The following is a 111,016-nucleotide window of genomic DNA, read 5'->3' as shown; positions in this document are numbered from 1 at the left end:
TGAGAGCAACAGCCGGACTAATGCCCACGAAAGGCCCCGAGCACTGCAGAGTGCCGGAGCATGTAGTGGTTGCGCTTACACTTACCAAGACACAATGATCCAATAACATCACACATTGATGGCTTGTGCCAACTTGGAGAAAGAGAGGCTGTTGGAGGGGTTTGATGTGAATTTCAAAGTGTTGGAATTTCTGGGACATAAAATTAATTAAAATAGGCTTTTCCAGAATATGTTTGGAGTAGAGTCCCTGGGTGATGGAAACGGTTAAGCGCTCTACTACTACCCGAAAGGCTGGTGATTTGAACCCACACAGATACGTTTTGGAAGACAGGCCTGGTGATCTGCTTCGGAAAATTTACAGCCTTGAAAACCCTATGGAGCACTTCTAATCTGACATATGGGGTTGCCATGAGTCAGAATCAGCCTGACAGCAACTAACGACGACAACATCAATCCAGAGTATGTCTGGAGTAGAAGACACTCCCACTTCAATTTTCTTGGAAGTTTGAATTAAAGACTTATTCGAAATTGATCATTATATTTACTCTCCTGTTCCCTCAGGAGAAGATGGCTCCTCATCACCAGCCACACTAAGCACCACACTACAATTCATGCCCCAGGTTCCACTCCTAGTAGTCCTAGCTCTCTTAGGACTGTTTCTGGTTCCCCTCCCGGCTCCCAAGCCCCACCTGGTAGCTGTGTCCTGAGGGAGAAAAGCCCAGTGGTTCCTAGAGGGTGGCTGCTCTGAAGCACCTGCTGGGCACCAGAAGGGAACAGCCCACAGCTAGCCCGGAAAGGGGTCCCCAGAGGCACCACCAAATCATGCAGATTGGTTGTGCAGCACCCTCCCCCACCTGGGCTTTCAACACTTGTGGCCCAGGTGCCAATGAGCTGCTGAGCTGCAGCCGCGGGGTCGCAGGGTCTCTGGCTCTCAAAGGTGCAGAAACTTGTCTCCTTGGGGACTGCCCAAAGCAGATCCATTACAGAGGAAATGAGCATAGCTAACTTATGTCCAAAGGAAGTTATCTTTGCCATTTTGGCCTTTTCCTATTACATAGTGATCACCTGCATTATCTCTAGGTGCAGGGATTAGAGGAATATATATATGTGTATATATATGTATGTGTGTATATATATCAACCAACCAAGATATATGTGTGTGTGTGTGTGTGTGTGTGTATATATATATATATGTATATAAACAACCAACCCATTGCCATGGAGTTAATTCCAACTCATAGTGACTGTATAGGACGGAGTAGAACTGGCCCATAGGGTTTCCAGTGAGCTGCTAGTAGATTTGGACTGCTGATCTTTTGGTTAGCAGCAGCAGCTCTTAACAACTGTCCCACCAGGGGTCCCTCTCTCTATATATGTATATTTATATATATATATATATACACACAAACACATATATGTACTTTTCTCTATTTTCCAAATTTCCTACCATAAGTATGTGTTAGTTTCTTAATATAAAATGTATATTAAAACTCACCTGCTGTGTGTTTTACACAAATTCTTCCCAAAATACATGCAGATTGAGACTCCATCTCTCCATGAATGGTGGGTAAGTAATCAAAAGCCAACTATGTTCATTGGAATCATCTTAGGGCTGAGACAAGAATGATACTAGGAAATGGATGGCAGCCTCTGAACCCCTCATGGGTGGGGGGTTGGTGGTCAGGGACAAAAAAGTCTACAAGGGCTTTTGAAGTAAAGCAGAAGTTCCCCGTGTGAGCCTCTTGAAGGTAAGGATGCTGTCTTATATACTTTTTACCTCCAGCCCAAGCACAGTACGTGCACTTAGTAGGCACTCACTTTGTGGTCTTCAGGCATGTAGAGCAACTTGGAAAGGGAAAAAGAAGGCTGGGAGAACATCTGTGGAAGGAGACCAAGGCTTTCCGCTGAGTTTAGGAAGCAAGACTGTATAGAACATTTATTCCCATAATCCCATTGTTTGTTATATTCTTTATTCATTCACCTTTTATTGGGGGCTAACAAGGTGCCAGGCATTAGAGACCAAGAACTAAGTTTACACGGTCCAGAGGAGAACACAGTGGAGAAGAAGCAGAAGGAAGAAATATCCTAGACATCCTTCATCCACCCTTGCTATGAGGCATTAAGTTCTCTTCGTTTCAGAGCCATGAAGGGAAACGCCAGGTTCTCCTAGGCAACCCTTCAGGCTTTATACAACTCCCCACATTGGAAGTTCTTCCCAGAGCCTGATTCTAGGTGAGCATCAGAGGTATGCTTCAGTTTAGTTTGGTTTGGTTCGGTTCGGTTCGGTTTAGTTTAGAGATCCTGGTGTTAATACCACATGTAGGAGACTAGATTCTTTAACACCAAGAAAAACTGCAGAGTACATTATGCTTTTTCATTTCTCTCTTCACTCATCCAGACATCTGGCAATCACTGAGCTCCTACTGCATGGTACCCTCACTTCTCCCCGCCCCCCCCCAAAAAAAAATCTGCCCTTGAGACAATTCTGAGTCACGGCAACTCCAAGTGCGCAGAATGGAACTGTTCCACAGAGTTTTTAAGGCTGTGACCTTTCAGAAGCATATCACCAGGCCTTTCTTCCAGGGCACTTCTGGATAGGTTCTAACCGCTAACCTTTGGATGGTAGTTAAGCGCTTAACCATTTGCACCACCCGGGCACTCCTCAAGTGTCCCATGTCCTCCTAATTTACCTGTGGATGTCAGTGACTGAAATATTGCCTTACTTCCACTATCACCACCATTTGGAAGTTTTGTTTGCCTGTTGAAATGAAAAAGAGTTGTAAAACTCAATTGCTTCTATCTATCATCACATATGCATGAAGGTTCACTGCTTTGCTTTTGGCTATATGTGAGAAAATAGAGCTAGGTAGCACAGGGAAAGAGATCCCAGGGTTCTCTTTGTTGTTAATTCTTAGAAGGTCTTCCTACGAACAACTTCCCTCCGTTCTATAGTTTTAAGGTTTACAAAGTATGTTCACACTTTGGAACTCGTTGGAGCCTCACAGCACCCCTAGGAGAGCCTAGAGAAGAGATATTATTATCACCTTTATGTAAATGAAAAACTGCTGCTCAGAGAAGCTGATTGATTTGCCTAAGGCCACATAGGTGATAAAGTGGTAAAGTTGGGATTCGACCTCAGGTCTTCTGCTTCCAAATTATTATGTGAACGTGGATATGGGTAAAGTGTTACCCAGTGGCACCAAGTAGGACGACGATGTTGTATGAGCAACGTGGCTAGTACTTGCATCTGTTCTATAGATCCCAGCGCTATGACTGTCATAGCAAACCACTATCAGAATTGAGGTCTGTGGGGGACAGATGACGAGATGGGGAATGTGCCCCATCCCAAAACTGAGCTCACTTGGATCCAAGATTCTAGGAGATTCCTCCTCTAGTGTGCAAATTCACTCACTCCTTCCAAGCAAATATCATGGTCACAAAGTGCGAGGCTACCATCCATCTTACTTTTTAAGCAAGCACATTACATAAAAGAAAGATGTTGTTTTCGCATTAATGAGAGTAGGGGAGAAGAGGTGGAATTCAGGCATGCTGAAATTGCATCACATAAAGGTCCGGTGAGGGACCTCTGGACCTCTCTCTGGAAATTCCTCAGGAAGAATGTGCAAATGAGATTCACTCGACTCTAGAGGACCTATTCCTGCAAGATGCCTCAAATTTGCATCCCTTGTAATTAGCCTGCAATAGTAATTTTATTAATTTGTCACTGGAAACAAAAGAAGAAATTGTTCCAGGTAATTGACAGTAATTAAAGTAACATTTCACCTCTTGTTAGAAAGACATGAAAAAAGAAAGAGCGCTGAACACTTTGATCCCCTAAGCGGCTGGACTGGCAGACTTGGTGGGGGTGGCAGTGGGAGAAGTCCCTGTATATAAAGTGAGTCTGGGTGGCTGGGGAGTACAGAGAAACCTATACAAAAATATTGCCGATGTAGAGTGTTTGGAGACTAATATCCATCCCTGTTGGGCTTGTCTCCCTGCTGATACGCACGGTGTCCTGACCCTGTCTCCACCTCCCCAGGCTCGTTGCAGCCTCTCATCCATCTTTTAAGTCCTAGATGCATTGACATCAAGGTTATTTGGCCTTGCTTTTTTGTCCATCTTCCTATTGCAGCTGGTCTTACTCACCAGCTCATCTTCTATCCTTTTCACAAGCACCACCTTCTCCAGAAAGCCTTCTTAGTCTCCACTCAGCCCCTCTCTGCCACCCAGCACCTCCCCAAGCCTGGGAATCCCAGCTCTTCCACCATTACTAATAAGCCAAAGAAAGCCCCTTGATTAGAGGAAATGATATTGCTGCTGCTTCCAAATAATTTCATTAGCGCTGCTTAAGGAAGAGAGGACATATTTCTAGTTTTTATATCTACCCTGCTCAATAAATGGATCAATCACAGAAGCTTAACACCCCAAGGCTGGGTGAGATCTTAAAGGTCACCTCGACTATCACACTTGCTGATGTAGAAATCTCGCCCTGAATTCTAGCCTCAGAACAACCCAGCAATGAAGACCTAACTACCTTCTGTCAGTAAACACTATCAGTATCTATTAGCTTTTTGTTCAAGTATGTAGAATATTTACTAGATGAATATATAAATGAATAAATAGTATTAATAAAGATATAGAGGTAGATTCCACACAGTAAAGCCACTGCTCCTGAGACTAAGCTGCCCTACCCAGCAGGAGGGCATGACTGTCATTGGGCTCTGAACAACCCCAGCAGGAACAACCCAAAAACTAAAATTTTTCTAGTAGCATGTGACTTCCAGCTTTCTGATATACCACCCCCCAGGTAGCCAGAAGCTGCTAGTATCCCTTTGGCCCCACATCCACAATGTCCCCACACCTACAATGTCCCCAACACAAGCCTCAGAGGCACCTTTCTTACCTGTGGCCACAGAAGAAGATGTGCCATTCAAAGGCTGCAGAGGACCAGCCTGGCTTGGAGATGCTGGGCAGCTGACAAAAGTTCCCCCAGAAACGGAGAGGCAGGTACAGAGTGGAGCTCATTCACTTCATTTCATGGTCAAAAAGATGCTGGCCTGGAGACACCCTGGAGAGACAAGGGAGACCTTACTATCGAGGCAGTTTGGCTTCCCGGAAGGTGGATGGACAAGTTCTGCAGAGAGGTCAGCTTTGCTGGGGCTGCCCAGCTCTGGCAGCTGGAGAGGGCTTCACGCAGGTACTACTGCTGAAGGCATCAGGGAAAGCTCCTGGGCACAGAGGCCTCTGCAGGTAAAACCAATGCCGGTCCACAGGAGGGACTGCTGGCTAAGGAGCGCACAGGCTTATTCCTTTCTCTCTCTCTCTCTCTCACACACACACACACACACACACACACATACACACACACCCTCTCAGGAGGGAAGGAGGAGGAGGAGCCTGTGACTATTCAGCCTGTGTCCAGTGGGGACAGACAGCAGCTTTGCTTTCCCTCTGCCCATTCACTATAATGTTTAACCCTTTTCTCTGAAGGACCCAGTACTCCAGAATTACTGCCTATGCTCTCTGATCTCACCATGTGTGGGGCCTGGGTCTGTCTGTTGAAAGGGCAGTATAGTTTTGAATAAAATAAAGATAGAGCCACTGGCCCACTAGCCTACAATTCCCTCCTTCCCTTTGTCCCCTGGAGGAACGCCTTCACCCCCAACCAGCTGCCTACAGGACCACTGCGTTTACTCACACTGCCACCTGGATCAGCTGTAGCTTGCCTGTCACCTTCTCAATCTCCTTGCAGGTGACCTTGCCTTCTATTTTCTGGAGAAGTAAGGTCACATTGCCTCAAAATCAATAAACTGACCCCTTACCCCCTTTTCTCTAGTCTCAAACAAGGGGCCCTGTTCCTCTTTCTGTGCCTGGTGAATCTTGGCCCCTGTGATCTTGATAGCATCCCCACCTACTAAATATCCCCAATCTTTCTTACATCTTCGCCTCTTCTCTCTACTTGCTCCTTATCCTCAACTGGTAAATAAGTGGACCTCCTTCTTTGGGTTCTACCTGTCCCCTCAAGTTACTTGCCATTTCATCTTCCTCATTTCTTTAAAAATAAAGGCCCTGAACATGGACCACCAGGGTTTGATTTCTAGCTCTGCTCTTTAAAATTTTCTTATCTTCATCTATCACAGCCTCCACCAGACTGAGTTCAGTACAACGAGATAGTGCCTGGCTACCACCACTGACAGGGATCACAATAAAGGGTCTTGGACAGAGCTGGAGAAAAATGGAGAACAAAATTATAACTCAAAAAGAAAGACCAGACTTGCTGGCCTGACAGAGACTAGAGACACCCTGAGAGTATGGATCCTGGACACCCTTTCAGCTCAGTAATGAGGCCACTCCTGAGGTTCACCATTCAGCCAAAGATTGAACAGACCCGTGGAACAAAACAAGACTAAAGGGGTGTACCAGCCCTGGGGCGGGGACTGGAAAGTAGTGGGGAACAGGAAAGCTGGTAATAGGAAACCCAGGGCTGAGAAGGGAAAGTTGTTGACATGTCGTGGGGTTGTTAACTAATGTCATACAACAATGTGTGTACTGTTTAATGAGAAACTAGTTTGTTCCGTAAATCTCTATCTAAAGTTCAATTAAAAAAAGAAAAAAAAATGTGATCTTGAACAAGTCTCCTAAGCTTTCTGTGCCTCAGTTTCCTTATGTGTAAAATGAAGACATTAATAATGATTCATACTTCATAGGGTTGTTATGAGGAGTAGATTCGTTAATACAAATAAAGTGCTTAGAACAGTGCAAGCCATATATACACACACACGTATGTTTACACATGCATGTACGTTGCTAGTATAATCTTTTGAGAAAATTTAAGAAATAAAACACAAAAACTGTAAATTATCCATATTTCTACCACCCGTAATTTAGAAATGTTAATACTTGGTCATATCTACTTTCATATTGATATTTACATACACATCTATATAAGTATATATATGTACGATTTAAAAGTTATATAGGTATTTGATGCATATGTTCTCCAGAGACAGAGAGAAAAGGAAGGAATAGGGAAGAAAGAAAGAGAGAAAGAAAATCATTACAGGTTGTATCCATCAGAATTTTGGGTTGCAAGCAATAAAAAAACAAAAGCTATTGATTGATTGAAGCAGAAAATGACTTTATTAAAAGGACATAGGTAGTTCACAGAAGCATTTAGAAAGCTGGAGAACCAGTTTAGGAAACAGGTGAGAACAAGGGACACATCAGCCAGGACTGCAGACAAAATTATACCCATCACCAGCTTGGTGGGGCTCTGCTGCGGAACTGGGATATGAAGCCATCCACCATCACTGGTACCGCTGTCACTGCTGCCCCTAGAAACCAGCTGTTGCTGCTTCTGCTGCCACTACTACCAGGATTAATTCTCCTCTGTCGTGCTTCTTTGTGTCACTAGCTCCCAATACAGAAGCCAGAAGAGATGCATCTGACTAATCACGTATATGCCCAAGAACTAGATAAAAGGAAGCATGAAAAAGCAGAAGTCTGCTATTTTGGGCTTCTATGGGTAAGGTAGGCCTGCACCAACAAGATGGGGACATTCTCAAAATATTTAAAAGGAGTTTAAGTGGTGGGAAGCTCCCCAAAATAGAAGAAGTCCATTACAGTTTTGCTCTTTGGCTTCTAACACGCATGCACACCCAACTTTCCATACTTAACTCTTTCAAGAAAAAAAAGATAATGCCTAAAAAAAAAAAAATTTTTTTTTAACACAATAACTATTCCTCACACAAAATAGAATGTGCTCGTCCCAACCCCAGTGGAAGAGAGCCCTAAGTCTCCTCAGTTACTCTGCCCAGTTCAAAGGCCAGCTTCTCTGGGCAATGTCTATTCTTGCTCTAGTCCTGACACAATGTGACCTTGAAATTCTGTTCCTCTGGAGTAAATCATAAATTTTATCAAAAACACACTGCATATAAAATAATGGGAGGGCCTGGAAAAAAAACTAATTAACAAAATAAGGAAGAAAATATAGGCAAGTACAGTCCTCATTGTTGTAGAAGGTCTTTAGGCTGGAGTTGGTGTTTACAAGTCCTTCTCTATACAGTCCATGTTTCCTCTGACCTCAGGAGCATGCCAGCTGACAGAGCTCGTACCCAATGGGATGAACTAAACCATCAATGCTTAGGGTTCTGCACTGATGGTAGTCCTACTTGGATAAGAATGCTGTGGTCTCCCTTTACCTTTACCACCAGGTATAGCTGGACCAGGAGGCACTACAAAGAATCCTCTGGGTTCTTTCCATAGAGGTCCTTCCCCTCAGTGTTTGGCAGCAGCCCCGTTTTCTCTTAGTAATAACAATCAATTAAGAATATTTCAAGACCTATCCTGAAGTACAACGCTGTCAGTGATAGGATAATATCCAAATGCCTACAAGGAAGACCAGTTAATACAACTATCATTCAAATTTTTGCAATAACCACTAAGGCTTTTTTTTTTTAAAGGAGAAAATAGACAAAAAGAGTAATCCCAACAAATCAATCCACAGACTGGATCATCCATTGAGTCATCTACAAAGCTGTAATAGACAAAGTAGAAATCTGCAACTGGTCATCACAGAATAAAACCAAAAGGCCCTCTGGTCCCCAGGGAGCTGCCTCCCACCCATGAGGTCAGCTGCAGTCCAGCCCCACCCCATCACTCACTCTGCCTCTGCCTCCTCCTTTGATCCCCCGATGCCAGCAGCAAGATGCATCCAGCTCAGAAACAGGGCTACCACACCAGCTCTGGGCCCCTGGGAGGAGGGATGGTCTCTGGTGGGTTGACAGCACAGGACTCTCATTAATGCCTCCTGGGTTCAGTCAGCAGCTGGAGGCCCAGGCCTGGGTCAGATCCCAAATCCACCATAATCTCAGCTGGAGACAGATAGGGTGTGAAGAGAGCCCAGTTCTCCATTGTCCCATAGGGAGGTCTGCAGAGCTTTCTTCAAGAGCACCACAGGGTGTCACATGGGAGAATGCCTTGTGACTTCAGCAACTACCACTCCAAAAACAAACCTAGTCCTCGCCAGCAAAGATCTTCTGACCCACTACCACTTGAATCTCCATGGGACCACAAGCTCAGCAGCTGTGTGGCCATGCCTGAGTTACTTAATCTTTTTGAGCTTCATGTGAAAGTACTAAGTAAATGGTCTGGGCTCCATTAATGTTTGTGGAATGAGTCTTGAAGGGTGCAGACACTTGCAGTGACCCAGATGATATTGAAGTCAAGCCTGAGGGAGGGAGAGAGGGAGACTTTTTTGGGGGGGTGGGGAGGATATCGAATTACTTGAATTGAAGGAATGGTACAAATGAAAGAACTTAAGTGGATGTTTCGGTACAATTTACAGAAAAGGTAAAAGTAAACCCAACATGCATGGACTGCCTTGGTGACCACAGAAGTCACTCCTGTGGCTATGGGGCAGCTAGGCTAAAGCTTAGCTCTCTCTATCACTGAAGATTTGAAGACTTTTACCAACTTCTGTTGTCTGACATTGATCAAACATGTAATCAAGATGCATTGATAATTACTGGTGATTGGAATGTGAAAGTGGGAAACAAAGAAGAAGGGTTGATAGTTGGAAAATACTGCCTTGGTGATAGAAACAACGCCAAAGATTACATGATGAATTTTTCAAGACCAATGACTTCTTCATTGCAAATACCTTTTCAACAACATGAACAGCTACTATACACCTGGACCTCGCCAGACGGAATACACAAGAATCAAATTGACTGTATCTGTGGAAAAGCTCAATATCATCAGTCAGAACAAGGCCAGGGGCTGACTGTGGGACAGACCAAAGGTAAGTTGAAGTTGAAGAAAATTAGAACAAGAGCCAAAGTACAACCTTGAGTATATCCCACCTGAGTTTAGAGACAATCACAGGAATAGATTTGACTCATTGAACACTAATGACTAAAGACCAGAGGAGTCATCGGATGATATCAAGGACATCATACATGAAGAAAGTGAGAGGTCATTAAAGAGACAGGAAAGAAAGAAAAGACCAAAATGGATGTCAGAAGATACTCTGAAAGTTGCTCTTGAATGTAGAGTAGCTAAAGTGAAAGGAAGAATTGATGAAGTAAAAGAGCTGAACAGAAGATTTCAAAGGGAGGCTTGAGAAGGCAAAGTAAATAATTATAATGAAATGTGCAAAGACCTGGAAATCGAAAACCAAAAGGGAAGAACATGCTTGGCATTTCTTAAGCTGAAAGAACTGAAGAAAAAATTCAAGCCTCGAGTTGCAATATTGAAGAATTCTACGGGGAAAATATTAAACAATGCAGGAAGCAACAAAAGAAGATGGAAGAAATACACAGTCACTGTACCAAAAACAACTGGTCAACATTCAACCATTTCAGGAGGTAACATATGATCAAGAGCCAATGGTACTGAAGGAAGAAGTCCAAGCTGCACTGAAAGCATTGATGAAAAACAAGGCTCTGGAAATTGGTGGGATACCAAGTGAGATATTTCAACAAAAGGATGCAACACTGGAAGTGCTTGCTCATCTATGCCAAGAAATTTAGAAGACAGTTACCTGGCCAACTGACTGGAAGAGATCCATATTTGTACTCATTCCAAAGAAAGGTCATCCAACAGAATGTGAAAATTATCAAACAATATCATCAATATTATATGCAAGTAAAATTTTGCTGAAGATTATTCAAAAGCAGTTACAGCAGTACATCGAAAGGGAAATGCCAGAAATTCAAGCCAGACTCAGAAGAGGATGTGGAACAAGCGATATCATTGCTGATGTCAGATGTATCCTGGCTGAAAGCAGAGACTACTAGAAAGATGTTTGCCTGTGTTTTATTGACTATGCAAAATCATGTGACTGTGTGGATCATAACAAATTATACATAACGTTGTAAAGAATGGAAATTCCAGAACACTTAATTTTACTCATGAGGAACCTGTACATAGAGCAAGAGGCAGTCATTCGAACACAGCAAGGGGGTACTGCGTGGTTTAAAGTTAAAGTTAAGAAAAGTCTGTGTCAGGGTTGTATCCTTTCACTATATTTACTCAATCTGTATGCTGAGCAAGTAATCTGAGAAGCTGGATTATATGAAGAAGAATGTGGCATCACGGTTTGTGGACTCCATTAACAACATGTGTTATGCAGATGACATAACCTTTCTTGCTGAAATTGAAGAGGACTTGAAGCACTTACTGAGGAAGATCAAAGACCACAGCTTTCAGTATGGATTACACCTAAACATAAAGAAAACAAAAATCCTCGCAGGTGGACTGATAAGCAACATTGTTGTAAACAGAGAAAAGATTGATGTTGTCAAGGATTTCATTTTACTTGGATCTACAATCAACGCCCATGGAAGCAGCAGTCAAGAAATCAAAGGATGGATTGCATTGGGCAAATCTGTTACAAGAACTCTTTAAAGTGTTAAAAAGCAAAGATGTCACCTTGAGGACTAAGGTAAGCCTGACTCAAGCCATGGTGTTTTCAATCGCTTCATAGGCATGTGAAAGCTGGACAGTGGATAAGGAAGCCCAAAGGAGAATTGATGCCTTTGAATTATGGTGTTGGTGAAGAATATTAAATATACTGTGGACTGCCGGAAGAACAAACAAATTTATCTTGGAAGAAGTACAGCCAGAATGCTCATTAGAAGCAAGGATGGCGAGGCTTCATCAGGAGGAACTGAAACTGGGCCGATGGGTCCATGTCCAGCCAAACTCTCAGATGCTGGTTTTGAGAGCAAGAAAGAGTTTATTTCGCAGCTAACCGGCAGGAACTCTGAGGTATCAACCTCAGATTGAGTTCCCTGATCAGCGCAAGCAATGTACAATTTATGCTTATATATACTCATTTAGGGGTAGAGTGAAACAGTAGGCAGGAGCAGAGGTTTTACCTATTCATAGTTTCTACTGATTATTTATTACAAAGCAGGGCTAAGACTTGGCACGGAAGTGGCTGTGGGATCAAACGCTTTTGAAATGGGCTAGACTATTGATGATGATCCATTTCTGGTTATTTCGGTTCCTTGGCATGAGTCTTTTGGTTCCTTGACATAAGTTCTCTTGCATTATTGAGCATGTGTGGCAGCCCAGGGTCGTTTGTTCATTATTGTGGTCTGCTCTGAGCATGTCAGGCTACTCTGAGCCAGTTAGATCTGGGCTCTTCCAGGGCTCTCCAGAGGGTCTGAAAAACAACTTAGAGGAAGTGAGTTTCGTGGTGGGGAGGTGACCAGGAGTGGACTGATACCTGGCGGACTACTAATTAATTAGGTGTCTTCAGTGTCTTCAGCGTCTTCAGCCTCCAGAGTCCCCTAACAGGATCAGTCCCTGGAGAAGGACATCATGCTTGGTAGAGTGTCATCAAAAAAAAAGGAAGACCCTCAATGAGATGGATTGACACAGTGACTGCAGCAATGGGCTCAAGCATAACGAAGAATGTGAGGATAGCACAGGACTGGGCAATTTTTATTCTTTTGTACATAAGGTGGTTATGAGTTGGAACCGAGTCGAGAGTAACCTAACAACAAAGAACCCAACACCCCCTTTCTCATCTTTTTTTCTTTTTTTGATCCAATGGATGAGGATCCTCAAACGTCCAAGCGTCAGTCACCACTTCCAGTTAAATGACAGTAGCTAACCTTTTTTTTTTTTTTAACATTCATTGACCATTTGCCATATGCCAGACCTGAGTCCAAAGTTGATTACCATATATGTGTGTACATGTAAATGCTTATTTAACCTACCCAACAGCCATGTGAGTTCTGTAGTATTATAATCACTATTTGTGTTGAGGAAACTGAAGCATAGCTAGGTGAAATAATTATTAAAAGTCATACAGCTAGTGAAGAGTAGAGCTGGGATTAAAACCCAGGCAGCTTGGCAGCTTGACTACAGACCCTGTCCTCTCAACCGCTATTTAATTCTGCCACTAAATGACAATTTTGTCCCTGGGGAAACCATTTCTCTCTTTCATACAAAAACCTTTATATCAGCAAAAGTGATTTATATCAGAGGTGTAGAAACAGAAAATAGAATTTGCAAGTGGCTCATTAGGTTATCAGAGTGAGAGAGGTACTAACCCTACTCCCACCCTTTGTTTTTCAGACTCATATATTCTGGCCATGGGAGAAACAGCACCAGATAGTGGTTGCTGGTTCAGAGCATAAACATATTAAGGACAGCAATCTAACTTTACAAGGCATTTGCCCAACTAACCACTTTCTCAGGCTTTTTTAGGTCATTCTAAGGCCAGTTCCATCTGATGATGGGTCACGCGTTATCATGGATTGAATCATGTTCCCCAAAAATGTGTGTCAACTTGGCTAGGCCATGATTCCCAGTATTGTGTGATTGTCTATCATTTTGTCATCTGATGTGATTTTCCTATGTGTTGTAAATCCTACCTCTCTGATGTTAATGAGGCAGGATTAGAGGCAGTTATGCTAATCAGGCAGGCCTCAATCTACAAGATTAGGTTGTATCTTGAGTAAGCCTCTTTTGAAGTATAAAAGAAAGAAGCAAGCAGAGAGACAGGGGAACTCATGCCACCAACATGAAAAACCAGGAGGGGAGTGCAACTTTGGACCTGGGGTCCCTGCACTGAGAAGCTTCTAGACCAGGGAAAGATTGATGACAAGGACCTTCCCCCAGAACCAATAGAGAGAGAAAGCCTTCCCCTGGAGCTGGTACCCTGAATTTGGACATCTAGCCTCCTGAACTGTGAGAGAGTAAATTTCTATTTGTTAAAGCCATCCATTTGTGATATTTCTGTTACAGCAGCACTAGATAACTAAGACATGTGATAAGTACTCTATTGAGTACTTGCTCTGTGATGGTCCCTGTTTTGGACATTGTCATGGGTAAAAATAAAGCAAGAAAGGAGGATAGGAGTACTGTGATGGGGGTGGGTGTTGCAATTCTAAATACAGTGATCAAAGGTGCCTCGCTGAGATAATATTTGAGTGAAAATCTCAAAGAGGTAAGGGATAGAGCCAGGCAGAGATGTGGAGGAAGAGCTTTCTGGCAGATGCCTGTGGCATATTTGAGAATAGCATACAGTAGAGCGTGGCTGAAGAAAGGTGAGAGATGAGGATAGAAGATAAAATCAGATAGGGAACAAACAGCCTGATCATGTAGGGCCTTGTGGACACTGTAAGAAATTTTAATTTTTACTCCGAAGAGATGAGAAGCCGTTGGGAGACTTTGAGCTGAGGGGTGACCTGAGCTGACTTAAGCTGATGCTATCAGGACCAAAAGTATATACAGTTACCACTTACTTTTTCTACCTTTGGGGTTCACTGGGAAGCTACTGTCTCACTGACAGTGTGTGCTGCCAGCAGGCAGGGCCCTATATAACAGTTTGAAACAGAAAAAAAAAAAAAAGGTACGTGCCACAAATTACTGTTTTTACAGGAAATTGTATGAAGAGGTGCTGAATTTTGGGTAGGAAAAACATGAATTTTGAAAATTTTTACTTGGTACATATATGTACCTCAGGACTCCAAGGGTATGATTTGTGAAATGAGACAAAATAAAAACCACATCGACTACCAAAAATTCAGACACACACAATGATTCAACATGCCCTTCATTACTAAAAACACATAGTATCAACAAAAAATTAAAAGGAAAAAAGGTTGGGTCAAAAAAGTGTTAAAAATATTGCTCTAGCTACTTTGTGAACAATAGACAATGAAGGTCAAGGGTGAAAGTAGAGAGATCAAATAGGAGTCAAGTTCAATAACTCGGGTGAGAAGTGGCTGGACAGTCCCAGCAGAATTTGCAAATGCAGGGCAGAAATCTAAGAACTTTAGTCTACACAACTGGAAGGATGGAGTTGCTTTTTACAGAGATAAAGAAGACTTCAGGAGAAATAGTTTAGGGAAAAAGAGAGTGATTGTAGATAAATAAGAGGTCCATGGACCATCTCGTTACTTAGAGATTACGAAAATAAAGAGGAATCAGCAAAGGAGACCAAGAAGGAGCACCAATGGAAAATGATGCAAAATAAGAGAGGGGGTATTTCAGAAACCGAGTAAAGAGTGCTCAAGGAAGAGGAAAGAGCAACTAGGCCAAATGCTGCTGATAGGTCAGGTACAATCAGGACTTAGAATCACCTATGGATCTAGCAACAAAGCAGTTTTTTGTGATGCTGGCAAGAGAATTTTCAGTGAGGGGATAGGACAAGAGCAGAAGTCACATGAATTCAAGGGAGCATGGACCGAGAAAGAGAGTTTAGAGGCAATGAGTTTAAATAATTCTTTTAAGGCTTTTGTTTTAAAGGGAAGGAAAGAAATGGGATGGTAGCTGGAGGGAAATGTAAGCTCAATAGATTTATTATTTTTCCTTTAAATGAGTGAAGTTACAGACTGTTGGTATATGAATGGAAAGATCTATTAGAGAAAATAACTGATGATGGGGGAGCGTCTTAGTTTCCTGTGGCTGCCATAACAAAATACCACAAAGTGTGTAGTTTTAAAGAACAGAAAGTCAGACTTCAGGGTATCAGCTGTGTCAATTCCTTCTAAGGGCTTTGAGAGAGGAACTGTTCCATGCTTTTCTCCTGCAGGCAATCCTTGGTGTTTCTTTGCTGCTTATAAGTACATCTGCCTTTATCGTCACATGGTGCCTGTCTACCCCTTGTATGTGACTCTGTTTTCACATCTGTCCTCTTTTATAAAAGGCTACTCAGAAGGCCTTAGGGTTAGGTCCCACCCTACTCCTGTATGACTTCGTTAATGTAACTGATTACATCTGCGAAGAAAAAACCTATTTCCCCAAACAAGGTCACATTCACAGGTGTAGGGGTTAATACTTCAACATATCTTTTTTGGGGACACAATTCAACCCATAACATGAGAAGAGAGGAGAATTGCTACAGTGTCCTCAAGGATACCAAATCTAGTGCTGCGAATTATTATTAAATGGCCCTTTTGGCTATGGCCTTGTGACTCCCACAAAATGATTGGATGGATCTATGAAAACAAGGTGCTTGTGGCCCACCAAGGGAATTATACGGTTTTCCTAATACAAATAAGGTACATAGAACTTTTATGGGGTGGGACTATGCAAATAAGATATATGGAACCCTAACTAGAAGACTGGTAAGTTTTACCTTCCCGCTAGGCTTAAAATGAGCCAATCCCAGACCCTGGGAAGGGGAATCACTACCATCAAGAAAGAAGAATCAGAAGCAGAGCATATCCTTTGGACCAGGTCTCTGTGCTGAGAATCTCCTAGACCTAGGAAACAGAGAGCTGTAACACTGAAGAAGCAGCAGTAAGCATAGCAGAGAAACGGCAGCAGCAGACCCAGGAGACTAGCGCAAGATGGCGGTGGTCTTCCTCAGCCCATGTAACAAGCTGCGTACAGTGGCTGTGCCGATCCACTGAGTGAGAGTGCTGAGCACTTTTTGGTAGAAATTTACACACTGATTCTAAAGATGCATGTGAAAATGCAAAGAACTGAGAAAAGTCAAAGTAATTTTGAAGAAGAGCTAAGTTGGAGGGCTTACACTATCTGATTTCAAGACTTACTCTAAAGTAATCAAGACAGTGTGACATTAGTGTAAGGATAGAAATACAGATCAATGGCACTAAATTAAGAAACCAGAGATAGACTCACATATATACTATCAATTGATTTTCCTCAAAGGTGCCAAAAACCATGTGTGTTATTCCCCTTCCCACCACGATACAGTAAAAATGAATCTTGACCTTACCTCACATCATACATGAAAATTTATTTGATATGGACCCCAGACCTAAATGTAAAAATTATAAACTTATAGAAGGAAACATAAGAGATAATTTTCAAGCTCTCGTGGTAGGTAGGCAAAGATTTTTTAGTATATGAAGATCAAGAACCATAAAGAAAAAAAAATCTTGATAAATTGGACTTTATAAAAATTAAGACCTTCTGTTCTTCAAAATATATTTTAACAAAATAAAAATGAAATCCACACACTAGGAGAAAACATTTGCAAAACATATATCAAAGGACTTGTGTTCAGAATATATAAAAAACTCTTACAACTCAATAAGAAAAAGACACATAACTCAATTTGAAAATGGGTAAAAGATTTGATCAGCTGCTTTTCAAAAAAGATATATGAATAGTATGTAAGCATATAAAAAAAATGTTTAACTTCATTAATCACCAGGGAAACTCAAATTAAATTACAATGAGATACCACTATAATAGCTAAAATATTTAAAAACTGACAATATCAAATGTTGATGAGCTGTGGAGTAACTGGAACTCTCATACATTTATGTGAGATTATAAAATGGTATAAGCACTTGGAAAAAATTAGGGAATGTTTTATAAATTTGAACATACACTCTATGACCCAGCAATTCCACTTCTAAGTATTTACCCAAGAGAAATAAAAACATATATTTACACAAAGACTTGTATGTAATGTTCATAACAGCACAAAATGGAAACAACTCAAATGTTTACCACAAATTTATTGTGATATATCCATACTCAGCAGTAAAAAAAGAAACTACTTATACTCACAACTTGGGTAAATCTCAAAAAATTACTCTGTACAAGGGAAGTCAGACTGAAAAGAGTACAAACTGTATGATTCCATGTATGTGAAGTTCTAGATGAGGTAAAACTAATCTATACTTACAGAAACCAGATAAATGGTTGCTTGGGGTGGAAGGTCAGATGGGACTGACTGCAAAGGAGACTAGGGAAGTTTCTGGGGTAATGTAAATACTCTGACTGGCATAACAGTTACATGGATGTATTCTTGCTGTTTGTTATCATCACGTTGACCCAACTCACAGAGACGCTATGACAACAAATGGAAACCTTGCCTGGCCCTGTGTCATCTACACAATCACCAGCATATTAGAGTCCATTATTGCAGCTATTGTGTCAATCCATCTCACCAGGGGTCTCCCTCACCTTTGCTGGATCTCTACTTCACCAAGCATGATGTTCTCCTCTAGTAATTGATCTCTCCTGATGACTTGTCCAAAGCAAGAGAGTTGGACAATGTTCTGGTATGATTCATAGACATTCACCGGCTAATTCTTGGAAGTAGATCACCAGTCCTTTCTTCCTAGTCTGGAAGATCTGCTGAAACCTGGGTGACCTGCTGGTATTTGAAATACCAGTGGCATAGCTTCCAGCATCATAGCAACATGCAAGCCACCACAGTATGACAAACTGACAGACAGGTATATTTGTTAAAGTTCATGGAACTGTACATTAAAGTGTATACATCGTTCCACTCTTAGCCCCACATTGTCCACAGGTTCAACCATGTAACATTTCCAACTCTCTTACAGAGAGCCAGTTTCTGCCTCTACCAAGCTCTCATGCCTTTGTACACTCTCTGTTAAATCACTCATCACCTGGTATTACAGTGTTGTTTGTACATTTGTCATTGTTTCCAGATCATGAGCGCTTGAGGGCTGGGGCTAAGGTGACCAACCATCCAGGTTTGCCCAGGACTGAAGAGTTTTCTGGAACCTCATACATTCCGTGCTAAAACTGGAAGACTCACAGGCAAACAGGGATGATTGGTCCCCTTATCTGGGACCTTGTTCTACTTATCTTTGAAACCACTCCCAGGATTAGCATCACAGTAGGCACATGATGTATGCTCAGTAAACGTGTGCTGAAAAACTAGAATATATGGGTTAGTAGGGATCCCAAGGCTCTTCTACTTTGGTGCCTTAATGCAAACTGAGGCTTGGAGAGGTAAGGACAGAGGCAGCACTCCCATCAGTGGCAGATCCAGCCCAGAAGCCAGGTTTACTTGTGCCTTGCCCAGTGCTATGGCCTCTCCATCAAGCTGTTGGGTGTTCTAGGAGGCAGATAAACAGCTTACTTCAAGCCCTATTTAAGTTTTATGGAGTAGAGTACATCTTCCAGAGCCCCATCTCCAGGAAGCTCCCCTTCCAGCCTCCTGGCCTGCCATTTCCCTCTCCAGTGACGTCATCTGACCCTGAGTGGCCCGCAGTTGCCTTCCTCCTCACATCTCCTAAATTCGCTCCCCAATCCCAGTGCTGCCTGGAATTAGTGCTGACCTTTCAGGGAGCAGTTTGCTCTGAAAGTGCCTTTCGTAAACAATAACAGCCTTTAGGTTTTCCAGCAGCCCAGACCTGAGTTTTCCTCCTCAGGTCCCGGATAGAAACATAACAGTGGGAGGAAGGTGGGAGCTACAGTGGGAGGGACCCAGCCACTGTATACCTTGGGCCTCCTTCATCTCAGCCCTGTCCCTCAGGAATGCCATTGTCAGAATTTGGTCCTCAGTGGGGAGAGGATGGGGGTGCTAAGGGAAGGCAATGCATTTAAACAATGCAGCTGTGTCTGGCAGCAGGGAGCTGGGTGTTTGGCCTGATTCAGGTTCAGTGAGCTGAGGAGGAGGGAGCAAAGGAAAGCTTGAGAAACACTGTTTTCCATTCCAGTTCAACCAGCTTTTCTTCCTGTGTCTCTGTCAAGGCCTTCTTCTTGGGTGGAAAAGGCTGTACCTTATCATTGCCCACTCTCTCTTCTAAGCCTGGACAAACGCTTGGACCTGCCTGTCCTCCCGCCCTCTTGTTTCTCATTCCCACCAACCAGCTCCCAAACAGAGAGTGTTTTTCACACTGGCAGCTCTTCCTCCTCAGGCTCTACCAGGAAGTAAAGCTGGGGCCTGGAGTCCAGCTGGCACCTACTTGAAGGCCCTTTCTGTTGAGAACCCACATAGATCTGAAAGCTGCCCACAGCCACAGTGCTGGCCCAAGATCCCTGGGCACAGGGCCGTGGAAACTTGGCCATGATGCTCTAGGGGAAAAAACTGCCCTGAGCCACAAAGGCCTAGCATAGCAGGCTAGAAACCTCCCATACCCACAGCAATGCCAGGTGCATCACAGGAGCAAGGAGGCATGCCTAGGAAGCACCTTAGAACAATATTCTGCAGCACCCGTGCCTGGCTGAGGATATTTGGAGCTTGGGAAATAGTGCTTGGGGCAGCACTTTGTGTTTGTTAGTGCAGGTGGAGGGAACACGGGAGCTCTGCAATTTCCAACATGTTGGCAGAAAGAGCGAAAGCTGAGAAGTCAAGGGTGAGGCCATTTGTCTCTGGTTCAAGAGGATGTGTAGGGGTGAGCAGATAGATGGAGAATCAAGGTCTGAGTCTTGGAATGGTATCTAAACCCAACAAACTTGGGTTTCCATGAGAAAAAATCTGGTCTCTCAACCTCCAGGGCATGGTTATCAGCTGGCACAGACATGTCTGGTCCTAGGTTGCACGCAGGTACAGCCTGGGAAACTGAGATCCAGATAGGAGGTCACATAGCTCACTCATGGTAGAGCTTCAGCTGCAACCCAGGTCTCCTGACTTCCAAAGAATCTCCTAGCAGATTCTGAAGGATTCATTCTTTGAGAGAAATCTAGAAGAATGTACAACAAGATGTCAACAATGTGATTATTATAGGTATTTTGCATATATAATTTATTTTAATAAAACTTGTACTTCCTAACTTTTCTACAATGAACAAGGATTACTTGGTAAAAAACATAATTTAAAGGAAATAGTTTTAATTAAATGAGACAGCACATATAGTGTGTTTAGGAAAAAGAAGGGCTGGCATCTAAAAATGGATAAATAAGTGTTAGCTATTATCACCTTAGGTCGTTGGTGGTTCAGTGGTAGAATTCTCACCTTCCATAAGGAAGACCGAGTTTGATTCTTAGCCAATACACCTCATGTCAGTGGAGTCTTGCATGTTGCTATGATGCTGAAAAAGTTTCAGCAGAACTTCTAAATCAAGATGGACTAGGAAGAAAGGCCTGGCAGCCTACTTCTGAAAATCAGTCAGCAAAAACCCTGTGGATCACAATAGTCTGATACTGAAGTTGATCATGGGGATGGCAGGACTAGCCAGTGTTTTATTCTGTTTTGCATGGGGTCACCATGAGTTGGGAGCTGACTCGAAGGCAGCTAACAACAACAACATTACTAGATTAAGGTGAGAAGGAGAAGGAAAGAGGAAGCAGAAGGTAAGGCAAAAGGTGAAAGAGGAAAATCAGGAAGGAACTGAAGCAAAAGGAAACGGAGTGAAAGAGGAAAGCGAGAGAGAAGTATGGACATGAAAAGGTAATGTTCTCTTCACAGATCCTGGGCTCAGTGCTGATCCCTCAGAGAGTGAGACATTATGGACAGCAAAATAAATATTGGTCCATGTCGCCCCTCACTCCCTTCTTACCTTCCTTAGGGTCAATACTAAAGACCTGGGCTGGGCTGGGCTGCAGGGAAGCTTCCTGAACAAGTTGTGGTTCCAGCCTCAGTGATTGTTGTTAAAAGCATTTACAGAGCACCTGCATGGTGTTTATCTCATGGTTCCATCTGTTTCTCTGTGTCTCTCTCTTACACACACACACACACACACACACACACACACACAGCCAGAAGATACTGGGCCGACTCCTTTCAGAAGCATCATTCTTGTCTTGAAATGAGTGTTCTTGTCTCTCTTCTGAAGGAGGAAGAGCGGCAACAGGGGAAGGGCAGCCCTTGCAGCCAACACTCCACAGGGTAATCCAATCATCCTTGGTTACATCATGTTTTCGAGTAGATGTTTGCTTCAAAAGCTGCAAAGTAAATTTTCAGCCATGACTTCTCCCCAGAGGGCAGCACCCTGTGAACCTGGCCAAAATGAAAGTCACGCCTCATCTCATTAAGGCAGCAATTAGCAAAAGCACCAATAAGCTACCTCCCTCACACTTCCACCCCTGCGGAAACACCCTGCACCCTCCACAGGAATCCCTACCTTCTGTGTTTCTTGGGTGCTACAAAACAGAGAAAAATGAGTGCTCTGCCGCGGATTAGGAAGGGGGAGGGGAAGGGAAGGAGGGGCAGATCTAAAGAGCTTGCTACGAAAGAGGATGGCTCTTACCTCCCTCCGTCTAAGGCTTGAGTCTTTTATTACGGACACTTGGCTGTCAGGAACCTACTGCAGGACCTTGGCAGGCTGTGACAGGACCATAGGGAGATAAATGGTGACAGTAAAACTTCCTCAAGAGCACTGGGAATTTAACCTCTACTGGGCTGGGGGGGCCAAAGTCAACACCTCTGAGCCAAAGGGCAGAGACTAGGAAAGCAAATGCAGCTTGAAAGATGAGGCACCCTCATCATCAAACAAGGGCTTCTAGGCTTTGGAGCCAGAAAGACCTTGATTCAAATCCTGGCTCAGCCACTTCTTAGCTGTGTGACCTTAAATAATTTACTTGACCTCTCCAAGCCTCACTTTCTTCATCTGAGCATGGGAATCTAATCATTTATTTCATAGATTCATTTGTTCGACAAATGTTTATTGAGTGTATTGGCAAAGAACATTGAATATAAATTCCCAGAACAAACAAACCAGGCTTAAAAAAAAAAAAAAAAAAAACGACCGGAATGCTCCTTAGAAATGAGGGTGGCAAGATTTCAGTTTGCTTACTTTGGATACATCATCAGAAAAGTCCGATCACTAGAAAGGACATCATGTTTGAAAGTAGAAAGTCAGCAAAAACAAGGGGAAACCCTCAGAGAGATGGATTGACACAATGGCCACAACGATGGGCTCAAACATGCCAACAATCACGAAGATGGCACAGAACCAGGCAATGTTCCGTTCTGATATACAAAAGGTCACTATGAGTCGGGGCCGATTTGATGGCAACTAACAACACTGTGTGCCAGGCACTGTGCTAGGGCCTGGTGATTCAGTAGTGATCCAGCCACTGGTCATGCTCTGAAGGAGCTTGTAATTTAACAGAGACAAGTAAACAGGTAATTCCAAGTACGAGAAGCACTAATTTAGGAATAGGCAGTGGGTAGTATGGGAGCATAAACTAGTCTCGGGGGCTGGGGAGGTCTGTTCAGATAAAGTAACATGCAAACTGAGGTTTGTAGGAATGGCAAAAAACAACAGAATATGCAAAGGCCTGGGAGTAAGACAGAGCATGGCCTAAGAGAGGAACAGAAATAGTTCAGCATGACAGGAAATGGATGATTCAAATGGGAGAAAAGCAGAATGGGGAGTAGAAGGAAGGAAAAGGCTGAAAAGGTAAGTGGAAGCCCGACTATGAAGGCCTGTATGCCAGGCTTGAGAGTTTAAATTTTTTCTGAAGTCCACACTTTAATGGAAGTTTTTGGCAGTGGAATGAGATCATCAGATTTGTGTGCCTGCAGGGTGCAGAAGTGATTGAAGGAGAGAAATACACAAGAAGATAAAGAGGCTGTCAGAAGGAGGCTGCTGGAGTCAACCAGTCAAGAGAAAACAGGGATTTCAATTGTGGAAGTGAAAGAGAAAAGCGGGTGAATGTGAGAGGTGATTAGGAGGAAAAATTATGGAACACAGTGGTTGAATACATGTTGCAGGGGAAGAAGCAGCAGCTTTGATGATGGGAAGAGTAGTTAACTCTTTTAGCACTGAGGAAGAGAAATGTTCTAGAGAATGATGCCTATATTCATCCCACAGAACACTGGAGAGGCTCAGAAGTTGAAGGCACCAGGTAGGATAGAGGGTGGGGTAAGGCATGGAGGAAAATGACACAGGTTGAAAACCTGCCTACCTTCAGAATTCTAGCAGCCAGGTACACCTGAGACAGGAAACAGGGTTTATTCTTAGAAGAAAGTGAACAGGAGAGGTTATGGACTTGGGGCTCCAGGCACAGATAATGAGGGTAAGATTTAGCACCAAAAAGGAAGTATCAATTGAAAGTGTGACTACAAAGCAATTGGGCCCCCAGTGCTTTTATCTTGCCCTACCTGCTGATGGGCATTTTACCCTCAGGTAGAAAAACAGAGGATTCTTTAGAGAAACTGAATAGCCCCATGGAAAAAAAATCTCTACATACTAAAATTTTGGGAGGTCTCTCAAAGAAACAGCAAGCTCTAGTCCCAGTCACCCAAAAGTGAAGAAACACAGAGCTTCCAATCAACTTTTATAGTTTCTCATTATAACATATGAACAGACAACCACTCTCATGTGCTCACAAATACAAGAGGTCATAAAACAAGAACAGGTTGCTATGAAAAAGGAACAGTTGGATAATAAAAGAGAGTTTTTGGAAAGTAATAACCTAAAATAAAACATTCAATAAGTTTAGAAGACAATATTAAGGAAATCTCCCAGAAAGTAGAAAAAGAAATGAGAAATAAGAGAGAAAAGAAAAGAAAATGAGATGATCAACCCAAGAGTTTCAACAAGTGACTAACAGAAATTCTAGAAAGAGGAAGAGAAAAAATATAATGGAAAAGAAAATTACGCACAAGGAATAAAATTGTACTGGACTTCTCAAGAACAACTAACAACGGTATCTTAAAATTATGACAGAAATTATTTTCAATTTACAATTCAATACCAAGTCAATCTATCAGCCAATGTGACAGTAGAAGAGAGATATTTTCCAGACATGTAAAGATCCAAATAGTTAACTTCTCAGATTCATTGTCTTAGAGACTACACACCAGGAAAAAAAAAATAGTAATAATAAAGTAAACCCAGATAGAAAAAGTCATGGATTCCAGGAAATGGGGTTGCAATTCAGAGGAGTGGTGAAGAGAGGAAAGAATCAGGTGATACTCTTCAGCAGACCCAGAGAGTAAACAGTCCAGACTGGAGAAAAATACAGAACTCTGAAAGTGTGAGCTCCTAGGAAGAACATACGCTCAAGAACATAAATGGTTTTACAGACGATACAATGGAGCTTCTGGAAAGAAGTGTATAAAATTATGGGAGTAAAAAAATGGGCAATTAATAATTCGAGGAAAAACAAAAAGCTATACAGGAAAGGAAATATAATCATAGTTGTCTTAGGCTGGGTTCTCTAGAGAAGCAAAACCAGTAAAGCGTATATATATATAAAGAGAGGTTTGTATCAAGGAAATGGCTCATGCGGTTGTAGAGTCTGGAACACTCCAAGTCAGTGGGTCAGCATAGAGGTTTCTCCTGAGTCACGTAGCCGCAGGGGCTGGCGAAGCTGAGATCAGCAGGTTCAGGCAGCAGGGCTCTTTATTTAATTATTTTCAGGTTTTTTTTTTTATTATTATTGCAATTTAGATGAAGGTTTACAAAACAAGCTAGTTTCTCATTAAACGGTTAGTAAAAAAAAAAAAAATTTTTTTTATACATATTGTTTTATGACATTGATTAACAACCCCATGACATGTCAACACTCTCTCTTCTCAACCTTGGGTTCCCTATTACCAGCTTTCCTGTCCGCAACCCCCCCCCCGCCCCCCGCCTTCTAGTCCTTGCCCCAGGGCTGGTGTGTCCCTTTAGTCTCATTTAGTTTCATGGGCCTGTTCAACTTTTGGCTGAATGGTGAACCTCAGGAGTGACTTTATTACTGAGCTGAAAGGGTTTTCGGGGGCCATAATCTCAGGGTTTCTCCAGTCTCTGTCAGGCCAGCAAGTCTGGTCTTTCTCTTTGAGTTCGAATTTTGTTCTACATTTTTCTCCAGCTCTGTCCATGACCCTCTATTGTGATCCCTGTCAGAGCAGTCAGTGGTGGTTGCTGGGCACCATCTAGTGGTACTAAACTCAGTCTGATGGAGGCTGTGGTAGATGTGGTCCTTTAGTCCTTTGGACTAATCTTTCCCTTGTATCTTTAGTTTTCTTCATTCTTCATTGCTCCTGAAGGGGTGAGACCAGTGTAGTATCCTAGATGGCCACTCACAGGCTCTTAAGACTCCAGACCAGACAGCAGGGCTCTTGCTCATAGGCTGCAAAGACTGACAAATCCCAAGATTGGCAGGCAAGACAGCAGGTAAGCTGTTAGCTCAAGTCCCAAGAACCAGAGGTCAGACAAACAGAAGCCAGCTGCAGGGTTCGGAGCGAGCACAAGCCCATGAGCCTTGCCAGAAAGTCCACTTATATTTGATGCAGGCCACACACCCAAGGAAAATCCCTTTCAATTGACTGACTACTCATAGCAGATCCCATCATGGAGGTGATCACATTACATCAAATCTCGTTATGAAAGTGATCACATCATCATATAACTGCCAAACTATATCATAACTCTCAAACCACTGAGAATCATGGCCCAGCCAAGTTGACACATAACCTTGATGATCACAGAGCGTGTCCTGGAGAAGGACATCATGTGTGGTAAAGTGGAGGGTCAGTGAAAAAGAGGAAGACCCTCAACAAGATGGATTGACCCAGTGTCTGCGACAACAGACTCAAACACAGAAACAAAGGTGGGAAAGGTGTGGTGGTGGCAGGAAATCCAAAACAAAAACGAATGAGTTCACTACATGTTCATTATGAATTTAGTGACTGACCAGGCAGAGCGGGACAAAAATGTAGAACGAAAATCAAATCCATAGATCTGATAGAAACTAGAGGAACCCCCGAGACTGTGGCCCAAAGTCACCTTCTGACATGGACCCGAAGCCATTCCCAAGGACCACCTTTCAACCAAAGGATAGCCAGGCCTAGAAAATAAACAGTAACACCCGAGAGGAACCAGCTCCTTAGAACGTTAATTATATGAGCCCAAAAGGGCAAAAATCTGCCCAAAAGCAAAGAAGAGAAGGTAGGAAGTGTTAGGAAAACCAGACGAAAGGTAACAGGGAACCCAGAGAGGAAATGGGGAGAAAGCTGACACATTGAGTGGACTGTGACCAATGTCTTGAAACATTCTGTGTACAAACTGTTGAATGGACAACTATTTTGCTCTTCACCTAAAGCACAATAAAATATTTATTCTTTATTTTCTTGTGATTGACGTCAAGTGTAATTTATGAATTTTTACTACCACATTAGCCATGTTTTATGATTCCATGTTATCCCCTAAAGCATATTTCATAAATATGAAAATGAGCAGACAGAAGGGTCAGGATTAGCACTGCAAAGATTTCCAGTCTCCATAAGGCAGCTGAGCGAGTGCTTATCTTCCCGAACCTTGCTTGGGTGGCAGAAAACCTAGGCAAAGTGTAACCATGAGAAAAAGCTGAGCACAGCAAACTGCAATTGAGACATTTAATCTTTGCCTAAGCAGTTCAGTCAAAAAGTTCTATAATTAACAAAGTATCATAAAATGTTCCCCATCAGGGCAATACACTAGTTAACTGCCCCTGAATAAACAAAAGGTCCTGAGATAGCTTTGCTCCCTCTTAATCAAAGATCATTCCCATCTTCGAGTGGAGTCTCGTATTTCTATGTTTCTCATTTTCCTTCTGAGAAAGGGAATTTATAAAACCCAGCTCTGTGGGGCTGTGTGTCCTTCTTCTTCATCTGCTACTTTTACAAATATGTATACGCACTCACAGATGATACAGCATGGGTCAGGATTCACCTGCGGGCAAGAGAAATCACTCTAGCTATTTTAAAGAAAGAGATTTAACACAGGTAATTAGAAGCCCACAAAATCTTTGAAAGAAATGGAAGAGGGAGTTTAATGCTGGACCATTCAGTAAGATTTCCCAGAAAACACCACCACTGAACCAGAAGCTGCCCCAGTTAATAGGCCACCGCTGGAACTGAATTCTAGGACACACAGCTTAGCTGGGAGCAGGGGTTAGGTGGTAGCTTCAAGGTCTTTGGGTTGAGCAACTGCCTGAATGGGGGTGCCGTTTAGTAAGAGGAGGAACACACTGGGAGCAACAGACTGGGGGAGGTGGTTGCAAAACAAGTGTTCTGTTTTGGTCATGATAAATTTAAGATTGAAGCAGGTAGTCATGAAAAGGTTATTAACCATCCATAATGTTTTTCAGAGAAGCCTACTCTTGCCACATTTTTGTTACAACTTTTATGGCGCTTCACCATGATTGGTTGAATCCCCAGGTTTCTTCTCTTGTCCCAGCAGGAGCCTGAGAGGCACAGGCGAGGCGCACAGGTGCACTGACTCTGAATCTACCCACTATATGACCTTCCTGGGGTGGCAGTAGTGAGCTCCCGTCTTTTTTTTTTTTTTTCCGGACTATGCAGCATTATTTTTACAGCCATGTGCAAAAGCGCGTTCACTAAAATTATGCGGACTACGCACGCATGGCAAGACTAAAGATCCTCCCCTCGCTGTTCATGTGAAGTAGCGAAAATGCATTTTCTTTAGTGTTTTAATATTAGAGAAAATATGTTTTCTCATTTGTTTTAGTATAGCTGTATAAAAACCGTGATTAATCTCTAGTTCTTAGAAAATGGTGCAGGCTCTGTTCAAAATATAGCTGAGCAGCCTGTTTCACTCTTAAACATAACAAACACCGTAATACCTTACAACATGTTTTCCCCAATTCAAACTAGGTGCTTGAGAGCTTGACATGACTAACGCCATAATGATGCTCTAAGTAATCTCTAAATATTTTTTTTTCACCAGCTGCACCAGTCTCTTACAAAGGGGTGTGGAGCTGTCTCAGCTCCTGTGGCCTTGGGCTCTTTTCTTGTTTCTTTCTTCTCCTGAGAAATGGCCTTCAGCCTGCAAACCAACAAGAAGGCTTTCTTTCTTGCTCCCTATCTCAGCCACAGTAGACTTGGCAAAACAGCTCCACTAGCCAAGAAATTCTTATGTGAGTTTTTCAAACTGTTACAAATATATAAATTAGAGTCCAGATGCGTGACATGTTTATCTTTAGCTTAATAAAGAGTTTTTGTACTTGCTTTGTGATGTATAAGACCATCTGTAGACTACGTGCTCAAAACATTAGGTAACCCCGATCTTCCCCATATAAAACCCTCCCATCAACCCTTTAGGGTAGACAGATTTTGGGAGAAATTTAACCCCCTCTGTCTCTTGAATACCGGTATCCAATACAGCCTTGCTACTTACCTCCTCCTGTGTCAGTATTGGCTTTGTGGCAGGCGGCTTGAACCCGCAATTTGCAGTAATACATGCATGTGTATGTCACTCCCTGTAAAAGGAGCAAATCTGCCCTGGTTCAGGGAGCTGGTAGCCTTAGGTCATGAGACCCTTCTTGTCTCCCAGTTTGCAAACTCTGAATAAAACTTTCTGTTCTTCCAACCCTATGTCTGGCTGACTTCAATTTGTTAGTCTGCTTGACAAGAACCTGTTTATAGCTTCAAGATGACTATTAGACATTCAGAGTCCTTGGGTGGCACAAACAGTTAAGCACTTGGCTACTAACGGAAAGGTTGGTGGTTCAACCCACCCAGGGGTACCTGCTCATCTTCTTCTGAAAAGACACAACCATGAAAACCCTATGAAGTGCAGTTCTACTTTGCAATACATGGGGTCACCATGAGTCATAATCTCCTTGACACCAGCTGGTTCTTTTTTTTTTTTTTTTTTAAATGTTTAAGAGGAGCTGTTGAAAAGAAGGTGGGTATGGAAGTCTGGAGTCCAAGAGAAAATCTAAGGTGGAGATTTAAATCTGAGAGGTTTCATACTGTATAAATCATGCTGCAATTTGCTTTTTTTTTTTTTAACTCAATTTTATTTTTGAGATCACTAACATCTTGAGAGAATACCTTTATAGTATTCACTTCTTTACCTCTCTTTCAGTCTTCAAGCCCAGAGTAGTCTTAACAGGCCACTGTTACCAATTGCCAATCTGACACAAAGGATCCTTGTCTCTTCTCGAGTTAGAATACACACGAAACACAAACTTTATCTTCAGCAAGGTTTATTTTGCCTTTTTTTTTTCAAGCAAAAGGAGTCAGGCGAGATCTAAGCTTCTCCGAAAGACTGACTCGAAAAGGGAGGCAAGGCTAAGGCTTATATGGGTTCGGTGGAGACAACAGAGTAATGAATATTTAGTGGGCTTCTTTCAAGGGGCGGGTACTTGTCAGAATGGCAGTGTATGTTAATTAGGTTGCACCGCATCTGGAATCTAAGATGGAACCTGCTGACATTCAAGATGGAGTCCTCTCAGCAGCTCTTGGCATCACTTATCATGGCATATAGCACATGTGCACTTGATCTTCGGCACTCCATCGCCATCTTTGGAGGGCTAAGGAAGGTCAAACAGCAGTCACACTCTGTGCATACGAAGCCTGCTAAAAGAGGAGGGGACTAGAAAGACACTAAGAAGGAGATAGTAATTCATGGGCTGCCCCAATTCCATCTCATGTTGACGGGGTGTGGTTCCTGTTTACCCAACTTCTAGATGATAATCATTTAAAAGCGCTTTTGTTCAGCCGCCATTACTGCTAACCCTATCTGTCTCACCACCAGTGTCATCAAAGTCCAAAATCTAATGGCTTTCTTCAGTCTCTTCTGCAACAATTGACATTGTTGAGTACTTCATGTTTTTTAGGGATAAGTTTCAGAGATCACAGATAACTACCTAGGCACAATCCTAGAAGAGGTTATGAAGCAAATAATTTGGAAATATATAGAAGCAAGCATCATCACAGTTCACTAAGAACAAACTAAGGCAAAGTAAACTTACTTCTATTTTTTATTGGATTGATGATTGCTAAACCCGAAGAATGTTGTGGATCAAGTGCCTCTCGATTTCAGAAGTGTTTGATAATCTCTCACAACATTCTTACAGGTAAATGGTGGAGTATATCTTGGATAAATTCACAGATGACACATTCAAGAGGGAGGTCTCCATTCTCTCTATCCTGAGTCAACTTGACCAAAAACAAGTTTTAATTAGGAGTTTCACTACAAAGGAGTGAGGAATCCAACAATTAACTACACAAACACAGCCCAGGATCTCCTAACCAAAGTTTCAGTTTTTCCAGAAGTATAAATAAGCCAACAGTGTAAAATCAATGATTAAAAAACAAAGTTTGTACATTTTTAGGTGGCATTATTACAATTAGAATGTCCAAAGGGTAAATAATAGTTCAGATTTAATCAGAGTATTCTGGGTTGGCACACCACACCCAGAGCATTATATTCTAGAAACACATTTTGCTTTGACAAAGAAGGGCGTGACTAGAGGAGAGTGGTCAGGATTATGAGGGACCTGTGACTATATGTACTGAATCTAAAACAGTGGGGCGTCTTAGTCATCTAGTGCTGCTATAACAGAGATACCATGAGTGGATGGTTCAACAAACAGAAGTTTATTCTCTCACAGTCTAGTAGACTAGAAGTTTGAATTCAGTGTGCCATCTTCAGGGGAAGGCTTTCTCTTTCTCTTGGCTCTGGGGGAAAGTCCTTGTCATCAATCTTCCCCTGGCGGAGGAACTTCTCAGTACAGGGACTGGAGTCCAAAGAACACACTTTTCTCCTGGCTCTTGTTTCTTGGTGGTATGATGTCCCCATGTTCTCTGCTAGCGTCTCTTTTACATCTCAAAAGAGATTGCCTAAAAACACAATCTAATCTTATAGAGTCCTGCCTCTTTAACCTAACTGCCACTAACCCCATCTCATTAACATTATAGAGATAAGATTTACAACACCCAAGAATATCACAAAATGGTGGACAATCATACAATACTGGGAATCACGGCCTAGCCAAATTGATACATATTTTTGGGGGACACAATTCAATCCATGACTAACCAAACCAAAACCAAACCCATTGCCCAAGTTGATTTCGGCTCATAGCGACCCTACAGGACAGAGTAGAACTGCCCCACCAAGTTTCTAAGGAACTGCAAGTAGATTTGAACTGGCAACCTTTTGGTTAGCACCATAGAACTTAACCACTACTCCACCAGGGTTTCCAATCCATGACTAGGGGTAGCAAAACTATTAATTTATTGCATATGCCAATCAAAACGAACATAGAAAGATCCAAATACTGAATGAAAAATCATTTGGCAACGCAAAGACACACACCATCCATGCGCACACTTAAAGGGTTTGTTGCCCCAGACTCAGGCCTCCTTTTTCTCCAGGCCTGTGGGTGCACAGAGAGAGTTTGGGCATTCAGGCCTCCGAAGGCGTTTCATTCTAGCCTACGGTTCAGGTATCAGGAAATGGCAGAGGCCTAGGCTAGAAACTACCAGCGCCGGCACAAGCACGAAGCGGGGGCGGGGCGGCGGGCGGCGGGGAGCGGGGGCGGGGCGGCGGGCGGGGGGGGGGCGGGGGCGGGGCGGCGGGGGGCGGGGCGGCGGGGGGCGGGGGCGGGGGCGGACTCGTGTTTCGAGGCCCGGGCGGCGTCGCGTCCAGCCTCGCGATCCCAAGGTTCCTGCACACCCCTAGGTCCGAGGCAGCCACGCAGACCAGCTATGGCGCTGCGTGCGGCAGTGTTCAGCTTGGACGGAGTGCTGGTGTTGCCCTCGATCGCCGCCGCCTTGGTTAGCATCGAGGAGACCCTGGCGCTGCCTAGGTAAGGACCTGGCGCCGCTGCCCTGTTCGGTGCCGGCTTTTGCCCTGCGCAAGCGGGTGCTTTCTACAGGGGGTGGACTCTGGCTGAAAAGTTACCTTTTGGGAGTTCCAGTACTTGTTTCAGATTGCTTTAGGGAGCCAAGTGAAAGGTTAAAATAATTAAAAAAAAAATACCATGCCTTTAAAATACCAGTCAATATAAGTCAATCTATTGTCTTTTTTTTTTTTTTTAATTTTTATTGTGCTTTCAGTGACAGTTTATCAGTCAAGTCAGTCTGTCACACCTTGCTAAACCAAAAACCAAACCTGTTGCCATCGAGTGGATTCTGACTCATAGACCCTATAGGACAGAGTAGAACTGCCCCATGGAGTTTCCAAGGAGCGCCTGGTGGATTCAAACTGCCAACTTTTTGGCTAGCAACCATAGCATTCAACCACTGCCCCACCAGGCTACATACTCCCACTTGCTCTTCCCCTAATGAGACAGCCCACCCCCTCCCTCCACTCTCTGTTTTCATGTCCATTTCACCAGCTTCTAACCCCCTCCACCCTCTCATCTCCCCTCCAGGCAGGAGATGCCAACATAGTCTCAAGCGTCCACCGGATCCAGGAAGGTCACTCACCAGCATCCCTCTCCAACCCATTGTCCAGTCCAATCCATGCCTGAAGAGTTGGCTTCGGGAATGGTTCCCGTCCTGGGCCAACAGAAGGTCTGGGGGCCGTGACCGCCAGGGTCCTTCTAGCCTCAGTCAGACCATTAAGTCTGGTCTTATGAGAATTTGGGGTCTGCATCCCACTGCTGTCTTGCTCCCTCAGGGGTTCTCTGTTGGCGTTCCCTGTCAGGGAAGTTGTCAGTTGTGGCTAGGCACCATCTAGTTCTTCTGGTCTCAGGCTGGTGTAGTCTCTGGTTCATGTGGTCCTTTCTGTCTCTTGGGCTCATAATTATCTTGTGTCTTTGGTGTCCTTCATTCTCCTTTGATCCAAATGGGTTGAGACCAATTGATGCTTCATAGATGGCCGCTTGCTAACGTTTAAGACCCAGATGCCACTCTCCAAAGTGGGATGCAGAATGTTTTGTTAATAGATTTTATTATGGCAGTTGACTTAGATGTCCCCTGAAACCACGGTCCCCAAAACCCCCGCCCCTGCTATGCTGGCCTTCGAAGCATTCAGCTTATTCAGGAAACTGCTTTTGGTTTAGTCCAGTTGTGCCGATCTCTCCTGTATTGTGTGTTGTCTGTCCCATCACCTAAAGTAGTTCTTACCTACTATCTTAATTAGTGAATACCCATCTCACACCTTCCCTCCCTCCCCACTCTCATAACCATCAAAGAATATTTTCTTCTCTGTTTATTTCTCAAGTGCTTATAGTAGTTGTCTCATACAATACGTGACCTTTTGCAACTGTGTGGAGAGCAGGCTAGCTGAAAGCAAGTGTACAAGCAAACAGCATGTGAAGAAAGGAGGTAAAGAAGATGATGCAACCTAGAGGAGAAAAACAACCTTATCAACAGAAGACACCGGGACCAACTAAGTCACAAACAAGGACTTAACAATACCAACCAAATGGGCTCAAAGAGCTCCAACTAAGTCATAAACAAGGACTTATCAACACCAACCAAATGCGCTCAAAGAGCTCCAATGTGTATAAAAGAAGGGACACTAAGACTCAGCTTTGCTTGGAGTCATAACCAGAGCGACCTTGGTCATACATTGTGGACTGGGAAGCAGTGGACTGTGGCAGCTCACCCAGGCTTACTCCCAAGTCCCAGGGACATTGCTAACTCAGTCATACGTTGCCGACTGGGAAACAGTGGGCTGCAGCAGCTTGCCTGGGCTTACTCCCAAGTCCTAGAGATGTTGTCTATCTGGGTCATACGTTGAGGACTAGGGTCCAGGAGGTCAGGAAGAAGTGGACTGTGGCAGCTTGCCCGGGCTTACTCTCGATCTTCCTCCTAGTCTAACACACATTTCTTGTTGCTCTGCTATCTCAGTCATACGTTGAGGGTCGAGACTCAGTGAGCTAGGAAGCAGTGAGCTGCAGCAGCTCACCTGGGCTTACTCCTGGTTCACTCCTGACCCGATGCATGTTGCTTTGGCCATACGTTTAGAGCTAAGGGATAATAAGCCCTTGTGTTCAAGAGACATGACAGGAATCCGTGAGAGATTCTCGGGGATTGAGGCTGATTTGACATTCGAGCCATTGACGACGGCATGGTTAAGAGTGGCCTAGACCAGAAAACAACAAGGCCCAAACACCATCCTCGTTTGCTGTAAGCTTGCGTGCTTTCCCTCTCCTTTCCCCTGGTGAATTGAGATCACTGGCGTCCAGGGTAGCCAAGAAACCTCTGTACCTAATAACTAATAAAGACATTGTGGAAAGACACAGATCATTTGGAGTAGTCGATTGTGAACCCTTCCTCACGACAAACTGACTAATTTCACTCAGCATAATGCTTTTCAGATTTGTCCATGTTATGAAGTGTTTCACGGATTCATCAGTTTTTTATCAATGCTTCCGTCTTTTTGCTATTGTAAACAGTGCTGCAGTGAACATGGGTATGCATATATCTGTTCGTGTAAAGGCTCTTATTTCTCTAGGATATAGTCCAAGGAGTGGGATTGCTGGATCTTATGGTAGCTCTATGTCTAGCTTTTTAAGGAAGCGCCAAATTGATTTCCAAAGTGTTGGTACCATTTTACATTCCCACCAGCCCTGTATAAGTGTTCCAATCTCTCCACAGACTCTCCAACATTTATTATTTTGTGTTTTTTGGGTTAATGCCAGCCTTGTTGGAGTGAGATGGAATCTCATTGTAGTTTTGATTTGCATTTCTCTAATGGCTAATGATTGTGAGCATTTCCTCATGTATCTGTTAGCTACCTGAGTGTCTTCTTTAGCGAAGTGCCTGTTCATATCCTTTGCCCATTTTTTAATTGGGTTATTTGTCTTTTTGCAGTTGAGTTTTGGCAGTATCATGTAGATTTTAGAGATCAGGTGCTGATCAGAAATGTCATAGCTAAAAGCTTTTTCCCAGTCTTTAGGTAATCTTTTTACTCTTTTGGTGAAGTGTTTGGATGAGCATAGGTGTTTGATTTTTAGGAGCTCCCAGTTATCTAGTTTTTCTTCTGCATTGTTAGTAATGTTTTATGTATTGTTTATGCCATGTATTAGGGCTCCTAACGCTGCCCCTATTTTTTCTTCTACAATCCTTATTGTTTTAGTTTTTATATTTAGGTCTTTGATCCATTTTGAGCTCGTTTTTGTGCATGGTGTGAGGTGTGGGTCTTGTTTCATTCTTTTGCAGATGGATATCCAGTTATGCCAGCACCATTTGTTAAAAAGACTGTCTTTTCCCCAATTAACTGACTTTGGTCCTTTGTCAAATGTCAGCTGCTCATATGTGGATGGATTTATGTCTGGATTCTCAATTCTGTTCCATCGGTCTATGTATCTGTTGTTGTATCAGTACCAGGATGTTTTGACGACTGTGGCGGTATAATAGGTTCTAAAATTAGATAGAGTGAGGCTTTCCACTTTGTTCTTCTTTTTCAGTAATGCCTTATTTATCCAGGGCCTCTTTCCCTTCCATATGAAGTTGGTGATTTTTTTCTCCATCTCATTAGAAAATGTCGTTGGAATTTGGATTGGAATTGCATTAAGTCTATAGATGGCTTTTGTTAGAATAGACATTTTTACAATGTTTAGTCTTCCTGTCCATGAGCAAGGTATGTTTTTCCATTTATGTAGGTCTCTTTTGGTTTCTTGCAGAGGTGTTTTGTAGTTTTCTTTGTATAAATCTTTTACATCTCTCGTAAGATTTATTCCTAAGTATTTTATCTTCTTGGGGGCTACTGTATGTAAGTGATACTGATTTGGTGATTTTCTCTTTGATGTTCTTTTTCTTGATGTAGAGGAATCCAACTGATTTTTGATGTTTATCTTGTATCCCGATACTCTGCTGAACTCTTCTATTAGTTTCAGTAGTTTTCTTGAGGGTTCTTTAGGGTTTTCTGTGTGTAAGATCATGTCATCTGCAAATGGAGATACTTTTACTTCTTCGTTGCCAATCTGATGCCCTTTATTTCTTTTATCTAGCCTAATTACTCTCGCTAGGACCTCCAGCACAATGTTGAATAAGAGTGGTGATAAAGGGCGTCCTTGTCTGGTTCCCGATCTCAAGTGGAATGCTTTCAGGCTCTCTCCCCATTTAAGATGATGTTGGCTATTGGCTTTGTATAAATGCTTTTTATTCTGTTGAGGAATTTTTTTTCGATTCCTTTTTTGCTGAGAGTTTTTATTCTGAATGAGTGTTGAACTTTGTCAAATGCCTTTTCTGTATCAGTTAATAACATCATGTGATTCTTGTCTTTTATCTATATGATGGATTACATTAATTGTTTTTCTAATGTTGAATCATCCCCCCATACCTGGTATGAATCCCACATGGTCATGGCTGAATTATTTTTTTGATATGTTGTTAAATTCTATTGGCTAGAATTTTGTTGAGGATTTTTGTGTCTAAGTTCATGAGGGATATAGGTCTGTAATTTTCTTTTTTTGGGGTGTCTTTACCCGGTTTTGGTATCAGGGATATGGTGGCTTCACAGAGTGAGTTTGGTAGTGTTCTGTCCTTTTCTATGCTCTGAAGTACCTTTAGTGGTAGTGGTGTCAACTCTGCTGAAAGTTTGGTAGAACTCTGCAGTGATGCCGTCCAGGCCAGGGCTTTTTTTGCTGGGAGTTTTTTGATTACCTTTTCAATCTCTTCTATCGTTATGGGTCTATTTAGTTGTTCTATCTCTGTTTGTGTTAGTTTAGGTAGGTAGTGTGTTTCTAGGAATTCATCCATTTCTTCTAGGTTTTCAAATTTGCTAGAGTACAGTTTTTCGTAGTAATTTGATACGATTCTTTTAATTTTAGTTGGGTCTGTTTTAATATTGCCCGTCTCATTTCTTATTCGGGCTATTTGCATCCTCTCCTGTTTTTGTTTTGTCAGTTTGACCAGTGGTTTATCAATTTTGTTGATTTTTTCAAAGTACCAGCTTTTGGTCTTGTTAATTCTTTCAGTTGTTTTTTTTGTTTTCTCTTTCACTTAGTTCTGTTCTAATTTTTATTATTTGTTTTCTTCTGGTGCCTAAGGGTTTCTTTTGTTGTTCTCTTTCTGTTTGTTCAACTTGTAAGGATAATTCTTTGATTTTGGCCCTTTCTTCTTTTTGGATGTATGCATTTATTGATATAAATTGGCCTCTGAGCACTGCTTTTGCTGTGTCCCAAAGATTGTGATAGGAATTGTTTTCATTCTCATTGGATTCTCTGAATTTCTTTATTCCATCCTTAACGTCTTTTATAATCCAGTCTTTTTTGAGCAGGGTATTGTTCAGTTTCCAAGTGTTTGATTTCTTTTCCTGTTATTGATTTCCACTTTTATGGCCTTAAGGTCAGAGAAGATGCTTTGTAATATTTCTATGTTTTGGATTCTGCTAAGGCTTGCTTTATGACCTAATATGTGGTCTATTCTAGAGAGTGTTCCATGTGCACTAGAAAAGAAAGTATACTTGGTTGCTGTTGGGTGGAGTGTTCTGTATATGTCTCTGAGGTCAAGTTGGTTGATTGTGGCATGTAGATCTTCGTGTGTTCATTGATCTTCTTTCTGGATGTCCTGTGCTTCACCAAAAGTGGTGTGTTGAAGTCTCCTACTATTATTGTGGAGCTGTCTGTCTCACTTTTCAATGCTGATAGAGTTTGTTTTATGTGTCTTGCAGCCCTGTCATTGGGTGCATAAATATTTAATATGGTTATATCTTCTTGATGTATTGTCCCTTTAAGTATTATATGGTGTCCTTCCTTATCCTTTCTGATGGATTCAACTTTAAAGTCCATTTTGTCAGAAATTAATATCGCCACTCCTGCTCTTTTTTCATTGTTGTTTGCTTGACATATTTTTTTCCATCCTTTGAGTTTTAGTTTTTTGTGTCTCTAAGTCTAAGGTGTGCCTCTTGTAGGCAACATATAGACGGAACTTTTTTTAAATCCATTCTGCCCCTCTCTGTCTCTTTATTGGTGCATTTAGTCCATTTTTTTCAGGGTAATTATGGATAGGTATGAATTTAGTGCTATCATTTTCATGTCTTTTTTGGTGTGTTGACAGAGTTTCTTTTTCCCACTTGTGTTTATGTGCTGAGTAGATTATCTTTATATATTGTCCTTTCCTCATATTTGTTGTCGTTGATTTTGTTTCTGCTGAGTCTGTATTTTCCCCTTGTATTTTATTTTGATGAGTATGACAGTTTGTCTTCTTTGTGGTTACCTTATCATTTACGCCTATTTTTCTAAATTTAAAACTAACTTTTATATCTTTGTATTGCCGTATCTTCCTCTCCAGATGGAAGGTATATGATTACATTTCTTAGTCCTTCTTTATTATTTTAATGTTGTCTTCTTTTATATAATAACATTGCCTTTACCCTGTGTTGGGCTTTTTTTTTTTTTTTTTTAATCTTGCTTTGTTGTTTTGGATTTCCCTGTCTGGGATGACTTCTGGTTGCTCTGCCCAGCGTTCCAGCCTTGGGTTGATACCTGATATTATTGATTTTCTAACCAAAGAACTCCCTTTAGTGTTTCTTGTAATTTTGGTTTGGTTTTTATGAATTCCCTCAACTTGTGTTTATCTGGAAATGTCTTAATTTCACCTTCATATTTAAGAGACAGTTTTGCTGGATATGATTCTTGGTAGGCAGTTTTTTTCCTTCCATTTTTTTATCCAGTCCGAGACTCTCTGTCTCTTTATTGGTGCATTTAGTCCATTTACATTCAGCATAATTACAGATAAGTAAGTGTTTAGTGTTGTCATTTTGATGCCTTTTTATGTGTGTTGTTGACAATTTCATGTTTCCACTTACTTTTTTGTGCTGAGACGTTTTTCTTTGTAAGTTGTGAGATCCTCATTTTCATAGTATTTGATTTTATGTTTGTTGAGTCGTTACGTTTTTCTTGGCTTTTGTTTTGAGTTACGGAGTTGTTACACCTCTTTGTGGTTACCGTAATATTTACCCCTATTTTTCTAAGTAAAAACCTAACTTGTATTGTCCTATATCGCCTTGTATCCCTCTCCATATGGCAGTTCTGTGCCACCTGTATTTAGTCCCTCTTTTTGATTATTGTGATCTTTTACGTATTGACTTCAATGATTCCCTTTTTTGAGCATTTTTTTTTAATTGATCTTAATTTGTTTTTGTGATTTCCCTATTTGAGTTGATATCAGGATGTTCTGTTCTGTGACCTTGTGTTGTGCTGGTATCTGGTATTATTGGTTTTCTGACCAAACAATTCCCTTTAGTATTTCTCGTAGCTTTGGTTTGGTTTTTGCAAATTCTCTAAGCTTGTGTTTATCTGTAAATATCTTAATTTCACCTTCATATTTCAGAGAGAGTTTTGCTGGATATATGATCCTTGGCTGGCAGGTTTTCTCCTTCAGTGCTCTGTATATGTCATCCCATTGCCTTCTTGCCTGCATGGTTTCTGCTGAGTAGTCTGAACTTATTCTTATTGATTCTCGCTTGAAGGAGACCTTTCTTTTATCCCTGGCTGCTTTTAAAATTTTCTCTTTATCTTTGGTTTTGGCAAGTTTGATGATAATATGTCTTGGTGTTTTTCTTTTTGGATCAATCTTAAATGGGGTTCGATGAACATCTTGGATAGATATCCTTTCATCTTTCATGATGTCAGGGAAATTTTCTGTCAGCAGATCTTCAACTATTTTCTCTGTGTTTTCTGTCCTCCCTCCCTGTTCTGGGACTCCAATCACATGCAAGTTATCCTTCTTGATAGAGTCCCACATGATTCTTAGGGTTTCTTCAATTTTTTAAATTCTTTTATCTGATTTTTTTTTCAGCTATGTTGGTGTTAATTCCCTGGTCCTCCAGATTTCCCACTCTGCATTCTAATTGCTTGAGTCTGCTCATCTGACTTCCTATTGCATTGCATTGTCTAATTCTGTAATTTTATTGTTAATCTTTTGGTTTTCTGCATGCTGTCTCTCTATGGATTCTTGCAACTTATTAATTTTTCACTATGTTCTTGAATAATCTTTTTGAATTCTTCAACTGCTTTATCAGTGTGTTCCTTGGCTTTTTCTGCAGTTGGCCTTATTTCATTTGAGAGGTCATCCCTGATGTCTTGAAGCATTCTGTAAATTAGTTTTTTATATTCTGTATCTGATAATTCCAGGATTGTATCTTCATTTGGGAAACATTTTGATTCTTTTGTTTGGGGGGTTGTAGAAGCTGTCATGGTCTGCTTCTTTATGTGGTTTGATATCGACTGCTGTCTCCGAGCCATCACTAAGATTAAAAAAAAAAAAAAAAGATATAGTAGTGATTTATTCTATATTTGCTCACTGAGTCTTATCTTGTTTTGTTTTCTTTCAGCATACGTGGATGGGCTACTAGATTGTGCTGTCTTGTTTGTTGTAGCCCTTGACTTACTTATGGCCAGCTGATTTGGGCTGTTGCCAGATATATATGCCTGAGTCTATTCACCATTCTTGAGTAGAATCTGATTTTGGGTCATCAAGTGTGTGCTGCATCCTAACACCTATCCACCTCGAGAAGTAGTGGTGATAATTGTGTGCACCAGATTCTATTAGCAGCTGGGGTTCACACTCCGGGGGGGGGGGCAGGATGCTGACAGGCTTCCCCCAAGTGTCAGTGAGGTAGCTGTGTCTCTATTCCTATAGCACCTTGGTGGGAGGGATCTGCAGCTGTACCTTAGGCCCCCAATGCAAGTACCTCTACTGATTGGTAGGTGTCACCCTCCTTAGACCCCTAAGGCAAGAGGCTAGGTGGTCTGGGGGGAGCTTCAGCCCTCAGTTCCCTGTTGTGGGTCAGTTAGGGCTTTGTTGAATAAGCAGAGATATCAGACCTGGGGAACTTGTTTTTCCAGTAAATCTGCTAAAAAAAAATGCATTCAGATCCCTATCAGAACTGCCTTTGCATTTTCACAGCCACCTTGTTCCCTGTAATGATGAAAGCCCGAGATTTGGATCATATATGCTTGGCTGGAGCTGGTTCTGTGTTTTTAGTCCAATTAGGGAAGTATTTTTGGTCCGTGGGTTTTTTGTGGTTGCTTCTCTCAGGCCGGAAGAATGGGTTAGGAAAAGACCAAAAAAAAAAAAGGGGGGGGGGAGGGGGAAGCAAAGCCGCAGAGCCGGAGCTGTTCTCCCTCTGGCTCAGGAAATTCCAATGTTAATGAAGCCGCCCGGGAAGGGGAGGGGATGGTTCAGAAAAACAGCAGAGAGTAGCACCCGGGAATATAGCCAAAGTTGCTTATCTTGCTTGGGATGACTATTTTATCTGAGATTCCCGAGGGGCGTGTCGCCTATGTGTGCTGGCTGTCTGGAGATTGTCCCCGAGGGTCTGGCCCGCTGAAGCCGCGGTCAGATCCTCCGCTGCCAGTCCAAAGCCCGGCGTCAAGGTTCCGCTGCTGGGACGCTGCACTCCCGGCTCCAAAATCAGTCACTGCCTCCCTGGGACTCCTCGTCCCACCAGCCGCGTCACCGCGCCGCCCCTGCGGACCAGCTGGGCCCCCTCCCGGGGTCAGTTCAGGGGGCTAGGGCTGCACCCCGTCTTTGCACTATCACAGATGTCGTGTTCAGCTCCCCTGCGCCCATTCCTAAGCCCGGCGCCAAGGTTCCCTGGCTGGGACGCAGCACTCCCGGCTCCAAAACCAGTCACTGCCTCCTGGGGACTTCTCCTCCCACCAGCCGCGTCACCATGCCGTCTGCGCGGACCAGCTGGGCCCCCTCCCGGGGTCAGTTCAGGGGGGTAGGGCTGCGCCCCGTGTTTGCGCCATCACAGATGTCGTGTTCAGCTCCCCTGCGCCCAGTCCTAAGCCCGGCGCCAAGGTTACCTGACTGGGACGCTGGCTCCAGGCTCCGAAAACAGTCACTGCTTCCCCGTAGTTGTTCGTTCTCTGTCTCTGTCACTCAGGTCAACTCTTTAAATCTGTGTTTGTTGTTCAGCGTTCGTAGATTGTCATGTATGTGATCGATTCACTTGTTTTTCCGAGTCTTTGTTGCAAGAGGGATCCGAGGTACCGTCTCCTAGTCAGCCATCTTGGCCCCGCCTCCTTCCATTTTTTAAATATGTCATCCCATTGCCTTTTTGCCTGCATGGTTTCTGCCAAGTAGTCCGAGTTTATTTTTATTGGCTCTCCTTTGTAGGTGACTTTTCATTTATCCCTCGCTGCTCTTATAATTGTCTCTTTATCTTTGGTTTTGGCAAGCTTGATTATAATATGTCTTGGTGACTTTCTTTTAAGATCACCTTATGTGGAGTTCAGTGAGCATCTTGGATAGATATCTTCTTATCTTTCACAATATCAGGGAAGTTTTCTGCCAACAAATCTTCAACAATTTTCTCTGTATTTTCTCTTATCCCTCCGTGTTCTGGTACTCCAGTCGCTCGTAGGTTATTTGTCTTGATATAGTCCCACATGATTCTTAAGGTTTCTTCATTTTTTAAAATTCTTTTATCTGATTTTTCTTCAAATATATTAGTGCCAAGTGATTTATCTTCGAGTTCAGAAATTCTAGCTTCTGCTTGCTCGGTTCTGCTCCTCTGACTTTCTTTTGAGTTATCTAATTCTGTAATTTTGTTAATCTTCTGAATTTCTGATTGCTGTCTGTCTGTGGATTTTTCCAGCTTATTAGACTTTTCGTTATGTTCCTGAATGTTTCTAATTTTGTCAGTTGCCTTATCTGTGTGTTCCTTGGCTTGTTCTGCGTATTGCCTCATTTCCTTCCTGATGTCTTGAAGGGTTCTGTGTATCAAACTTTTGTATTCTGCATTTGGTAATTCCAGGAATGCACTTTCATCTGGAAGATCCCTGGATTCTTTGTTATGAGAGCCTGCTGAGGTGATCATGGTCTGTTTCTTTATGTTACTTGATATTGACTGTTGTCTCTGAGCCATCTATAAGTTATTGTATTAGTTTATGCTTGCTTACTGTGTCGTAGCTGCTTGCTTTGTTTTGTTTTGGCATACCCCTATGGGTTGCTTGAGTGAGCTAGCTTGATTATTTTCACCTTTGGCGCTCTGGTGTCCGGTCCCCAGCTGGCTAGAGCTGTTATCAGGTATATCAGTCTAGGAGCCCATTCAGTTTTCTTGTATGAATTCAGCTCAGGTTTCCAGGTAGGTGATCATCAAGTGTGTGGTACAGGCTCTGTCCTACAGTCTTAGGGGGCAGGGATGATTAGTGCATTTACCGGTATCTGATTGCAGCAGGGGGTCACGCTGTGAACAAGGCAGGGGGCTGAGAACCGACCCCCATGTGTCTATGAGGAAAACGTGTCTCTCTTCCCTAGAGTGTGCTGGTGGGTGCGTTCTGCAGTGGGACCGTGAGCACCCAAAGTTTTTGGTTGTAAGGACTGAGAGGTACTAGTTATCTTTGGACCCCTGTCATGGATGGCTCAGTGACCTGAGTGGAGCTAGCAGTCCTTAGGTACCTGCTGTGGGTAGGTGAGGACTTGTTTAATAGGCAAAGCAATGTCAAACGTCATACATCCACCTCTCCACCGCACAGCTGAAATGGTTGGAGTCTGCCAGCAAGGGCCTATTCTCCCAAAATAGGCCCACACAGGTCCATGCAGAAGGGAAAGGTGCTGAAGGTCCACGGATGGTTTTTGCCTGGACAGGAGCCGCTTCTGTCCTAAGCTCCCCCGGTTAATAGAGCTAGCAAATTATCTTTTCCCCCTAGTTGCAAATTTTTTCCTTCCCCAAGGCTGTGAGGATGGCTCTAGGAGCTCACTAGGATCTATCTTAGGGATGCAGCCGCTGAAGCTGGCTTGGGGGTGGGTGCAGTAAAATAGACACAAGTACTTAGCTTTTGCCGAGAGCACACCGTTCTCCTCAGGTTCTGGAGGTGTGAGTGGGCTTTGTGACTGTGTGGCTGGCTGCTTCTCCCTGAGGAAACTGCAGCCGAACGCTAGTACCAGCCCGCCACCGCCACCGCTCAGGGAATGGTGCCTGAGGGTTCTCCGTGATTCAGGTCCGGTGACTCTTCTCCACTTCTGAACGGCCCCTTCCTCCCCCTGCCCCTCAGTTCGTTGTCTAAGCTTGCCTTTGATGCTCAGGGCTCCCAGCTTGTCACAAATATACTTGTTTCACTTGTTTTTTCGGGTCTTTGTTGTAAAGAGGGCTCAATGGAAGCATCTGTCTATTCCGCCATCTTGGCTCCACCTCATGGTTGTAAATCTTTATGGAAGCAGACTGTCACAACTTTCTCCCTTGGAGTGGCTGGTGGGTTCGAACTGCTGATGTTTTGGTTAGCAGCCAAGAGCTTTATAATCCATTACTATTATTAGCTATTCTGATCCTCAGCCCCCATCAATCTAGCTCCTGTGTCCTTTTGATGATGTCCCCATTATTCTTTGAATTCCTTCTTCCTTTTTGGTGCAACAGGACGTTCCAGGCTCATCTTGTACTTACCTTACATCAACACTGAAATGAGCCATTTCTTTGAGGAACGCTGATTCATTTTCAGAGAGAGTGATGTTGCCAAACCAGGATCTGGGAGCACAGTGTACTCATTGCTACTGGTTTGTCTTTACTTCTAGTACCTCTCAATGGCCAGAGCTAGGAAATAGTTGTGGGTGGGGTGTGTGTGTTTGTGTGTGTGTGTGCATGTGTGTGTGTTAAAAAAAGTAAGTTCATATGATACCTTCAGTTCCCATCTAAAACTACAGGGTTCATTCTGGTCTTCCTCCTTTCCATAAATTTCCCTTCAATGATGGGAAACCTGGCTCTCATTATTCTCAATATGTTTACACTTTGTGCGAGTCTAGAATACACAAAAAGTTCAGGATTGCTAATCCACACCATTGTGGAAAGCAAATTTACAAACCAGAGATTAAGGTTTCTTTACATTTCTTTTTATTTTTGAGGTAAAATTTACATGCAGTAAAATGCACAAATCCTAAATGTTCAATTCAGTGAGGTATGATAAATTACATATCTCTGGAATCTACACCTCCATGAAGACAGAGAACATTTCCATCATCCAAGAAAGGTCCCTTGTGACGCCCTCCATTCTAGTCAACCCCTCCTGCTGAGGTGACAGCCACTTTTAAAATTTTTTTTTACTTCATCACTTTTTTCAGTTCTAAAATAGTATTTTCTTCTATATCTGGCTTCTTTCATAATACGTAATGTCTTTGAGATTCATCTATGCTGTGTATAGTTCATTCTTTTTTGTTACTGAATAGTATTCATTTGTATAAATGGACCGTTATTGGTTTACCTGTTCTTCTGCTAATGAACATTTGGGTTGCTTCTGTTTTTGGCTCTTATGAAAACAGCTGCTCCGAAATTCTTGTACCTGCCTTTTTGTAGACATGTGTTCTTATTTCTCTTGAGGAAATCTGTCAGAGTGAAATTGATGTCCATAGGTTAGGTGTATGTTTAACTTTATAAGAAACTGCCAAACCTTTTTCCAGTATGGTTGCTCCATTTACCTTCTCACTTGGAGTGTATTAGTGTTCTGGTTGCTCCAAATCTTTACCAGAATTTGGTGTCAGTTTTTAAAAACTTTAGCCATTCTGCTGGGTGTAAAGTGATATCTCTTTGTAGTTTTTAGTTGCATTTTCCTACCGAGTAATGAGGTTGAGCACCTGTTAGCTATTCATATATCTCCCGTTATAAACTGTCAACTTAAGTCTTCTGTCCTTTCTTATTGGGCTGCTGTCTTTTTATTATTGATTTTTTTTTTCTTACAGATTCTTTTTTGGTTCATTTTTATAGCCGTACTTACTGAGAGTTCCCAATTTTTCACTCATTATGATCATATTTTCTTGTATGTGCTTTGCTTATTTATAATAGTGCCTTGTCTACCAATTCCCATGTCTGGGTAATCTTGAGTAGTTTCTATTGACTATTTTTTCTTTCGACAACTTGTTTGGTAATTTTTTATTATATTCTGGGCATTTTGAATGTTAAATTGTAGAGACTGGATTCTTCTGAAGAATATTAATTTTTTTTTTTAAAGCAGGCAGCTAACTTGGCTAAACTCGAACTTCAAACTTTATCTCTCTTGCTGTGATCAGCAGCTGGAACAGATTCATTCTTTCAGACTTCTAACTATTGCTTTTTGCTGGGCACCATGGAGTCTTCTGCATGTGTGCACACTTTGAGGGTTGGCTAAGGATCTGAGTGGAGTTTATATGCAGATTTTGGAACTCTCCCTTCTGTGTCTTCCTCGCTTATGGGATTTCTCCTCTTACAATGGTAGCCCCAGACTTTATCTTCTCACTTTTCATGCCAGGAAGATTGTGAATTTCTGATTGAATTCCAGCTACTCTGCACCATGTGGTCTAGAAAGTGCCCCCAGTTGCAAAACTTTATCTCCACTGCTGACCTTGAGTCCATTCCAACTCACAGCGACCCTGTAAGACAGAGGTTTCCAAGGCTCTAATCTTTATGGAAGCAGACTGCCACATCTTTCTCCTGCGGAGTGGCTTGTGCTTCAAACTACTGACCTTTTGATTAGCAACCAAGTGTTTTAACCACTGTGCCCCCAGGATCCCTTAAAACCGTATACAAACATGAATTTTACCCAGTGCTGCTCCACCCTGTTCAATTTCTGCCTGCTTTTGTTCACTGTCCAGTACCTTCACATTGTGTATTTTTGTTTTGCCCAGAATTGATCATTGTTACTTACAAGAGGGTTAGTCTGATAGAAGTTACTTGCCCATATCAGAAATGAAACTCACGGTTTGGAGATATTGGTTCTCTGACTCAGAAATGGTAAATACTTCAACTAGCTTGCAATTCCAGTAGATTATAATTATTTCCCGGGAGCACTGATTATAAATCAGTGTCTGGACTCAGTGGGATAGGAGGTGGTGATAAGTATCAAGATCTGCTGGGGTGCAGAGGAGCGGCAGTGTGCATGTGTGCCATGTATGTGCCATCCTTGTATCTATCTAATGTCAGTCAGCAGGCCATGAGGGGGAGTCCCCATTAGGGGGAGGAAAAATATGAGGACAGTGGAGTGGGATCTTTAATATTCAATGTTGGGAAGTGAGAGGGTAATCAACTTTCTGTGTCTCCTACTCTTCAGGAGCATATGCAGGATTAATAAGAACTAATTTTTTTTTTAAGGAAACTTTAAAAAATTAGAAGATGAGATTAAGAAAAATAAAAACTATATGTGCAGAATCAAAATCAGAAAAAAAAAAGTCATTCCTTTTGAAGACTAGACATTAATAATAATAATAATACAAAGTCCTTTGGGGCAATGCTTTGTGCAAATGAGCTAAAGATAGCAATGACTGCATGTCTGGGCTTGATCTGCCCCGTAAGTGGTAGAGCTGGAAGCACCTCCAGTTGGAGTTTCTGCTAATAGGTGGTCTCCCATGAACCTGTTGACCTTTGAGGGTGTTTATCATTTAGTTTATTATTTCATGTCTCCAGCTGAATTGCTCCTTGAAGACAAAGAGCCCAATTTAAACTCATTCTCTTTCTCTCTCTCTCTTTTTTTTTGCACTCCTCAGTCCATTGTAGGATGCCTGTCTAACAGCAGTTTGTCAGTGAACAGAAATAGTGTCTGTCTCCTACATGCAGCCATAATGAAGCCATCTGAATATTCATGATGTTGTTATTATTGTCTCTTTCTGTCTTCCAGAGGCTTTTTGAATGAAGTTTTCAAGAAAGGAGGCCCAGATGGTTCCAGTGCCCGCCTCATTAAAGGAAAGATGACATTTTCCCAGGTAAGAGGACACCACACAGACCCCCCTTGAGTGGGCATTCTTTGCATACACTGATTGTAAACTCTCTGAGGGTAGGGGCAGTGTCTTCTTCACCCACTTACCCCTTATAGTACTTAAGTCATAAGACTGACGTAGAAGAGGGGAGAAACAGAAAAAAGCATTTAAGACTATTATTCTTTGTTGTCTCTTTGGTCCAAGCAGAGGGAGACGTCCCAAGGACTGGGACATTTCTGAGCCCTCAAAGATCATTGCCATGGAATTAAAACAGCCAGAGTAGCTATATTAGGAGAGAGCCACTGGGTCTGTTAATTCAACAACTATATACTGGTTGGGCTTTGGAGTCAGACATCAGGGTTTGATTCATAGCCCCCATTTATGGACTATTTGACCAGATGCAAGTTACTTAACTCTTGAAGTCTCCGTTTTGCCATCTGTAAAATGGGGGTGATAATACTACCTATTCTGTAGGTTACTGTGAAGAATGGAAAGTAATTAGCACAGTGCCTGGCACGTAGTAATAAAAATTAGCTGTTATTGTTAATTACAACTGCAGTTTTTTTTTTAACAAAGTAATTAGAATCAAATGACTGAGCTCTCAGTACCTCTCTAAGAAAAAGGCCATTGAGAATTTACTCTGTAAGTACATATATAAAACATTCCAAATTAATTATTTTTGCATGTTTATATATTACAGCCACCCATCACAGGTCAGAGAACTTGAGACCCACCATAATAGAAAGCAGAAGCCTACTATGATGGCAAAGGTGGTGTTAATGTGGGGGTGTGATTAACTGCAAAGAAACCCAGTGCCGTCGAGTCGATTCAGACTCATAGCAACCCTATAGAACAGAGTAGAACTGCCCCACAGAGTTTCCAAGGAGCGCCTGGCAGATTCGAACTGCCGACCTTTTGGTTAGCAGCCATAGCACTTAACCACTACGCCACCAGGGTTTCCTGATTAACTGCAGTCACCTTAAAACGTGCACGCGCCTGTGTGTGCACACGCACACCTTGTGGCAGTTGGTGACTGAAAACTGTAATGATATTGTTAGGAATAAGCATTCGTCATGATTTAGTTGATAAAACATCAGCAGTGATTTTTTTTTGGAAGGTAAGGAGGAAGTGTTACATACTTTCAGGGGAATTTAGGGATTATAGAGTGAGTCTAGTAATTGCTATGAGAACTCGCATCCATTCAGACTCTTTTAGTGGCTTCTAATTTTTTTTTTTTTAATAGTCTGTGTAGCTTCTAGGAAACTCGCATGGCTAGAGGAAGAGGCCTGAAAAAACAAATTATATCCTGATACACATGATTTGTCTTTAAGAAAGTCATATCTTGGGAATTAATGTCATCTTTTTTTTTTTTACCTTTTTATTTATGTATACTGTATAAACAGAAGAGTACACAAAAGCGTACAGCCTGATGAATTTTCACAAACTGAGTACTGCATTTTTTCTGCAAATAACACGCCCATGTAAATAACGCAGTCACACGTGTAATATGAAGATAGCTCACTCACGAAAATAGCAAGGTTGGGGGTTGCGTGGCTGGAAAAAAACGTATAATGTGAACGTTATTTGTGTAAAAATATGGTATACCTGTGTCACCAGCACCCAGATCAAGAAATAAAAACATTAGAGCATTGTAGACGCCCCTCTCTGCCCCTTCTAGCCACTACCCCTCCAAGAGTAACTGCCATCCCAATGACTTCTAACCGTGTGTATCAGTTTTGCCTGATTTTTGTACTTCATAGAAACAGAATCTGCAGATGAACTCTCTTATATCTGACATCTTTTTTTCAACGTTACATTTATGATATTTGTTCATGTTATTGCATATAGTATTTGTTGCATAGTATTTTATCATGTAAATATGCCATAGTCTATTTATTCATTCTGCTATTGATGAATGTGTGGGTAGTTTCCAGTTTGGGACTGTTCCAAAGACTGCTGCTGTGATAGTGTATAAATATATACCTCAACCTATCTATTCTGCTACTAGTGGGCAGTTTGGGACTCTTGTGAATTGTGCTGCTGTGAACATTTTTGTACACGCCTTTTGGTGAACATAGTTGATATTTCCATTGGGCGTGTGTCAGCGGCCTTGTTGGGCAATGCATATGTTCAGATTTAATCAATATTGTAAAACTTTTCTAAGTGGTTGTACTAATATACAGCCCCCTATCAATTCACTTTTACAGTGGGTGCCTCTCATGGAAGAAGATTGCAGGAAACATTCTGAGGCCTCTGGAATCTGCCTCCCAGAGAATTTCTCTATAAATCAAATATTTGGGAAGGCGATTTCAGCAAGAAAGATCAACCGCCCTATCTTTCAGGCAGCTCTCACTCTCAGAAAGAAGGGTAAGGTTCAAATATCAGTCACTCTCTGACCCGACTACATTGGAATCCTTGGTGTGGGGGGTGGAGTTTAGGTCAGTATACAGGTAAATGTGTTCTGAGATCCCAGATCTTCTCTGACTTGATGGAAAGCCATTCTTAAAACCTGACTCCAGGGTAAGTTTTATCAAATGACAAAAAAAAAAAAACCCCAGCATTATCAAAATAGCTGTAAAAATGAAGGAATTGTATTTAATAAAGGAATTTAAACCAGTGACTGCCTTGTCAGCAGAATTTCTCCTGATGACCAGATGGGACTAGTAATGACCTGAAAGAAACTCTTGTCCCAACCTCTTGTCACAGTGATGAAAAAACAAGGCCGTTTAAGCAACTATAATATTTTCAGGCCTCTGGGGGTCAGAGTGGGTGAGCTATGAGCTGGCTGACACAGGTTCAAATGATGCCAAAGGTCTAGGACATGAGATCATATTTGTCCAATAGGCAGCTGTTTGGTGTCAGCGTCCGGCTTGTCCTTTTACGCACATTAAAACCATTCTACCCTCTCCCCAGTAGACTTGCCCAGGTTGTGGCTAAACCATCCACTTCCCTAATTTCTCACTCATATTAGTCTCACTGTAGACTCACCTGTGTCTTGTTTCAGGCATTGCCTGGTTCTTGCCCTCACTTGTTAAGCAGATAAAGCCAGGAGATTCTCTGTTTTCATTTCTCTAGTTTTGGCAGGGGAAAGCAGGCCCCGAAACCACTACAGGTGTTTGAAATATAGCAGAGCAGACTTTGCCATAATATGGCACAGTGGCAGGAGCACTGAAGTGGAAGTCTGCAGGCCCGGGCCCGAGGCCTGGTTCTGCTTCACACTCACTGTGTGACTCTGGGCAGGCCATGACTTGTCTCAGTTTCTGTTTCCTCATCTGCAGATCTGGGATAGTGAGATACGCCCTGCCTACCCAAAAGGTGGTGCGGATCAGATGAGCTGATGAATGTCAAAATGTTTTGATGCTCAATTGTAAGGGATTAAGGGACCATAGTGTTTTAATCTGGGCTTCTGAAAGCCTTTAATGTGTACACTTAGGTCATTTTCAGGTCTCGTGTCAGGAGATGCATATAGGCCAAGATGATTCTTTTTCAGTTTGTCACTTGAGAAGCTGGATATCAGGAGATCGATGTAAGTGAGCAAGACCCCACCTGGCTCCATTTTAGGCGCTGCCTGTGGGGCATTTTGAGCTTCTCAGAGCAAGGTTCTACGATTCACTGGTGACTTCTCATTCAGGATTTACAACCTGCATCCTCACCAATAACTGGCTGGTCGATAGTGCCCAGAGAGGCAGCCTGGCCCAGCTGATGAGTGAACTGAGGCTGCACTTCGATTTCCTGATAGAGTCATGTCATGCTGGAATGGCCAAGCCTGAGCCTCAGATTTACAAGTTGGTACTGGACACCTTGCAGGCCAACCCCAATGAGGTAAGTAGAAGTTGCCTTTAGGTCAGTAAGAAAGTACCAGAGATATTGAAGCCAAAGAGAATTTGAGGGGGTGGGGTAAGGTAAAGTGCCTAGCAGGACATTTCTATGTCCAGTGGAAGGTTCTGCTTCATCCAGACTAGGACTTCTTCCAAAGGACTATCACACATCCTTTTAGTCCAGGAAGCCTTACCATCTGGCCTGTTTCTGTGGCTCTTATAGAATCTTGGTTAAAACAGGCATCATAGAAAGCTGCTAGTCCAGCTGTCTCTGTTTACTTAGGAAGAAGCGGGACCTTGGGAGACTTTGCCAAGGCTACAGAGTAGTCGTGGTCACCCCACCAAAGGATGAGGAGTGATAGAATTCAGAACTGCAGCAGTCTCCTACCAGGCAGCACTACAGCCCTAGATCCTGCCTTTCATACGTCTCCGGACTACTTAATCTAACACACTGTTTTTGTCTTGTTCCTCTAATTTTCGAAAAGGCGATTGGACCAAGTTTAAATTCCTTTCCCTGACATTTCTGACGCTTTCTTGCTGACTCCACCTCTCCCACAGGCTGTTAGGTCAAACCCTGAGAACTCCAGTCATTGGGACTCCTTGTCACGGCAGTCCATTTCTCCTCTTGGACTTCGCTTCTGCCCTTCTCAACACTTGCGATATGCTTTTTGTCAATGCTTTGAATTTAAGGAGGTTCTTAAATATAACAGTCTTTTTATTTCCAGAGTTTGGATTAGATGAGCAGTTCATAATTCTAGGCCTGCCCTTTTCCAAGATTTTAAATAAATTCACCCATGCTTTCTTCTGCTAATTTCAGGATCTTTACTTACTTTTAAATCTTTGATTTGTCTGGAATCTATTTTGGGATAAGATGTGAAATGAGGATCCATCCCCCCCGCCCCAAACAGTTAACTGGTCAGACCCACATCGTTCTTCCTCACTGTTTGGGCTTGACACCTTTATTATAAGCTAAATTCTCATTTGTATTTGGGTCTGTTTGTTTTGTAGTACCAAACTATTCAACCTTTTATAGCTTCATGATTTGTTTTCTTATCTGCCCTCATTACTGTTCTCTTCCAGACATTTTTTTTTTTTTTTTGCCTATTCATAACATGTAGATTTTTCCAGGTGAATTTCAGTGTTATCTGGACACGTTTATATTGTCTTTTGATCTTGCTGTTTCAGGATTTAGGCTGAAATAAATAAGTGTATGTGGGGACATGTTTATTTATCTGTGTGTTTATATATATACACTTATGTAGTAAAATATTTTTAATTTTAAAAATGAATAATTATGCTGAAGGAAAATCATTTGTAATTTCATCATCCTAAAATAACTACTGTTAGCATTTTAATGGTTATTTTCCCTCGTGCACGCATTTGTCTTTTATAGAGGTAATACTAGTATACATGCTATTTTGGGCTCAGGTTGTTTTCTTAGATGACACTGAGGCTAATCTGAAGCCAGTCCGTGATTTGGGCATGACCACCATCCTTGTCCAAGACACCGATGCAGCCCTGAGAGAACTGGAAAAAGTAACCGGCATGCAGGTAATTTTAAGTCTGAGCTGACCTGAATTTCCAGTAACTCATATGTAGTTTATGTACATAAGAGGCAAGATAGGTGAGAGGATAACTCAGTGTATGTGAAGGTCATTGGTCGTGGTTCCAAGGGCACCTCTCAAATGGACTGCCATCACCCATCACATTCATCATGGCATCAGCATGGTGTCTTGGGACACTGAAGGCAATTTCTTTCCCTTCACCCAGCTCACAAGGAACAGAAGCTCTGAGAGCAAGGACGTATATAGTCTTAGTACCAGAATCCAGGAACCAAGACAAGGATGGTGGCTTTCAAAGCCATCTCAACCTTATTATTTTTTTCTTTTTAGCTAACCTCAGCACAACAAATTCTAACCACTCTGCATGTATTAGCTCAGTTATTCCTGATAATAACCGTATGAAGTCAGAGTGACCACTGTCTCCCAATTGTTGTTGCTGCTGTTGGGTGCCTTTGAGTCAATTCTGACTCATAATGACCCCATGGGATAGAGTAGAACTGCGCCATAGGGTTTTCTTGGCTGTAATCTTTACAGAAGTAAATCACCAGGTCTTTCTCCTGTGGAGCCACTGGGGGGGTTTGAACTGCCAACCTTTCAGTTAGTAGCTGAACGCTTAACCATTGCTCCACCAGGGCTCCTTCCAACCTTATTTTTTAAAGTAACTATTGAGAATTTCTGAAAAAAAATCAGCCATTGAAAACACTATGGAGCAGAGTTCTACTCTGACATACCTGGGGTCGCCATGAGTTGGAATCGACTTGATGGCAACTGGTGGTCTGTTGAGAATTTACCTGATAGACCTGCATCAGTGTGGCAGAGCATATGTCCATCCTGGCCTGGACTGACCTGTCACTCAAGCAGTGAGCATTTTTGTTCCGCTGTGGTCACTCCCTCGGGGGGTCCAGAAGGGAGCTTCTGCAGTAAATGTTGCAAGTGTCACACACAAGGATGGAAAGCCCTTAACAGTGGCCCAGGGAGCTGCCAGAGGATGAGCTGCTCCACCAGAGCTGAGACACCTCATTCTTTTGAGTCTGTCTAAGATCAGTGTGATGTTAGTCGAGTCTAGGAGGGACTGAGTTGCACAAGCCTTTTCAGTAGAGCAGCGCCCTGGCAAATGTCAGCACGTGGGGGAGGAGGGAGGGAGGCGCCACATACTCCGTCAGGCTTGCACAGTGCCCAAGACTTCCCAGCCGTTTCTCAAAGGGGACAATTTACTTTGCTTCTTTACTGAATAAGATGTACATGTAGTGACTTTACAATCTCAAAGCATCTTGCCCAGACTTGTCCTCTGAAAGTCTAGAAGCCTCACGCAGCAGAGAGGAAGGTGCAGTGGCCTCGGAATCAGAGCATCCATGGCCTTGTCTGGTCTCTCGCACACACTACTTTGTCACCTTGTCACATCTGAGCCACAGGTAGCTTATCTCTAGAATTGGGGTAGGTCTTTATACCTGGCCTGTAAAATAGGGAAAGAAAACCGTGTCCCACCTCTCTTCTCAGGAGTATGGGGAAGATAAAAGGAAAAACGGAAACCACTCCTTTTTAAACAGGGAAAAGCTTTACTCTTGCCTCACAGGAGGCTGTGGAACTCGGTCGTGAACAGTCTGTAAACTGTAGGAACAAACAGAATCATTCAGGTAGAATACCACCACCTTCCCCACCCCTGGAAGTTGTAGGACATCCCTTGGTTTGTGGCCTAGGAAGCTAGAGGCATCTCTGGGGGAGGACCCCAAGGTCAGATTAACAAAAAGGACTCATTGCCACCCCATCCCCACCATGCTGAGTCCCTCCTGCCAGACCCTGGGTCCTCTCCTGACTCACCTTCTGATCCCCTTCTTTGATCCCAGCACGCTCTCTCATGTTTAAAAGGGAGGTAAAATTTATAGTTTACCTCATTTTAAAAATCACTGGGTAAGTAAGGAGAGCCGTTTCTTTCTTAGGTCACACCTTCAGGACTGAAGACAAGAAATTTAACAGTAGGATTCACTAACATGTCCAACAACAGGTTTTGGTTGTAACACAGTGTTCACCTATCTGTATCTGGCATCCTGTCCTTGGTTATTTTTGCCTCAGGGAAACTGACACCAATAAGTTACAGAGCCATCCTTAAGAACTCGTTGTGCAGGAATGTTCCTGTCTACTTAGATGTTGTATAAACAGGGTGTCATGGATTGAATTGTGTCCCCAAAATGTTTATCTGCTTGGCTAGGCCATGATTGTGTGGTTGTCCTCCATTTTGTGATCCGATGTAATTGTTCTATGTGTTATAAATCCTAATATCTGCCTGTGGTTAATGAGGCAAGATTAGGTTATGTTAAAGAGGATCAGGGTGGGATGTAACACCCTTACTCAAGTCACAACCCTGATCTGGTGTAAGAAGAATTTCCCTGGGGTGTGGCCTGCTTCACCTTTTATCTTATAAGAGTTAAAAGGAGAAAGAAGCAAGCAGAGAGAGAGGGACCTCATTATCATCAAGAAAGAAAAGCCAGGAGCAGAGCGCATTCTTTGGACCTCAGGTCCCTGTGCTGAGAACCTCCTAGACCCAGGGGAATATTGATTGCAAGCACATGGAGATTTCTAAGGAATGCCAGGCCGACAGATGTTGAAAGGAGACAAAGACCTTCCTATTAAACTGTGAGCCGACAGAGAGAGAAAGCCTTCACCTGGGGCTGGCGCCCTGAGTTCAGACTTCTAGCTTCCTAAATTCTGTGAGAATACATTTCTGCTTATTAAAGCCATCCACTTGTGGTATCTCTGTTATAGCAGCACTAGATGACTAAGACAGAGGGGTTAGTCTAAACCCTCTGTGTCTCCAGGGCATAGAACTGGGACCTGCAGGTGGAAGGCACAGGGAGTTAGATTTGGGCTGACTGGAAGGAGAAGCCTTTCAACAGAGCCGTGCCATAATGGAATGGCTGCCTCGTGAGCTTTCCATTCCTGGCAGTGTCCAGTATGAGCTTGGGTGACCATGTGAGGAACTCCTATAGAAAAGAATTGTATTAGTTAAAGTGCAGAAATCTTAGTGGTTCAAAACAAGTGCTATTTAATTTTTGCTTTTATCATGTTCCATTGGTGGTGACCTGGGAGCTTTGCTTCACGCAGTCATTCAGATACCCAGGTTGATGGAGGACCCACTGTCTTCCACGTATGGTTTCCAAGGTCATGCCAGACACCAGCTGGAAGATGGGGGAAAGAGAATGTAGAGAAGCTTGCGGGAGGCTTTACTGGCCAGGCTCATTACTCTTCTGTCTGCGTTCCATTGGCCAGTACTCAGTCACACGATTCCACCAAACTGAAAGGAGAGCTGGGAAATGTAGTCTAGCTATGTGCCCAAGAACAAGGGGAAATGGATTGGTGACCAACTAGTCAGTCACCAGTGGGACTCGGGAGTCCCAAAGATGGTCTCTGAGGTCTCTTCTAGTGCCAGAGTTCTCAAGTTTTGTAAACTCACCATGAGAACTCTTCATAGAACGAAGCTGCAGCCATCTCTCTCACTGTACCTTTTGTATTTTCAGCTTCTCAGCACCACAACCCCTCTACCAACCGCATGCAAGCCAAGTGACATGAGCCACGGGTATGTGCCAGTAAAGGTAAGCACTGTCTTTCAATCAACTCAGTACTCACTGAACAGGTCACCTAACGTGACCACCCCACCACTCTTCCCAGCAGAGACATTTCTCAAATATTAAGGTCAGTTGAACATTCCCACTTAAAGGGAAAACAGCATTTCCCAAACAAGTGTCATTCCTCAGAAATTGGCAGAAGACATGGACCTGGCCTTAGATTTTGTAAAGCGTTATAACCGATATGGTCAAGCCCCCACAGAACAACAGACCATATGGGGTTTTGAGTGACATGGGGTGCTAATGCATGTGAGTGTCTGGTCTGTGTTTGGGGAGAACATTTTTTTCATTGAATAGGTATTTATTGAACACTTGCTTTGTGATACACACAGGTCAGGTACTAGGGATACAGTGATAAGCAAGGCATACCTCCCCTCAAGGGCCCCACAGTGAGGATAAAGAGAGGAAAAAGTAATTAAAATGCAGAGTAGTCAGTGCTAAGACAGGGCCACGTGCAGAGGGGGCCGTGACTCCTGACCTGGCCAGGGAGGTCTAACCCAGCCTGCTCATACAGAGCATGAGCTTTAGAACTTCTTCACTGGTTCACATTGGGCTCTCTCCTCATTTGTCATTGGACCTATTTAAATGGAAGTGACTTAAAGCTGTGGGTCACCTCTAAGTAAAACATGGCAGCATAGTCATGTGGTAAAGAGGACAAGCTTTGGAGTCAGATATACCTAGTTTGAATCCTACCTTTGCCAATTACTGATTTTATGACCTGGGGTAAGGTTCTTACGCACTCTGAGCCTCACTGTACACACCTTAGAATGAGATGACAGTAATGCCTTCCTCATAAGGTTCTTGTGAAGATTAAAAGAAATACTGTATATGAACCACAAGGCACAGTACCTGACACCACCCAATGGCTCAAAAAATGGTAGCTAATGAAGAGGAGGAAAAGAGCCCTGGTGGCTCATATGATTAAGCACTTGGCTGCTAACCAAAAGGTTGGCAGTTCGAATCTACCCAGTGGCTCAGTGGGTGAAGGACCTGGTGATCTGCCCTTCTAACTGTTACACCCGAGGAAACCCTGTGGTGCAGTTCACATAGGGTTGCTCTGAGTCAGAAGTTGACTCGATGGCACCTAACAACAATGAAGAGGAGAGGGGGTGACCTCAGGTGTGCGTGCTGGCCGTGGACACTCATGGGCGGAGCTGCTGCCCTGGAGATGATTGTTATTAGATGCCCTGACTCATGGTGACCCCATGCACAACGGAACAAAATGGTGTCTGGTCCTGCGCCATCCCGTAATGGGTTGCTGGTCAGACTTTTGTGATCCATGGAATTTCCATTGGCTGAGTTTCCGAGGCAGACCGCTAGGCCTTACTTCCTAGTCTGTCTTAGGCTGGAAGCCCACTGAAACCTCTTCAGCGTCACAGCAACACACAAGCCTCCACTGACAGACAGGTGGTGGCTGCACGTGAAGTTTATCGGCTGGAAATCGAACTCGGGTCTCCTGCGTGGCAGGTGATAATTCTGTCACTGAACCACACTGCCCCCGTCCTTGGAGGATAACCCCACAGATACGTATTGAGTACTTACTGTTTGCTAGGAACAGCAAGAAATACTGAATTAAATGTAGTATCTTCTCTGACTCAGGAATTTCATAGTCTAATGACCAGAGAAACACATTCATAACCAAGGTGTAACTGCTGTAACAAACTGCCCCAGAATTTCAGTGGCTTAACACAAAGTTTGTTTCTTGCTAATACATCCCAGAATGAGGCTGTAATTGACAGCAGTGCCCAGAGTGCTCAGAATGGGCTCTGTGAGGGGAGAGGCAGCAACCACAAAGGTTTACAACATGAAGTGAGCATCAAAGGATGAGTAGGATTTTTGATAGTAAGAAAGGACTTTCTGGTAGTGAAAGCTGTTGGCCAATATCACTACAATCCTTCCTGTAACCCTGGGTATTTGTGAAGGGAGTGAACTCTTAATAAGAAGGTACATTTAGATCTCTGGTAATCTCTGGTAGTGATGGGAAGTGAGGGTGCTTTGCTTGGAGCTGGGGTCTGGAATATAACTAACCTGGGGTCTTAACACTATGGACAGGGTTCATTCTCGTAATACTGTTCATGCTTGAGTATCCAGCCAGTTTCAAAATATTCTCATTTGACCTTGATCAGAGCTGCTTTACTACCCCATCTCACTGTTATTAGTTGCCATTGAGTTGGTTCTGACTCGTGGTGACATTATATGTAACAGAATGAAATGTTGCCCAGCCCTGTGTCATCTTCATGATCATTGGCATGTTTGAGTCCATTGTTGCCGCTGTTGTGTCGGGCTGTCTCATGGGGGTTTCCCTTGTTTTGGCTGACCCTCTGTTTTACCAAACATGGTATCCTTTTCTAGCGATTGTCTTTTCCTGATAACATGTCCAAAGTAAGTGAGCTAAGGTCTCACCATTCTTCTGAGAAGAAACAGCTACAAACATCCATGCTTCACCCTTTCTAACCACACCCCAAATTTAACAGCTGAGGCAGTGAACTCATGGGGATCCCCAACTGAGCCCAGGGTTTCAGGGTGCTGTTGCATTGCCCTCCAGATGCTTTGCCAGCACACTGAATCCTCATGTAAACCAAACTGGGTTGTTAATAGATCTTTCCTGTTTGCTGACTTTATGGTAATTTTATTAAAATAGAGTTTAGAGGAGGAGAAAGTACATATATTTGCCGAGCTTCTCAGTTGAGTGAAATTTGAAGTATCAAGAGCGAGCCTTTTAATTAGGATCTATGTTAAGCCTAATTAGAATCATTTGATTGGGCATAAACACTACAACAATTTTTAATACAAGGAGTGTAAAATTTAAAAAGAACTTTGCCAAGTGCTAAAGGGAAGACTCTGGGACATAGTTCAAAAAACAGATTGTAATCTGTAAAATGGTTTGTGCAATTTTAGCCTGGTGTTTTCTTGAGCAAAATAACTTGTGAATCTTGAAAGAAAATTCCAGTTTGAAACACCAGCTTGTAATAGTTTTACCCATTGAACCTGTTGCCTTCGAGTCAATTTACGACTCCTAGTGAACTGCCCCATAGGGTTTCTAAGGCTGCAATCTTTAGGGGAGCAGACTGCCGCATTTTTCTGCTGTTGAGTGGCTGGTGAGTTCATACCACTGACCTGTGGGCTTGCAGCCAAGAACTTAGCCACTGTGCCATGAGGGCTCCTTGTAATAGTTTTAGATACAGCCAAATAGAATTGTTGCAAATGAATTTCTATAATATGACTCCTATTATGGTCAATTTATTTCCATTACAAAGTTGGTAATATATACTTTCCTAGGAAGAAGAGGGTGCTTTCATTATATAGAAGGAGCCCTGGTGGTGCAGTGGTTAACTGAAAGGTCGACAGTTCGAACCCACCAGCTTCTCTGTGGGAGAAAGATGTGGCAGTCTGCTCTCGTAAAGATTAAAAAAAAAAAAAGCCTTGGAAATCCTAGTTCTACTCAGTCCTGTAGGGTTGCTATGAGTCAGAATTGACTCAACAGCAATGAGTTTTGATTATCTGTTGCTTTAGTTTGTTTGCTTAGACCCCACTGTACTAGTTGGGGTAGACTAACTACTGTAACAAGCAACCCCAAACTCTTCAGTGGTCTAACACAAAGTTTGCTTCTCGCTTGCACTATAGTCCAATGCAAGTCAGAGTGGGCTCTCTCCACAGTCTCCTCCTCTGTACAGGCTTGAGTATCCTTCCTCAAGGTCCAACCCATTCAGCTGGAAAAGAGAGGGAGAGTCAAGCGTGGGAGGTTTGTGTGGGCCCTGGAGCATAGCACACCTTTCTTCTGCTCACATTCCACTGGCTGGAACTGAGTCACATGGCCATACCAGGGGCCTAGGAAGTGTCACCATGTGCCAGGAAGAAGAGCAGAATGCGGACATCAGTGAGCTCTGGCAGTTTGCCACATCTGTCCAGCCCCTGGAAGGACTAGAACTGTAGCAAAGCTTGGAAAAAATTACACATTTAAGAGGCTAAACAGCTTTTAATGAAATAATCACAGTATTCAACACATTAATATGGCACAAAATCAGCCTCCAGTCAAAAATATTGAAAACAGATATGTCAAACAGCACCAGAAACTGATGGTATAATGGCCTTTTAGAGAGGAAGGCAAAGTTTTTTCATCTTTTTGTTTTCCACAGTATCATAATTTGTTCAGGCTTCTAGTTTTCCAAAGAAAGCCACCTGTTTTGTTGCACAGTTTTGGGTAGTTTTCTCTTCTTGGACATCTTCATATAACACTGGGCTCTTTAGCTTGGAAAGCTAGGCTGTGCAAGATTGAGCAACCGACTAGAATGCTGGCTTATAGCGACCTACAGAAGAGAGCGGGTACCTGGTCCACCAGCTGGAGGCTGATCATCAATGTCCACTCCACTCTCTCCTACACAGCCGGGGGTCCGTCTGCACTTTGTAGAGCTGGGCACCGGGCCTGTGGTGTGCCTCTGCCATGGTTTTCCTGAGAGCTGGTTCTCCTGGAGGTACCAGGTGAGGGAGACTGAGGGAAGGTGCACCTCAGTCAGGGGAAGGTGAGGGGAAAGCCTAGATGGCCTGGGCCAGCCTGTAATGTCCATTAGAAATGTAAGAAGCCGAAACCTTCCAGTGGAGCTTTGCCTCCAGAGCAGGTCCATGATGCCTGAGACCATGATCACTCCAGACCTCAGGGGAGTGCTGGTCCATAAATCACCTTTGCAGGTTAGGAAAAGCAACCTTTTTCAAGACAGTCTATGCCACCTGCTGGGAAATCTTTATAATAATATACAGATCTACAAGGTCTGTGCCAGGAAAGGTGCCCTCTTAGATGTGGCATTGTATGCAGTGCACAAACCTCACTGCCATACGTGGTGCCCTATCCAGACAGTCTCATTCCAGCCCCACGATGAGGATACCAGGTCATGCCATGCGGCAATTTGGACTGAGCCATTAATGGAGCAGCGGGGTAGAGGGTAGCCGAGAGGGTGTGTCAGCAAGGGACTGACCAGACACTCCAGTCTGTGCCTGAACTGTTTGTTTTCTAGATCCCTGCTTTAGCACAGGCGGGCTACCGGGTACTTGCTGTGGACATGAAAGGATATGGAGAGTCCTCTGCTCCTCACGGTGGGTGGATTCTCTTGTCATTCTGTATGGGTCATGCCTTCTGTCTGACCTCCCCACTTACTCTGTGCTGCCCCTGGTCCCAGGTCAGAGCAGGTGGCAGTTCAAGGCCTCCAGATAGAAGGGCTTGACTTTACCCCCTCTGCTCGAGTGTCTTGTATCTCTGCACATTTGGCCCCAGATGTCCCTGATTTCCACACAATGAGTAGTCAGCCCGTAGCCCCAAGGGAGCCCCCTGCTGGACAGTGAGGGTGTAGGCCAGATTCTCAACGCAGTGTCTTTGGATCCCAGAGGTCCCTAGGTGGCTGAGATGATTTACACTTTTTTTTATTAACCTAAAGGTTGACAGTTCGAACCCAACCAGCAGCACTGAAGGAAGGCCTGGCAATCTGCTTCTATAAAGATTACAGCCAAGAAAACCCTATGGAGCAGTTCTACTCTGTAACACATGGGGTTGTCATGAGTTGGAATTGACTCCATGGCAGTCGGTTTGGTGTTTGGATGGATCCCAGGGGAGTCTATCCAAGGATGGGCTTCAGAGGATTTCTAAACCCCTGAACCATGTGTGGATTTGTAAGCGTTTTCCTGTGGAAGAGAATCCATTGTTTTTATCAGTTTCAGAGGGGTTCTCAGCCAAAATACGTTAAGAACCATGAGTATGGAGGCAGGAATGTGACACAGCCTGGCGAGCAGCAGGACCCCTGACCTCTACAGGTCTCTGTGATGCAGGGAACAGCTGAGCCATCTGCTGCCCCCTCTCCCCCTTCTAAGGTATTTTCCCCATTTTTACATCAAAATGTCTGGCTGTGTTGAGTATGAAGTCAGCTGACGTGGACTGGATCTCACATGGACCAATTACATATCTTGCGCAGTGGTTCCCTAAATGTGACGACTCAGTGGCTGTTTCCTGCCTCCTGAATGATTCAGAAGCATGTTTCACAAAAGGAAAACCTTCAGTTCAAGCATTAGAAAGTCATCTAATAGTTGAATTGTTTTTGTTTTTACAAAAAAGTCCTTTTAGTTTGTTGGTATATTTTCTGTCATGTGAATTAAACATATTTATTTTTAATTACAGAAATAGAAGAATATTCCTTGGAAGTGTTATGTAAGGTAAAAAGTATCTTCAGGTAACTCTGTAACATCTTTTCAGTCTTGGTGTTTTCATTGATACAAGCCAGAAGCTGGGTGTCCATTTAAACCCTAGGAAAACAGCATTTCATAGCACTTGGATATACATTCTTACTGAAAGTTGAGTTGATATTTTAAAATGATAACCAGAAGTTATGAGGCATTTGCTGTATGTCAGGTACTGCTCTCAGCATTTTACAGACCAGGAAGCTGAGCCCTAGGGAGGTAAAGTAGTTGCAGCTAGTGAGTGGTAGAGTTAGGTCTGGCCCTGCAGTCCAGCACCCACATCCTTGCTTCAGCTGCTCCACTTAATGACCTCTCCATCCTGTGAATTCTAAGCACATTATTTTTGTAAAGAGGTTGTTTGCCAGACCTGCGGGGTTAGTTTATAAGGATTATAGCCAAGAAAACCCTATGGAGGGCTTTCACTGGATTGCTGACTGTGACAGAACTCCCATTTTAAAATGGGTGTAAGCTCTATGAGGGAAAAGAGACCTTCATCTCACAGCTTGTGAGAGGACAAGGTCAAGGTGAGGAGAGACTGACGCAAATCTCCATTCAGCTCTAACACAAAAGCAAAGGGCGGAGAGACTAAGGACAAGAAACAGCCTCCTGGTTGACCAGAAAACTGGCAATGCCTCCGATTACAAGAGGATTATAAAAGGCCTCCCTCTCAGAGCCACAGCCCTGTGTGGAGGCCCCTCCTATGGGTGCCTTTGCTGGGTGTCATCTCCCCACCCACATGTGGGGAAAGCTCAGTTTCAGGTAGGATTGTTCCTTCTTGGTTTTCGTGACGTTGGCCCTTCTGCTCTGTCGCTCCTGGTTTCTCTTGTGTCACCCTCAAAGTTCAAGATCTCCCCAGTGACCTTGTGTGGGGGTTTCTCTTTATTCCACTCCTGTCCAGTAACCTGGACTTCCCCTTATTTCTATCAAAATATGTTTTCAAGATGAATAAATCTCATCATCTGAGCCTGCTATTCTCTAAAGAAAACCCTTTTTACCAAAAACAAATGAGGTAGAATGTGGTGCTTCTATCCTTCTGCTCCATGTAGTATATCCACTCCTAGGTATTTGCCCAGGTGAGTTGAAAGCATATGGTCACACAAAAACCTGTACCTGGATATTCAAAACAGCATTGTTTATAATGGCCAAAAAGTAGAAATAATTCAAATGGCCATCAGTTGATGACTGGATAAACAACATGTGCCATAGCCGTACCATGAATTATTATTTGGCAGTAAAAAGGAATGAAGTACGGATACATGCCAGATGGGTGAACCTTATGCTAAGTAAAAGCACATACTCTTTGATTCCATTTATATTAAATACCCAGAATGGGCATATCCACAGAAAGTAGATTAATGGTTGCCAGGTTGTGGATGAAGAAAGGAATGGGGAATAGCTGCTAATGGGTATAGAGTTTCTTTTTAGGGTAAGGAAAATATTCTCATATTAGATAACAGTGATTCATTTTTGTGAATACACTAAAAACCACTGAATCCTATTTATTAAAAGGGTGAATTTTATGGAATGTGGATTATATCTCAAAAAACTGTTACTAAAAATTAGTGTAATATTTTAATGTAAAACTATATTAATAATAGCTCATTATCTTTAAATGCAGAAAGCTGAATTAAGATCCATAATATTACTTGCCCTCAACTGCTCATACTTTTTTCTTAATTGTATTACCCAAATTTATTGAAAACCCTCATTTCTCAAGCATAGCTCCCCAAGTTTTTGTGCTGCTTCAGCGAACAGCTGTTACTTGTTTTAGAATAGGTACCTTTAAGAAACTGTACCAGCACGTGTCTGTCAGTTTGTCATACAGTGGAGGTCTGCATGTTGCTGTGATACTGGAAGCTTTGCCATTGATATTTCAAATACCAGCAGGGGCACGCTTGGTGGACAGGTTTCAGTGGAGCTTCCAGACTAAGGCAGACTAGGAAGGACTTGTCAGTCTACTTCTGAGAAAATTGGCCAAGGAAGACCTTATAAATAGCAGTGAAACCTTGTCTCATATAGTGCTGGAAGATGAACCCATCAGATTGGAAAGCACTCAAAATACAACTGGGGAAGAGCTGCCTCATCAAAGTAGAGTTGACCTTAATGACTTGGATGGAGTCAGGCTTTTTGGACCTTCATTTGCTGATGTGGCACGACTCAAAATGAGAAGAAGCAGCTGCAAACAGCCATTAATAATTGGAACATGGAGTATGTGAAGTATGAATCCACGAAAATTGGAAGTTGTCAAAAATGAAATGGAACACATAAAGTTTGATATCCTAGGCAGGCATTAGTGAGCTGAAATGGGCTGGTGGTGGCCATTTTGTATAGGAAAATCATATGGTCTACTATGCCAGGAGATGACAAATTGAAGAGAAATGGTGTTGCATTCATCGTCAAAAAGAACATTTCGAGATCTGTCCTGAAGCACAGTGCTGTCAGTGATAGGATAATACCCATATGGTTACAAGGAAGACCAGTTGATATGACTATTATTCAAATTTATGCATCCACCAGTAATGCCAAGCATGAAGAAACTGAAGATTTTTACCAACTTTTGCAGTCTGAAATTGATCAAACATGAAATCAAGATGCATTGGTAATTATAGATGATTGGAACGCAGAAGTTAGAAACAAAGAAGGAGGATACTTAGTTGGAAAATACGGCCTTGGTGATAGAAACAACGCTGGAGATGGCATGACAGAATTTTGCAAGACCAATGACTTTTTCATTGCAGATACCTTTTTTCAATGACATAAACACCGACTGTACACGTGGACCTTACCAGGTGGAAAACACAGAAATCAAATCGACTACATCTGTGAAAAGAGATGATGGAAAAGCTCAATGTCATCAGTCAGAACAAGGGCAGGAGCTGACTGTAGAACAGACCACCCATTGCTGGTATGTGATTTGAAGCTGAAGTTGAAGAAAATTAAAACAAGTCCACGAGAGCCAAAGTATGACCTTCGGTATATCCCACCTGAATTTGGAGACCATGTCAAGAATAGATTTGATGCATTGAACACTAATGACCGAAGACAAGAAGAGTTGTGGGATGACATCAAGGACTTCATATATGCCCAAGCCAGGGTATTTTCAGTTGCTTCATATGCAAAAGGTCATTAAAAACACAGAAAAGAAAGAGAAGACCAAAATGGATATCAAAAGAAACTCTGAAACTTGCTCTTGAATGTAGAGTGGCTAAAGTGAATGAAAGAAATGATGAAAGAAAAAAGCTGAACTATAGGTCGGAATCAACTCCATGGCAACAGGTTTGGTTTTTTGGGGGGAGGGGATGGGCAAAATATTGAATGACATAGGAAGCATCAAAGGCAGATGGAAGGAATGCACAGAGTCACTGTACCAAAAGATTTGATCGACATTCAGCTATTTCAGGATGTAGCATATGATCGAGAGTTAATGATTTTGAAGGAAGATGTCCAAGCTGCACCAAAGGCATTGGTGAGAAAACAAGGCTGCAGGAGTTGACAAAATACCAGTTGAGATGTTTTTCAGCAAACGGATGCAGTGCTGGAGGTGCACACTCATCTATGCCAAGACATTTGGTAGACAGCTACCTGGCCAATCGACTGGAAGAGATCCATATTTATGCCTGTTCCAAAGAAAGGTGATCCAACAGAGTGTGGAAATTACCAAATGATATCGTTAATATCACACACAAGTAAAATTTTGCTGAAGATCATTCAAAAGCAGTTGCAGCAGTACATCGACAGGGAACTGCCAGAAATTCAAGCCAAATTCAGAAGAGGACGTAGAACAAGGAATATCATTGCTGATGTCAGATGGATCTTGGCTGAAAGCAGAGAATACCAGAAAGATGTTTACCTGTGTAAATGAATTTGACATAACAAATTCATAACAAATTATCAATAACATTGCAAAGAGTGTGAATTCAAGACCACTTAAATGTGCTCATGAGGAACCTGTACATAGACCAAGAGACAGTCATTTGAACAGAGCAAGGGGATACTGCATGTTTTAAAATCAAGAAAGGTATGTGTCAGCGTTGCATCCTTTCACCATACTTACTTAATCTGTATGAGCAGATAATCCGGAAAGCTAAGTATATGAAGAAGAATGTGGCATCAGGATTGGTGGGAGTCTGCAATATGCAGATGACACAACCTTGCTTGCTGAAAGCAAAGAGGACTTGAAGCATTCACTAATGAAGATCAAAGACTACAGCCCTCAGTATGGATTACACCTCAACATAAAAAAAACAAAAATCCTCACAACTGGGCTAATAAGCAACGTCATCATAAATGGAGAAAATATTGAAGTTGTCAAGGATTTCATTTTACTTGAATCCAAAATCAACACCCATGGAAGTGACAGTCAAGGAATCAAATGACACATTTCATTGGGCAAATCTGCTGCAAAAGACCTCTTTAAGGTGTCAAAAAGCAAAGATGTCACTTTGAGGACTAAGGTGTGCCTGACTCAAGCCATGGTATTTTGAGTTGTCTCATATGCACGTAGAAACTGGACAAGGAATAAGGAAGACCAAAGAGGAATTGATGCCTTTGAGTTATGGTGTTGGCAAAGAATATTGAATATACCATGGACTGACAGAAAAAGAACAAATCTGTCTTGGAAGAAGTACAGCCAGAATGCTTCTTAGAAGCAAAGATGGCGAGACTTCATCTCATACTTTGGACATATTATCAAGAGGGACCAGTCCCTGGAGAAGGACATCATGCTTGGTGTCATGGATTAAATTTGTCCCCCCAAAATATGTGTCAACTTGGTTAGGCCATGATTCCCTTTATTTTGTGATTTTCATATGTGTTATAAATCATAATCTCTCCCTGTGGTTAAAGAGGATTAGGGTGGAATGTATCACCCTTGCTCAGGTCATATCCCTGATCCAGTGTAAAGGAAGTTTCCCTGGGGTGTGGGCCAGTACCACCTTTTATCTTACAAGTGATGAAAGGGAAGCAAGCAGAGAGTTGGTGACCTCATACCACCAAGAAAGGAGTGCTGGGAGCAGAGCACATCCTTTGGACCTGGGGTTTCTGTGCAGAGAAGCTCCTGGTCCAGGAGAAGATTGATAAGAAGGACCTTCCTCCAGAGCTGACAGAGAAACCCTTCCTCTGGGGCTGATGCCCTGAATTTGGACTTCTGGCCTAGTAGACTGTGAAAAAAATAAATTTCTCTTTGTTAAAGCCATCCACTTGTGGTATTTCTGTTATAGCAGCACTAGATGACTAAGACACTTAGTAAAGTAGAGGGTCATCAAAAATGAGGAAGACCCTTGACGAGATGAATTGATACAGTGGCAACAATGGGCTGAAACAATGATGGTGAGGATGACACAGGACCAGGCAGTGTTTTGTTTTGTAGTAAGTAGGGTTGCTGTAAGTCAGAACTGACTTGACAGCACCTAATAGCGGCAACAAGAAACTGTAAACCCATTCACTCTAGATTTGTAGTTTTAGGATTCCAAATTAGGAATGTCAGAATAGAAACTAGCAATTACGATATTTTCTAAAGTTCATTAAAGTTGGGAAACTTGTCTAGTTGTCCCTTTCCTTACGTCTGACCTCAGGTTGATCTTTTAATCTTCCCAGGTCTCCACACTCTCAGGTGCAAACGTAATTGTTGGGCTTTGCGATATCCAAGACTGCTTCCAGATCTGATTATGAGTTCAGTTTGTTGGATGTGGAAATAAAATAGAACTCGTATCCAGACCCTCTGTGGTTAATTGGAAAGTGAAAAGGAGTAGTTGCTTACATTCAAGTAAGGATGCTTAATCTATAGTGCATGGACCTGAAGAGTCCATGAACACCCGGAAATGCCCGCACAAGTTGAGGCGAAGGTTCTCATCTGCATTTTTTCTGGGAGAGAACTCAGAATTTTCATCAGCTGCCCTGACAGATCTGAGACAGACAGAAGCAACCAATGTAGTTGGTGGAAAAGGATAGGGAATATTTTGACATATTCTGTCTGTCTTCTGTCTCTTCTCTTTTTGGATTAAAAGCTCCCTAAGATCAGGGGTTTTGTCGGTTTCGTTCATTGCTGTATCCCCAGTGTCTGCATGTAATAGACTCAAGTAGAATTTTATTGGATGGATGGATGTGAAAGGGTTATGTTTTGGTGACTGAAGTATTTGGGATGAGAGCAATGGATGGGCAAATGCTGCTCTGCTGTGGGATGAAGGGCCAGTGATCTGCCAGGTGTAATTACGCTCCTCTTGCCTGGCCATACAGCAAAGGACACTTAGCAACTATTTCAACAAATAGTTATGTGGGTTGGCCCCTGAGAAAGTGTGTGAATCCAGACCCTTTTTCCTGGAAACTATTTCCGCAGGATCAGGGATCATCCAGGGAGTAGGAGAATAAGGATATTGCTTGTTAGAAATGAAATTCTGGATGGCTCCAGGAGCAATACGAGATGCCGGCTATATCACTCCTGAAACCGTTAACATTGGGTATCAGTTCTCTAGGAATCCCTGGGTGGTGCAAACTGTTAACGCACTAGGCTACTAACCAAAAAGGTGGAGGTTCGGATCCACCCAAATAACACCTTGGAAGAAAGGCTTGGCAATCCACTTGCAAAAAATTAGCCATCAAAAATCCTGTAGTGCGTAGCTCGACTCTGACCCACGTTGGGTTGACATGAGTTGGAGTCGACTTAACGGCAGCTGGTTTTTTGTTAGTTTCTTAGGCCTGCTGTAACAGATTACATAAACTCCAAGGTTTAAAGCAACAGAAATTTATTGACTTACGGTTCTGGAGGCTAGAAGTCAGATTTCAGGGTATGGGTAGAGCCATGCTCCCTCCAGAGGCTCTAGGGGGAGATCCTTCTTTGCCTTTTCCAGCTTCTGGTAGCCCTAGGTGTTCCTTGGCTTGTGGCAACATCCCTCTAGTCTCTGCCTCCATCTTCACATGACCATCTTCCCTCTGTGCCTTTGTCTCTTCTGTTTTTATAAGGATGACCTTGGAAACCCTGATGGTGTAGTGGTTAAGTGCTATGGCTGCTAACCAAAGGGTTGGCAGTTCGAATCCGCCAGGCACTCCTTGGAAACTCTATGGGGCAGTTCTACTCTGTCCTACAGGGTTGCTATGAGTCGGAATCAACTTGACGGCACTGGGTTTGGTTTTTGGTTTTGGTTACCAGTCATATTGTATTAAGACCCACCCTATTTCCGGTATGACCTCGTGTTAACTGATAACATCTTCAGAGACCCTATTTCCCAAACAAGGTCACATTCACAAGTACCAGGGGTAAGGACTTCAATGTATCTTTTTAGGGGACACAGTTCAACCCAAAACCCCTTGATTCCACTTTTGCCTATATCAGCTTCTGAAAGTTGCTGAAAAGCAAAATCCCATGTGTTAGTTTCCTAATGCTGCTATAACAGAAATACCTCAAGTGGGTGGCTTTAAAGAACAGAAATTTATTTTCTCACAGTTTAGGAGGCTAGAAGTCCAAATTCAGGGCACCAACTCTAGGGGAAACCTCTCTGTCAGCTCTGGGGAAAGGTCTTTGCCTCTTTGTAGCCTCTGTTCCTTTATTCCTTGGCAATCAGTCTTCATGTGGCGCGGTATCTGTCTTCCCCGCTTCTGTGCCTAATTTGTTTTTATATCTCAAAATCGATTGGTTTAAGACACACCCTACACTGATAGGGTCTCATTAACATAACAAAGAAAACCCTATTCCCAAATGAGATTATATCCACAGATATAGGGGGTAGTATTCCAATGCATATTTTGGGGAGACACAATTCAATCCATAACACCATGCATGGAGTTGCTCCCACACCAAGAACTGAGAACAAGCTGCAGAGATGAGGCCTCATCAGATAGCAGCCAGAGATCTGTCAGGTCTGAGAAGCCAGTTTGAGAATTCCAAAACTAAAAGAATAAAGAAAAAGGGAATGGGTAGATACTGTGAATAAGACTTTAGTGCTAAGTGTAGTTTTAGACATCATCGATTGGATGTCCGTGAAAGGAGAATATATAGGGGTTCCTGTATTTATTTCATTTTCCGCGTTACTCTTTAATTGTTTCTGTAGCTGATGGTGGGCCCAGGTCTCTGCATTCACTGTAGTTGGAACATAATTCTCCACCCTAACACCCCATGGAGACCCAGAACCACAAGGCTCTCTCTGACCTTGGATGGGCAGCTGGGTCTTAGGTTCTTATTGAGAACCCGAGGTGTGCTGCCCCCTTTGCTAGATGTGCCGTGGAATTTCTGAGAAACCTTCAGCCCAATTTCTCATTAGTGGGTTAGACTCTGGACACCATCCAGTGATTTTTCCCTTTTCTTTGGGGAAAGATGTAAATAACAAATAGTGAAGTAAGTTACAAGAATATCTATGTGCCTCCATCTTAAAAAAATAAATCATGCACATTTTAACCAGTAGAGCATATCATTCATGTTTTATTTTTTAATGCTGCTATCGGGGAATAAAGGAGCCCTGGTGGCATAATGGTGAAGTGTCGGCTGCTAACCAGAAAGTTGGTGGTTTGAACTCACCCATTGGCTCCACGAGAGAAAGACCTGGCAGTCTGTTCCCCTAAAGATTACAGCCTAGAAAACGCTCTGGGGGCAGTTCTACTCTATTACGTGGAGTTGCTGTGAGTTGAAAATCGACTCGACAGCTCCCAACAACAGCAGCTGGGGAATAGTAAGGAACTTGTCCACTGATCATTCCCCAAATGAGGCTGTTACCATGGTCCTCAGTGTTCAGGGCAGAGTTGGGGACTCCTCAGTTTTTAGGGCCGGGTTGAGGGAAGAGGGCAACAAAAGGCATCAGAACACTCTGTAGCACCTTTTCCGTTTGAAGCAGTCACCTGGTTGTGGGGAAAACCCGTGTCTTCCCCATTTCCAAAAAAGGGTTGTCTATATCAGTCAGGCTTCCACCAGAAGACATTTTCCCAGCAGAAGACTGAAACGGGTAATATCTGAAAGCTAATGTTATTGAGGCAGAGAGTAAAAGGGCTGTTGGAAAACACTTTGACTTGTCCCTGCTCCTGTTTTCCTGAAATTCCCATCACATTGCTTAATTTAGTAGAACCAAAAATAGGCCTATCTCAAAGAGTGCTGAAAAATCACCATTAATTTTGGCAAGCACCTAAAACAGTAGGGAACTGAAACGTTTATTTACTAAGTCTTCAAATGCTTGCCAATAGCAATTTCACTAGCTCCTAAGGAGAGAATTTATCTGGAAAAGAAAAAACAAATGAACAATTCTCAGTTGGTAGAAAGAGGGATGGATACAAATGAGAAATATTTTAAAAGAAACTTATTGGTCTACATTGTGAAAAAGAAGGTTTTGAATATTTGAATTTTTGAAATCAGATTGACCTGGAATCAGTGTCAGTTCTACCACTACTACTAGCTGTGTGACGCTGGCCACGTGATTTAACCCATCTAAGCCTCAGTTTCCTCATTCAGTTTCCTCATCTGCAGCATGGAGGTACCACTCCTTACCCACAGCTCCTTATGAGGGTGAAATGAAATAATGGATGTGAGGTGGATTGCACAGTACCTGGTACAGAGCAAAACCAAAAACCCATAGCTGTCGAGTCGATTCCAAGTCATAGTGACCCTATGAGACAGAGTAGAACTGTCCCGTAGGGTTTCCAAGGCTGTAAATCTTTATGAAGCAGACTGCCACATCTTTCTTCCATGGAGTGGCTGGTGGGTTTGAACTGCCAGCCTGTTGGTTAGCAGCTGAGTGCTTAACCACTGCTCCCCCAGGGCTCCTCATTGCATAGCAAGGGGTCGATAAATGCAGTTTTATAGACATTTTTCATTGTAACAAATGCAGGCCCCTCACATTGGCTCATGTAAAAAGGGAGAGTTTTGCCAAGTTAGAAGGGTGGGGCTGGAAAAGAGAAAGCCGGTATTGGAGGTGATTTCTTCCCTGCAGGAGCCAAATGGCTTGTCATGTCTCAGATTAATTCTTGCCACACTCTGTGCAGTTCCCTCCTCAAGCCTATGCCCAGGAGGATTCCCTTACTTGCTCATTTTGCATATGGCCCCAGCTCTGATTCTCCATAACCTTCATTGCCTGCACCTTCACACATCTCCAACACTTGGTGGTTGCTGGCCAGTGTGGCCAGGTGCCCATCCCTGGGGCAGCCATCTGTATGGGGGAAACTAAAGGCAGGCAAGCAGCAAACCTCTCCAGAGCAGTTGTCTTTTTCCTCCTCCAGCGGCTGGGGGATGGGGGAGAACAGTTGCAGTAGAGTTGATTTTGACTCATGGCAACCCCACGTGTGCCAGAATAGAACTGTGCTCCTTAGGATTTTCAGTCGTTGATTTTGGGGAAGTAGATTGCCAGGCCTTTCTTCCAAGGTGCCTCAAGGTAGATTTAAACATTTAGCCTTTCAGTTAGAAGCTGAGCATGTTAACTATTTGCACCACCCAGGGACTCTAGAGAAGAAGCCATGATTACTGTCCTAGAGGAGCTTAAAATCTTCCAGTGAATATCGCCCACCTAGAGATGCAAACCAACACATACTAAATACTTCCCCGTGCATGTTTGAAGTCAGCCTGGTTAGTCAGAGGATGCTGGAAGCAAAGGGTGATGACTCAGAGGCTAGTGAACCGATTGAAGGCAAACACAGTCTCTCTGATCTAGACATATCTGACGGTGTGGATTTAAGTTCCAATTTTTCTTTTCTTTCTTAGGAGATGATAACCTTCTTGGATAAGTTGGTAAGTAATTCCCAATTGTGAACTGATCTCTTGGGAGAATTTTACTTGGGCATGGGTAATTAAGGAAAAGATATAAACCTTCTTTGAAGGCATCAACTGGGAGAGACCTAGGGGAGAGGTAGCAAGGGCAGGGCAAGGCTCACTGGGAGAGGGTGGGGCGGGGGGGCTGTGGTGTGGTTGGTGGGAGGAGTTACAGGAATTACAGCAGCAGAAGACAGCAAAGAGCAAGGAGTGGTGGAGAGCAGGTTTTTGTTGTTTGTCAAACTTTTTAATGAAGAGCATGTTCCAGGGAATAGCAGTAGATGCCTTTGCCGACTTTGAGCCAGGGTGGAGAGCCTTGCATATCAGGAAGAGAAATTTGGAATATATCCTATAGGCTATAATTTTTAAAAATTGTTTTAAAAATGTAGGTAACACGACATTCGCCAATTCATTTTTCACGTGTACAGTGAGACCAATTACATCAATCATGGGCAACCATCATCAATATTTATTGCCAGTTTTCCAGCACTATAAACAGACATTTGGTGCTTCCTAGGTAATAATTCCCTCTTTCCCCGCCCTCCCTCCCCTGGTGACCAGTAGTAAACTCTGTGATCTCTATGCATTTGCTGTTGGCTAATGTTTCATAACCTTTCAAAACTTATATCCCTTTTGCTAAATCTAATGCCTTGATTTAATGTTATTTGGAATGTCAAAATCAAACGTGACAAATGAAACAAATCAAGCAGTGATGATTGGAGAATATGCATTTTTAAGTACACACACTATTCCGGAAATTTCACCTCTGTAGCACCCTCCACCTCCCCAAATTAGGTCTCGAAGTCAGAATGAAAACACTGCAGAATGGCCTGAAGGGGAGAAGAACAGTGACAGTAGAGGGATAGGTAAAAGAGACTCACAAAGAAGCAGGAGTTAGTGCCTGCTAATTAGATGTGGGAGTTGAGAGAAGATTCTGAGATGATTAGTGAGCTTTAGTTCCACAGTAAGGCACTATGCCAGCAATTGTAGAAGATGAGGTGAAGATGTTATGGTCCCTGCCCTCTGCAGGTTCTCAGTGTCATGGAATTGGTTTGGGGTGTGATGGGGACATCTAAGAGGACATGGCCCAGCGTGGCTGCCCCAGCTGTAACTCTGTATGACTTTTTATCTAAAACACTTTAGCTGGCTGAGAACAGCCCCTTATTCCAGTTGTTGACAGAGAGAGACTCTGTGGTTGCTGGCCAGATGTGTCATTCATGGGACGCATAGGGAAGAGTGGGGCAAACTTCAGATTAGGGCTCATCTTCCACCTGAAGATGGTAGTTGAAGCCATTGGAATAGATGATTGCTCCAAGGACAGTGTTTGTAAAGGCACAGGATCATGAGGGCTGTGATGTGCAGTACTACCTTTTAAGAGGTACAGGAGGGCAGGGACTTAGTGAAGTCAGAAGAATCTGGAGAGTATAGGGCCAGAGAAGCCACGGGAAGGAAGTTTGAAAGGAAGGGCCCAATGCTGCAAAGCAGTCAGAAAGGTGAGGACTGAGAAAAAACTATCGCTGGTGATTAATAACCTTTAAAAGGGGTGGCAGGGAAGAAGCCAAGCTATAGGTACTTAGGAAGATAGCTAGGAGGCACCTGGTACAGACCATGATGGGAAGTTTGACAAGACAAAGGAGACAGAAGTATGCAAGGAGCTGAGGCAAGGAACCACATTTCAAGACGGTGAAGAAGCTGGGGAGATCTGAAAGACCCTTATGTGGTTGAATGGATGCAGTGTGGGGAAAAGGAGAGAGCCCAGGTTTAGGTTTCAGAGACCTGGGTCTGAGCTGTGGCTCCAGCGCTTACCATCTGTGTGACCTTGGGCAAATCGCCTAACCACTGTGAGTCTGCCTTACTTATAAAATGAGTATTGGAAGGTTACTGAAAGTATTCCAGATAATGGATGTAAACACTTAGCACAGTGCCTGGGATATAGTAGGTGCTCAATAAAAGCGAGCTGTTGTCATTGCTAGCAGCAGCAGAAAGGAAGGTACAGGTAGAAAGGGAGAGATTAACGATGCTTTTATGAAGGCAGGAAACTTCGAAAAGAGTGGAGGGGGGTAGAATCATAATCACTTAAAGAAAGATTAACACGATGTCTTAGTTATCTAGTGTTGCTATAATAGAAATAGTATAGGTGGGTGGCTTTAATGAACAGAAATTGATTTTCTCATAGTTAAGGAGGCTAGAAGTTGGAATTCAGGATGCCAGCTCTAGAGGAAGGCTTTCTCTTGTTGTCGGGTTTGGAGGAAAGTCCTTGCATTTCCAGCCTCTGTTCCTGGGTTCCTCAGTGCATATCTTCCCATCCGTTTGTGCTTGCTTGCTTGCCGAATCTGCACTTCTATATCTCAAAAGAGATTGATTTAAGACACATCCTACACAATACTGCATCACTGACATTACAAAGAAACCCACTTCCAAATGGGATTATAACCACAGGTTTAGGGGTTAGGGTTTACAACCCATATTTTGGGGGGGACACAGTTCAATCCATAACACATGGAATATGAGGAGGTAACACATACTTCAAGACAGAAGAGAGAAAAAGACAGAATCAAAGCGAATTCTGATTTGAGGGAGGGTAGATGGGGAGAGAGAGCTCATGGCCAGTGGCCTCAGTCTCTTAGGAAAATTAGAGACGTCATTCGTTTAGAGTATGTGTGGGGCCCGTGTTGTGTGGGAAAGGAGGCTTGAAGAGAGTGGACTGTGGAATCGCTCCTGTGGGGTGGGCAAAGGGAACCCTAGGAAGTGAATGAAAGGATTGCTGCTGAGGGAGAAGCCTAGTGGGAGCAAGAGGCCTCAGGGTCTCAGCACTACAGGCCAGAAACCTGCCCTCATGTGGCCCCCTTCTTTGTTTTTCCCCAGGGTATCTCTCAAGCAGTGTTCATTGGCCACGACTGGGGAGGCCTGCTGGTGTGGTACTTAGCTCTCTTCTTCCCTGAGAGAGTGAGGTAATTAGGCCAGGAGCAGCAAATTAGTTTGGATAAGACTAAACTGGGAGCAGAGGCCTAGAAACTCATTAGAATTGTTTCAGATGCCTTTAACTTGCAGAAAACTCCCTCAACTCAAATAGCTTATCTAGGAAGGTAACACGTTAGTTCTTTAGTGCCCATTGACACATTAACAAGGAGAATTTAATGAGCTAATGTCTTAGGAAGCAAGGCTGTCCCGATAGTAGTGGGACAAGTAGGAGCCTGAGTAGCCAGTGGGAACACAAGAGAATGGTGGTTGACTTTGAGGGGGCCTAGGTAAAACAGCAGGGGTGATAGATTCATAGAATCAAGCACCAAGAAAGACTTTAGCCCTGCACTGGGAGTCTGGAAATCTGGCCTTTAATTCTGATGTGAACTGACTGTGTGACAAATCGTTTCACCTCTTAGGTTTAGTTAAAAAACAAAACAAAACAAAAATCTAGTTGCTGTTGAGTCAGCTCCAATTCATGGTGACCCCATGTGTGTCAGAGTAGAACTGCACTCCATAGGGTTTTCAAGGCTATGACCTTTGAGAAGTAGATTGCTAAGTCTGTCTTCCAAGGGGCCTTTGGGTGGATTCAATCCGCCAACCTTTTGGTTAGTAGCTGAGCATTTAACCATTTGCACTACTCAGGGACTCCTAGGCTTTGATTAAAACAAAAAAAAAAAAGCCCATTGCCATCGAGTCGATTACCAACTCAGCGACCCTATAGGAAAGAGTAGAACTGCCCCACAGGGTTTTCAAGGAGCGGCTGGTGGATTCGAACTGCTGATCTTTTGGTTAGCATCCAAGCTCTTAACCACTGTGCTGCCAGGGCTCCAGGCTTTGGTTACCACCTTCAGAAGGCTGTGCAAATGTGAGACTAGAATGGCATTTCAGCATCACTCCCATGTCAATCATAATCATTATGATATCATTACATTTCAAGGCACCAGAAGGAGCTGGTTTTGAGCCAGAGTTGGACAAGCTTTGTGGCTACACCCCAGTGAAGCCAGCAAGCTAAAGTTAAAGCCCATCAGGCTTACCTTGGTCAGATCTTAAAAAAGTAAACAAACATCACCCTTAGCAGCCATCCGCATTTCCCTAACTAACCAAGTTTTTTTGTTTTTTAATTTGAGTATGTTTATGGGAATGGAACCACCAGAGGAGTTTGTTCAGCTTCAACCCCAGCCCAAATGGTGGGACCGTATCAAAGAATAAAATTAACTGAATGTTTCCTGAGATACTTTTTAAAGTTTTCACACAGTTGTTCTGATCTCTCTGGCTTCTGTCTGGCTTCTCTCCGTGCTGTCTTTCATTCAGAGTGGAAATAAAGAGCTCGGTTCTTAAGTCTAGGGTTTACTGGAAAGTTACTCTCTCGGACTGTGTTAGATGTGTCTTGAAGCGAGCAAAAGGAAATATGGCAACAAGCACATGGTCACTACCTTCAAGGAAGCACCTGTGAGAAATTTTTTAAAAATTAAGATGAGCAAAGTGGGGCCAGAGATCACCCACACCACTTTGTAGTATCAGATGAAGTTTTGCCCAGAATAACATCAGATCCAAACAACGAAACATGCTCTGGTTTCAAACCTCTCTTATTCTTGGCATTCTCATCATGTCCATCATTACTTCTCATAGTGGTTGCCCCTCCTCCAACCGCCGCCAGCAAGGCAGTGTATTACTGCACTGTTAGGTTGGAGGGAGGAAGCCGAGACCTCCCTCCAGGTTGTAGAGAGGTGGGACACAGCATTTCTGGCAAAGCTGTTATTTATGAACGTTGTTGACAACATGGATCTTCACATTTCTAGCCCAATAACGAGGAGGGAAAAAAGCCCGCCTTTCTGTGGAGCATTTCCTTTAATCTTTGGTTTTGGCTTTTTGCTGAGACAAGTTGTAGGTGTCGCTCACCTGTTTAATTTAAGACCTGCTGACCTGTTTGGCAACAGTACCCTTTTACAGCCTTTCTCTGTCAGTCACTTGGAGATTGTACTGGTTTCCTAGGGCTGCCACAACAAATATCACACACTGGGTGGTTTAAAATAAGAGAGATTTATTGTCTCAGTTCTGGAGACTAGAAATCCAAAATGAAGGCGCTGGAAGGGCGATGCTGTCTGTGAAGGCTCTAGGAAGGACCCCTCCTTGCCTTTTCCAGCTTCCGGTAGCCCTGAGTGTCCCTTGGCCTGTAGATGATTCACTGCAATCTCGGCCTCCATGGTCACGTGGAGTTCTTCCTAGCGTGTCTCTGTTTCTTCTCTTTTCATAAGAACACCAGTCATATTGGATTAGAGTCTGTCCTACTCCAGTGTGAGCTTTTTTAACTAATTACATCTGCAAAGATGCTATTTCCAAACAAGGTCACATTTATAAATACCAGGGGCTTAGGGCTTAAATGTATCTTTTTGGAAGACACAAATCAACTCATAACAGAGATTTTGCTCCCAAAAAGAGGCTGTGGTTTAGCTTTTTCTAATATACTTTTCCCTTGCTGAGCTTCAGTTTCAGCATGTAAGGTCCCTTCTTTTTCTTGTAGCCTGTTCTTACAGAGTATACTGTATTTTAGTACCTTCTATTCCCTTTTTTTTTTTTTTTTCTAGGGCAGTGGCCAGTCTGAATACTCCCTTCAAGCCGATGAATCCTGATGTGACCCTAATGGAGACGATCAAAGCCAATCCTCTTTTTGATTACCAGGTCTACTTCCAACAACCAGTAAGTTTGTGCGCGTGGGAGCAAGCATACCAGCAGTGTTATTTTTTTGTTCCCTTTCTGTCTGTCCTCCCTCTTTGTTTTACTTGTCTCTTTCTGCTTTAATTTTCTGTGCCGTGTGTCAGAAATGATTTTGCAAATTGGCTCAGCCAGAACTGGTTTCACATCTCAATTGGTCCTTTACAGGTATTGGTACGTTTCTGTGTGTGTGCTTGGGGTGGGGTGGGGGTGCCCTGGATTTTCCTGCTTCTCCTAAGCTGTGGAGTGGAAGACTAAGAGCTGGTCTGGAGCCCTGCCCTCTTGATTTCCACAGAATGTCCTTGACTGAGAGGCTAGTGAAGCCCTGCCTCTCTTGTTGGTGAGAACTCCTGTCCTCTCACCTGGGACCTAGTATCTCTGGTTACTGAAAAGTAAGGTTTGTTTTTGCAGAGAGCACCAGGTCCCCTCAGTATCAGCCCACATGCCACCAAGCCGAAGGTGCTTTTCAAAGATGCCCCCTGGCCCTGGGTGATATGTGTGATGGGAATTGCTGCCACTTTTTACTGGGATTCACTGAGAACACAGTTGTGAACTCAACGCTGGGACCAACTTCACCTGGCCTTGGTGCCCCTGCAGCTGCCTGCTACTCTGGGCCCCAGTGTCCAGCTACAACTGGGTAATTTCAGAAAGAATAGAAGATGTTTCCTTAACTCTCCAAAACGAGACAAATGGGTTAGGTTAATTAATGAAGAGCATGGGAGCATCTCCCACATTTCTCACCTACCTTAGCCTTAGCCCTGCCCTTCTCTGCTCAGGAGGCACCAGGACTAGTGAGTATCACAACCATCACAGCTTCAACCAGCGACTTTCCTCTAACAATTATTTTAGTATGTAAGATGGCACCTGTGTAAGAGTAACTTTTTGATGCAGGCAGTAACCTGGATCAGTCAGTAAGACACCAAAAGCCCCCAGCAGCATTATGAAAAGAAGCTCAACAACTCACCTCCCAAATTAAGGCCAGGGCCCTGTCCTGCCACAGCCTGGTTTGTAGGAAGCTGTGTGCTTCCCTCAGCTTAATTGAATCAAAATGTCTCCAATTAGTTTGAAGTGGTCTTGAGCTTGAGGGCTGGCAGTGATTGAATGAGTGAAGGGATAGGGTCAGTGTTCCTGGTGGGAGGGAACAGAAGGATGGTGGGTGGAAGGGAACAGAAGGATGGTGGGCAGGTGGGAACAGGGTGTGGGAAGGGTGGGGACTCCAAGAAGCTGGCCTCTTTGAGTAGGACCCAGGCAGGTGGGGTGTGCTTAGGGTCCCTGTGCCAGGGCTTGAAAGTGAGCCCAATTTGTACTTGATGTCAAGAGCAGTAGAGAATCATTCTGAGTTCATCACCCAGTCATGAATGGCCCTGTGAAAATTACTTCAACTGGACTAGAAGTCAGAATCCCATTTTGAGATGTGATTCACTGATTGTCATCCTTTCCCAGAACGATTGCTTCACACATGTATGTCTCTAACTAGTGAAGCATCTGGCAGTGGGGAGAGAAATAAAGTGTTGTTTTAGGGCTTTGGGGGGACAGTGGCGGTTCAGCGATAGAATTCTTGCTTTCCATGAAGAGAACCTGGGTTCAATTCTAGCCAGCTTACCTCATAGGCAGCCACCACCTGTCTGGCTATCACTAGAGACGTGTGTTGCTGTGATGCTGAGCAGGTTTCAGTGCAGCTTCCAGACTAAGACAGGCTACGAAGAAAGGCCTGGTGATCTACTTCTAAAAATCAGCCAGTGAAAACCCTATGGATCACAGCGGTCTGGTCTGTAACCAGTTATGAGGATGGCATTAGGACTGGGCTGCATTTTGGCCTGTTGTGCATGGGGTCGCCATGCATCGGGGCCCAACTGGACAACAGCTAATAACAACATAGGTCCTTAGGTGGCATCTTCTGTGTCTTTTGGAAACTAGGGAGGGAACAGAGCCCTAAGAAAATTTGTGAGGCTGGTCCTTGGGCCCCTCTCATCTCCTCTTCTGACCCTTTGTCATCCATCTCTATTTCAGCTCCTACTCCTCAAAGTTCAGCCCCCTCTCATACCCCCTGCGTGCCCAGGGCTTCCTCTCCCCAGAGGACTCTGCCCCACCGGGTCCTTCTATCACTTTGAAGGCCTTGTGTTACATAATCACTTCTCACCTTTCTGCGTTCTCCCCTAATCTAGATCCCCCTTCTCTGAGTGGAGATTAAGCAGGCTTCCCTCTGGCCCCGAAGGCTGCGCTGCACCATTTGGAGAATACAGGGGGAGGGCATGGGGTCGCATGCCCACTTTCTTCTCGACCACTTCCTCTTTCCTTTTTTCTCTTCCTCATCGTTTTGAATTTAATATCATAAGAAAACCTTATATGCTAAAAACAGAGATGCCTCGTAATTAGGGTAGGGAGTTGACCATTACAAATATGTCTAAATGTTAGGAATTGTTTTGACTAGTATGACTTGTGAAGAATTAATATTCATTAATTCATTTAGCAAACACTTAACTAGTACATAACCTTCTGTTATGCACTAGCTTCTGTAGGGGATATAGAGATGAGTATGACCTCTAAGGATTAAAAATCTTGGGGAGACTGGAAGGTAACAAATAACTAGAGAATAAGGCAGCCTAAAGGACTGGTCATGAAAGTACAATGTGGGAGCCTGGAAGAAACCACCATTAATATTTACCAAAGGAAAGGACATTTGACCGGGAGGATGAGTAGGATTTGGGTGGATGGATATGAGAGGGAAGATCATTCCAGTCTGGGACAACAGAAGGCTGAAAATGCATATAAAACTTGCTTAAGGAGATGTCTGCTATACAAGGACAGGAGTAGCTATCACGAGAAATGCGAAAGAATGTTCCTGAAGACTTTGGGATCCTTAAGTTGGGTTTCAGGAGGTCTGTGAACATCTGGAAATTGCCCATCAAATTTAGTGTATGCATGCAGTTTTTCAGGAAAGAGTTCATAACTTTGATCAGAGCCTTAATTTAGTGAAGTTCAAGAGCTGCTAAACTGCATGACTTCACTATTTTAGTTGTGGTCTAGGGGCCAGCCGCCTCGACATCACCTGGGAGAATGTAAGAAACGCAGACTGAAGGCCCCCTTCGAGATCTACCAAACAAGAATCAGCATTTTAACAAGGTCTGCCAGGTTATTTGTATATTTACTGCTCCAGAGCCCCCTCCCAGCTTTGATAGCCAATGTTCTGTGTCTCTCAGTCAATTTTTGTGACTCTCTAGCCCAGTGATCCTCAAGCTCCAACATGCATCACGATCACCCACAGAGCTTGTGGAAACACAGACTACTGGGCCCCACCTGCACAGTGGGGTCTTAGTGGGGCCGAAGTATTTGCGTTTCTAACAAACTCCCTGATGATGCTGATGCTGTCGGTCCTGGTGCTGCACTGTGAGAACCACTAGTCTAAGGGGCTTATCTAGTCATTTCCAGGGAGTGACTGACCAACAACAGATGATCCCTCTTGGGCAGTTCAAATCCGCCAGGCACTCCTTGGAAACTCTATGGGGCAGTTCTGCTTTGTCCTTTAGGGTCACTATGAGTTGGAATCGACTCGACGGCAGTGGGTTATTTTTAGTGGGTGGTGGGCAGCTGAGTCTAGTGGAGGATTGCTGGGGCGATCATGGAGGGGCACTGAGTAACTCTGTGATAATAGATTGTCTTTATTGCGATTATTCTCAGACTTCCTGGTTCCAGGCCCCTCTGTACACTGTTACAAATTATTGAGGACTCCAAAGAGCTTTAATTAATGTGAATTATATCTATCGATATTTACCATACTAGAAATTAAAATTTAAAAATAACAATTCTGTGCCCATTGCATATTAACATAAATAACATTTCTATTTAAAAAAAATCAACTGTATTTGCGTTAAAAATAATAGTGAGAAGCATAGCATTGTTTTATATTTTTTGAATCTCTTTCAGGCCTGGCTTAATAGAAAATGACTGTATTCTCATAGCTGTCTCTGCACTCAGTCTGTTGTTAAGTAGCCTTTGGAAGACTCCACTATATACTCGTGAGAGAATGAGAGTGAAAAAAAAGCAAAACAACATGCTAGTATTATTACAAAAATGGTTTTGTCATAGATCCCCTAGAAGGGCCTCAGGGATCCCCAATGGTCTCCAGACTATACTTTGAGAACTACTGCGTTTTTGAGCCCCATATGCCAATTCGGCATGAGTCAGAATTGACTCAATGACAACTAACAACAAGTGGGAGTCCCTGGGTGGCACAGATGGCTAAGTGCTTGGCTGCTAATGGAAAGATTGGAAGCTTGAGTCCACCCCAAGTCACCTCAGAAGAAAGGCTTGGCAATCTACATCTGAAAAGCTAGCCACTGAAAACCCTGTGGAGCACAGTTCTACCCTGACACACATGGGGTCGCCGTGAGTTGGAATAGACCCTACTGGCAACTGTTTGTTTTTTATGCCAGGTGATTTCTAATCCTCACAACCCTATTGGGTTCTCTTCCATTTTTTTATCTGAGCAAACAGAGACTCAGAGAGACTAAATAACTGATGCAAGATCTGGGATTATGACTGAGTTGGAATATTGACCTAAGCTTGTTTGGTTCCAAAGCCCACATGCCTCCCCCATGCCACGCTTTGAGGAAGATTGGACTTTATCCTATACGCTGTGGGGGTCTGCGCAGAGAGAGGAGGATCAAACAGGATAAGTTCAAAGTCTTGATTTAAAAAGTGACCTTAGAAGAAAGAGCCTCCTAATTGCACCCTAGTAAGGGCAAATTTTTTTGTCTCAAAGGTTCTTGCAGAGTCACTGTGGACTAATCAGTATCTTTATTCTTCTGTTGTGACAGCTGGGTTTAAAATCTTCTACCCTAAGAGTTCTTAAGAACAAAGCCCTTTGGCAGGGGGATGTTAGATATCCGAATTAGTGACCTGTCCGCTGAGAGGTACCCAGTGGTTGAGGGCGAACCCAGCAGCTGCGGCTGGTTGTGTTGTGTACAGAGCTGCGTCTTCTGGGTAAGTCTTAGAGGAGGGCTTCCCCCAGTGTGTCTCATGCCTGCTCAGTAAGGAGACGAGTGGGTAACATCACTGTCCATCTCTGGTCCTCAGTTTCCTAATCTGCAAAAAAGAGGAGAGTAGTCTAGTTGGATGGTGTTCAAACAGGTAGTAGCTTCAAACTTATCCCCCATTTTTCATCTTGTTGAATCTTTAAGCAAAAGCATATTTTGGTGATTGAAATCTGCCAAGAAATAAAATATTTAACATCTAAGCAGCTCTCTGGTTCAGGGGTGGGAACCGGGACCTTTCCTTCTTGTCTCCCTTTTCCCAACCCTGTTCCAACTGTTGTCTAGGTCAGGAGGAGTCCTTTGTAGTTTTCTCCCCTCCTTCTCTCTTGAGAAGGAATCCTGAGGGTGCAGAGGTTAATGTGCTCCGCTGCTAACCTAAAGGTCAGGCGTTTGAACCCACCAGCCACTCTGTGGGAAAAACATGTAGCAGTCTGCCCCCGTAAAGCCTTGGAAACCCTATGGGGCAGTTGTAGTCTGTCTTGTAGGGTGGCTATGAGTCCGAACAGACACCACAGCAACAGATCTCTCTTGAGGGCTCAAGGCCATTCCAGACTCATTCAGCTTAAAGAAGGCTGCAGGCACAGATGCCGCCATTGCTCCACCTGCTGCTCATGTTTGCTGAGCGCTACAGGGCGAGGCTTAGATGAACTTTAGGCTTCTGTTCTGTTGTTTTGAATCCTTAGCCAACGTTTTTCCCGCCTTGTCTGGCAAATTTGCCAAGTCTGATGGAAACTAAAATTAAGAGATTTTTTTCTTTCCTTCTCAGAGCAGGGACAGTAGGCTTTCCATTTGTATAGAAAGAAAGGAATGAGGGGGAGGGAACCTTGGGCAGAAAAGACAAGAAGAAATGACCAGGTGATTTCAGTATGACCTGTTCCATTTTTCAATTCTTAGAATTCTTTATGCTGTCTCTTAGGCTGGGGATATCTCACAGCCCCATTGTCCCCAAATCAGAAATCAGAACATGTTTACTATATCCTGTTGACCCTGTCGTCTTCCACCTCATCAGATACTTTCGTCTCTACTTCTCCTTAACTATACACAGATAGATAGATTGGTAGATAAACCCTATAACCCATTGCTGTTGAGTCAATTCCAGCTCATAGTGACCCTATAGGACACAGATTGGGCAAATCTGCTGCAAAGAACCTCTTTAAAGTGTTGAAGAGCAAAGATGTCACCTTGAAGACTAAGATGCGCCTGACCCAAGCCATGGTATTTTCAATTGCATCCTATGCTTGTGAAAGCTGGACAGTGAATAAGGAAGACCGAAGAAGAGTTGACGCCTTTGAACTGTGGTGTTGGCGAAGAATATTGAATATACCATGGACTGCCAAAAGAACGAACAAATCTGTCTTAGAAGTGTGGCCAGAATGCTCCTTAGAGGTAAGGATGGCAAGACTGCGTCTTACATGCTGTGGACATGTTGTCAGAAGGGATCTGTCTCTGGAGAAGGACATCATGCTTGGCAGAGTACAGGGTCAGCGGAAAAGAGGAAGACCCTCAATGAGGTGGATTGACACAGTGGCTGCAACAATGAGCTCAAGCATAACGAAGATCGTAAGGATGGCGCAGGACCGGGCAGTGTTTCGTTCTGTTGTGCATAGGGTCGCTTATAAGTCGGAACCAACTTGACGGCACCTAACAACAACAACAACATAAATTTCATTCAACACTCATGAGACATAGCAGGGTGAGACTATCTAAAATAGTCCATGCCATTCAGAGTTCTTTCTCTAAATGTATCCAGGATAACTGATAGAGACAATGAACATAGATCCATCCCCTCATCTATTCAAAGTGCAACAAATTCCATGGTTAGGGGCTTTCTTCTGGAAATTTCTTACTTTGAGCTGCATAAACAAAGAATTGGTTTTGTTTCTGAAATTCTGACACCAGTTCAAATAGTCATACCGGCTCCCCAATATTGACATGTTCTGCCCTTCCATTTTGAAACTAGCATCATGGAAAGCTATGATGAACTGCATAAAAAACAAAAGCTATGTTCTAACTTAGGACCTTTTACATATGTCTGGAGCAGTTATAAAAATTGAAGTTATTTTTTAATGGATTAAAACGTGAGCTTACAGGAGAAGTATCATTGGTATTCTCGCAAAAGCAGATATCAGCTCCAAAACTCTTGTGTTTGAATAGGATGAAATGCATGCATAGAGCATATAGATAAACTGACAAAATTATTCCACTCATACTTTATAAATAGGAAAACTGGGAACATTCACGATAACTGGATGTACCTTACTTGTGTTATTAAAGTGATTACTGCATTTGTTTCTATTCAGCAGAAACCCGACGTTCTGCTGTGGTTTATCCAATGAATATTAGCAAAGAGTCTTAGATATCTAGAATCTAAATGTTTTATTCTTCTAAAATTAATTCTATCAGCAGATATGCCAGCAGCCTCACTAAGATTCAGGCTCGGAATAATGAAAACACTGATTTATTGGGCAGTCCATCTCCCCTAGTTAGAGTGCATCAAAACCGAGAATTTAAAAGTAGCTAATTTATCCATTCATCCACTTATGCGTTCATTCTCTGCTTTGTTCAGCACACATCTAATGAGCATCTACAAACTGTTAGGCACTGTGTTAGGTTGGAGATCAAGGATGAACTGTCTAGGCAGGTAGTCTCTTATCCCAAGGACCTTATAGTCTAACAGGAGAGACAAATAATTGGGTGCACGAGCCAACACTTAGGAGAAACTCCAAAAATTGCTAAGATTTTACTATTTGTGGCTAGATGGATTCCCTTGAGCGGCTAGATGTATTTTCCACCCAATTCCTGTTGTAAAATCCTTTGAGCTTCTGGCCTAGATATTTTAACCACTGTTTGCCTTTTATTTGTGCTAATGATAATGTAGGTGTGAACAGTATGGGAACTGGCTAAAAATGAAAGACCTGTTATGGACGGCACTGGGTATGGATTGAATTATGTCCCCCCCAAAATGTGTGTATTAACTTGGTTAGGCCACGACTCCCGGTATTCTGTAGTTGTCCTCCATTTTGTGATTGTAATTTTATGTTAAAGAGGATCAGGATGGGATTTTAACACCTTTACCAGGTCACATCCCTGACCCAATATAAAGGGAGTTTCCCTGGGATGTGCCCTGCACCACCTTTTCTCTCTCAAGAGATAAAAGGGAAGGGATATAAGCAGAGTGGGGACCTCGCTATGAGTTGGAATCAACTTGAGGGCAGTGGGTTTGGTTTTTGGTTTTGGGGGACCTCATACCACCAAGAAAGCAGTGCTGGGAGCAGAGCGTGTCCTTTGGACCTGGGTTCCCTGCATGGAGTAGCTCCTAGTCCGGGGGAACATTGATGAGAAGGCTGACAGAGAAGAGAAAGCCTTCTCCTGGAGCTGATGCCCTGAATTTAGACTTTTAGCCTACTTTACTATGAGGAAATGAACTCTTTGTTAAAGCCATCCACTTGTGATATTTCTGTTATAGCAGCACTAGATAACTGAACCCAGCTTAAAACAAGACCTAAAAACCATGGGATCCTTATATTCAAATAGGTTTTTGCATCTTTTGCCCTGGTGCTGCAGGGTTTAAGGGCTACGTCTGCTAACCAAAAGGTTGGCAGTTCTAATTGACCAGCCACTCCTTGGAAACCCTATGGGGCAGTTCTGCTCTGTCCTACAGGGTTGCTATGAGTCGGAATCAACTTCACGGCAACAGGTTTGGTTTTTGTTTTGGTTTATTCTGTTTCACAGACTCACTGTTTAGAAGCCGTTTCTCATGGAAGCCCAGATTCTGCTAGTTAACAGCTACCAGTGGTCCTCCTTTGGCCTAACAGATATAGAGATAACAGCTTCCTTAAGTGAGCAGTACCATTACCCTCATGATCATAAAGACGGCAAAGGATCGGGCAACATTTTGTTCTATTATGCACATGGTCGCCACGAGTTGGAGTTCACTCTATAGCAACTAACAACAACATGGGGTAGAAGAGAGAATAAGTGCACTGCCATGTTTCTTTTAAAAAAGGCTATTTCCTTTAGCAAACGTAAACATACAGTAAACCCTGGGGAAGCCAGAACCTGTGAAGGCAGAAACCTGTCAGAGAAGGAAAACTCAAATATTTTCCACTAAAGTGAGAGATAGAAAAGTGGTAAGACTGCACCCTGTCAAAGGTGGGAAACTTGCGGGACCCGGAAAAACAAGGCAGTCCCATTGAGTTCTGGCTCTCACAGGTTTCACTGTACTTGTTTTTATGACCTCTGTAGTCATGAAATAAAAATAACACTTTATAATCATTTTGAACATACTTCAAGCAAGTTCTGCTTAAAATGTCGTCTGAAAATGTTCCCTGAGCAATCACCGTTGCTTCCGTAATTGCAGTCGTTGCTGTGTGCTGCCGAAGCTCCCCAGAGCAGGTGGGGAAACACTGAATATGGAGAAGAGTGTCTGGTCCCACCCCACTGATTAGAGAGACGCCCCCATCTTTCCTTCTGGTATTAACTGCAAAGGGACAGGAGGCTGGGCTGAGCTCTGTGGAAGCTGCAGTCTGGTTTAAGTGGCATCCCCCTGGCCGTAGCAATGAAACAATTGAAGCCGTTAAGTGCATCTTCTGACATAGACCTATTCTCACGTCTTGGAAGGAACAAAAGAGAAGTATAAAGAGGAGAAGTTCCAGGGGGATGGTGAAGAGGCAAAATATCTATGTGAGATCAGAGCCCCTCCCACTTGTAGGAACCTCTGTGGCAAATGAGGTGGTTGAGAACTCCACTCGTGCCAACACGTGAGTGAAAAGCCTGCAGATTTCTCTTCATTGTTCCGTACCTTTCTTTGGCTCCTCTGACAACCAGTGAGTTGAATAAGTGCACAACGGTGAAGAGGAGTCCTGGACGCTTTGGATCTTGGGACCCTCCAGGATCCCCTTCCCTGAGGTCAGCACAGTGCCACCCTGCTGCTCCGGGGGAGGGCGCCTGGCCCGCTCTGAGCCAGATAGTTATGTACAACCCCCTCCACTTTCCTTCCTCACCCATCCCCCCAAATCAAGAGATTTCTTGAGGTGGGGTATAATGGCACTGAGATACAAATGAAAAACTACATTTCATTTAAAAAATTAGATACCTTCATTGACTTTTAAAGTGAATTTTAATTATCAAATTGAGGAGTCTGATGAGAGATCCACATGGACATATTTATCAGACAGTCAGAAACATGCCGCCAGGACTAAGGGCAAAGCGAGAGATACCGATCTAGGAGCCATGGAAATCAAGAGAGATAAGAATTGGAAGTTTCCTTCTAGCTATTTAAAATAAATAAAGGGAGGACAGAGGAGGGCAGTTAATAGAAAAGAAGATACTCGAATGAACTTCCCTAGGTTGGTTTCACCTACTTCAAGTCATTGTACATACTACATTCAAGTTTCTAATTTGACTCCTGGAACTCTTTTATCCTTAAACAGCCTCACGTTGTCCTCTGACACAACAACCCTCCACTATTCATGGAATTACAAAAGCTTTGTTCCAGGAGTTTATTTTAGAACCTGAAGCTGTCTTCAGTTTGGCTGCCCCAGGTGATAGCTTTTGGGTAATAGTGAAGCAGATTAGTCCATTTGTCTTTGTATTGTAGGTCACTGCTCGCCTCCTCTTCTGGAGGCGAATTAGCATGTTTGGTGAATATGAGCCCCACAGTGAAGAGCAGAATAAAAGCCACAAACCATGTGATCATGTAAAAGACAGTCTTACCAAAGTCTTAATTTCCCATTTCATTTCTCTCTCCTTCCCACCCATCCCCATCCATCTAGCCTTTATTGGGTACCTAATATTATCGGGGGGAGCCCCGGTGACACGGTGGTTAAGAGCTCAGGTGCTAACCAAAAGGTCAGCAGTGAGAATCTACTAGCCATTCCTTGGAAACCCTATGGGGCAGTTCTGTGTCCTATAGGGTCCCTATGAGTCGTAATCGACTCGAAGGCCACGGTTTTTTGTTTTGTTTTTAATATTGTCAGGCTGTGGCAGTGGGAATAAAATTAAAAGTAAGATACAGTATGCATCCCTAAGAAACTCATTGAGTAGTAGGGTGACCAGATCCATAAATAGATGATTCTGCTGTAATTAGGCAACTTTAATGATGGAAATAATAATAAAAACCAAACCCATTGCCGTCGAGTCAGTTCTGACTCATGACAGCCCTGTATGTTACGGAGTAGAACTTCATGGAGTTTTCTTGGCTGTAATCTTTTACAGAAGCAGATCACCAGGCTGTTCTTCTGTGGTGCTGATAGATGGGTTTGAACTATCAGCCCTATGGTTAGTAGTCAAGATCAAATTGTTTGTGCCACCCAGGGACATTGGAAATAATAATACTAATAGTAATAATTACCATTTACTGGTATTCCTCCTAACCCTTACAAAACCTCCATTTTACGGATGAGGAAACAGGAGCTCGGAGAGATTAAGTTGCCCAGTTAATAAGTGTCAGTACTGGGGCTTAAAACCATGTTTGTTGGACTCTAAAGTTCATCCTTTAACTTCTGTGCTTGGAGCACAAAGGGAGGAACTTGTACCCAGCATGGCAGACAGAAAATATGTCACTGTTCTGAGGGACTTAAAAAATAGAGTATTAAAAAAAAAAAGTATTATCTGCTGTAAATTAAGGAGAGTCAGATGGGATCATCTGGGCACAAAACCAGACTACAACTCTGTCATCTCCCATTTCTTCTCTTCAGCTTTGCCCTGACTTTCCTTGTTAATCTGATGTAATTTTATGTGGGTAAAAAAAAAAAAAGTGTAGACAGACTTATTTACCTTTTCGTTCTCTTTGATTTTCTGTTGACCCTTTTGGCACCAGTTTGCTCTTTTTTTTTTTTTTTAATTTTGTTATGCTTTTAAGTGGAAGTGTACAAATCAAGTCAGCCTCTCATACAAAAATTTATATATACCTTGCTATATACTCCTAGTTCTCCCCCTAATGAGACAGCACACTCCTCCTCTCCACCCTGTATTCCTGTGTCCATTCAGCCAGCTTTTGACCCCCTCGCCCTTCTCATCTTGCCTCCAGACAGGAGCTGCCCACATAGTCTCATTTGTCTGCTTGATCCAAGAGGCTCACTCTCAGCAGTATCATTTTCTCTCCCATAGTCCAGCCCAATCCCTGTCTGAAGAGTTGGCTTTTGGGAATGGTTCCTGTCTTGGGCTAACAGAACGTCTGGGGACCTTGATCTCCACTGCTCTCCTGCTCCCTCAGGGGTTGTCTGATGTGTTCCCTGTCAGGGCAGTCATCGATTGTAGCTGGGTGCCATCTAGTTCTTCTGGTCTCAGGCTGATGTAGTCTCTGGTTTATGTGGCCCTTTCTGTCTCTTGGGCTCATAATTACCTTGTGTCTTTGGTGTTCTTCATTCTCCTTTGCTCCAGGTGGGTTGAGACCAATTGATGCCTCTTAGATGGCTGCTTGCTAGCGTTTAAGACTCTAGACACCACTCTCCAAAGTGGGATGCAGAATGTTTTCTTAATAGATTTTATTATGCCAGTTGACCTACATACATGTCCCCTGAAACCATGGTCCCCAAACCCCTGCCCCTACTACGCTGGCCTTCTAAGCATTCAGTTTATTTAGGAACCTTCTTTGATTTTGGTTTAGTCCAGTTCTGCTGACCTTGCATGTATTGTGTGTTGTCTTTTGCTTCACCTGAAATAGTTCTTGTCACTAATAATTAGTGAAAACCCTTCTTCCTCCCTCCCTCCCCACTCATAACCATCAAAGAATATTTTTTTCTCTGTTTAAACTATTTCTCAAGTTCTTGTATGGTCTCATACAATATTTGTCCTTTTGTAACTGACTAATTTCATTCAGCATAATGCCTTCCACATTCCTCCATGTTATGATATGTTTCACGGATTCATCATTGTTCTTTATTGATGCATAGTATTCCATTGTGCGAATATACCATAATTTATTTATCGATTCATCTGTTGCCTGAATGTCTTCTTCAGTGAAGTGCCTGTACATATCCTTCACCCATTTTTTTAATTGGGTTATTTGTCTTTTTGTAGTTGAGTTCTTGCACTATCATAGATTTTAGAGATCAGACACTGATCAGAAATGTCAGAGCTAAAAACTTTTTCCCAGTCTGTAGGTAATCTTTTTACTCTTTCGGTAAAGTCTTTGGATGAGCATAGGTGTTTGATTTTTAGGAGCTCCCAGTTATCTAGTTTCTCTTCTGGTGTTCGTGCATTGTTAGTAGTGTTCTGTACACTGTTTATGCCATGTATTAAGGCTCCTAGAGTTGTCCCTATTTTTTCTTCCATGATCTTTATAGTTTTAGATTTAATTTTTAGGTCTTTGATCCATTTTGAATTAGTTTCTGTGCATGGTGTGAGGTACGGGTCTTGTTTCATTTTTTTGCAGATAGATATCCCATTATGCTAGCACCATTTGTTAAAGAGACTGTCTTTTCCCCCATTTAACTGACTTTGGGCCTTTGTCAAGTATCAGCAGCTCATATGTGGATGGATTTATGCCTAGATTCTCAATTCTGTTCTATTGGTCTATGTATCTATTGTTGTACCGGTACCAGGCTGTTTCAACTACTGCGGCAGTATAATAGGTTCTAAAATCAGTTAGTATGAGGCCTCCCACTTTGTTCTTCTTTTCCAGTAACGCTTTACTTATCCGGGGCCTCTTTCCCTTCCATATGAAGTTGGTGATTTGTTTCTCCATCTCGTCAAAAAATGTTGTTGGAATTTGGATCGGAATTGCATTGTATCTATACATCACTTCTGGTAGAATAGACATTTTTGCAGTGTTAAGTCTTCCTATCCATGAGCAAGGTGTGTTTTTCCACTTATGTAGGTCTTTTTTGGTATTGTTTGCTCTCTTAAGGACCATTTTAGAGCCAAAGCGCTGCCCAGACTTCTGAAGTTTTTTACGGTTTGGATTTTTTACAGGAGCAGATCATCAGGTTTTTTCTCCCACAGAGAGGTTCTCCCACTGGTAGGTTCGAACCACCGACCTTTCAGTTAGCAGCTGAGCAGCTAACCATTGCACCACCAGGGCTGTAATAATTTAGACCCAAAGGAGTTGGTTTTGAAGTTCCTGCAGCAAAATTAGATGAGTGACAAAGGATCAGATAGGAAATTTAGGGGGTGGTGAGTTTATGTTAATGGGTGAGGAGCAACTCAGAAAAGGAGGCTGAGAGTGGTTGCACAGCTGGAAGTGTGTGATCAGTGTCAGTGAGTTGTACATGTAGAAACTGTTGAACTGGTGTACATTCTTCTGTGTATATCCTCAACGCCGACAACAACAAAAATAAATTATTTAAAAAATGATATGAGTGAATGAAACTGCTTTTGGCTTTTCTACTTGGCTTCCCTGAATCCTTGGAATCCATTTCCTTTTTTACCACCTTTCAGCCCCCAACCTATTCCTGCACCAGCGCTACCCCCATTCCTTTAAAGGATTAATACAAGTAATACATTCTCACTGTAGGAATTTTGAAAAACATAACAGGGAGTCTTCTTTTCCTCATAGTGTTGTTGGGGGTCACTCTGCCACTCAAGTGGCAGCTGAGTCTATGTAAAACGTCTTATATATTTTTGTGTTGTGGTAAATATATAGGTAACAAGACATTTGCCATTTCAACAACCTTGACATATACAGCTCAGTGACATTAACTTTGTTCATCATGTTGTTCAACCACCAGAATTACCGAATTTTCTATCAGTGTCCCCTAAGCATTGTATCTTCCTTTCCCCTCTCTCCTGTCCGTCCACTTCTGGAAACCACTAATAAACTTTGAGCTCTATGCACTTGCTTGTTGTAGATATGTCATATAATTGGGATCCTACAGTATTTGCCCTTTTGTGTCTGACTTATTTCACTCAGCGTAATGTTTCCAAGGTTCGTGCATGTCATAGCGTGTATCAGGACTTCAGTTCTCTTTATGGCGGAGTAATACTCTACTGTTTGTATGTACCACATTTGGTTTTATGTTTTATTTTAACCTTTTTTATGTGTTTCAGTATGAAAAATAAAATTAATGCAATTCTAATGAAATTTGGGCCAGATGGTACAGAGGTTTGGGGCTTCTTGTTTTTAATCAGGTGGGGTTGGGCTGTGGTTTCCAAGATTTCTGAGGAGTCTTTCATTTTGCTTTCTTAATTGTTTCAGGGAGTGGCTGAGGCTGAACTGGAAAAGAACCTGACTCGAACTTTCAAATGCTTATTCAGAAGAGGTGATAAGGTGAGAGGTGGGGCATGGGAGGGCAGGAGGGGACTGTGTACGTACGCGGCAGCGTATACTGTTACTGTGAAGGTCTCCACATGGCTTCTACCTGGGGTTTGGGGTTTTGCAGGGCCTGGGAATTCGCAACTCAGCCTTCCTTTCTTTGACTTCTGTAGTCAGGATTAGGCTTCCCACTCGAGTGGTCTGGCCTCTTAATTAATGGGGAGAAATCGTCAAATCGTCACTGTCACACTGTGAAGGGCTATGAAGTTAAGATCAAAGGATGATTATAGCAGTGATGGTTTGGAAATTATACTGTTACTACCATCAGTATTTTAATATGCACAATTGACTTATCAAAGTATAAGATTAACATCTTTAACTTTTCTTAAGGAATCCCTGGGTGGCACAAACAACTAAATGCTCGACTACTAGCCAAAAGGTTGGCGGTTCGAACCCACCCAGAGGAAAGCCTGGTGATCTGCTTCTGAAAGGTCACACCTTATAAATCCTATGGAGCAGTTCTGCTCTACACACATGGGGTCACTGTGAGTAAGAATCGACTGAGCAGCAGCTGACAACAATGACAAACCCATTTCTTGATCAGCCAGAGAAGCTTCAAATGCTTTAACCCCAATAATCCCCACCCTCCTATCTCACATGCTAATAATCACCTCTATCACTGACTCGACGGCACTGGGTTTCTGGGTATCATTGCCGTACGTTCAGTGCTGCTTAGGTTATCCCACATTTCCCATTTCTTTGCAGTTCGCATGCATCTCACCCCTTCGTGTTGGGCTCAGTTTCTTTGTTCCTGAACTACCTTCTTTAGTAGTTTTCTTAATAAGGATCTGTTAGTGGTAAACTAATCATTTTTTACTCTGAAAATACCTTTATTTTACTTTCGATCTTAAAGATTAGTTTATCTGAGTATAGAATTCTCAGGTGACAGTTATATTTTTTAGAACCTTTTGTTGTTGCTTATGAGAGATCTACCTCAGCTCTTCCTTCTTGTATACTTGTCTTTTAGCTTGGTCTAATCAGCAGTTTAAGGAGCTCTGTGACAGCACATTGGTTAAGCACTTGGCTGCTAACTGAAGAGTTGGCGGTTCGAACCCACCAGCCACTCCGTGGGAGAAAGGTGTGGCGGTCTGCTTCCATGAAGATTACTGCCTTGGAAACCCTATGAGACAGTTCTACCCTGTCTTAATAGGGTTGCTATGAGTCAGAATTGACTGAACACCAATGGGTTAATCTGCAGCTTAACCCATCATTGATGTATCCTTTGGAAACCCGGGTGGTGTAGTGGTTAAATGCTATGGCTGCTAACCAAAAGGTCAGCAGCTCGAATCTACCAGGTGCTTCTTGGAAGCTCTATGGGGCAATACTACTCTGTCCTATAGGGTTGCTATGAGTTGGAATTGACTTGACGGCAATAGGTTTGGTTTTTTTGTGTTAATTTCAGTGAACCTTTTTTTTGTTTGTGGAAGTTGTATTTGGTTCTTTTTCAAATCATTCTGGTCTCTTGTTCTGTTCTTGTTCAGTGTCTTGTTCTGTTCTTGCTTTTCAGTTCCTTCTTTTATGTCTTTAATAGTTTTAAACATACTTATTTTTCATTTTCCAGCTCTCTGCAAGTGCTATTGTTTGATGTTCTTGGAGCCTTATTTTACTGTTGGCTATGTTTGATGCCTCTTGCTTTGTTTGTCTCTTGCTTATCGGGCCATGGGGTTTTTTTTTGGGGGGGGGGCGTATTACAATTTTGAATTGTGAGCTCATTTTCAGTAGCACTTAATCTGTAGCAATCTGCTTCAGTTTGATTTGAGGAAATAACCCTCCTGAGAGATTTGGCATTTGCTTCTGCTAGGCATCCTGGTGGCTCACTTTGCCGTGGTGCTAGTTTATTCTCACCTTGGGGGGTTCCAAATCATGTATATAGTGTAAATCCAAACCCAAATACTTGTGAAGGCAGCCTTGTAGCTATGAATTATCAGGGGAGCTTTTTTTGGTTTTCTCTTAGAACCAAGCTGAGGCAGGCAGCTTGACATCTCCTTCTCCCATCTCCTTTGACGTCTCCCTGTTGAGATGGGTGGATTTTTTATAACCCACCCTTTCACTTCAGTGGCCCCAGATTTCCTGAGTTTACTGTGGCAGGGCAAGGAGTATCTCATTTCTAACTTCCTGCCCACCATGGGCCTGAGGTCTCATCTCTTGTTCCCTTTGGTTGATAACCCATCTTTACATTGCCAGGAGCCCTGGTGGCACACTGGTTAAGCACTTGGCTGTTAACTGAAATGTTGGCATTTCAAACCCACCAGCCGCTGCATAGGAGAAAGATATGGCAGCCTGTTTATGTAAAGATTACAGCCTTGGAAACCCTGTGGAGCAGTTCTGCTCTGTCCTGAATGTAGGGTCACTGTGAATCATAATGGGGTTTTACATTGCCAGAACCTGCCAGTGCCCTTGAGCACCCTTGGCCTGGCTCTCACTGAGAGTTTTGCTGTCAGTTCCCTCTTTGCTTTGAGCCTGAGGATTTCCCTAACCCTCTTGGGAATTTAGCATGTTTGTAGATCTTTTGTTGGTGGAGGGTTTTCAGATTATCTGTTCCAGCATTTTTTTCTTTACCTCATCAATGACTTGAGTTCTAACTTTTCTCCCTACAGGATTTGATTTCCTGGAGCAAAGTCTCTGAAATGGGTAAGAGATGTTCTTAGAGGAGAAGGGAGGTTGGGGGGTACGGCAGAAACCAGTGAATGTTGAATGGGTTTTCTCCCTCTGACTGCTGTGGGCAAAAGCGGCACCTGTCAGACCCGTACTTCCACTTGCCCAGTGCCTGTTCTGGTTCCGAGAGCTGAGTAGTCCCCACTGTCAGGCCTGACCACAGGGCCTCTAGTTCCTTTCCTTAAGGGAGTTCTGCATTCACCATCTTAAACAGTAAGAGCTTGGAGAAATCTTAGAAACAGGGGCAGAGGAGTGGCTTTCAGAATAGTGAAGGAGCTAAACCAAGGGTAGTTTGACCCTCAGCAGCCTCCCCACCATCAGACGCACAACCCTCATGGAATATGGGCAGTGCTGTGGGCCAGCTTCATGTGTTCCCACAAGGCGATTTCAGAGGCTGCCAGCCCTCTTACCTCATGCTGTACCCACGCATGTAGCCTTGCTGAGTCAAGTACAGAAAGTGTCCTGGACAGCTAGGTGTGATGCCTGTGCTGTTTTCTGTCGCCCGAATAAACCTTTGCTCTTCTTGGGGTAACTGGCTTTTTCCTGAGCTGGTTACTATTGGGGTCTATAGCATGGTTACCTACTAAAAGCTTTCTTTTTATTCTTCTTTGAACACCCCACCCAGCACCAGAGAACTTTTAAACTGGTATAGAAACTTGGACAAGAGCTGACTTCTAGGGAGCTTTAGATTCAAGATCTTACATAGTAAGAGCTTGCAGGAATCTTAGAGATTGTCCAGGGCAATCCCGCCCTCCACTGATAAGAACCCAGGATGGGGAACTGACTTCTACAGGATTACCTGATGCCAGGTGCCAAAGAGGCAGGAGCAGGACCAGACCCCACCCTGTGCCTCCACAGCCTTGGTCCGCTGCTCTCCTCTTCACCCAGGCTCTGTACACTGGTCATTTCCAGTTCCCTCACAAATAATAGCACCATCCTTGGTCTTCTCCTGGGTTGCATGTCAGTGAGGAGTCAGAGCTGAAATCAGAATGGAGCTTATCCCCATAGCTCCTAGATTCAGCACTATTCCCACAAAACCTTATTTTTTTCCCCCAGCACTGTGCCCTTACCATTATTCACTTTTATTTTTATTAATAATGATGTTAGCATGATTTTTAATAAAAAATTTTTCAGGGTTGACACTATTCTTTCTTCAGTAGAGACTGCTGTTCTATATAAAAAGACTTATTAGGTAAAATTGATTATCTCAGATAAAGGAGAAGCCAAATGGAAAAAAAAAAGAATATACAATAGCATCTAACTTGTTCACATAAAATAACGAATGGTTATGACACTTCCGATCAGCGTCTGATCTCTAAAATCTACATGATACTGCAAAAACTCAACTACAAAAAGACAAATAACCATATTAAAAAATGGCCAAAAGATATGAATAGACACTTCACTAAAGGCATTCAGGTAGCTAACAGATACATGAGGAAATGTTCACGATCATTAGCCATTAGAGAAATGCAGACCAAAACTACAATGAGACTTCATCTTACTCCAGCAAGGCTGGCATTAATCCAAAAAACACAAAATAATAAATGTTGGAGAGGATGTGGAGAGATTGGAAGACTTCTTTACTGCTGGTGGGAATGTCAAATGCTACAACCACTTTGGAAATTGATTTGGCGCTTCCTTAAAAAGCTAGAAATAGAACTACCATATGATCCAGCAATCCCACTCCTCAGAATATATCCTAGAGAAATAAGAGCCTTTACACGAACAGATATATGCACACCCATGTTTATTGCAGCACTGTTTACAATAGGAAAAAGATGGAAGCAACCAAGGTGCCCATCCAGGGATGAATGGATAAATAAATAATGATATATTCACACAATGGAATACTACGCATCGATAAAGAACAGTGAGGAATCTGTGAAACACTTCATAACATGGAGGAACCTGGAAGGCATTATGCTGAGTGAAATTAGTCAGATGCAAAAGGACGAATATTGTATAAGACCACTATTATAAGAACTTGAGAAATAGTTTAAACTGAGAAGAAAACATTCTTTTGTGGTTACGGAGAGGGGGGAGGGTCAGAGAGGGGTATTCACTAATTAGTTGGTAGATAAGAACTACTTTAGGTGAAGGGAAAGACAACACACAACACAGGGGAGGTCAGCACAACTGGACTAAACCAAAAGCAGTTTCCTGAATAAACTGAATGTTTCGAAGGCCATTGTAGCTGGGGCAGGGGTTTGGGGACCATGATTTCAGAGGACATTAAGTCATTTGGCATAATAAAATCTATTAAAACATTCTGCATCCCACTTTGAAGAGTGGCGTCTGGGGTCTTAAACGCTAGCAAGCAGCCATCTAAGATTCATCAACTGGTCTCAACCCACCAGCATCAAAGGAGAATGAAGACCACCAAGGACACAAGGTAGTTAAGAGCCCAAGAGACAGAAAGGGCCACATAAACCAGCGACTACATCATTCTGAGACCAGAAGAACTAGGGGGTGCCTGGCTACAGCCGGTAACTGCCCTGACAGGGAACACAACAGAGAACCCTGAGGGAGCAGGAGAGCAGTGGGATGCAGACCCCAAATTCTCATAAAAAGACCAGACTTAATGGTCTGACTGAGAGTGGAAGGACCCCAGTGGTCATGGCCCCCAGACCTTCTGTTGGCCCAGGACAGGAACCATTCCCGAAGCCAACTCTTCAGACATGGATTGGACTGGACGGTGAGGTTGGAGAGGGATGCTGGTGAGGAGTGAGCTTCTTGGATCAGGTGGACACTTGAGACTACGTTGGCATCTTCTGCCTGGAGGGGAGATGAGAGGGTAGTGGGGCTAGAAGCTAGCGAAATGGACACGAAAAGAGAGAGTAGAGGGAGGGAGCGGGCTGTCTTATTAGGGGGAGAGTAACTGGGAGTATGTAGCAAGGTTTATGTAAGTTTTTATGTAAGAGAATGACGAATTGTAAACTTTCGCTTAAAGCACAATAAAAATTATATATAAAAAAAGAATGGTTACTTATGAAATAGAAACAAATGTATCTTTGTAAAATGTTTTGTGACTTAGTAAAAAATAAAACAGTGGTGCTAGCTATCACTTACTTGAGCATCTACTGTGTGTGTCAAACACTAGACTAGACCCTTTAGATCTGTTATATATTACATCCCTAAAAATACCATTACTATCTCTGTTTTACAAATGACGAAAATGAGTTTCAGAAGGTTAAGTAACTTGTCCAGCTGGAATTAAACTCATCTGACTTTAAAGGCCGTGGTCTTCTCCCTACTGCAAGAACACTTCCTTCCTTCCCTCCCTCCCTTCATTCCTCTTTTCATTTGTTCATTCATTCATTCATTCCTCAAATGTTTTGAGCACATACTTGGTGTAAGGTGGTGGCTGGGCACAACAGGAACATAGATGCACAAGGCAGAACCATGCCCTCAGGGAGCTCACGGCCTGTGGGGAGGCAGGCAAATGGTAATAAAGCAGGTGGAGAGGGTCTGGGAGAGGTACAGACACCCGTGCGGCCTGAAAGCTGCAGTGAGCTGGGAGTGCCCAGTCTTGACAGGAAGGCCAGGGGGCTTCATCAGGAGGAGGCCGCCTGGTCACATACTCCTTTGATGCATCCCACAAAGTCTGATTGCCCAACCCCTGTGCCTCAGAAAAAAAAAAAAAAAAGAGGCTTCAAAAATTAAACCTGTTGCTGTCGAGACCGTTCCTACTCATAGCAAACCTATAGTACAGAGTAGAACTGCCTCATAGGGTTTCCAGGGAGCACCTAATGGATTCCAACTGCTGACCTTTTTGGTTAGCAGGTGAACTCTTAGGCACTATGCCACCAGGGCCTGAAAATCCTAAGAGCTGTGTCTCAGCACCAGCATTAATACCCGTTACAGCTGCCCCCTGTGACATCACAGTGGTCCCTGGGCTGTCAGCTGTCATCACAAGGTCTCCCTCAAGGGGGGACTGAGTGCTGCCAAGACACAGTTTACACTCCTGAAAACAAGATAGGGTTCCACACCAAGGACACCACGGGAGTGTCTGTGAGGTGCGTCCTGCCTACGAGGAGAAACAAACAAAAAAGCACTGAAAATCCTGAGCATCTCAGTAGAGACATCCAGAAGGAAACGTAAGTAATTAAGTTGTTTAGAAAAGGTCCTGCCTAGGGGAGGGGGTTAGCAAAATGGGTGCAGGGCCTGGAATGCAGTGAGAAACCATACCCCTCCCCTTCTTCACAAACTTAGAGCATCCTAAAACCGTGCCATCCCTGAACTGAGTTCTGGGTATGGTTTTGAAAGAGGGGAGGGTTGTGGTTTGTCCTGGAGCCATGACAACAGCCCTTGTGTATGTAGTGCACCCAGAGCTGGATCCACTGGGTTCCAGAATGACAGTGAGAACAAAGGCTCAGAAAGTGACAGGAGATGGGCTCGTTTGGGAAAAAGAGGAGAGAACGAATGATGGAATACCTTTCGGGCTTTTGTTATAATTTCAGGCATTCTGAGGCAATTAGGAGCCTAATCTCAAGTAGAACACCATTGTTACAACTCAGACCTGGTGCTGAGGATGAGCAGGAAACAACTGTCTTTTTGCAGGAGGAATTCTGGTGCAATTCCCGGATGAGCCCAGCCCCAGTACGATGATCACTGAAGAGGAGATCCAGTTCTACGTGCAGCAGTTCAAGAAGTCTGGTTTCAGGTAAAGAGAGAACGGTGTCCCCCACACAGGGGAGATGGGCAGCGACGAGGTAGGCTACAGATCCCAGGATGGGGGGAAAGGCCTAACCAGCCCTCCTGCCACGCCCGCTGTGAACACCTGGCCAGCCTCTGCTTGGATGGTGTCGGGGGCTCACTAGCTCCTGAAGCTCAGCCCGCTCTAGTGTGGAATAATCCAGCTTGCTCTACTTTCTGCTTATCGGCCCCACCCAGAGCAGAGGTTTTTAACCTTTTTTCAGTTGCATACCCCTCTGAGAATCGGATGTCAGCTCTGGTGTCTTTCTTTGGAAAAACACAAAAACCCATGTAAACTCAAAAATTGCATACATTTTTGGGGGAGGGGGGTGATTATAGTCCTCTCAGATCTGTTTTTTGTAACAGCTTTATTGACATGTAATTCACGTACCATGCAATTCACCCATTCAAAGTATAGAATTTAGTGTTTTTATATTCACAGAATAGTGCAACCATCACCACAATCAATTTCAGAATTTTCCACCACCCCAAAAAGAAAGCCTGTATCATTTTTTTTTTTTTTAATTTTATTGTGCTTTAAGTGAAAGTTTACAAATCAGGTTGGACTCTCATACAAAAATTTATGAACACCTTGCTATATACTCGTAATTGCTCTCCCCCAATGAGACAGCACACTCCTTCCCTCCACTCTCTCTTTTCATGTCCATTTGGCCAGCTTCTGACCCCTTCTCCCCTCTCATCTCTCCTTCGGACAGGAGATGCCAGCGTGGTCTCATGTGTGTACTTGATCCGAGAAGCTCATTCTTCCCCAGTATCATTTTCTATCCCATAGTCCAGTCCAATCCCTGTCTGAAGAGTTAAAGCCTGTATCTCTTAGCAGTCACACTATGACCTCCCCCCAACAGCCCTAGGCAACCACCAATCAATTTTCTGTCTCTGTGGATTTGCCTGTTCAGCCAGTTTCATATAAATGGAATTATACAATATATGGTCGTTTGTGACTGGTTTCTTTCATTTTTTTTTACCACAAGGTTCATCCATACTGTATTAGTATTTCATTCCTTTTTCTCAGACCTACTGTTACGCTAAGTCAAGGGCCCCTGCTCTAGAATCACAGAAAATCACTCTAAAATCCCCTTTTCTGCATATCTCATTACATATTTGAATATTGCAGATACCTGAAGGTCAGGATTTCCTCACAGTCTGCAGGAACCCCCACTGTCAAGGCCAACATTCGATTATCCTTCTTTCCCTTAGGCCTCTCTCTTTGCACCCCATTCTTCACTGGGCATTCCTGGCTCTTTGACTGCCTGGGCCCCAGGGGTTGTCACTATATTGTGGCCTTTGATATGAGCACAGCAGCCATTTAGGCCCTAAAGCTCTTCCTCACCAGAACTTAACAGCTCTTTACTAGGTTCTTTTTTTTTTTTTCCTGTCTTTTTAAAGCAGGTATTTCCAGGCTCCTCCTTTACACCGGAGGAGCCTTGTGGGTCCAAGGGCACCAACCCTGGCCTGGCCCGAGGATTTGGAGAGTATTCCTGGCACAGTCCTGGAGCTACCCTTACCTGTTGGGAGGGCACTTTTGCACCACCTCCTGATGTCCCGCTTTTCATTGGATTTCCTGGGGCAGAAGAGTGGCTTCTAGAATAGTAAAGGAGCTAAACCAAGGGTAGTTTTCACCCTTAGCAGCCTTCCTGCCTTCAAGCACACACAACCCTTAATGGAATACGGGCAGTGCTGTGGGCCAGCTTCCACGTGTTCCCAAAAGCCTGTTTCAGAGGCTGTCAGCCTTCTTGCCTCATCCTGTACCCATGCACTGTAGCCTTGCTGAGTCGAGTACGGGAACGTCCTGGACAACTAGGTGTGAGGTCTGTGCTCTCCTTCCCCCCTGCATAACCTTCACTCTTCCGGGGTTGGCACTTTTTGCAGAGCTGATTACTCTTGGGGTCTGTAGCATAGTTACCTACTAAAAGCTTTCTTATTTTTATTCTCTGAATACTCCCCCCACCCCATCCACTGCAACAGAGGCCCTTTAAACTGGTATCGAAACATGGACAGGAACTGGCAGTGGGGCTGCAAAAGTGTGGGACGGAAGGTGAGTTCCAAATTCAGTGATGTTTCTCTCTATGAGCCGCCCTGAGGCTTTCCCATGGGCTTGACCTGAAATGATTCTGGTTAGAGCTGGGATGGACAGACTGACCTGCGGGCTTTCTGCTTTCCTGTGCTGCCGCCTCTGAGGTTTCTGCTCCGGGGTTTCTTCTTAGGACCTTTTTTGCTGCTATTTCTCTTGGAATGGTAGAGGGTGGAGTTGGGGACGGAACAGGGGCATGTCCAGGTAATTGCAGCATCAGTCTGCAATGCCCAGATCTCCTGGACTTTCCCCGGCTCAGGGCAGCAGATGGTTCAGGGTAGCTCCCCAAGGGATTGCCCTGAAGGGGACTCCCAGAAGTGATGTGGATACTGGAGCCCAGGATCCATAGAAGGAGCATTAGATTTTCTCAAGCAACTTTAGCCTTTGATTGTGTGACCTTGCCCAGTCAATTTCTTGAGTCTCATTTTCTTCATTTATCCAGCTGAAGATGGGTTTCGAATCCCTGGGTCTGCAGAAGTGGCAATGGGGTCCCCTGTTCACATTCAGAATGTTAAAAACCGAAGGGAACTTGTATTTCCCCACAATGAGATTGTGCTGGTAACTAGGCTTTCATCAACTCACTCACTAGTAGCCCAGTTATCTCATTGATTCATTCAAATATGAATACCTACTAAAGTGCCTGCCAAGTGCTATTTTATACTTTGTTTTGAGGCAATAGAGGCTCGGAAGAAAGTCAGCCTGACTTCTAATCCTTGTGTGACCTTGGGCAAGGAATGTAACCACTCTATGCCTCCGTTTCCTTTTCTTTCATGAGAAAATGACAATACAGTAATAGTAACTACCCTATAGAACTGTGAGGATGAAATCTGTTAATGTGTGTAGGTACCTAGCACATAGTAGTTGTTCAATGAAATGCTAATTATTCTTGTAATCACTAGAATCTGTTGATAGACAAACACTACAAACTGCAGTTTGATAGAAAAAATGTCTCAAAGGAGTTGGGAAGATGAGCCTTGGTGATACAAAGGTTGAGGACCCCCTTCTTCTGTAGTCACCTTCCAGATTTTTTTTCCCTCCTTTCCCACCTCCTCCCATACCCCTATCATGAATTTACATTTTGGCTAGGAATATTCTAGAGTTTACAGCATCTCACAGCAGCCTCAGGATTAGTATAAGCAACAAAATCACTTTTGAGTTTCACATGGTTTTCCTGGTCATTTGGAGGAGGGGTACAAGGGTACGGTGAGAACCACTTGGTCTCTCATGTAAGTAAACAATAATGCAAATTCCTTAACCAGGGCAAAGCCAGCACTGTTTGAAAAATTATAATATTAGACTGAGAACAAAGAGAATAAATGGAGGCTTTCTACAGTGCCCCACTGTATTGACCTCATTTGTCGGTAGATAAACAAGGTCATTGTTGCTGCCTTTAATGTCCTGCTGATAACAGTTGTAGCCAGTCCTTTCTCCCTCTGGAATCCTGGCTGCCTTTTTTCAATGTTAATTTAATTTGGAGACAAGAAATCTTGATGTCCAGTCAAGGGCTTCTTCCCTCCTTTTTGGTGCCATCAGTTGGGTTCCATGAATACTAATCACCCAGAGTGGGGCAGCACTTAAGTTCATACTTAAACACATACGCAAAACCCTCGTGGCCATTACACTGCTGAGTCATCATTTTAAAGATCTCCCGTAAGAGTTAGGACTCCTCACACAAAGCATGGCAAAAACAAAGCCAGGACCACAGCAGTGCTGTGGGTAAGTTAATAGAGAAGAAAACCACACAGCATTCAAAACCAAGTAAGTCTCCTTGCCAGGGTGAGGGAAGGCTTCAGTTATGCAGGAGTACAAGAAGGTAATGTTTCTCTTCTCCTCCAGCTGCTCCCATTTCCTATTATCCTTCCCCAGATCCTGATTCCAGCCCTGATGGTAACTGCCGAGAAGGACAGCGTGCTCCTTCCAGAGATGTCCCAGCATATGGAGGACTGGGTAAGGGTGTGGTTCTGCACCGGAGTCATTGGTCCTGAGAGAGTGCAAGTGCCCCAAAGGAAAGACAGCAGCAGAGTACACACCTCATTCTGCAGAGTGGGATATTCTGTTAAACCATCTCCATGGCAAAGGCATCATCAGTAAAGTCACTGACCACCTCTTGGGAGCAGTAATCACTACCAGTGCTTCTTTTCTCCTACAGTGATGTAGCGTCTCGTCCATTCATTCGTTTATTCTGTAGGCTTTTGTTTGCACTTAAATGTGCTGGGACAATACTAGCTACTGAGGGAGTAAGATGAATAAGGTACAGGCCCTGCCGTCTGTGAGCTCACTGTTCAGCAGTTAATCCCACATGCAGGAGAGGTGTCTGTAGGGCATCAGGAGCGGAGAAGGGGTGCAGCAGGGAACAAGAGCTTCACAGAGGTGTGACCATTGAGTCTGGTCTTGATCATGACTAAGACTTCCCCAGCAGAGAGAATGGGGAGGAGACAAGGTGAGGGACCACACTACACTGAAAAGCAGCTAGCACGCACTGCGTGTTCAGAGGATGGGAATGAGCTTGGTGGAGCTGGGAGATTTTGCCGAGTCCCTTGGGCCATTCTGAGCCGTGTGCACCCATGGCCGTGGAGATCCCGTGAAGGGGAGTTGCAGGGGCATCAGACCTCTGTGTTGAAAGGTCACTGTGCCGAAAGAGCAGAGGTTGGCACCAACTGGGGAAGCCTAGAGGTAGGGTTAGAGGTGGGGTGGCCATGGGCGCCTTGAGCCTGGCTAGTTGTTGAGAGTGGTCCAGAGTGCACTTGGCCATGATTTTTTTAACACAGTCAGGCATAGTGGAGAGGGTACATTTAGCAGGACGCTGCCCAAGACCACCCGGTGGGGTTCACCAGAGAGGCCTAGCTCTGGAGCCAAGGACGTGTTGCAAAGAGCTGTAAGAGAGTCTAAGGTACTCCTTCCTGGTCCTTACCCTTGAAGATTTCTTGAGAAATTAGCAAGTTCTTTAGCTGGCCCTTTCTAGCCTATGTAACTGACTGCTGACTTCACTGAGGTTTATTCTGTTGGAAGGGATGTCTCCTGTCCCCAGGAGGAAAGCTGCATTTTTCTCAGTGTTCATCATTGTCACTCCCTCAAGGCCTGTGTCAGAGAGAACCTGCGGGTCCCGAGCTGCTGCGTCATTGCTCCGTTGTGGTCCTTGGTGCTCGTTATTGTGACCCACTGTGGGGATTCAGGGTTCCCAAAGTGAGGCCGACCAGCTCTGGTGGCAGCCTGGGAAGAGGAAGCAGTCGTGTCTGAGTAGTGAGAGCCAGATGGTGACTGGACATTTCCCAGGCAGCAAACAGGCAGAATCCCATTGATCCTGAGGAGAGGATTTGTTGTAATGAGTAAGAGTCAGCCCGGAATTTGATTTTAGTTACTTTGTAACTATGACCGTGCGTAAGTTACTTCACCTTTCCAAGGTTGCCCTACAGGAATATGGTCAGGATTAACATAAGATAATCACCAGTGTCTCCCTCAACACATGTTAGAGGCTCAATACATGATCCTTCCTTTGCTAAATAATGCAGAGCTGTTCAGAGGGTGAGCTAGGGGACTAGAGAGGAAGGTGTTCCCTTACCGGTGGCCTCTGTTGCTCATGGCACCAACCTGAGACCACACCCTGTATTAGCAGATCCCGTATGAGAGAGTAATGTTGCCCCTTATACTTCTGGTGGGCTTTTCTTTCAGATCCCCCACCTGAAAAGGGGACACATTGAGGATTGTGGGCACTGGACACAGATGGACAGGTAGGAGATTCTGGGTGCCTGGGTGGGGAGAACAGGCCTCCTCTTATCTTCAGTAAAGGCTCCCTGTTTTAATTCTGCCCCGGCTTTGACCTGGGTTAGCCTTTCACTTCAGCGTCCTTTGCCTCTGCATTCATGTGGGATGAGTGGGTCCACGCAAGTTTTAATTGCCTTTTATTTCCTTTCCAGGCCCGCTGAGTTGAATCAAATCCTGATTGAGTGGCTGGAAACGGATGCCAGGGACCCACCGATGGTCTCAAAGCTTTAGGGTATGGCATGTGCCAATACCTGGCAGGCACTGCAGTACTTCCCACTCTTAGGAGCTGCTCCTGGTGCCCGGATGTGGCCTTACGCACATCTGTGATAACAGCAACATTGCTGTTGCAATGGCTTGCAAAAAATAGCAATTTAAAAAAAAATAAAGTGGATCAGAGTTGACGTAGTTTTAGCTGCAGGAAAAATCACATGTGATTAATTCTCTGGATATAACTGCCTCACTTTATCTCTGAGAATGGTTAGTGTCCCATTCAAAATGGGATGGCCAAGTGATGGTTTCTCTTTGGTTAACCAAATCATAGTTTTGCAGCAAAACCGGCAGTTAGTTTTGAAGCATGTCAGCAGAAATTGTCTCCTTTACTCAATAAAGAAAGCTAAGGCAACTGTGACACTGCTGTCTGTTTTCACGTGAGGGTGAAGGCCGGGTAACTGTTCCAGGCTGGTGGCATGTGAACGAACATGTTTCCCACTGCTCTGCTGTCATCCTGTGGTCTGTGAGGCCCAGCGCTGCCCAGACAGCTTCCCAAGATGATGGAAATGGTCCATTGTGCACTGTCCAGTAGAGCAGCTGCTAGCCACACAGAGCTACTGAGCACTCGAAATACTGCTCATGAGACTGAAGAAGAGAATTTTAAACTTGATTTAATTTTAATCAATTTAAATTTACATAGTCGCATTTGGCCAGTGGCTACCATGTTGTTAGGCGCAGACCCGGTCCCTGCCTTCTTCTCTGGCCTCACCACTCTCCTACTGCATCCAGTCAGGTACCCTGTCTCACTGGTGTTGTCTGTACAGTATCTCTCCCCTGCCTGCTTCAGGCCCTCATATCTCCTGCTCACAGCCCTCCCGGCAGCAGTCTTTTAACTGGCCTCACACCACCTGTCTGATGGTCTGATCTCTTGTGGTCTGTTGGTAGACATTGTAGTGCCTCCCCACTGCCCCCAGAATAAAGCCCAAGCGCTGGAGCCTGTCTGTTCCCAGTTTACCCCCAGCCTTGTCCCCACTCACTCACTGACTCCTAATACACTGATCCTCCAGCGTCCCTGCATATACCATGCTGATTCTCCTTGACCCTCTCTCTGCCTGTGCTCACGCTGTCCTTTTGTCTGGAATGCTTCCACCATCAACTCCTTCATGAAGTCTTCCTGGAACTCAGCAGGCTGCTCCCTTACCATAGTACATTTACGTATATATACTCACCTACCTCACTGCACTTCTGCAGGGAAGTCTTGTGGAGGAGGTACTCTCTCCACGCTGAGTTATGAATTATGATTAGTTAGCCAGGCTACTTAGCTGTCTGTGTGTAGAAAGCAACAGAGGGGTTGGAAATGTTAGCATGTGTCATTTGTTAAGTACCTCTGTGTGCCTAGAATATCTCTTCTCATCTCAGAGGATCCGTCCCATTTAACAGATGGGGTGACTGAGGTTCAGAGTCACTTGCCCAAGGTCGCATGGCTAGGTGGGGCCAGAGCCTAGATTCAGACACAAGTTCTCTGTTTCCAAAGGCTGAGGTCTTCCCACCAAATCTCTAAATCAGGATGTAGACTTCCTGTGTAACACTCCTGGTCTGCCGCTTAACAGCTGTGTAACCTTGGGAAAGGGTTCCCACCGCCTTAGTTTCTTCATCTATAAAAAGGGTACATTAATAGTACCTAACTCGTAGGGGGTTGTATTAGATGAGTTAATTTATGTGTAGAATAGCGCCTGGCACAGAGGAAGTGCTACAGAAGTATTAGCTAAAAGATTTCTGGTGTATCCAGGACAAGGCCTATGAGGGCTTTGAATTTCTAGCCATACCACTGCCTACCTTCTTTTGGATCTGAGAATTAAAGGACTCAATTAAAAGGCAGATCTGTAATCTGGATGGGGGAGGGGTTGCTATATAAGCCAAATAGAATTATTTTACTAACAGAATATGTCCAAGCTTGTTTGTAAGGAGTGGTTGGGGGAAAGAAAAAAAAAAAAACCTTAAAACATCCTTCCCTAAAAGAAGCAGAAATGGGCAAACCTGTTTTCCCTTATAGTCCCAATTTCAAATATTCTGTCCAGTAATCCGATAAACCACCAAAAATGCCTTACAAATTCTACTCTTTTGGGAAATATGAGTTGAATGAATCAAGTTCATAGTATTGCAGCAAAAATACAACCAGTCATACAAGATTGAGGATCATAAAATATACTACATTGGAAAACACCCTAAGGTTATTCAGGAAAATACTAGGACTGTCCAGAGCTGTGTTTCCCCACCTGCTCTGGGGAGCTTCGGCAGCACACAGCAACGACTGCAATTACGGAAGCAACGGTGATTGCTCAGGGAACATTTTCAGATGACATTTTAAGCAGAACTTGCTTGAAGTATGTTCAAAATGATTATAAAGTGTTATTTTTATTTCATGACTACAGAGGTCATAAAAACAAGTACACACGACAACTAAGAACCCAAGAGACAGAAAGGGCCACATGAACCAGAGACCTACATTATCCTGAGACCAGAAGAACTAGTTGGTGCCCGGCCACAATCGATGTCTGCCCTGTCAGGGAGCACAACAGACAACTCCTGAGGGAGCAGGAGACCAATGGGATACAGACCCCAAATTCTCATGAAAAGACCATACCTAATGGTATGACTGTGACTAGAGGAATCCCAGAGACAATGCTCCCCAGAACTTCTGATGGCACAGGACAGGAACCATCCCCGAAGACAACTCATCAGGCATGAAAAGGACTGGTCA

General features: G+C 43.4%; 1 protein-coding gene across 4 annotated transcripts; it reads left to right on the top strand.

The window, feature by feature from the left end:
- Positions 1 to 32,012: 32,012 nt before the first annotated feature.
- EPHX2 (epoxide hydrolase 2) lies at positions 32,013 to 108,456 on the top strand. Of its 4 annotated transcripts, XM_003412363.4 has the most exons (19): positions 32,013 to 32,181; positions 47,860 to 47,944; positions 50,146 to 50,305; positions 51,570 to 51,760; positions 53,185 to 53,307; positions 56,831 to 56,905; positions 61,322 to 61,417; positions 61,948 to 62,026; positions 63,099 to 63,133; positions 73,827 to 73,853; positions 76,740 to 76,825; positions 79,424 to 79,535; positions 94,722 to 94,793; positions 97,436 to 97,469; positions 102,057 to 102,159; positions 104,178 to 104,247; positions 106,150 to 106,230; positions 107,953 to 108,011; positions 108,198 to 108,456. In XM_003412363.4, exons 1-19 carry the CDS (start codon positions 32,081 to 32,083, stop codon positions 108,274 to 108,276), a joined length of 1,668 nt encoding a protein of 555 aa, XP_003412411.1. In that variant the 5' UTR covers positions 32,013 to 32,080; the 3' UTR covers positions 108,277 to 108,456. The 4 variants fall into 4 exon arrangements, 3 of the variants coding, with proteins under 3 accessions (XP_003412411.1, XP_064128725.1, XP_064128727.1); XM_064272655.1 differs by lacking the exons at positions 97,436 to 97,469; positions 102,057 to 102,159; positions 104,178 to 104,247; ... (1 more) ...; positions 107,953 to 108,011; positions 108,198 to 108,456 and adding an exon at positions 95,806 to 97,423; XM_064272657.1 differs by lacking the exons at positions 94,722 to 94,793; positions 97,436 to 97,469; positions 102,057 to 102,159; ... (2 more) ...; positions 107,953 to 108,011; positions 108,198 to 108,456 and adding an exon at positions 80,198 to 81,411 and having other exon boundaries at positions 79,424 to 79,543.
- Positions 108,457 to 111,016: the final 2,560 nt, after the last annotated feature.

This window comes from Loxodonta africana, chromosome 19 (genome assembly GCF_030014295.1).
Source record: "Loxodonta africana isolate mLoxAfr1 chromosome 19, mLoxAfr1.hap2, whole genome shotgun sequence".
NCBI lineage: Eukaryota > Metazoa > Chordata > Mammalia > Proboscidea > Elephantidae > Loxodonta > Loxodonta africana.
This window is presented reverse-complemented; position numbering and strand designations above follow the sequence as displayed.

Coding starts and splice junctions, on each gene's coding strand:
- EPHX2 (XM_003412363.4), top strand. CDS start 32,081: ATGGCGCTGCGTGCGGCAGTGTTCAGCTTGGACGGAGTGCTGGTGTTG. Junction 47,945..50,145: donor GAAAGATGACATTTTCCCAG/GTAAGAGGACAC, acceptor TCACTTTTACAG/TGGGTGCCTCTCATGGAAGA. Junction 56,906..61,321: donor ACGGGTATGTGCCAGTAAAG/GTAAGCACTGTC, acceptor TCTCCTACACAG/CCGGGGGTCCGTCTGCACTT.